At 38.9% G+C, this 144,179-nt stretch overlaps 1 long non-coding RNA gene across 1 annotated transcript; it reads right to left on the reverse strand.

The window, feature by feature from the left end:
• Positions 1-9,911: 9,911 nt before the first annotated feature.
• On the reverse strand, positions 9,912-88,390 carry LOC127381719 (uncharacterized). The gene is made up of 7 exons (XR_007888783.1): positions 88,183-88,390; positions 87,436-87,515; positions 82,339-82,402; positions 19,455-19,590; positions 13,925-14,021; positions 10,322-10,448; positions 9,912-10,061 (listed from the first exon to the last, which is right to left on the reverse strand). It is a non-coding gene; the product is annotated as an uncharacterized LOC127381719 (long non-coding RNA).
• Positions 88,391-144,179: the final 55,789 nt, after the last annotated feature.

Consider the following 144,179-nt stretch of genomic DNA (forward strand, 5'->3'; position numbering starts at 1 on the left):
TGAAGTCAGTTCATAAGACTCAAAGCTTTCCTGGGAAGTCCTGTATATTTTTCAGATTTTCCATGTCACACATTTGTTTTATTTTTTCAGCATGAAATTTTACAAATCATCTACAGTACACATGTGCATTAGTGGTTCTTAAAAACAAAAGAAAATTAAGTTTTAATAAACTTTATGCATGAGTTACTATTGACACTGACTGTCTAAAGGAAAACAAATATTGCAATAAGTTCCCCTTGGGAAAATATCTCTAAGTTAGTGTTGCATGAAATAAGACTTGGTCATATTGTAATAGATAGAGCTGTGAAAAATACTCCCTTTAATTCAAAACCAGGCCAATTTCAGCATCTCGGGTTTCAAAAAAATACTAGACTTTCAGCACTAAACTTTGTGCACCCAAAATTTTCAAATTTATAAACTAATTCTTTTTTTTTGTTTTCTATTAGGTAATGTGGGGAAGCTGGGATGCAGGGAGAGCAATGATTGCCCTTGGGCTAGTATTTTAGTTCTGTTTGAATAAAAAATCATAGTGTAGAAATGAGACAAATCTCTCAGGACATGAATTCAATTTCACCTCTTGTGTTGGATCATTGTAATTACTCAAATGACTCAAGTTATACATGGCTTTAAGTATTTCACTGGATCAGGGCTTTAATGTTTTAGCATACCAGGATTGAATCAGGCACCACGAGTATCATCATGATCAAGGGAGGAAGGCATTTTTCTGGACTCCTGTTTCCTTCCCACATAATTGGGTAACATCACAATCAGGTGGTTCTGCCTGGTGAATTTAGAAACATAGCACAGGAACATCAGTTAAATTCATCAGAATTTGTAGCGCCTTTGTGAAAAAAGAAATTAATACCAAATCAACCTAAATAAAAATATCTCAGATGTCTTTGGATCAATCTCTTGTCTAAAAGAAATTAAGACAGACAAAAACTGCCACAGAAAAAATAACCAGTCTTCTGAAATTATGAATAACTTCTTAATAAATCCAGCCTCAACTTTCATAATAGAATAGCCTACAAAAAAATCATGACATTATATTAAACTAATTTCTCATGCTTCTGATAGTTCAAGTAACACTTGCTCTAGGTATTGTTGAGAAAATCAAATGGGAAAATATATGGGTTTTCATATTTGAGAGTGTTACTGGTATTTTTCCCTTTCAACATGTTTTTCATAGATAGCCAAGGAAAAAAAATAAGCCAACTTATAAGCCTGATTCATGGAAAGGCATAGAGAGGCAGAGAAACTCCATCCATAAAAGTCCTCTTAGCAGGAAAAACACTCTAAATAAGCTAATAACTCAGTACTGGCAGACAGCATAACAAGGGACAACGTCCATAAATTGTAATTCGGAATGTTCAGTTGGACAACAGCAAAAACTACTCCACCAGGAGAGCAGGAAGTACTGGAACCGGTTGTCCTAGGAGACAAGTATTTTTCTGTTTGTCATGTAAGTGAATAGTGACCTGTGGAATATATTGTTCATTCCTGGGAGGGCAGGTGAGGTACAGGAAGATGAGATAAGAAGTACAGTTAATACCCATAAAAAGTAAAAATGAAAAAAAGGTGAGTCAAGCTTGATTCTCATTTCCATTAAAATACTTAGACAAACACATTATTTAAAAACACCTGGAAGAAAAAGAATAGGTTCATGGATAATATGCTGTGGATATATCATAAGCAAATTAGACCAAACAAATTTAGTTTCTTTCTCTGACAGAGAAACAGATTTTGTGAATAGATGAAGAAGTCGGTCATACTACTTAGGTTTAGTAAGGATTTACCTCAAACATCATTTTTCCTACTCAGGAATTATTGAAAGATCTCGATAAATACACCAAAGCTGCAGTTATTTAGAATATCATTCTCAAAGTAGTTATCAACAACTTAATATTAAAATTGAGGGCATCGTTATAGTACTTCTCCTTAGCTATAGTATCCATCTATACTTTCAATAATAGCTTGGTGACTGAATATAACATATGTTTATTAAACAATATTCATGACAGGGGATTGGGAGGGACACAGCTTACAGTGGGGTGGAGAATTCAAAAGGATCCTGACAAATTAGATGTGCTATTTTGAGGCTAAAGAGAGATTACAATTCAACAGGAGCAAGTGAAAATCAATTGTAACATAATTATAGAAATCACAAACTACCTACCCATCAACAGTGTCATGCTATTACAACATTAAGTAAAGACCTCACATACTGGGAGGCATTAATAGGCATGCAGCCTGCAAAATACAGAGTATAGCCCTCCAGTTTTATCCAGCCTTGGAATGGCCTCAAATTATTGTGTCTACAAATACATTTCAATAAAAGGTGTAACTAATTGGAGAGGTCAGGAGGTGAGTAAGATGACTCAGACGTGTAAGAATAAGTATTTAATGGCATTTTACAACTAGTGTTTGTTTTAGTCTGATGGGGGAAAAACCTGCTGGGTTGAAGGAGTGGTTAAATAGTGCTGTTAAAATATTTTAACAGCTGTTGTTGTCTTCATCTTCTTTACAATACATTTCTGATGTTCATGATCACTAGAAGCAGAAATAACAGACTTGAAGTGATCCATGGGAGTTTTGGACTAGGCTGCAGAGAAGACTTTGTAAAGGTGAGGATACCAAAGTACAAGAGGCTGCCTGCAGAAGCTATGGAGTCTCCATCTTTAGGAAACATTTGAAGGCATAACAGAGAAACATACCTCAGGACTGATGTAACTTATTCTGCCTTAGACAAAGAGGATAAACCCCTCCAGATACTTTCCAGTCATCTCATGACACAAGCAATCAAACACCGTTCAGAAAAGACCCAAAGAATAGACATCAAAACTGGAGTTCTCAAGAAATTACTTTAGAAAACATGCTGTGGCAGACACAAGGTTGCTTTCAATATCATAATAACCAGGTTATCTTCAGATGCTCATAGGGATGAGTGGTCAGGAAGGGGGAATTAAATTTATGAAGAAATCCAGTGAACAAAAAATGGAGAAAAGAACATACTGAGTTAGGAAATGCCCAATACAGGTTTAAAATAACTTGTATCTACTCTTTCATGTGAAGTATAAACTCAATAGGACACAGAACTGAAAAAAATTAAAAGCATCTAAAGATGTTTAAGATAAATGAGAACTCTGATAACTACTAAATTATTGAGTTCCATTCTGTGATTCCCATACAGGTTTTCTCAAAATAAACTGGCTTGATTAATTACTTCCTCTCTCAGTAATTAAGGTTCAGTCATTTTTCACTGTATAAAAACCTATATGCATATCAAAAGTAAACAGGGAAGGGCACAGGATATTTTGCTTTTGCTGCCAAGATGGGAAAGTCTAGGAGAAATGGCTGACAAGCTAGTGTCCATCACTTGATGAGGCTACAAAAACATACTATATAATTTTGGAAAAATAATCACCCCAAATCACCCCAAAACCCAAAAGGCACTCCTGGCTGGTTGAGAGACTTCATTTCCTTGTACTGCAGTTTATCACAATGGAACAGCTTTATCAGAAAACAATTAATGATGTAAGGGGATATTACCTGGATGAGATTCTAATTTGGGGGAGCAATAGGAAAACACAATCAAGTATTTCAGGACGCTCAAACAGACGAGCAAGAGAGGGGAAAGAAAGGAGAAAAAACCATAAGTAATAAAGAAAGCTGATGGGCAGAAGACAAACAAACACAGAACAAACAAATTAATTTCCTGTAACAGAAACAATATAACAGAGAGAAGATAACACCCCCCAAAAACAAACAAACAAACAAACAAAAACAAACAAAACAACAACAAGAAAAGCACAGTATTTAGAAGTGCTGGACATGTGTTATAAGGAAGCAAAGAAGAGATTCATTTGAGTGTAAATTCAGTTTTGTAACTTAGCATCTCATTTACCCATCTAAACCATTGCTAAGGGTATGATAACCCCCAGTTCAATGAACAAGACAATCCTGAGTTAAGATCTCATTCAGTATCTCAGATTCTAAGAGTTTCTGAGACAGCCCAGAGGTATAAAGGTAAATTTTCTATGGACACATCTGCAGAAAAAGTGTCAGAGTATAGGCTTTTAGCAGCATAGGCAGAACTGGAGACAGATTTTTATTTTTCTTTTAGTGACTGAAATGCCTAAGTGTTGATGTGTGCAAAAATAAAAAACCTCTTTGGCCTTAGCCTACGAGTGTAAAAGGTTTCACATCTTTATTTATGGAAGGCCAGTGTTAGATGAAATTGACCATAAACTACTTATTGCTGTTGCCAAAAAAGGTCTGACAAACAATCCCACTGAGAACAGAGAGTGCTTTTTTTCTGCTACAAATATAGGATTTGCAAATTGAACACAAACCTGGAAAGATTTGTGGCTGTAGGCTCACTCTCTAGAGCATTTCAGCAAAACAAAGCAGCTGAACAAAGTCCAGAACTAAATTAAATACATGCCAGTCTGAGGAAAAGGAAACATGTACGCATCAACCACCACCTGTCCAATCTCAGATAAAATACAAATGACAATTGTCAGAGCTATGGCTAAGAAAGCAAAGAATAATGAAGGCTATGATCACAATCCTATTATCAATTTGAAGGGCACCAGCTGGCAGTAAATGACGTTTTATTTAAGAGCACAAGATGGCAGTTCCTAGAGGGATAGTGTATGAAGACCTACAGGAACAGAAGTATTTTCCTCTCTGAGGTAGACAAAAAGCTCCATTAAACTATGTCTGAAAATGGTCACTAGTACATGTTTGGTACAGAGTAAGCACACACTGCCTCGATATTGTCAAATCTACAATAGTTTAGGCACCTGTGGAACCAGAGGCTGTAACTAGACCATCATGTGTGATTCTAGCCAAAGATTTTATTCACAATTAATTTTAGCCATTTCATTTTCATTTTATTTATACTTTTCAACTTATTTTACACATTCAGTCCTGTTCTCATCTCTTCTGCTCTTTTATTCTAATAGCTCTTTTTCAAGGTGGGAATAAGAAGAATGCCATATTGGATGTGAGAAATACCATTATTTATACAGTGCTATACCACTTTAAGTTCCACTCACTGTTCATTTACTAAGGGTCTTTCACAGTCTATGTGTTTTTTCATTACTAGCTTTGAGCACTGACCAGCTCTCATTCCTGTATGATGATAAATCATTCAAAGGCCATCACTGAGGACACAAAATTCCTTTGCATTTACCCATTTACTTAATATGGAAGTAATTTACAAATAAAAAACAAATCCAAATTAAACAAACAAGATAGAAGAAAGGACAGTCCTCCTTCCTTTGTTGGCCAAAAAAATACTACGGTGGAAATACTATGGTGGTCTCAAAGGTGAAAAATTGAAGAAATTGAGTGTCAGATCTCTTCCAAAAAAATAGCTAAACAAAACAAACACCACTGAAATTGTGTGGTTACCTCAGGATCAAAGACCATGAAACAAAGTAGATTTATTATTTGAGCTGAAAACAACTCCATATCAAAATGAAAGCTGATCTAAGATCATTATCTGAACTCTGCCAACATAACCTTACCAAAAAATGCTGTTTCTAAATGAGTATTTGGTTATATAAAATCTATTTTCTGTAGACAAAACTGTTTCTGACAGTGGGTGTGAATCTGGTGAGGATGGCAAGAATTCAGACCTATGAAGTTCTTGTTGTTTCACGTGAGTTCATCCCTGAACAACAAAATCTGCTGAAGTTTCTTAACAAAGCATGGACATACTTGTTTCATATCTTGTCCATGTAGTTATTTACTTAAACTATTTTGCTATTAAGGACCATGTATCTGAGTTGCATTTTAATGTTCTGTTTTCCTACCATATATCTAGAAGATTTAATTTTCCATCATGCTTGGGTTTAGTTACTTAGATTTAGGGTTTTGTTTTGTTTTGTTTTTCTTTTCCTTCCCATCCAATAACAATTCAAACTCTTTTATATAGGCAGAAAAATATAATGTGATCCCCTTAGAATTCCATTCTTCACACTTAGGTGTAAAAAGAAAAGATATGGGACTCGTTTTCAGACACCAAAGATAGTCTCAGGTAACCTAAATTCTTACAGATTAAAGAAAGTTAAAATAAAACATGAAATGAAAACCTGTTCATTGGAAAAGACAATGCAGTCAGATGCCAGCTGTAATGAATATTCTGATTTATAATTTCTGGTGTCTTTGCTTGGGCATGGGTAATTGAAACTCGCTGGTTTAATTCTGATGTTCATTAAGAACTTTATCCATTTAGCCCATCAGCTATACTCTTACAGCAGATCTCATGTCAGTGTAAACCAGATGCTGGATCCTGTGAGCAATGCAAAGTTCTCTCTGCTTTGAATTTGTGACTTCACACAATCAACAAGAGAAAAGAAAGTGGCATCTTCTAGTCTCCTCAAAGAATGTCACTTGCAAATTCAGCACATTAAGAAGGGACCCTTCTAAGGCACAACTTTGGTGCATCATCTGTTAGAAAATATAATTCCAGAGAAAGGTAGAAAATAGATGAAGAGTTTAGAGACACATAATAGCTCTTTCAATTTTCAAAATGAATAATAAATGTTTTTCTGTACCACCCACACAGTATTTTGTAAATGGGTTGTTGAATGTCTTTGAATTCTACATTTTGCATGCGTTAAATAGAATCCTCCTGTGGTGAAGACAGACAAAATGTAGGAACTACAGAAAAAAAGTAGTAACACTAAAAATGTGCACTAACAATCATATTGATAACTCTAAGAAAAACAGAAGAATCAGGTTAGATAATGCCTAGATTAGACATTAAATTGTCTTCCTGTTTTAAGTATTAAAATAAACAGCTAAATTGTTTCATATCTAAAGTAAAACAAACTTTTATTTAAATCCACATAGGTCTTAAACTCATATTTTAGGAGCAAGTATTTTGCCCTATATACTGGTTCAAGTTATTTCCCTCTCTATAAGTCTAATAGCCTCAAAGCTATCAGATGCAGGAAAATTAGTTAGTATAGTTACTGTCTTTGTCTGCCATAAACATCTCTAGGGGCAATTATCAAGAATTTTATAAAAAATAATTAAATTGCAAACCAGTACACATATAGTCAAGTAATACACTGAGCTTAAGCAGTAACTACAGCGCTCAGTATACATGAGCCTTACGATCTGTTGCGGATTCTTTAGGAAGCCTTCAATAATTCTTTCCCAGCTACCCCAATATGGAAAAAGATGGGAAAAGGAGACATTTGTCAGAATTCACCACTGTTAGAGGAAATATTCAGACAGTGGTAAAACAGACTCTAAACATTTGTAAAAGTTAAACATTTACACCAAGCTAACTGCAGATCACAGCTTCATACACTTTTGTGTGGTAACAGTTGGCAGCTGAATGATATCCTAATCTGATTTAATTTGTTTCACTGAGCATTCATCCCCTCAGGTTACCAAATTACCTCAGGCACTACTTATCAATATACAATTCCTAATCAAAGCAATCGCTCAACATTTGACATATGTATGGCTAACAGCAATGTTTTGAACACCTAGGGATAAATAACCTTTTGAGAAGGTAATAACAGTGACCTTTAAGTACAACCTTCTATTAAAGATACCTGCTAAAATTACTTAAGCGATTTTCACAACATAACATTTATAATAGTCTTTATCTAGCTTACCCATAAAATTTCCAGTACTTAAAAAAATGTGTGCTTTTGACTGCATTTTAATCTTAATAATTAACCTTGAACATCAATGACATTTTGATGTCATTTGAAGGTGAAGCTTGTAGTGGATTTTAAACTGTCTTTGAGTAGTTTTACATCCTTATTATCACAGTTATAAATATGGAAGTATAGCAAAGTACAACAACATGCTATTTTCCTCTAAATGTTTACCTTAAAATTTTATAGGAAAACAAATTGCTAGGTAACCTCTATAAAGCTCTCTGGGAAGATAAAGAGAGTACTGGTTGCATATACTACTAGTTGCATAAATATTACTCAAAATATAAGGGACTGAATGTCTTGGAGAGAAAAGTGATACACGTGTTTTTGAAGCTAGATTCCAAATCCTTTCTTTTTCAACCTTATTGACTGCTTGAGTGCCACCAAGACCTGCTCAAACAAAGACCCATTGTGCTATTAAACATCAGACAAAATGAAGGCCTCTGCTCCAGAAGCACAGGCCATACACTGAAATTTTTTGTGATAACAAGAGCATTTTAATTCTTCTAACCCTTACAGGAGAACAAGTCTGAGGTAGATCAATTACAGAAGAAACCACCACCACTTCCTGTTTTCATTCAAACAAAATCTGCTCTAAAAAAAAAACACTTATGACATGCTTTCCATTAAAAGAAATTACAAATATATTCATTTTAAAGGAAAAAAAGCATAAGTGATGATTTTGGTATTGAAGGAAAAACTTTCAAAAGGTGGTTAAAAGCCACCACTGAAAAACTGTCTAAAGATTTTAATTTGTATTAAAGTGTAAGAATTCAGCTATGTTAGTTTCTTGTCATGGAGGTGTTCAGTGAAGACAAGCACTCTGGTACATTGTATTTTACTTTTAAGCTCCACATTAATAGAAAAAAATACTATTATCTCAAGTTTGACATTTTGACAACATTTACTTGGCTACAATAGGGCTGTCAGTTCACGATGCATGTGAATAAGTCATTCTGCTCTTCAGAGTAAAGTATTTGCTTTGCTTTTTTTGCAAGCATATATTAAAAATGTCAATAAGAAGAAATTAAAACCCTTCGCACAGAATATTTGAAATTTCAACTGACAGTAAAACGATATAGATGGAAGAATGAGACTGTAAATTGTATTCTACTTTTGGCCAAAATTATGATAGACAAAAAAGAGAGAAAAAAAGATTTTTTACCAATGGGTAATTTAAGAGTAGCCTGTGTACAATTTTCTTCATTATCTTGGCAGGCAAAGCTGTAATAAACATGCAATTAGTAATAATAGTGAGATTTTTTTTTTTTTTTTCAAAAGGCAGTCATATTATATTTGCTCAGAAATAAGTACAGTAATTTTCCAGTATGCTGCTGCACTTATGCAATGCAGAGTGTTAAGGATTCAATGGAAATAAGCAATTATTATTTAGAGATTTTTTTTTTTTAAGGTAGTAGACTGTCATCCCTTTTTGAGGGCTATAATAATACTGAAGAGGAAATTACAACTTGAAAAACTGCCACACAGTCACATTAATTGTGTGATTTCAAAATCACAACCGGCTTATATGAGCTGCCTATTTTGCTTTTTCGTGTGTGATGCTTTTGGAACCTAAGTCAGTACTGAAGCACTTCCCTTTATGTCCTGTTAATTTGCCCCTTAGACCACCATACTGTGAATTCAGAGTATTACATTTTCTTTAGGGATTCTGCACTGGCAGAAATAACTACAAAAATTGCACAGTAGGACTTATATTCATAAGGTACCGCACATGTGTAATTTCTGGTCACTTCATTGGAGCTGGGGGAGATGCTCAGCAGTCCACTTAAAGCTTCCATGTACCTAAGAGATCCACCTTACTTTTTGGCTGGTCACATCTGGCTGCACTTTAAAACAACAGGAGTCTCGCAGCTTCTGGCCAAAGTCTAGGATAATGAGTTTTCACAGCCCCAGTCTCAAATTCTCTCTCAAAACCTCCCAGGAACCATATAACCGCACCAAGTTTTCTTCATATTTCGACACATAATGGGAACCAAAATATCACCCTGGGCACCTCCTTCACTTTGAGGACACTGATATGCTTCCCAGCTTCCAGAACAGTAAGAAACTAGTACCAAACCAAACATGTAAACACCACCAAATGGACTTTGGTGGCTGCAACAGCATACCCACAGCCTGTGGTTGAGAGTCTAATCCTGGATACATATGAAGTACAAGACATTTCAGAAAAAATTCATCAGTGAAAAATGAATGCCTTGGGAAATGAAAAGCAACCAATTTATTTTTCATTATGTGTTCATTTGTTAATTTGCAAGGGATGAGTTTTGTCTTCTTTGTAAAGCCTTGCTGAATGTAACAGGATTTTCAGAGGTGTAAATGAGGACAATATCTGCCCAATTATTTTAGGTTCTGAAATAAAAAAAAAAAAAAAAGAAAGAAAGAATTATTACTAGATTGCTGTGACCCATCATTTTGCATAACCAGTAGCTTATAATCTATTTTGTTTAAAAGAGGTTTTATACTTTCATTTTAAGTACTCACTATTGATTTGCAGTCAGACAATTAGAAAAGCATAATTTTCATTCTGGAGGGAGATTCTGCTCTCTTTTAACATATGCGCTGCTTTGTAAAGACAAGGAGAGTTAGAGAGATGTACTTTTAACACTTACTTGTTTTGTTTAGTTCAGGATGAGAACAAAGCATCAGAGGATACAGGTCAGCTGTGATCAGAACCCTCTGCTCCTTCCACACTCCTGGCCTTAGGGACAATGTCATCTTTCATGGCATTGCCACTGTCTAATGGGGAAAAAAATTCAAAGAAGAAAAAAAGTTAGGTTGAATGACTGGTAAAGGGGTCAACAGTGTGCAAAGATTACTTTAAAGACCTGGTATATTATAAGCAAATATTTCCACTTTGAAACTTTTCTAATCAAGTTCTGAAGCTTTCTAAACCTACTTAGCTCTGATTAAAACAGAAATATTTTGGCAAGAATATTGAAACCCTGATGATTTATGGCAAGAGCCTTGTATAGTGTCTCAGATGTAAATGCCATAAACTGGCCTAAAGTATTCAAAAAGGGACACAGTCCCATCCAAGAAGATCTAATGAGGAAATGTAATACTAGTATGAATTTCGTTTTGAGATCCTCCCTCAAAGACCATGACAAAAAAGCTTGACCACAAAACATTATGCTGTTTTTTATTTAACTTGTGAACTCTGGAAATAAGAGCATCTTACCCTTTCTCCTTGTTTTTCCTGTCACTGAGGGGTTTTAGACTTTAATCGAAGCCGTCACCAGATCGATGTTCAGTTTCAGCTAATGTTCCTTGTCCCTTATTTTCTATGCCTCAAGACTCTCATGTCACTCTCTTAACCCTCCAGAGACTTGAAGTGGAAGACCCTTTTTTATCCAGCACCCCATATTCTCCTGTCAGAGCACTAAATTCCTCAGCAGACTGTTCTGGAAGGGTTGTTCTACTCATAGGTATGTATTGTAAGCAAAGTGGAGAAGCCATAGAGAGAATGTGGGAAACTGAGAAGAGAGAGGGAGAAGAGGCAGGAACTCAGATGGGTCACTGTACACCATCCCACTCTCCCCTCGTGATGCTGTGGCATCTGGATGTTTAAGGACTGCATACAAAGTGGGTGAATGAGAAAGATGTTCCAGACCACTCTTTAGTTAGGTGGCTCATTTGCTCACTTGCAAAATACGTAATAAAGGTTCAAATCCCTTCAAGCAAAACAAAAATCCTACAGCATGGGTGGGATTCCTCCCACCCAGTGTCTGACTGTTTTTTAGGACCAGTATTATGGTCAGCAGGGCTCTCAACCAAACTAGCAATGTTGTCACTGATTGGACCAAGTGTGCTTTGCCTTCTGCTGTCATAACTATCCACTGATTAGAAAAGGGAATTACTCTGTTACATTTGCCCACACTGTAGATATCCACAGTAACTTTGAAAAACTCATCTCACTCTCCCACATTTTTATCGAGTTCCTCACCCGTGTAGATGGTGGGGACAATACGACACTCCTCATCCCTGCATTTAGTGCAAACAATTATTAATTTTCTCTAACATCTTTACAAAGATACTGAATATCATCTCTCTTGGTTCTTATGAAACATATTAGCTTGGTAAGAAAATTATTTCAAATCTGTGAAAGGAAATAGTTATATCTAGACTGAAACAAATGATCTTGATATCAGGAATCAGAGCCTGACTCACAAACCAGTACTGTTGAAGAAACAAACCACTGTACAGCAGCATGCCTCTTGGTTAGACTCCTTTCACACCTTTCTTTTACCACATACCATTATTTAGAAATAAATGAGAAATAATTGTAAATTATTACACAGTAAATCATACTTGCACCAAAATCATTAGGAAAAAGCACTGACAGTTATTTGGTTTGACTTGCATATTCAGGCTACTCTCTGCCTTACCAATCTGACTCCATTTAATTCCTTCTAGAGTTTCTCTTCTAATTCTCATTTTGATATCATCTTTGGTTTCCATTCTCCTTTTCTGCTGAAACCACAGTTAATTATCAGTAGTCACATGTCACGTATTGTCCTCTTCTCTGTCTCTGGTTTTATGTTTATTTACCTTTCACCATGCCAGTTATTGCTGTACAATCTTCTCCAATTCTGTAGATTTCCCAGAAATGGGTGAATATTCTCCTCATTGAACACCTAGCTGTGCCCATTCCAAAGGAAAAGCAAACTGAGACAACCCCTGAACTCCCAGTCTTCTCTATCTGCTGCCTTCTGAATAACAGGTGTTAATAAGGAAAAAAACAAAGGTTAGTTAGGTACTCTAGAAGCTGACATATCCAGATTTGTCTCAGCTATTATTCCAGGTGTCCCAAAACAAAAACAGCTGCAAAAACACAGAAAAAAAAGCATGTACCTTATTCTTTCATCTCACCTTCTTCCTTTCCTTAACACGCCTTGATTTCTTCCATCATATCTTAACCCTTCCCAATACAAACATTATTTGCATATCACCTGCCTTCATTCACCTTCTTAACACAGTGCAGCCAATTAAAAGACAATCCCCAAGGAAAACAAAAAATGAGGAATCTGAAGCTAACATCACTGTCTACACTATTTGAATCTTCATCGTGTATCAGCTGTAACTGAGGTACTTTCATATTTTTAAAGTGCCTATTTCCTAAAGGTTATAGATTCCTTCAGTAATGCCTGCATCTTCACCTGTGCCTTGAACTGGGTTGTACCTGGATTGTCCATAACAAAAAGCACTCAAACAACAGTAGCACCCGTTTCAATTATTATTTGAAAGCTACAAGTAGTTCTGAATCAAGTTCAGCAGACAATACAAAAAGCAGATACTTGCAACTTTTGTCAAAGGCAGGCAAATAAAATCTATCAATGCCTTGAACCATTTTTAGAGGTAGGCAAGTCTAAGACATTCTAATCCTTGGGATTGTTTTCTGAAGAAAGCAAGCTCATTCAGAAGCATCACTGAAGAAATTATGTGGCCAGACGGGGTGACAATTCCTTCTCTTGTAATTTGTTTGTACTATTTCATTCAGTACTTTCCTGTAAGTATATCTAGAGGAAGGATTAAAAAATGCATTAGGCATTTATGCTGTGAGGGCAAGGTCATCGGGACCTGCAAAAAAAAACTCCAATGGCAATAAAATAAATTTTTAAGGAAGACAAGAAATGCTACATTAAGGCTGTGAGCTCCCACTTGTCAAGCTTCCCTCCCCATTGGCCCCACAGTGCCACAGCTCTGCAGGACTTACTTTTCCTGAGTTTGGACACTTTCAGGTTTTACCTTTGTCTGTCTCTCTCTACATATATCTCTCTGAAACTCTTGTTCTTCCTCCTACATGTTAGAAACCACAGGGAGTAATTTGGCCATTGCCCAGAGATTCTGAGAGGGCCATACTTTACTGGACTCCTGTGGAATGTTACCTTCTGTCAATGCTGGTAGGTCTCCAGGCTGCTGATTCTCCTTGGCTTTTCCTACCCACCCTATATGTCTACACCCCTGCCCCAATGACCTACGCCTCTTTGAACAGTGCAGAGGGAAAGAACAATATCATTATGGTGGATAATCAATACCTTCTCCGTTCACTTTCCTCATTAGGTGAAAGTATTCAGTGTAGGTTTAGCTGAGGAAAATCTTGCTGTTTAAAAACACTTGTAGCCAAGCTTTCCTTTTTTTATTTTCTGATCCCATAGATTCTGCACTATAAATTAATTTAGAGGAGTTGTATGGAAAAATAAAGAATTTGTTACCTGCATCTGAATGGAAATATTCAGAAACATTTGGTCAGAAGGCAGGCACTTGTGATGAAGATGATAATTTTGCTTTCAAATGACTTGTTTCTTCTCCCTGAAAGTAGAAGGAAGAAAAGGAAAGCTGGAGAAGTGTAGAGGAAAAAAAGTAGCAGTTGTGCCTCCCTTAACCATTTAACCCAAAGGATTACATTCTGTGCAGTCAGAAACAGAAAATCATGCAACTGGCACAGGTAAAAGTGACAAAATTAATACAAACAAATTTCTGATCTCTGCTACTGAAGCTCCTGCAGATGAACACCAGCATTTATACTGAATTACCTTTAATTCAGTCCTTTCTTAGTGCACACTCCAGAAATTTGTAGGGACATTACTGGAGATATCAAAATGAAATTCAGAGATAACATGACAGGAGAAAAGGATTTTATTTGTTACATAAATCTTTAATTGTTGAACCCCGTGCTGTTGCACATGCCTCTTTTTGATCTGAAAGCCTCTCCTGTGCCTTTTACAGCAAAGAGCTGAGATTTTCAGCAGGAGGCTTGTATGCACACAGACCAAATACGCTGATTGGCATAACTACTGCTAAAGAGTGATCTTCTTTAATTGAAGTCTTGAAACCAAAAAAACCCACATTTGAACTTTCTGGACAGCACTGCATCACCTTTTGAAATGCACACCCTGGGCTTGTTCTCTTCACAATGACATGAAAAACAAGGTTCACTCTGAGCAGGACTTTGAAGAAATAAATTACTGGAAAAAAACAAAATCCTTCCACAGGCAAGTCTTTCACCCTTAAATGCAGCAATTAGAGTTTTTGTCAAACCAAACTGAGAATAGAAGCAAACATCCCAGACTTGGTAACTTCAATCATATGAGCTTCTCTTTTCAGGGGGCTCTGCCTGGTCCCTGGTATCCAGACCAATTACTGATTTTTGCTTCTGTACCTCTGCTTCCACATTAGCTTTCTTAAGGGCCTGCAAAACTGTTCTATTTCATCTGAACATGCTGCCTCCCCTTCAGTACACCTTTATTTGGATAGAAAGTTGCAGCTTAGCGCTATTTTTTCTCTTAAACTGTTCACATAGTACTGCTAGAAATAGTGATAATGGCTGTCATTCTTCCAGACAAAAAAAAAGAAAAAAGAAAAAAGTTTAATTAATATTTGAAGTTGAAAAAGCGGAAAGTTGGTTTTCCTGCATCTGATGAGGGCTGTGCATGTCTCATAATCTTACAGTAAGAAAGCTTTTATACTTCCTGTGTTTTTCTGCTTCTAAGGATGACAACAGTTTGAACACAACAGGAAGCTTTACAGGGAAAAGTAAAGTAGCTACTAATTCTGCATAGTAATTTATAGTTCCCACCATCAGCCTTGACTACTGCAAGGAGCTCGTAATTTAGACAATTTCATATTGTACTTATGAAGTCTTACTTTTTGGAGAGTGAGGAGAATCATAAGGGCAATACTTGTTATGAAATGCACAATAGGCTGTGCATAATTTTTACCATGCAACTAATACAACTGAGTGTATTAAATTATGAAACATAGCTGACTGATAAACAGTAGCATTAACTGAAGTTGCCAGAAGCTTATACCCAAAAGCTCAAAGTTATCAGTGGTCACTAAGAGTAAATATGCAGAACTTTGTGTCAGAGCTGATGCTGTACAAATGCTGATAAGCTGTTGTGAGTGAAACTTGCTTGGCTGCCAGATGCCCACCCAGCAGCTCTCTCACTCCCCACCCTCAACAGGAGAAGGGGAGAAAATGAGATGGAAAAGCTCATGGATCAAAACAAAGACAAGGGAGATACTTTAACAAAACAGACAAGGGAGATCCTTTAACAAAACAGAGGTCTTTTCCGACTATGAAAATTCTGTGATTCTGTGAATTGGGCAGTGGGCTTGGACAGAGTACTGCAGAGCTCAGGAACACTGACAGATAACCCTACCCTTCTCCAGAGCTGATTGTATTATCATGTGAACAAAGGAAGTGGTTTCATCAACTCAGCAGACTACTAATGCATACATAGGGCAAGTATCTGAAGCTGTTATTACCGTATGTACTATTTGTGCAAATCTCCCACTTCTTGCAGGAATGGGAGTTGAATGATAATTTTGATAAATGGAAGCACAATTGCAGTGGGTAGCTCGTAATAGAGCATCCTCATCAAATCTGTTTGCATTTTAAAGAGCTTCTAAACAAGTCATTATGAAAGACAAGCACAGTCCTGTTTCAATAGTAGAGCAGGCTCTATGCGAAAAAAGACAGCTTTTGCCAATCGTGCAGTATGTTAGTCACGAATATTTACCCAGCTTCAAATATTTCAGACTTTTAAAATTTAAACTGATTATTATTGCAAGAAATTAGGCCTGTTTCTCAAACTATTTTGCTATTAATTTGTTATTTTCTCCCAAAACAGCTGCAAATGTCATGTTTTATATTGATAAACTGTTTTAAATTGCTCTAATTCAGATAAAATCCCTAGATTTTAATTTTGGCTGCTCCTAATGGAGTATACCAAGAAAAAACTTGGGAGCATATTTTCAGTCTACTAACAAATTCTAGTCATGACTAATCAGAGTACAGATGTCGTGCTGAAAAAAGATTGCCTCATGGCCTGATCCCATAGGCATTGTGAATTTTGATTTTCAGGTTCTCCAGGTAGATGTTTAAATCTGTGCTTCTCTCTGTGGTGGGTGGCATTCTGGCCTTGAATGCATAGCAAAAATTGTTATCCATCTTGTGCTTTTTATCTTTTATCAGACTCAAGAAACTGTATGCTCCTGTTCCTAGGTGTTCTGAAGGTGTTAATCCAGGATTCATTCTCCAAAGATGCCTTATGAATCAAGCTGTCATAGATACCACAGTGATTGCCACTTCTTTAGAACAAAAGAAAGAAAGAATACTAGGGAAAAGAAAAGATAATTTACTTAAAATATTCTAACAAACAGAAGAGAATGTGTAAAATCTTATGCTAGAGAGAGTACAAGAAAGAGCTTGACACTGTACTCATTAGGATGGTCATCTGGACGGGGAAGTTTTTGATTGAAATTCCTGCTTAAAACACCAGCACTTTATTTAATGAGTATTTCATGTAATAGTGAAGATATGGAGAGGAGTAGAATGGGGTTTCCCTTCCTTTTAATTCCAGATCTTGCTAGAACCAGAACTCTGCAGTTTTTACAGTGAATCAAGTCAAGCTAGATTTGTATCCAATGGACCAAGTCTCTACTTGACGAGAAAGCTTAAATATTCTCAAGTTCAAAGAACCAGTGAGGTCCCATTATGGGATCCAAGATTGCCTTCCTATCTGCCTATGCCTAGAGATGGCTGCCAAGAATATTAGAGTACTAAAAAGTGGCATTTATGTGGCAAATATACATAAGATATACTTTTATGAGCGAAATGTAGATAAAATATATCAAGTGTTTTAAAAGACTGAAGACTTGCTCAGATTTGTACAGTTACTAGATCTTTGAAACTTCCTACTCTCCAAGGAAACAAAAAGATTTATTCTAATCTTGCTTATTTCTGGTATAGTTGGGAGAATTTCCGAAGAAGGCCTAGCTTTAGCTGAACATATGGTCCTGTTATACAGATATACCATAATGAACACAAATAGAAATGCTTGTGTGACACTTTTAAGAACAAACTGGCTTGAAAATTTTGAGTGCAGCATTTTTATTGATTGAATGACACAATGAATTCTAGCATCCCTCTGCATTGCCAATGGATAATTATGATTATTACGAGGAGCATGCTTTGACTGAAAAGTTAAGCAGGTCTCAATTACAGCTCTGACAGATTACTGCCCTCAAGAGGCCATATGCAGAAGCACAAAGAAATTTCATATTAAGAGTTCTCATTTTACCTTAAAAAAAAAATTAAAATAATTAAAATAATAGGAATTACAACTTTCACCTTCCAATGTATTTAAAAGACCCTTAGAATTAACAAATACTTCAACTGGAATATAAAATTCAGACAGCCAGGTACATCCATTGTAAAATCACTGGACCATAATCTTAAACAAGAAAATTCGTATAGGGATAAAGGCTGGATTGATGGTCTGAGGCCAGCGGTATGAGGTTCAAGAAAACCAAGTGCTGGGTCCTACACTTTGGCCACAATAACCCCATACGGTGCTAAAAGCTAGGGAAGAGTGGCTTAAGAGTGGTCCGGGAAGTGAGTGACTTGGGAGTACTTGTTGACAACTGGTCGAACATGAGCCAGTAGTGCACCCCGGTGGCCCGGTGTTTCCAGCAGGACTAGGGATGTAATTCTCCCCCTGTACTCAAGACTGGTGAGGTTTCACCTTGAGTACTGAGTACTTTTCTGAGCTCCTCTCTTTAAGAAAGATATCGAGGTGCTGGAGTGGGTCCAGAGGCAAGCAACAAGGCTGGTGATGGGACTAGAGGGAAAGTCTTATGAGGAGAGGCTGAGGGAGCTGGGGTTGTTTAGCCTGGAGAAGAGGACACTCAGGGGGATCCTTATCACTCTCTACAACTACCTGAAGCGAGGTTATAGTCAGGTGGGGGTCGGGCTCTTCTCCCAGGCAACTAGTGACAGGATGAGAGTGCCTGGCCTGAAGCTGCACCAGGGGAGGTTTAGGTTAGATATTAGGAAGCACTTCTTCACAGAGAGGGTAACTGGACATTGGAATGGATTGCCCAGGGAAGTGGTGGAATCACCACCCCTGGAGGTCTTTAAGGAAAGACTGGATGTGGCACTTAGTGCCATGGTCTAGCCAGTGTGGTAGTGTTTGGTTATAGGTTGGACTTGATCTCAGAGGTCTTTTCCAGCCTCATTAATTCAGTGGTTCTTTTAAGGAGAGGAAACACACATGGCCACACACACAGTTTCTTAATACATGGTTGGTTTCTCCTGAAATATGAAGCTAGACATTATACACGATTAGGTAAACTCACTCATTGCTTAAAATTAGCTCCTTTTCTGTCAGGATGGAGATGGGAGACCTAGATTTATTTAAAAGGAAGGATTGCCCTTAATTCATCTAGTATGTAGAAATCTTCCTGTGGTTTCCTCAGCAAAACAAAAGGCATCCTCAAGGCAGATCCAGGTCATTTGGATTGACTGAAGACCTCTCTTGTATAATATTTATTTTCTTTATTATTGTCTTTCAGCTCAGTGTTTTGTTCTAAAGAGTCCTGTGACAAAATTTCTCCTCCAGCTTAACACCTTGTATGTCTACCCACACTTTCTTATCACCATTCCGGTCTAGAATCCAAGGTGTTTTCTTCTGGTGACTATCCATATTTCTTTCTTCTCCCTTTCATCTGAAAGGTGGAACAAACCACATTCCTACTTAAAGTGATCTCCTTACTAGATGGTTGATTAAAGTGTTTTCATTAAAACCAAGCATGATAACATCATGATAGCCTGAAATTATGCATTGAAAGGCAAGGAATATATCCTGGAAAAAGCATTTGTAACAGTCATTTCAGTAGCACCACTGTGGAAAGCTTGCAGTAAAAGCAAACTGCATAGACATAAATTATGTGAAAAACCTTGCCAAATAATCATGCTGTTTTCCTCTCGTTGTTCCACTTGCATGGAGAATTCTGTTCTGCTTTGAAATCTTTGTCAGAGGCCTCATGGGATGAGAAGAGTATATTCCCAGCAAGCAGTAGGAGAGGGAGCATGCTTAGTGGAAGAAAAACACAAAGAAATTAGTTTTCTGAGTCTACTAAACAAATTTTTTTTCAGCAAACTACAACTCAGCAGCACTTAAGCAAACTATGACAGAAACAAACGAACACCTTAATAAGAATACAAAATTTGCTTCTAAAAAGTACCTATGTTTTAACGCTTGTCAGTGAGGTAGCTGTGACAACTTATCATGGTGATGATGAGTTGCTATGCTAATCTTACTGTCAAAAACAAACAAAAAAACAAAAAAACCTGTTCAGACAGCACAAAAAAATCACAACCCAAGCCAACCAAACCCACAACCAAATAGTTTGTTAAAATCATACTGTTAAATTTTGCTTTTTTCCATGGGCAACTGCAGACTTTACCACCTGTATCATCTGCAATAACCTTGCTTTAGACCATCACATCTGTGAATGTCTATTCATGACCCAGACCAAATATAGTTTGCTAGAGCCTGATATATAAACTTGCTGACTGAAATGTGTCCACTTCAACTGGCAACACTTGCAGCATTTAGTTAATAAAAAATATTAATCATACTGATAATTTATGCAATTGCCTTCAGCCCCCAGGAAAGTCAAGTGGGGCAATATGAGTTTCATCGTACTGAGTCCTCCAGTGAAGGGTTTGAGCTTTTTTACATCAGCTACCATGCATAGCAGTGGTAATAAAAACATATTCCGAAGAAAAAGAAGCACCATTTGCTAAACCCACAAATAGTTCATGTCTTGAAGAAACCCCTAGTACTATTTTTTATCCCTCCCTTCTGCATTTGCTACAATGTGTATAATGTTCACTTCTTAGGTTTCCTAGATAAGTAGCTAATTAAGAAGCTGCTCTTCAGCCCGCGGAGAAGAGGCTGAAACAGCTTTTATAGCTTGCTACATACACTTAGGTGTATCGCAGAGAAAGGCATACAGTTGTTTTTAACTGCTTCCTTTCCATTTTCAGGGCTATGTTAATTCAATTCACACAGAAAGAAAATTAGATGTACAGAGCATCACTCGCTATTTTGTTCCTCTTATGGGTCATCTTTGGTATCAAGGATATTTAGAAGGACAAGGCAGTCTTTGCATGACACTATTGTTTCATGGGCCATGGCACTATAAAAGCAATAGTGTCTTCTAACTGATCACTGGTAGTACATCTTTCCAACTGCAGCATTGAAAACAGGATTGATGACAGCGCAGATGATTTAACTTAGCTGTTAGGACAACTTTCGGAGTAAAGGTCTCCAAGAAATTACTTGGGGTGTAGAAGGCTGAACTCAATCAGACAGTGTCGTTTTCCTGCTATTTGCTTTGACAGCTGTAGCTCAGTTTTCTGGTTTGAATAGCTCATTATGTGTTTCTTTGTCCTTCTAAGTTCTTCGGCATTAAGACCTTTATGATCCCAAAATACTGACTTGATGTTTTTTTTCAGTGTAAAAGAAGCATATTCTTTTTCAAAACAAAATCCCAGTAGACTCTCACCCCACCTGTGTACAGTATGCATGAAAACTGCTGTTTCTCTTGTGAGACAGATTTAACCTTTGCATCTATCACTATACATCTGAAATGCAAACAAAAGTTTTTGTCCTACTGTACTCTTGCAGAAGATCCAGTAGCCTGATTATTAAAAAAACAGTGAGGGTTGTTGTTTAGTTGTTTTGTTTGTTTTGGCTGGTGTTTTGCTTTGTTTTGTTTGTTTGTTTAAATTAACTGCCCTTACACAGCAAGGCAATTGCACTTAATTGACTCAGACCCTTAATAAGTTCTGACACATCAACATGAAATTCAGGTGTATGATCTGTCACAGGGAGCTGTGTCACATAGGAACTGAAGTCCCAGTCTGGATGTCTGGTGATTAGAAACACAGGGTACAAAGAGAAGTGAACCTGCACTATGAGTGAATGCAACCACTAAGGCTTCCTCTGCCAGCTTGCGATGAACTGAAGTCAAAGGCACAGCTCTGTCACACATGCAGCACTGAGGAGGCAAAAGCCCAGTTGCTGGGTGGTTTTGGTCATCAGGGTGCTTGTTTGGGGTGCTCTGCTCAATAACTCTTTCTGGTGCTCTAATTTTGTGCTCTCAGCTGTCACTTTTGCGCTATTGGTTTGTTTTTCCTTAGAACCAATTTTCTGTCCCTGAGTTTCTTTTTCCTTCCAGAAGTCTTTCAAATATAGCCCACATAGTAAAATGACAAAAAGATCCTAGTCTGAAGGACTTAAACCATCCAACAGTAGTTTTTAACTTACTTCTTGCAAGGCACATGAATTTCAGTATGCTACCTGTTGTTTTCCTTGGTCTCAGTTCTCATGGTTTGTCAACGGCACATTTCATGGAGTGTTTCAGATGCAATATAAAGGTAAAATACTTTCCTGTACAGGGTAACCTATTTTTTTTTGCATGAAAGCCAAATATGACCTTTCAGATTTGAACATGGGGTTTTGTTCTTCCTCTCCCTCTTGCATGCTAGCTTTCACTTCAGCCTAGGAAAAAAATGGACATTCACAACACAAAAAAGAATGACAAAAACAAACTTTGTTGCATATTGTGATTTTAATTTTATACAACTAAATAAAATAATGGGTTTTTTTTGCTTTTTTTTAAACCTGTCTTTTATTCATGGAATATCAATTATCTTCAAATATTCAATTATTTTGACAACTTGAAGTGTTCAATCAAACTTTCCACATTTAATAAAATAAGTTATTTTCTTCTCAGAAATTACCCTGGGACGACCTAATGCTATAATTACATGCAAAGAGAGTAAAACACAACGTAAGGCTAGAGTTCTGGTAATTCAGTTATGAAAGAAAGGACTGATGCATTAAGGCTACTTTAAAAAAGTTTTTATAATTATTTCACTATGTTATAATTTAAGTATCCTGACTAAGTGAAAAAAGCTTATCTTCGCTATGTGAGACTAAGATTCAACTTCGGCTCATTTGGACACTTTTGTTGAAGGTTGGAGTCAGTGTCCCTAAGAGAAGCAACAGATGTTTAAAAAAATTCAGTCATGATAAGGAAAGATAATACCTTGTTTTAAACCTACACAGGATTTATGAGTTTATAGTCCCAACAGGAACTCTACTGCTTAATTAGGAAAGGCATGGAGAAGTGTGAAGAAGAAAGCCACCTGTAATAGCCAAGACCAATGGTGCATGTGTACAATGTCATGGAGACAGAGAGTCAAACACAGGAAAAAACCCATACTAACATGGCTCTGCTCTGACACCTGAGAGAAAGGAGCAATACAGTTAGTTGGTGGATGCCGTAGACCTACTTTCTCTGTAAGTGAAATCACCAGAGGGGAAACAAGTAATTTCAAACAGGACTTTAGACATAAATTATGTAGTTTTACCATCTCATTAAAAAGTGTACAAGAGATAAAGACAGATCCTATTCTTGCTCTTAAAAAGGGGTGTCAAGGATCTTTGTGGAGGCCTTCATCTCTGACATAAAAGACAATAGCATTTGCCAGTGAGAAAGGGGAGCTGATAAGTATTAATTTCCTTGGCCTCCCAGGAGTGGAATATTAGCTTGAGCAACAGATAATAGAGTATATCCCTTCAAATCAAATTATGGATGTAAACACCTCTGTAGCATCTTCTCACAGTCCATAAATATAGCATCAATCAGCTCAAATTTCAGCAGGTAGCCTTCATCCAAGCCCTCAGCTCCATTATGCACTAGGTAAATCACTACGCTGTATAACACAGCAATCTCTCTTACTTATCCCTTCTAACAACACCATATAGGCCTTGGCCAGGACATGTGATAGGAGAAGATCCATCAGGATCCTATCTAGGAGTCTTCTGGGGACAAAAGACCAGTCACTGAGGATGACCCTCACAGGATTAGTGTAATATTCATTATCCTACCTAGTCTAATTGAACACCAAAATATGGTTATGGGTATTAAGAGAAAGATGACAGAATTTCCTCAAACAGGGTAATGAAATGACATAAATAAACTTAGCTTTTAGCATTTACAGCTTTGAATTTAAAATATCTTCTCTAGTGTGCTGATGTGGGAGCAAGAACTTTCTCATTGCTCCAGAAACACCAGCCTCAGCATATGTAGGTCTCTCCTCTCAAAGGCATGGCTGAATTAAGTGAAAGCAACTGCACTCTTCACTTGACTTCTTTCTCTTTTGGGGTTCTTCCATCAAGTATGAAATACTGGGTAATTACAACAGTAACATTAAAGCCAATTTGCACATGTATAAACGGCTACTCCATGTACAAAACAGTGATCCATTTTGTACATCCAAGGTGATACTGCTTGGGCTAGAAGAGAAACAATTATTTTTCCATCCAATTCAAGGTCAAAGAGAAAAAAGCAACTCCTAAAGTATCTGTTATTCTCAGATGTGTAATCTGCTTGCATTTTTAAATTAAAAAATCTGCATTTTGAAAATTTAAAAAAGCCCTTTAGGCTATGAAAAGCTGGATGTACAATTCCGTGGCTCCAGATGCCAATAATATGAGCAAACAAGTTTAAGAGGTTCATATTTGACAGAGTTATAAAGGATGCACACTGTATGCTTCTCCATAATTCAGCTTATACTTGGCACTACATATTGGCTCTTCAGTAACTAGTCAGGGGTGCAAAGAAGGTGAAGAAAGCTTCATTATCTGTTTTGCATCAATGAAAGCTCATTAATTACTCTGAAAGAGTTTGTGTGTGGGAAAACAGAACAGGGCAAACAAAGAACTCAGTGTGGAGATTTCCACCACACTATTATGCTTTGTTCATGTTGCATTGTTTTTCAAACTGGGATGGCTGCAATATTATTTTTTATAAAGTTAAGGACTTATCAGGATGGAATAACTGAACATAAACATAACATGAATCTGATCAATCTCACAAGAGCAAACACATAAAAATCATCAACACTTCTCTTCAGTCCATGAGATGTAGTATGTTTTTAGCTATTTTTCTTAGCAGAGAAAATTCATAGCACAGAATCAGATCCAAGAAGTCTGATCTGAATTTAAACAAAAACATCTATGCAATGAAACAAGCTCTCCAAGAAGTCACAGTAAATTGTAACCAAATTGAATATCACAGGTCAGCTCCTTACACTGAAGTGCCATTGTGTAAGAAGGACTGCACTGAGTTTATGGCTGACTCATGCTCCAAGTGTTATGTACCACACGCTTCTGGAGAGTGTAACTTGTAAGAAGTACAAGCTACAGGTAAAGCTTGTCATGCATCGTGTCTCAACAGCAAAATTAGTTTAGTCATTTACACTTGCAGGCTGCCAATAGCCTTGTTATAATTACTTGTACAACATTATACTTAATCTTCCTGTCACTTGTAAAAGCTGACATTCACATAGCAGGAGGAATCCTCCTTCAAAAAATATAACGAAGCAATCAGAAACATAAATTTAAGTGCAAATGCAATATGAGGAGGAGGGAAAAAAAGCTTACTTGCTTCATGAATATCTATGATTTTTATACCACTAGTGCTTACTGGAGCATTTCACTGGATTGAATGGCCTAAGCTAGAAACAGTTTTCCTTGTTATTTATTATTAATGATGTGTTATACTGACTACATATCACTGATAGAGAGCCTTATGTTTCCCTTTGCAATAAAACCACCAGTTCCTGAAAATAGAATGTTCTTATTGCATGTGGCGAGAGAAAGCATAACATAAAATCTGATTTTTTCATTCCAAATCATTAAAGTATCAAGATTTTCTGTCTTCTCCAAAGTCTGTTAACACCAACTCCACTGCTCTCACTGCTAGTCCAGGAGATGCATGTTTATTTTGCACTAAAGTGTGTGCTCTCCAAGTGCAGGTATGAAGGCAAATATCTCAAGTTCATCAGAGGTACAGATGCATAGTGAGTCTACCTAATAATACAGTGTGAGCAGTAACTATAAAGTACCATCTTTGCCTTCCCTAGAACCAGATATGAATTATTCCTAGTGTTTTAAAATGTGCTGAAATGTCTCAGAAGCTGCTTACAGTGAACAGACCCATCCAAAAGTCATCTTCTAAGAAAGCACCTCTCTGCTCAGGGCAGGTATTCTTACCCAGTGTTGCAGCTGGTGTTAGCTCTCTTACTTAATACAAAACTTTCAAAATCTTCCATATTCCCTAAAAGTAGAAAAAGTCACAGGAGTGAGAAAAGATAACTTGTCTATCTGTTCATTAGCCTCCACTCCCTACGCAGCATCCACATGCCTCCAAAGCACCCATTTTATCTCAGAGCACCACAGGCATGAAGGAAAGTGATTTGTTTAAAATCACAAAATCCTGCAAGAGAACTAGGAACTGACCCTGAGTCCCCTGGCTCCCAATTTAATGCTTTACCTTCAGACACTGTTCTTCCTCTGTAAAAGTAGAGAGAATATTGCCCCTTTCAGATGAGCTTGGTGCTAAATTTAAATAGTGTTGTGGATTAAAAGGAATGTGTCCCTCCCTCTCCATGCATAACAGTCAGATATTAGCAACTCTACAACCAAGGCAGTAAATAACCTATTTTTCCATTGTTTTGTAGGCAAGTAACACAATAAGAACAGGATGTACATTAACTTCCTCTGCTCACAGAATCTAGAAGGGAGCTGCTTAACTGGTTCTCTTGTCCAAGACAAGATTGTTCAAGACAATCTTTCATAATAAATGAAAGGGAAATCAAAGATGTTCACAGTGACTGGAAAAGAATTGTGTAGCAGCACATAAATCAGCAAGAAGAGTCTCTCAGAACAACTTGTTAGCAACTGATGTGGCATTTGTAGGAAGATGCCTGTGACAGTGTTCTTCCTGCAAGCGAAATAACTGCTAACTGGTTACTGGAGTTTTCTCCTCTCCTGCTAGGAAAGCACCAATTAGATCAGCGCCATTTATAGTTACACAGTTCGACACTTCTAATCCCTTGAAGGCTGCTCTTGTGCCTTACATGCTTGCTTGCATAAGAGTTACAGGTTGCTTGTCAGTTTGAACAATTATTTTCCTATTTAAAGAAAAAAACTCACAACAAACCAAAACCAAATAACAAAATAAAGAAAAATAAAAGTTTCACCAGGTGATACATAGAAAGTGTTCTGGAGGTAATGAAGAAAGACAAGTTTATCCTTCCAAATCACCTGGAATCTGAATTTTACCTGATCAGAGTCAACACCTTATCTACTCTTGTAACGTCTTTATGAAATCTTTCCAGTAGCTGATCCTGTTAGTTTCTTTGGTAAGTGACTAAAAAGTGAATGTCTGTGTTCTTAACAGGAAAAGTCTTGCTCTGCAAAACAAATTCCCCCAAGATTCCCAGAAGAACCTCCCAGGGCTCTGAACTCCCTTACGTCTCTCCAACATCAGGTGATATCACTGGCAGAGCTTATTAAGATTAGACTTAAAGGCACTGAAGAGATTACTATAGGAATAGTAGGTATTTTTTTTCATTTTTATGATCTAAGGGTACAACACATTCATATCTTCTTTATATGCTCATAGCTGTTCCCAGCTGCATACTTGGCCTCTACAGGCTATAGCGTGGGTTGCATGGCCTGTTACTTCCCCTCCAAGCCATTTCTACATCAGATAGCATTGCTGTTACAGATGGGGACAGTCAAAGAGGAAAGTTAATACGGAATCTCAATTATGCCACCAATGTTACTGGGGCTACAAAACAGCATCAATTGAAAACTGATACCTTTCAGGGTTTGGGGACACACTAAATGCCTTGCACATTTGGGATGCACATTTGCCCAATGTGAAAGGACGGAAATTTTTCTCAGGGACAAACGACTCACTTCTCTGCTAGCTTTCAAAAGGCTTATAAATCAATTGGAACAAGATCTTCTAAAGCCACCTACTGCATCCAAGGGGGCAGAAAATCCCTATGGAAAGAACAAGCATATAAACCATGCAACTTGTCCATAATATCAGAGTTCTGTGGAAGAACAGAAATGCAGTTTTGTACACCTGTTTCAAACACCTGCTTAAATGCAAAGCTGTAGTGAACCAGGTCACAGCAATGTGCATGCTAATAAGCACCTTGTCGTGCTGTGAGGGGTCCAGGAGGAGTAATGAAAAGCATTTAATGCTCTCTTTGCTATCCCTTTGCAGTGTGTGATTATAGCTAAACCTCCCTTGCCTTTTTTTTTTTTTCATATACACTTAGAAGAAAGCTAATTTTTTTTTAGTTGCTCATGAGATGTCATAAAATTTTCCTTTTACATTTACAGTTCATTGTTTTAATCAACTGTTTGGTCCCTTCCAGACAAATGTAAGAAGCTGCACAATTTCCTTTTTTTGTTTGCTTTTATAGAAAATGGAACTTCAAAGTAAAATTATTAGACATTTTAAGTTTTTTAAAAGTGTACACTTGGGGCATTAATTAGCATTTAAAATAGAATTTTGTTATCAATGCTTAACTATCTGGCCTCAGCTTTGTATATTCATTGTGAATTCCAGTTCTTCTGAACAACATCGATTTATGGTAATTTTTTTTTTTTCCCCACCCTCCTTTTTCTGTCTGCAAGCCACCACTGTGCATCAACATTTAAAAAAACCCAGGAGAATTAATGGCTCTATTCCCAAAAGCAGTGGATACATTTCAATAGATACGGCAATACAAACATCACTCTTTTTCTTGCTTTTCAGGGTAGGAGAGCTCTTCTCAAACTCTTTAGAATGGGGGAAAAAGGTTGTCGAAGTCAGCTTTAAAAAAGTAACTGTACAAATGTTCTGTTTGAGTACAAATGGTTGCAAGAATTAGCAGAAAGACTATTGGAAAATACTACACAATTTGTCTTCAGAATATTAGATGCCAGCTTTATAAAGACTCCTCCCAAACATTTATCAGATTTGAGAATGACAAGAAAGGCAGCACTTCTCTGAAGCCAGGCAAAGGCTAAAAGGATCTGCCAGTTTAAATAGCAAGGATATGAGTACTGCAAAAGAAAAAAAATTAAACTCCAGTGGAACACATGTTCATGTACATGTCTGCCTCTTTTCAGTGATTGGATTAGACTCACAAGAGGCTCTGTCTTAGATGCAGTTTCAGTCTCACAAACACGAGCCTGGTAGCCTTATCCTGGTTCCTACTTGTAGGCACCATAAGGCAAAGAGCAACCAAAAACCAGGCCCAGAAATCGACTGACTTGTGGTTTGGTGTTTCCAACATGCACAAGCCTTTGCAAAATGACTAGCTGTGCAGGACTTGTTGAAAACTGATCTGTTTAGTCTAAAAGATAAAAGAAAAGCAGATGATCATAGCTGGACACCACTGTCATAATGATCTTACATATTTATTACTTTAAGCTGTCTTCTCTGCTTCTTTGTGTTGTCGCTGTAGGGCTTTTCTAGTTGGTTGGTTGGGCAGGTGTTTTTTGCTACTTTTGGACAAAACTTGTTCCAAAAACACTTTTGAAAAAATCTTGCATACCAGAGATTCTGAAGTCATCCTGCCTTTTAGAGATCTAGGAGTGATGGCAAGCTTGGCAGAATTGTTTCTTCCCTTTCAAAGGTAACTACTACTGAAATTTAAAAAATATATTCTCATGCAACAGGACTGGAGGACTGGTAGGGAAACTGAGTGGATTGAAGCAGCAAGCAGATACAGTAGAGAATATAATCTCTGCTAGTGAATCTCCACTAGTAGGTTAAGCCTTGAGCAGGCATCTTGTGATTGTTTCCATAGAGGCAGGGCAGCTGAGAGACGGCATTAAAAGGTAAACTCCCAAAACACTAAAGTGACTGAGGTCCTTTGGCATGAACAGACACCTACAGACAGGCCTCACAGGGTCCCTAAGGATATCAGCAGGTGTGCAGGAATACATTTCTGTTGGTAGAAATCAAGTACATCACTATAGCCTGAAACAGAAGTAGGATTTAATCACATAAGGATTACCTTAATGATAGCATTTCTGCTGGGAGAAAAATAAAAACAGAGTGCAAATCACAAACTATTGCTTCTACACGTTTCCTTGGCTGACATCTACAGTAATCATTCTGAATGGAAATAAATCAGAGACATCCTACATTTCCTTCCCCTTTATATTAATTTATGATTATTTTTTAATATACAGGTTATTTCTTATTTTGACACATTTTTCTTATGCAATAGAGGGAATGCTAGTTTCCAAGAATAGTACACCTATTCTCAAAATTCTTATTTATAGATTAAACCTGCATTCCCAATCCAGAAAGATTCACTTAGATTAGTTACATTGGCTGAAACAAGAGAAAATATACCAGTGTGCCTGTTTTTAGAGTGTTCTGGGTATAAACATGTGAATGGAGTCACTATAATACAGGAAGTATGAGATAAGTTACTGCAGGGTTCATAAATACATGAAAATATGCCTTATAAAATGTATAAATAACCTGTAAGGGTCTGTCCATTTCTCTGAAGACTATTGAAAACCTATCAATATAAAACCTCTACAATGCATGTAGAGTATCTGAGGTGTTCCACAGAAACTGCTCACAACTGTTCTACCTGTGAGTTCAGGTCTCTTGAATTCTACTCTATTGGGGCACCAGAAATTTACAAACTGCTCAGGGTGCCTATAAAGAAGCCTCTGCATTGTTTAATAACTAAACTAATCTCTAACCTTACTGCAAAGAACAAGACACAACTGATGTTTCAGTAATTTATTTTTTTTAAGTTTAAAAAAACCCAACAGTTTCCCAGCTACCACTGCAGCAGACAACTTTCCAATATGTATCCAAGCCCCCTCCCAAGCAAGTCCATCCATATTTCCGACATCGAGACCATTCTCTCACTCTAAAGCCACAGTCTCCAAGTAATCTTAGTCCGTCTAGAGCTACAGGAACCTACAGACAGCTCTGACTCAGCTGTGGGGCACAGGAACCATTTCTAATCTCTGCTGACCACAGAATTGCCCTGTTCATGCTCCACTCCACAATGGGATGACACTTGGAAACAGACCCTTTGTCCCCAAACTATGCTTTCCATGGCATGGGAAGACAGGTATGCAAGCCAGACCTTATCATATTAAGGAGTATTACACAATCAAGCAGGGCAGAAAACCTTCAAGTGCTGAAGTTTTCATAGTATAACAAGGAAATTTTATCTTTCAAGACATGCTAACAAACCTTTTGCAATTTCATGTGATATTTTTAGTATGTCTATTACAACTTGCAAAATAAGTGCTGCAGGCAACAAAACTATGGCTGAGCCCTCTAGACACTTATTTATAAATTATTTCTGAACCCCTGCCTTGGTAATAGCAGGATGCATTTTCCTCATCAGTCTACTGAATTAGATAATAGGAATGACAAGCTCTGGTGGGAGAGAGACACTTGCAGTTGTGTTATCACTTGTGTTTTATTTAAGTGACTGACAAAGTGTATAACTCTTTGCTTGTTGAGTACATCATTTGAAATCAGCCTCAAACATCTTAATGCTCACACTTTGTTAACCTTAGAGGTAATTGCATTTTAGTATCACAAAATCCAAAGCTTGCACCATATGTTGAGAATATAATATCTTCCCAATAGAGAAATCTCTTGTTTCAATATCTCCAGGCTCATGTAGTCATGAGACCATTAGTCATTAATTGCATATTTTATAATCAAATGAGACATATTGGCAGATAGCAAAGCTGAATTAAGACAGCCTATAATTACCACAAAAACAAAACCGCAAAACTCAGCAGAAAACCAAGAAAAGAAGCAGTTTGTTCTAACCTGTTTTCAGACTACTCAGTAATAACCTTTAAGTATTTATGTACAGAGATTTGGTAATTCAAATAAGAAAAAATGATGAAAGCTTTGGCAATTATTACCTGGAAAGGAAAGATAATTTTATGATGCACCATGTTACCATTAAAAGAGAAAGCACAGACTCTTTTTTTTTTTTTTTTAAATGTAATGTTAATTTTATAGTCTTTTTAAATAAAATTATTATTGAGAAACCTGTCCCTTGAATTGTACCATTATCTGCTAATAATCTTAAGGGATAAACAGCATTTTCCAACTCAATAAAACTTCCCATATAACAGCATAATTTAAAAAACTTCCTGTCTCTTTCTGTTCTTCGTTTTTATTTTCCCCAGTTAGACTTGAAGGTTTTTGCTGTCTCTCACTGAGTGTTTGTATAATGCCTTCCAGGATGAGGTTGCAGGCTTGACTGGGACTTCCAGGTATTACCACAACAGTAGCAAAGATTATTTGAGCATGTATCTCTACTTTTTCCTTCCCACTCTCACCTCCTGCCATGGAAGAAAAGTATTTCCACTCCTTTTACAGACAAGATGATGCTACAAAGGCAGCTTATTACAAGGATGTCATGAAAGAAACCTTTGAGAGAGTGAGATAGAAAATAAGAGATCATCTTACTTCCAGATGTGTAAGACTGCCACACTACTAACATCACACCCCTTCACACTCACCTACCATCTGCATGTCTTATCCTCATTGATACAAACAAACAAACATTAAGTACCTGACCTAAGGTCTTTTTGAGATTCCGCTTCCTTGGGAATGAGAAAAGATGGATGCCACTGGGGCTGGGGGAAAAATAATGCAAGCCAAGTAAACCTCAAGACAAAGGCACAAAGCGTTTATCAGATGACAGATAAAAAAGAACTTTCTGGAACAGTCTGGTGCCAAACACACATATTAGGACTGCAGCTGTTTCCCAGATTTAATGGGCCACTTTCCATGTAGAAGTGTGCTAGAAAAGCTGAGCCTAAATGAGTTAGCCTGGCAGACAGTGAAGAAATGCATATAGAATTATTAATAAAAAGGTTAATTTAAACAATATGAGTATTAGTAATTGACACCTCAAATAGGTGGGATAATGGCCATTTCTGGTATGGTACCCATTTGGGTAATGTCCTATTAGAGTTGATGAAAAAAAGTCTTATACCTATGTATATATTTAAAACAGGGAAAAAAAAAATAATCTGTCTCTCCTTTAAAACCGAGAACAATCTACTCAGCCTGCACTTCCCCAAAGACTGTAAATACCCAAAGAAATCACACTGCTTTCAGGCATTATCTCCTGACTGATTTTCTAACAGCAATGTCCGTTCTTTATAAGTACTATATTGCATGTGTGATTTTGTAGATTATTTTTAAGCATTAAGTTTATGATACAGAGTATGCCTGGAGTTTCTAATGAGCAAAATGTGCAAAAGTGAGATGGGGATACCACTGAAAATCAATTTTGACGTTCAGTTATTCGTCATCCCAAAGCCAGATTTTGAGATATAGGCATGAATTGTCAATAAGTGAGAGAAACAGTAAAATATTCATTCAGGCTGTTTGGAGAAAAAAAACCAAATAACAACACTACATTTCATTAGTCTTTGAGAAGTTTTCTGCCTGAACTGGTATCTTGAATGGAATTTGGTATTACATTATGCAGGGATGTGGAAAGACAGAAAGCCCCCTTCTGTACAGGCTTAATTTGTGAGACAGTAGGCTAGTTTCAACTAAAGTGTATCAAGTAGGAAGTAATTGCCTGGATTTTTCAGGGTTTCATGGAGAAGGTTGCATAAGGACTCCTCTAGCCAACTAATTCAAAGTCAAGTCGGATGGGGCTTTGAGCAACCTGGTCAGGTGGAATATGTCCCTGCCCATGGCAATGGGGTTGGAACTAGATGAACTAGGTAGTCTTTAAAGTCCCTTCCAATTCAAACCATTCTATGATTCTATAATCTTAAACCATTTTGGGGTTGCTTTTTGGCTCCTGAGGATGTATTTATGAAACTTATAGGAAGGCAGGCAGTGCTTGGCCTGATACAAAGCTAAACTACACACTCAACTGAGAAGAACCCCAACCAAATAATTTTAATCAATAATTCAAATTAACACCAATTCAATGCTTTGGGGCATGTGCTTGTAATGTTTCAGACATTTTAAACTGATAACTAAAACCTCAGCTAGATTTATTGTGTCATCAAGCCACAAATTCTATTTTTTGTGAATATGTGATTTCACAACTGATTAATCTCCCAGTCCTGGGAAGGATCTATATAGAACACAAATAGTTTAAAAGGTATTTTTCATTACATAATCCCTCTCATTTTGAATAAATGCTATACAACTACCTAATAATGTTGCAATGAACAGGACTATAACAAAATTGAACCTACAATAAATACAGTTTGTTTACATTACTATTCTTTTCAGCACTCACACATCAGAAAAGCAAATAATGAGTGCTGCCGGAAGAGTGTTTTGCCTGTGTAAATGGATAGCACTCCATCCACTTCAGAGGAGTTTTGCCATTTCCATCAAAAGATCATTTGAGATGACTGTGAGGAACTGTCACCTACACACATAAGGACCTGAGAATTATATGTGAGCTACGGAAAGGTTTTTACTAAAAAAACCCCTAACATCATAAAGTATATATTTAAAGTGCCTACAACAGATTAAATAGGAAGGAAGATGAAATCATGGCTTTCTTCATGCTCTATCTGTAAAGTAACTTCTCAACAACATTAGTTGAATTTCAGCAAACCATGTACACCTTTTGAACAGGATGTTGTTTTCTTTGCAGATTCCCTGGGTTTGATGCCTGTTAGTGGGATCTGAGTATCTGGAAGGGCTATTCTGTACTCTTTCTTTGGCAAGAATTGTTGAGGAAACCAGAGCTCATGATAATCTGGATTAATGGCATTTATTAATATTTTTTTTAACTCTTCCACCACTTTCCCCTGAAGCCCCATGTAACAGACTTACCATAGCGCCCTGAAACAGATCAGTTTTCCAGCAGCAAATTCTAGCTCATCACCTTGGACTCCCCAGGTACCAGCACATGAGCTGTATGTGTCCCTGGGTCACTCAGCAGCCTGCCTGGGTAGGCAACCAGACAGCTGAGCAATTTGGGCAGCAGTGAAACTCAGCAAATGAGACAGCTAGCTGGGGTGGTGACAGAAGGCCTCTCAAAAAATGCTCAGCAGCAGGTTTTCAGCCACAAGCACTCAAATAATTTTCCTACCCAAATAAATAAATTAGTAAATTGCATCCATTTTTCTGACAATACTAGAATGGTTTTTGCTTTCCCACAAATCCTGATTTACTTATTTTTTAAAAACACTGCAAATTTTGTTTCTGATCAGCTATGTTTACTTCTGTCTTCTCTCTGATGTGCATTGTTCTATGCCCTGGGTTTTTTGTACTTATGCAATGCCTAGCAGATTGAAGCATCCATCTTACCTGGAAGATGCAGTAAGTACTGTAATGTGAACAAGTAATTACTATTATGAATATTTAACCAGGAATAGGATGAGATTTGTCTAATACATACAGTCCTTTCTTAATCCCTGTGTAAGAAGACACTAGGTCAGAATCCACATTCACTTTGCCTGTTCTTGGAAGCAATTTGGAAAAAGAACAAACCAGAACTGTAGTAAGCCACATAACTTCCTTTTTGGCTAGTTGTGCAGCCATCAACAAATGGAGCATCAGCACAACCATATTTTATTTCCTTCAGGGAGCCACAAGAGCAGGCTGCACTTTACAGAGAAATGAGCCAGAGGCTGAGGATGACTGCAAGGCAGGCATGGACACTGCTCTCATTGACAAGGGGAACAGTACTGTGGGATGCTGAACACAGAAAAAAGTGTGGATCTGCTCAGCATTGGTATGCAGGGTCAACAGAGTCCAGATCATCAGGGAAGCTCACTAGGATGAGAGAGGACTGAGGTCAAACCAGGAAGTTGACAAGGCAGATCAGGTCAGGATCATCAAAGTCCATGGCAAGCCAGAGGCACAGCTGCAAAGTAGCCAAGGCAAAGATCAAGGTCAAGGGGCTGAGCATAACCACAGCTCCTGAGTGAGCGAGGGGCTAGAGGAAAAACATCTTGCAGCCTGTTCTCACACAGCTCTTTTCCAAGGTAACACAGCTGCATTACATCAGAGGTAGCGTGGGGCACAAGCAGCTAAACTCTGATGAGAACCCCGAGAAGCAGCACAACTGTTTTCTGTGTCTCTACAAAGCTGAATCACAGAATCATCATGGTAAAGGACATTAAAGTGCTGGAACATGTCCAGAGGAGAGCAATCAAGCTGATAAAGGGTTTAGAGAACAAGTCATACAAGGAGGAGCTGAGGGGACTGCGGATGTTAAGTCTGAAGAAAATGAGGCTGAGGGGAGACTTCATCACCCTCTACAACTACCTGAAAGGAAGTTGTAGGGAGGTGGGAGACGGCCTCTTTTCCTAAGTAAATAACAATATAACCAGAGGAAATGGTCTGAAATTGCATCAGGGGAAGTTTTGTTTGGATATTAGGAAGAATTTCTCTACAGAAAGAGTGGTCAGGCACTGGAACAGGCTGCCCAGGAAGGTGGTTGAGTCACCATCTCAATTATTATCAATGAACTATTATTATCATCAATATTTTCCTTTCAATACATAATTGAGACTGAGAGGTTGAGATTTTAAAACACTTAGTCTTCAGATACATAATTTGATTAATGTTTAAATTTTGAATTGGTTTTCCAGCTGCCCAAAGCTTTGTAGCAAATACACATCACATGGTGTGATGTGTATTTGCTACACATACAAGTAATCTGTATCTGTGAATGTGATGTAGTACTCCTGCTCATTAAATAATTGAAAGTGAAAGCCATAATATTTAAAGAGGATAAGGAGTAAAAACTTTTCTCTGTCCGTAGCAACTAACCTCAACCTGCCCCTTAGTGTTGCACCCATCCACCATATGAGAGCATATACATTCATATGTCAAACCCCCAGTTCTACACTTAAAAAAGAGGGGTGTCTTTATCAACTTTATTAACTAATCTTTAGGAGCAAGCATAATAATGCCAGGCATAAGCAGTGTTCTGAATTTTTCTTATCTAAAGTCTGTAAAAAGATTTTTTTTTTTTTTTTTTTTTTGTGCTGCTGCTCTTCAGTCCCTCCGTGACATCCTAAGAGTGCTGCCAGGGAAGAAAGTAGAGGCTGACTGATTATTATGATGTTCTGGAGCAACACTACACACCTTCAGGCACACAATCACTTTGGTAAGCCAGTGGTTCTGCAGTACTGTCATAAACACAGTAGTTTGCAAGTGACATAAGAGCTTGCACATTAGATGCAGATGGAAATTTCAGCATGTGGTGCCTTCATCATAGCTCCATTTGGAGCTATAGTGGAGAAAAATAGATTAATTGTCATTCTTTTCCTTAAAGTCCTTGGGATCTGATTTTCTTTCCGCTCACACTGGTGTAAACTAAGGGAAAATCTATTAATGTTATTGGATTTTCATTAACATAAAGCTGGTACAATGAATGGAAAACATCACCCTGTGTCTCAGCATTTTAAATTTTGAAAGTTCCACTGGCAACTTGATCCAAACACACCTACAGGTTGGGCGTGACCCACTGATGCTGCCTTTCAAAGTAATTTGGTTCTTTAATTGCAGAATCCAGAACATTGTATTTCTTACATGTGAGAACATACTGTGACAACTTAGGTCACAGAAAAGTAGCAGTGCAGTTAAAAACTGTTCTTTTTATAGAAAAAAAGGGAAATAAGGTTTCATTACAATTGAACAGAATGGTAATGTTTCATTTTCTCCTTAATAAAGTAAAAAGGTGTATCACATCCACAAAAGTCCAGATAGAGCTCACTGGAATATTTAGTGTCACAGGAGTATGAGTCATAGCAATGTATGATGCAAAAGACTGTGTAAAAAAAATCAGGTCGGCTTTGTTGAAATTTTGTTTTAAAATGTCCTTTGTAAAGAACTCTAATAAACCCAGGATGATTTTTCTGCCACTTGCAGGATGAGATAGCTTAGTTTGAATTTACTTTGTTTTCTTTTATTTTACAGCTTTAAAATAAACAGAAAACAGCTGATTGTTTCACTTGACCCAGACAGTAAGTTTATAAATCCTCGAATAAACTTCTGCAGAATTACTGTTTTTACTTGAGGTTTGTTTTGTTGTTTGGTTTTTTTTTTTTTTTTTAATTGCTTGACAAATATTTTTTCAAGAAAAATCCTTAGGAGTGTTAAGATTTGGGGCTTGCATTGATTTAAAGAACAAAAGACAGCACTATGGATATTTTGATTGACATCCTCTTTAACACAAAACTCTGTACAGTAATTTCTACATTAGACCCATGTCAGAACTTACAGAATGGTTTGAGTTGGAAGGGACCTTAAAGATCATCTAGATCCGACTCCCCTGCACGGGCACCTCCCACTAGATCAGATTGCTTAGAGCCCCAACCAACCTGGCCTTGAACACTTCCACAGACGTGGACTCTACAGCTTCCCTGGGCAATCACTTCCAGCATCTCACCACCCTCATGGTGAATAATTCCTTCTAATTCCTAAGGAAAAGGAAGGGAGGGAAGGGGGAGATGGGAGAGGGGGAAAGGAGAGGGGGGGTATGAGGAGGAAGGAATGGAAGGAGGGGGTGAAGGGGGGGGCAAAGGGGGGACAAAGTGTGAGGGGTACCTCATGTCAAGTAATGTCAAGGAATGTCAAGTATGGTGAAGGTAGCTCCAGGAAGGTCACGGAAGGTCAATGAAATGAGAGGAGGGAAAAGATGAGCAAGGAAAAACAAGAAAGGGGCCAGGTGGGGGCCAGGAAGGGGCAAAGAGGAAAGCAATGAGGTGGGCAAGGAAGGGTTACATCACGTAGAGTCACATAACATCAAAGAAGGTCAATGAGGCAAGAGGAGGGAAAACGGGGGCAAGGGTCAGGGACAGGGCAAGAGAGGTTGAGTAATGTCAAAGAAGGTTTAGTGATGTTATGTGACACCAGTGAGGTAAGAGGAGGGAAAAGAGGCACGAGGAACAGGCCAGGAGGGGGCCAGGAAGGGCAGTCAGGGGGTGAGGGAAGCAGTGAGGGATGGGAAAGAATGTAAAATAACATCAAAGAAGGTCAAGTCAGGATGGGCAAAGAAGGGCTGGGAAAGAGATGAGAGAAGGGAAAGAGAAGAACACGGAGGGAGAGGGAGGGGGCCAGGAGGAGAGTAAAAGGGGGACAAGGGGCAGGGAAGGTTAAGGAAGGTCAAAGAAGGTCAATGAGGTGAGAGGAGGGAAAAGAGGGGCAAAGAAAAAAAAAGGAAGGATGGGAAAAGGGGAAGGGAGGGAGAAAGGGAAGGTCAAGGGACATCAGAGAAGGATGAGTGATGTCACTGAGGTTACAGGACAGAAAAGAGTCACAAGGAAGGAGCCAGGAAGGGCAGGGAGATGGCAAGGGAGGGATGAGGAAGGGCAAAGCCTTTCCCCTAGTGTTTTGTCCAAACCCAGCGCCACAAGTTTCTGAAGGAGAATACTGTGGGAGGCAGTGTCAAAGTCTTTACCAAAGTCCAGAGAGACAATGTCCACAGCTCTTCCCTCATCCACCAGGTGAGTCATCCTGTTGTAGAAGGAGATCAAGTTAGTCAGGCAGGACCTGCCTTTCGTAAACCCATGCTGACTGGGCCTGATCACCTGGTTGTCTTGTATGTGCTGAGTGATGGCACTCAAGATGACCTGCTCCATAACCCTCCCTGGCACCAAGGTCACACTGACAGGTCTTTAGTTCCCAGGATCATCTTTCGACCCTTCTTGTAGATGGGTGTCACATTTGCTACCTTCCAGTCACCTGGGACCTCCCCGGTTAAGCCAGGACTGTTGATAAATAATGGAGAGTGGCTTGGTGAGCACTTCTGCCAGCTCCTTAAGTACCCTTGGATGGATGGGGCCAGGAGGGGGGCAGGAAGGGCAGGGGGGAGGTGAAGAACAAGACGAGGGAGGACAAAGAAGAGCAATGAGGTTAGAGGAAGGAAAAGTGGGGCAGGAAAGGGCAAGGAAAGGTAAAGCGGGGAGGGGAGGCAAAGGGGTGTGCCAAGAACGTAAAATAACATGAAAGAAGGTCAAGTTCAGCCAAGTCAGGGCAGGCAAAGATGGTAGGCAAAGAGATGAGAGGAGTACAAGAGAAGAACATGAAGGGGAAAGGAGGGATGAGGAGGGCCAGGAGGGGTCAAAGAAAGCTGAGGAGAGGGGATAAGGGGCAAGGGATTGGGCAAAAAGAAGGGGGCAAGTAACATCAAGTAAGGTCAAAGGAGGTCAGTGAGGTGAGGGGAGGAAAAAGAAGGGCAAGGAAAGACAAGGAGAGGGCCAGGGAGGGGGCCAGGGAAGGCAAGTAACAGCAAAGAAGGTCAAAGAAGGTCAATGAGGTCAGAAGTGGCAAAAGAATGGCAAGGAAAGGCCAGGGAGGGGCCAAGAGGAGGGGCAGAGAGGAGGTGAGACAGGGACAGGAAAGGGAAAAGAGCAGCAAGGAAGAGGCCAGAAGGGGGCAAGTAAAGATGTCTCCAGCAGCCCCTAGGGTATGCCTATTTCTCTGTGCTTGCTGGAGAGGGTTTTTAAGGGAGTTAGAGACTCATTCTCTGTTTAAATACCGTTACAGCTGTCTGAGCAAAGCACCTGTAATGTGCCCCATCCAGTACACCTGCAGCAAAGCAGCACAGAGAGTTTGGTGTTAACTCAGCTCTCAGTGATCTTGGAGAAACCAGCTTGCAGAAAAGGAGGCTGAGGGAGGGATCTCATCAATGCTTATAAATATCTAAAAGGGCAGGTATCAGACTCTTCTCAGTGGTGTCCAGTGACAGAACACGGGGTAACGGTCACAAACTGGCACACAGGACATTTAACCTGAATATGAGAAAATACTTCTTTATTCTGAGGGTAACAGAGCACTGGAACAAGCTGCCCAGGGAGGTTATGAATTCTCCAACCCTGGAGACATTCAAAACCTGTCTGGATGTGTTCCTGTGTAATCTGCTCTAGAAGATTCTGCTCCAGCAGGGGGATTGTACTAGATGATCTTCAAAGGTCCCTTCCAACCCCTACCAATCTGTGATTCTGTGTGCTTTGGAATAGTATCTCATTGACCTCTCACATTGCAGAGTTTTTCCCATTTATCTTGTCATGTTCCCAAAATCTCTTCATTTTAATGAAGATCAGAATAAGATTAGCAAACCTCACATTTGAGCTATGTCCTTTCCCTCAAATGCAGGCAGACATTTGGCAAAGTCGAAATTCATGTTGTTCAACGGAGAACTTTTGTCCTCTTGGTCTTGGATGGATTTGCATGGGTACTTGTAATTTACTACTTCGCATGACGTGACATTGGCTAATTTTATCAGCAGTATTTTTACATCCAATTTCCAAGCACTAAGCATCTATTCAGTTGTTAACTGAAAACATATTCTCCTTTAAAACCACTATCGGAGTCCCCCCAATAAAATCACTCTGATAATGCCTCAGTTGTCAGTCTACTTAATATTCACATTTTAATATGGACTACACTGATCATAAAGTTTAGTAACTTAAAAAAAAAAAAAAAAAAAAAAAGACTGACACATCAGAAACATCTTGCAAAATTCTATAACCAAATTTATATCCAATATCCGTTTTTCTGCTTTGGCTAAATGCAGTCACTTACAAGGAAGAGGTAATGCTTTTTGCCCCACAGAAGTCTGTGAGAGTTCAGACATTCATCTTAGTATGATAAGTTCAAGCCCTTAATAAGATCACATGAAGACACAGTGACTACAGTGTATTCCAAAAGTTTCAGTACATTTTGAAATTTGTTTAGAAAACCATCCATCTATTGCAGATTATTTCTGCAGTCCATATATCTTGCTTGCAAATCCCAGCTACAGATGTAAACCTAACCTAGCATCATTCTTGCACTGCTCCATGATGATAAAGCATCTTTGCACTATGGCTAATAGTGCTGAGATACCATGGACCAGATGGCCTACTAGACAATAGCCAAGAGGAACTCAATACTTCATATAGGCTTGAAATGTCTGTAGATTTATTGATTGGTGTCTGTTAAAAGATATATATGGTTTGGACTTTAGTTTTAGAGGTCCAAGGATTAGGATGGCTGTAAGTGAGATGCATACAGTTTATACTCATTAATTTTATTTCAAGCATTTCAGTTGTTTAAAAATAAAATTCTTAGCATTTCTGTGTTTTAAATATACATGTATTTTGTCAATCTTGAGTGACTTCTTTCTAGATAGTTAGAGAATAAGTTTAAATTATGTGAAAAATCAAACCTACAGGACCAATTTACACAGCTTGGTTAGCAAACATTAACAATTTATGGTAAATGTCTATTCCAAGATTAGTCTCTTATGACTTCCTCAACTGGTGAAAATTGCTCTGTAATTTGATATCAGAACAGGTGACCTAACACAGACAAAAAGCCTCACTGGTTCCCATGCCAGGTGCTTGTTCAACTTGCTGGGCCTAAGGTGTTCTGTACAAGCTATACTTGCCATTAACCCTTTACAAACAGCAGGCTCAAGTTCCTAGGCACCCAGAGCCTGCAGGGCCAGAATGCATCTGGACCAGAGAGCTACAACTGTCTGCTGCAACCAACTCTCTGCTGCCAACTTTTCCACGCCACCAACTCTCTGCTGGGACAACTTTACACAGGTGATGCTGTGCCAGTCTTCCCTGCACCACTCCTCCCTGACACCCAGAACTGTACCACTTCTCCCCACTGCCCTGCACCATGCTGTCAGCTCTCACAGCCCCCCATGATGAGCTCCACAAAGCCCTTGAACATTGGCTGAGGCTCTACACAGTGCTGCAGGGAGCCCAGAGCAGCTGGCAGTGAGTGGTCTCTCATGGGAGGAGGAGGGACTGTCAGTGAGCGTATTCCTGCCTTGCCTGAAGTACATGGTGCATTAGGGGAAGGAGAAGGCAGTGTGCAGTGAGGGAGAGTGGTGGGGGAGGCAAGAGGGGAAGCTGGACACCTGAGCTCTGCCTGGTGGGACAGCCTGCTGCTTTGTCACGCAAGTCTTGCCATTTTGTAATAAAAGAATTAAATTTCTGGCCAGCATAAGCATGGCCACCTAACACACAGGTGGGACAGAAGGCAGATCTGAATATCTACAGGAGGGTTTTGCTTGGGAAGCTGGGCAACAGGTGGCTGCCCTGCTGCAGGGAAGACTGGTGGCATGGCCAGGAGGACCAGTACAAGGAGGAGTGGGACAGCAGTGAGGACTGGTGCAGCACTGTGCACTGTCTGCCAGCCTGTCCCCGTGGAGATTCAGCAGCAGACAATTGGTCTAGATCCATCCTATATGTACTGCTGATTTGGTGGTGGCCATTTCCAAACTTTCACAGCCCTCAGCTTCTGCACTAGCCCTACCAGGTTGCAGCTCCTAGACCTCACTATTCAATTGTCTTGGCTCTTGGTGGCAGCATACTGCTCTTGAAACCAGGAAATTACCTCCAAAGGACTCCAAAGTCTCCAGTGTAAGCTGAGGACTTCAAATCATTCCCTGTACATCTCATGGAAAGTTCCCCAGGATGACCAGCCACCAAGATGAGCAGTGCAGGAGCCAGCACAGGCACAGCCATCCTCCAGCCTCTGCCGGCCAGGGTTCCTCATATGTCTAATGAATTTTAAAGTCTGGCAAACTGAGCAATCTGTGTTCGTACTCTTTCTCAGTTTCACCCATTAGTTTTGGCCTGCAGTTAGGGGAGGTGTCCTTCATGTGGTGAAAGCAAATGGGAATGCAAGAGAAATGCTTGAGAGTGTCATAGTGCACACTGGGAGCTGATTCACTCTGAACCCAAGCAAAGCCATTACTGCAGGATGAATGGTCTCTAGCTTGTGGAATTTTACTTAACTTATTGCCAACTAACACCAGTTTTACTTACAGTTTTGGGCATTGGGAAAAAAGAAAACAAAGCATTAAAAAAGGCTTGGGGAAACATCTTTCCTCCTCCTTCCTGAGGCTCAGTTCAAGTCCAGATCCCCTCCTTCCCGCCTTCCTACTGTCACATTACCTCAGTTTTGCCCTACACTGCACTCAGCCCTTCAATGTGGCAACAGGTGGCATGAAAGGTGTAAGACTCCCTGCTTCTCCCTGCTCCTCTGCCCCAGTGTGTCACCAGTAGGCAGCAGTCCCTCAGGGGCACCTCCTTCCATGACAGCCACATCGCCACAATGTTTCTTTTCCACACATCCTCACTGCCACCAGCTGCCATTCTCTCAAGCATAGCTACCCAAAGGTGTCAAATGGCGCCTGCCCACACCCAGCCCCCCCACCGGCTGCAGATTTGGCACAAAACGGGCCCTTCATCACCAGCCAAAGCTGGCCAAAACCAGCTGTGACCGACTGGGGACAGCCCCTGGCCCCCTGGAGCAGCCCCTTGTCCCTCAGTGCAGCATGGCCAGCCATGCTCAGCTTCCTCACATGAAGTTTTCCCTGGGGCAGAAGGCAGCTGCTCGGCTGACTCCTCCTGCTCAAGGTGGGGCAGGTAGAAGGGGACTCTCTCTTAGTTAAGCTGCCCTGCATGTGCCCAGTCTTGCACAGACGTGCGCCTGAAAGCACTTAGTACAGCAAAGCTGATGGCCAGACAGGGAGAAGCAATGCTGGGTTCAAGCACATCCTGGAAAATGAAAAAGAAACAAAATATAGTTTGTGCATTGCTGCAGCAACACGCAGCAATACCTGGGATTTTTCTCCCCTCCCTTTCCCCCTACCCTACTCCTCTGTTTGTTTTTGTTATTAAATTTGAAATGAGAAATCCAACCATAACAATTGTATTTAATTTTGATACACGGTATTCTTTCTATTGTTCAATAAAACAATTTATTCCAATCAATTACAATTGAGCTTTCCTTGTGTTTTAAAAGAAATTGATAAATCATCATAACCAGGTCACTTGTGGAATTCAGTAGGAGCAGAAAACACATTTCCAGCAGCACTGAACCTTTTCAGGGCATTCACACAGCTCAATGTCTTCATGGAGAGCTGCTCTAGACCACTTTGCAACTCCAGAATGGCTGGTGCCATGTAATGAGGAGGAGAAGTGAGGAATAAAGTGTTAAGATAGTAAGGAGTCTTCCCTTCCCACTGTTGTTTTAAGCATTCAGAAAAAGTGCATTGAACTTCTCTAAAAGGATAAAAAATAATCAGGGGTTTGCACTCAATAAATATGTCCCATTCTTTCTAAAAAGGCAAGTGGAGATACAGGTTTTTAAGCTATATATGCCCAGGCCCTGCACAGCACATGGGAGGGGGAAAAGAGCAAACAATCCCCCTCCCTTCAATTGAACCAACCTTTTCCCTTTTGGAAAAACAAGTACATAGTTTGCCTTTATTTAATTTCAACCAGTACTTAAAAGACAACACAGTAATTGCCATACCCGTATTAAATCTCTACCTTAGTTCAGTATCCTCTGTATAACACTGGTTATTAACATAGGATTAGAAGAGAGATTATGTGAAATAATTCAAGTCCTGAGTGGTTCTTTGGTGTACCATCGCATCTCTCAGTACCAAGATGGGGCCACACATCAGCTCCACAGATCTGAAAGCTAACCCAACACTGACAGAAAGCTGAAATGGTTCTGATAGCCAGCTGGAACACTATCCAGTGTGATGGAGCTTCAGAAGACCTGCAAAGAGAAACTTGAAGCTTGAGCTGTTCTACAAGTGACTGAGCAAATACATCCCAGAATGTGTGAAACAAAGTCATGAGTATAAAACGAAAAATGAAGAAAACTGTTGTTTGTTTTTGTTTTGTTTTGTTTTGTTTTATTTTATTTGTTTGCTTTGTTTTTTTTGGTGGTGGATTTTTTTGTTTGTTTTAGTTGTTCTTTTTGTTTTTTCCTCTCATCTCTTTCCCAAAAGAATATTTTAGTGCAAATCGCCTCTGATTTTGTCTTAAAGAATTGGTAAGATTGAGAAGTGTGGATAAACAGGACAACTAAGATAAACTCAGAGTCACCATTCTGAGACTCCTTAACCCAACCCAAGAGACTTCAAGTCCTCAAATTAACTAGTAATGGGGCTGTCCCAATTTTAGGTATTCCATAAATATCTGCTCTTTTAAATCTCTATATTTAATGCCTTTTTTGAGTTCATTTTATACAGAGAAGAGATGTTTACTTATAGTAACTTTTTATGTGAAAGATTTTTGCCTGTGCTCACATGGGAACAGGATATAAAAGGCAAGCCAGCAGATCAAATAGACTGAATAGCATTTTCACACTGAAAATTGTTCAGTCAGGCTATTTGGTAAAGCCTTGTACAGACTGGAAGAATCCAAAATGCTAATCAGCTTGTAACCAGAAAAGAATTTCCATAAACTTACTAGTAACAAAAAAAAAATTACCATATTTCATTTCTAGGTTTCAGAATTATTCTTACTTAATAAGTACCATGGCAACTCTAAGGAGACACAGTCTCTCCAGAATTCTTATCCTGACTGGACCACCATCCCTTTTTATCTTTCTTCTTTGTCATCGGACATCTGAGCTCAGCACAGCAGGATAGAGAGCTTCTATTAATGAAGCAAGTTCTTTTTCTTCTACTGCTTCCTGGGATATTAGCAAGCCTTATCATGCGCTTTGGCATGCTCTTAGAGCATGCTCTTTTACTAGGTCTACTTTCTGCATACTGTCACAGTTTGACCCAGGATTGGCAATTAAACCAATGACAACAACGCTCTCAATCCCCTTTCCCTCCCAGCCGGGTAGGGAAAGGAGAGAATTAGGAGAGAAACTTTCTGGATTGAAAACTAAATTAGGCAGCTTTAATCAAATACTATATGGCAAAAGAAAATATGTACCATTATATACAAGTATATAAGTATATTTGCAGGAATGTGTAAAGCTCTGTTGCCTCCCCCCACCCCCAGCAACTCCCACGGCATCTCCTGAGCTGTGAGCAGTTCTGAAGTGTCCTGGCGCTGCTGGAGAGAGCGGCAGAGCAGGAAGGAGCTGAGAGGAGAGGTATGAGGGTAAGGAATGCATGAGCCTAGGGATCAGTGGTGATGGATAGAAAGAATCCTCACTGAATGCTGGCCATGGATGGAAGAGAAGGGAAGAAGAAGCAGGAAGGGGCTTGACTTCCATGATCCCTGACTTTATACTGAGTTCTACATAAATATACGGATGGAATCTTTTGGTAGTGGATTCTACCGTCTGTCTAGTCCTCTCCTCCCTCTGGGAGGGTTGTAGGTAGGAGTCTTCTGCTCCTTTAGTATCTAAAGCAGTAGATTCAATGAGCAGACCAAAGTGTCCTTGGTCTCTCAGCACTAACTATAAACATCCAGGCATTATCAGTCCACTAGCTGGAAAACTTGTGTGTTGCTTAAAAGAGTTCACTGAAGGGAAAAAAATAAAATTACATAAATCAGTAAAAGGAAAATTGGTTTCATCCTGGCTCAAACCAGGACACACACATACAGGTTTTGCACAAGTTAGTGCACAGATCTAAAGAACAACTTCACCTTGAGTCTTTTTAGTGATTTCTGCTTCAGTTGACTGATCAGACCAAAACCAACAGTTCTGCAGTAGTTAAACAGTGGGAGAATCCTTCATCTCCTACCTTCTATGGAAGCAAAGATTTGGAAGCAAAGATCTTGCTCAGTGTGGAAAGGTAGACTAACCTGAATCTTCCAGATTCCTGATTTTTTTTTTTTTTTTTAGCTGTGTCTTTCTTGAAGTTATTCTCTATGCTGGAAATTTAGTTTGTCTTTAATTAAGCCAGTGATGGAAACTGTTTACTATATACTAATAAATCTTATCCGTGTATAACTTGACATGTGGAATATATTGTAGCAAATAACATTTGCATGATATTAACTGAATCTTTCAGTCAATTTAGTTAAATTGGAATACTGTCTTTTTCTAGAAATTAACTTTGGTAAAAACCTGGGCAAAATTGTCAAGGTTACCTACCTAAAGTTAAGCACATGGGACCATGCTTTTGATCCCTGGTAGAAGCATCCTCTCTTCATTCTGGCATGGGCCCCTAACATCAAAAAACATGCTCACAGATTTAAGGAGAATTATAGCTGTTCAATACATCAGGGCATAGGCCATCATACAGGGATACAACCCACAGGACATATGGAAACACAGCTTTCAGGCTTAGATCCTTGGAATCAGTGGAGCAAGACATTAATCTCATTTACTTATTTATTTTATCTGGGCCTTACTTCAGTTGGGGAACTTTGATTTAGGTGAGCACCTATAATAAATAGTCTATTTTTGCAAATCTGGTTAACTAACATGATCCAGACTGGGGGAAACCAACTGAAAAGTAATCTACCACTGGTATTTTACTTATCTCATTTGATGTGAAACTGTCTTTCAGTTTATATCTTACCTACCACTTAAAAATATATCCTTCTAGTGGTTAAGACATTCTTCTCCTCATGAGCATTATCTCTTGCTATACCTTTTTACAAGCCATATATTGCATGAAAAACACCTTGGCACCTGAGGATTAAAATGTGTATTCCCATATTTGGCAGTAACTACTGCAGTATGAATGGAATTGACATTTTACTGTAATTGGAATCCACAATTATAAATATTTATCAATTATTATATCTACCTCCCCCCCAGCTACTAAATACTATGGGTCAGACTAATCTGGAGATTATTATATCATTATGGCATTGATTTGCATTTTGATTCCAAGGTTCAATTTTGAATAGAAAGGGGAAAATTCCACGAGTATTAAGAAAGGAAACTGCTACTTTCAAGCATGACACTTGCTGCTGTTGGCCTTATTAATTTCAAAAAAGAGGCAAAAAAGTCTTCCTGAACAAATACATGGAAATATAGAACTGGTTTTACTCTGTCCCCTCCAGTCCTGGAAAGTGTTTGGAGCATATGTTGATATCTGCAATGGTCAAGCAAAAACATTCTCCTTGTGGCTTGCTACACACAATAATTACTCCTTGCTATCACCTTTAGGTTAACACATAAGTCAGGAGGAGGAAAAAGAACAGAGAAGTTGAAGAACAGTTCTAGTAAGGACTTCAGTGAAGATGAAGATAACAGTGTTATTTATTTCCACACTGCTTTTTTGCAGATGGGAACTTTGACTGGACATGTTGGAGCAGACTTTAACCTTAGCTTTCCAGATCTCAAGTGAGGGCTCTGAAAATTCTGACTATGGGCAATTCTGGTCCTTCTTCCCATGAATTTCAAGTCTTGTGTAAGATTCTGGTATTTATGACCTGGCATTTCCTATGTTTATGTTGGTTCACAAGCAATATCCTGCCCAACCCAAAATACATCAATAGAAATGGGATGCTAAGCGTGTCAGAGGATTATACCTTCCTTAAGACAACTCAGTGTAGTTTGTACTCTCATGTACTCATTTGATCATATACAATCTCTGCTCCTCATACTAACCATATCAGGAGTCCATTCAGCTCTGGTTTGATTGTCATGCTACCAGTAAGGAAGGGATTTAAGAGTAGGTAGGTCCTTGGCATAGTGAATGAGAACTCCAGCATTTGACAACAGAACTCAGACACTTTAGTCCACAGGACAAAAGTTTGAGTGTAAAGAAGGAAAGACATCTAACGAACCATCTGTGCCTTAAAAAGATATAAAGAAAATACTCTAAGCTATTGCTCAAGAGGAAACAAAGTAAATCAGATGTAGGCAGAAGGGGAAAAGATATGATACAGGAGAAAGCTGGCAGGGAGGCTTCACCCAGTAGAAGCCAGGAGACTCCTCATGTAAGCAGTGAGCATGCAGAGTCAGACCTCAGGGGAATGGAAAGCAAAGGTTTTCCTGGGGAGCCAGACTAGATTATGTAGCAATTGCCAGGGTTTAGGAAACCATCACCTTACTGGATTGAATGCAAAGCTAGAGAAAAGGATCCATCCTGAAAGAACACAGAACTGGAGGAAGATACAGTTTTGTAAGCCTATTTTACATTGAGCCTATCTTACTTTTTATTTTCTGTAACCTCAAATAATTTTGCTTTTCTAGTTTATATTTTATCTCAAGGACCAGAAAAATCGCTTCTAAAAAGCTGCAGGAAATCTAGCTCAAAACTCTGGATTCCTGAAGGGTCAGACAGTGACACAGTTTGTTGTTGCTGTTGGGTTTTTACTTCAAAGAAAATATCTAGAAGCCAGTGCTATATATTCCAAACAATTCTGAACTACTATTGAGAGGTGCCTCTATTCTTTCTGCTTATTACTGTGCAAGCTTCTTTCAATTACAATATATTTGCTTTATTGCAGAATATTCTAGACCAGGAGTTGAACCTAATTTAAAAAAAAAAAAAAAAATTAAAATTTGTTTTACTTGCCCCGAATTTTGACATTAAGATTTGACTCTCAGAAACTGATCCTGTTCAATGGATCAATATATATTTATCTTTATGTATACTTTAATTAGTGGGTAAGAGTGACACTGAAACTTTAAGAAATAAACAATCTAGCTTTTACTACTGTAGATAGTATGTGTCTTTAAATCAAAGCTAGAAACAGAATAATGTTAAAGACTTTTTATTTTCCTCAAATAACTTATATAGACTGATTCTCACTGAGACAAATACCAATATTCAAATTTGCAGACTTACCTGAGATGAACAAGAATCTACGAGCACGGCCACAGTGCATAAACCAGGAAATTTAATTCATTGCAAAATAGATAAGTAATACAGGACAGATACATAAGATTCTGTAGGATGACAGGAAATGAATACTAAATACATAAGGAAGTTACAGCTATTAAGAGCCAAATACATATGAGCTACTTGATCATTGAAAACTGGTATCTTCTGGATAAAGCTTCCTGCTCTGATTGGCAGGAGATACTCTCAACTTCTGTTCTGTCTTTCCAACCTGGAATACTGCATCAGGGGGTGTCACAGACTATTGATATAAAACACTGAGAAGAAAGTTTCCTTCATTATTTTTTTAGTTGTTTTCAAATTGCCAGGCCAAAGTCCTTCTCAGGGACAAATGCGGATGTGACAGATCCTTCCTTGGATCTGTGAAGAGAAACACTGAGAGGATCATACCTTTTCTACTCTATGTCATGAACAGAGAAGCAGCATTTTATTGTCCCACCTTCTCCCTGAAGCTGGCCTATGGAAAAACTACATAGCATACTAAGAAATTTGAATTTAACATAGGAAATGACAGTGCTCAAGGAAAAATAAAAATCATGCTGCAAGTTTAAGAACATTGCAACAGCACCTCTCAGATTTTGTCTTCACACACAAATTAGCACCGAATCAATGGCAAGTGGAGAGTTTTAAGCACTGATTTAAACTGGAGTAAATGGCTACACATGCTTTATTTGGAACTGGAATATACTGCTTCAGTTTAATTCAGTGAGCTATTGATGTTAGCTTAGTCAATATTTTATTTATTTTGATTTAAATTCCTGAAGACACCTCTCCAGAATGTTCAGCACCTACTATACTATTAACAGTGCATTTTAAAATTTAACAGCATAAAACAATCAATTCAAGGGGAACGCTCCCAGCTGTCTATTGAAAACTCCTTTTTCTTTTTGTGGTTTCAGAAGTCAACCTTAGCCTGCCTAAGAATGAGATTTTGCAGCAGTACAGAAGCTCACTGAAACCAACTCTAAAACAGATGTGTCAGCAGCAATTTAAATCAAGTTAATTAGGAAATCGAAAAACAAAATGGTCTCAGTTGATCTAGTTAAACTTGCCTATTATATTTTTTGAGACCAAATGTATCTAGGATAGGATAATATTCCAATTCCATTACTGAAATACAAGTGGTTTTTAGATAATGTGCAGCCAACTAATGAATAGTTGTGCTTATCAGAGAATTTAATTTGGCTCTAGTGATATCATTCCAACTAAAAAGATAATTTGCTTTACATATGAGCTTAATATTGTAGAACACCATAGCTACTACTGCATGAACATGTTACTAGCAAACACAGAGTTTGTAATTACCCATCTTAATTATGTCTCTAGAATCAAAGTGAATACATAAGTTGGAAGAATGAATTGAAACCTGCAGTTTATCTCCTGACTCATTAATAATACAATATAAGCACTTGTTTTAACATCGTTATATCTTGAAACCTTTTCTTTATATAATATTGTCTTAACATTAACTGAAATCTTAACAGCATCTTGAAGCATCTGGATAGAGGAGAAATAACTCCTTCCTTCTCAGGAGTCATGGCAGAGGACAGTTTTGCTATTGTCTTGCGTGCCTTGTTTAAAAAAGCTCCATAAAAAAGGAGCTCCAAAGCTGCTAATTCAGTCAGCTATTGCTCCAAGAGGCAATTTCAGTCCCTGCACAACTGCCCTACATTATCTCAGCATCTTCTGCAGATTCCAGTGGAGGAAAGCTTGCTGTCCTGATGTCAAATACAAAGTGCTGTAAGTCCATTCTTCCTTACTAGGAAAGCTGATACAAATGGGCCAAGGCTGAAATTTTCCGTATCACCTGAAGGATTTGGAGAGCCAGGTGCCATTTATTTTAACCAACTCTCCAAGCCCCTAAGGCAGCTATGAAAGAATCTCACCCTATGCAACAGAAATAGTGATAACTAGTTGTGATCTGCAGAAAATAAATGGGTCCTGAGAACACCAAAATCAGTCTCCTTTCCATTGGCACATATTGTAATTTTAATCTTTCTAAGCTAAGCAAGTGGCAGTGCTTGCTTGTACAGCCCAAGGAGAACAGCAATAAACTAGTTGTTACTTGGACAATTCAGTCAGGCTTCTCCAAAGCTCTGCAGGGTAAATAATCAGTAGCACTCCTCTGTGTGTGCACTGCTAGGAGGAAGGCCCTTTTCATACATATTAAATAAGATAATTTACATAAAGGAGAAGTATCCCAGTACAGTGTAAGTTTTCTTCCTGAATGCTATTAAACCTCATCTTCAGCATCTGATCTCTAGCTTTTTCAGTCCAAGCATTGCTCACAGGAAGATGAAAAATATATTCACTCCAGACACAAGCTTAACAACCATTAAACTGTTCTAAGCAGATCATTCCTGCAGAAAATATTGATTTCCTAATGCTCTTGTTGTACCTCTCCCAGTGTGACCATCCCTGTCACCAGACGCAATACATGCCCATTGCTTTCATGGCTCAAAAATATGTAATAGAATGTTATTACTAATGAAAAAAAGTAAAACAATGCTCCCCAGATTCTTGAGTCAGGATTAGGTAGGAAGGGGAAGATAATCTGTGGTCATTTCACCTCCAAGTTATCTTCCATAATTTGTGTACTCTGTCTATATTTTAACTGGCAGTGTGTACCTCTGGTATGGCAGCCTTTCAAGCTACTAAGTTATTCTTTTATACTTGCTGAATTCTGCTCTGGATTGTGGTATACAGAATTTCTTGACATTTCTATTTTAAATTTTGTGTTTCCACTGATTGTCTACTATGACTCCTAATTCTTCTGTATCAGTGATCACAGGGTATAAATCTCCATGGTAAAGCTGTATCTCAAACTTGCCTAGATTAGACTGGTCACATACACGCATACATTTCCAGCTTCCAATGCACTTGCTTTCAGAGATCCATGATGTTGAACCAGACCTACACAAATTGAAGAAGTTCATTATTGATCTAATGTTGAGCTGGTAGAGTGAAAGATACACTGATGAAAAAGGCACACACTCTACAAAGGACACTTGTTTCAAGGGCTGAACATCACTGCAGCAGGATACACTGAAGTGCAAGGACATCAGTGGAAAAGCTATGCACACCTCCTCCATACTCTTTGAAAACACCAGTTCAAGTTCATTTGTGGGAAACATTAAACTCTTCCATGTTATCCTGAGAAATGGGAGTTATGACTCAGACTCCTGTCATATGATACAAATTCTTCCATTTAAAGCTAGCTTCACAATTCAAGTGTTTTACTAAAGAGGACTGAACCATGGAGAATATTACATTGCTGTTGAACAATGGAACTTCACTAGGAGTTTTGGGCTGGTGCCTTTTCTGACACAAAAAAAAAAAAAAAGACAAAAAAAAAAAATATATATACCACACCTCAGAAATCTGTAAAAACAGGCAGTAGAAATTATTTGTTGCAGAACTCTATCATGTCATTAGAGAAGGCCTTCAGCAGGACTAGAGCAATGATTTTACCATAAGGCTGCTTAACAAAATTAAAATGAGTGGTAGAGACAAATAAATCCCTTTCTTTTACAGTACTGGTAAATGTAAGTTATTAGCTTTGAATTATATTTACCTGACTCACATCTAGTTGCAAAATTCTTTTAAGTAGGAGTACTCTGTGAGGTTGTTAAGAGGGACTTATTAATTAGGTGATCTTCTAATGCCACAAAAAATTTACAGACAAAATCTTTTCATGCCACAGTTGAAAGCATCAACAGATTGTCTTTTGAGATGGTAAAGAGAATCTCTTCTTTTCTTCAAAAAGCATAGGCAGGTTCAGTATGTTTTTGGAGTATTCATGATATATTCTTTGGCAAAGCAGTTCTGGAGAAATAGGCCAACTTTTAGGTATTCTTTGGAATTGTGCCACTGCAGCTCATCCTCAGAGGACAGACATATCACCAGTAGTGTTAATCACCACATTTTTTTTCCCCCATGATTTAGCAGTATCCCTTGGATGAATGGAACAGTTCAGGATACCATGTTTGTTTGCTACAGCCTTTTTCTACAATGCCTATGTGCAATATGATAGTCAACTAATAGGAAGCTCAGATACAAGCAGGTAGAATGTCCTATTTAAAGTCTGCTCCTGTCATGCAACCAGATTTTCCAGTGCAAGCTCTGTCATCAGATTCACCGAGACCCAGCAGTTAGCACAGAAACCAATAACCAGTAACAAGCAGCTTTCACCTTCAGGAAGCCTTCTGGTGCTTCCCTTGAGCCACTGCCCTCTCCCTCACCCTCCAGATGGCTTCTTTATAGGAGGGGTTTCTTCAGATTTTCACATTATCTATTTAAACCTTTGAGAAATATAGGTAATTTCACTGATCACAATAGGAACCTAAAAAGTCAAATTGAACTATGTGTTGAGAAGTGTGGATGAAGAAAGTTAAATTAGATCAGCCCGGTATCTGGATAGCAATTTACTGGCCTCTTCATGAGATTTTGTAAACCAGGTTCTGAAATGCAGGCAAGAACAGTCATACGGGGTCTAAATATTTTGTCACATAAATATTTAAGTTCTACACCAGAAATCTGGACTACACTGACACAAACAGCGTAAGTCAATTGTTTCTTTCAGCAGTCTCTGCACAACAGCATAATGGCAGAGAACAAAGGTCACCAGTGCTCTCAAACTGAATTGAAAGTAACATTGAAGAGAGTGTAAAAAATTTAAATTAAAAAATCACCATTCAATACATGTCTTCAAACCTGACCTTTAATTCATAGAAAGAAGATGTTAGAAGTGACAGAGATGGGGAGGCCAAAAAACCTTCCTGCCCCCCCCAAGATAAATAAATAACCTGAAATAAACAAAGGAGCAGTGTCTGAAAGAGACAGGTACTTGATTGTGCTATTATCGAAGGGGGGATTGCACAATCTTCATTACTAAGAAGTTCCTTTTTGAGTTAATGAGAAGATTGAAACACTTAGATACCTAGAAATTCCATCTTTGATTTGTACACTCACAGAAGTTCAGAGAAGGTGATGCTGTTAAACAGTCGCTATAACCTTCTGACCTGAAAACTGCCAAGTCTTTGGGAAGCCCTATCTGCCCCCAGTTGTTTAAGTTACCAAAGAGTGATTTCCAGCAGAAATTTCAAATTATTCATGAAAATCATGGTTAGGACTCTTTCCCTGAAACATTTTCTGTGCCAAAAGCAGAATAAAAGGTTGGGCTTGAGCCACTACAGCAGTTCTGTATCACATAAGGACTTTATCCACATAACAGAAAGAAACAATAAAAATGTTCAGCTTTCCGGGTATGCGAATTATAAAGAAGATTTGCACTTTACTTTTGGGAGCAGAGCTTCATGCAGCTGATACTCTTAGTCTACATACACAACAAGCTAAAGTAAGTTGAGTAAGGTATACACAAAGGGCACTAACGTTTAATTTTGTTTAAGTAAGATCATTCATGTGCAAAAGCAAGGTGGCAAGTAGAAATCAAGAATACATTACATAGCTAAGCTTCAAAAATCTATGTATGGTTAGCCACATGCACACATATGGACATCAGAAAATCCAGCCACAGTGAGGCATAAATCTGTAAGGTGCAGGATAATTAGACATGTGGAAATGATAAATAGCAGATCAGACATGATTACTGGATGAATGAAAAAGAGGACTGAAGTGTTCCACTGGAAAAAGACCAAATGGAAGCAAAAAATTTAAATACTAATACAATGAAGAGCAAGTACACAGCCATAATCTATAGATAAGGAAGGGGAAAAAAAAACCCTAGAGAACCCCAGCTACAATCATGGGAAGAAACTAGAAAGTTTCTGTATGCCAGAATTCTCCAAAACAAAACACATCAGATGAACTGTCTAAAAAGCGGCATGCACTGTTGAAGAATGCTATGCAAGTGAATGTTGATATGAGGGAGTATAATATGTTTTGATTTTGATACAGAGTAAGAAAAAGAAAAGGGATACAAATGGGGAAAAGGTATCTAGGAAGAAAATAAAATGACACAAACCAGACTGTGAAGTGAAAGAAGATAAAAATTACTATATAAGCAATGAAAAATTAAGGAGATAAAGAATTATCAATGTGATGAGCCATACTGCTAAGTCTTACTATATCTTCAAAGATAAGCTAGGTGATTAATAAAAGAGGCAACTTAGGAGAGCTATAGTACTTGGACAGGTATAGTTACCTGAGCTAAGCAAAGAAAGGTGCAAAAAATTTCTCCACTGGTTACGTAGACTCTGCACAATAAAGGGAAAGAATAAATTATTGGCTATGAACGTATCTAGGACAGCTGTTCACCCAGATCAACATGTGAACAAACTATATGGGTAAAGTTTCCCTACAGAGTGGAAGAGGAATGGAAAAATCTGTTCCAGTCTTGTTCAACATGTCTCATGTACAGTCAAGTAATGAGATTTGAATTGCACCTCCCTGAAATATCAACCAGGAAGAAAAAAAACAAACAAGTTTTATTGAAGAAAAACATTATCACTTCAGACAAAAAAATAATTTCCTAGGTGTTTTTTCTTTGTGTTTTTTTTTTTTTTGGTTGGGTGGGGTTTTTTGTTTGTTTGGGGTTTTTTAGTTTTTTTTTATTATTATTTAAATCAGCATGAGATCATGGTTAGTCACAGAATATGCTTCTATAGGAAACCTTACAGAAAAGTCTTTCCAGCAATACAAGTTATTGTTCATTAATACACCTTTCCCAGATCAAGTCCACTCAGACCAGATTAGCATTCTGGATTTTTTTGTGGGTTTTGTTTTGTTTTCTTCCTCCGTGCATTTTCCTTCCAGAAGCTTCATCAATCTTGGCTGATTGGATGAACAGAACATCATCAGCAATTTACCACAGTTCAAATTATCATTTCCTAATGTGCCCCAAGTAGCTGATAATATCTCTGGTGTATATTTCTACTCTTAACATCGCACAAGTTCTGTGCAAGTTTTGCACATGCTCACTTTTCTCCCATTTACACAGTCACAACACTCCGTTCTCACTCTTGGTGGTTTGTCTCTTCCACAACATAACTCCAGGCAGATTTGCTTCAGCTTTTCTCCTGCACATTAGTTCAATTATCAAAATGTCAGACTGTCCATAGGCTTTGAGCTATGCCTAAAGCAAATGATGGTGCTGGCATTTGACCTTGCAAACCTGATTAAGTGACATATAATACTCGTTTCCCCATAACATACCAAACTTGGAACAGAAACGGTTGTGATATAGAAGGCATAATTCTAGCTTTTTTTTTAGGCAAAAATTTGCACCACACTCCTCGTGTTTTTTATTCACCTTAGTCTCAAGTTCATGTCTCCAGAGCTCCTCACCTGATCACATTCCAGTATGAACAGTTACACCTATGCTCACTGAAGCAGCAGGCTTATGAAATTGTAATCCTGTTTTTGGTTCTTTCGTGAAGTTTACGTGAGTTCAGCTTTTACTCCATACTGGGTATTCAAATGTTTGATAATTTTTAGCCTGACACTGAACTGACAACTGATCTATATGTCTCACAGAGAATTTAAGTTTTAAAGGTGTTTTTACTCTTCATTGTGGGACCCCAAAACATTTAAAGAAGGTATGAAACCAACTTTGTAATCTTAATTATCAAAGAATAATTTGTCAACTCTTTGAGAATTGCAGAGCAAGACACAAACAGTGAATCCAGCAAGAAGGAAGCACCATCAATGTCTGCTGTGGTACACAGTGTGGACATTTTCTCCACGCTTCTGAAGACAAGAAGAATGGGAACAGATGGTCTAAAACTAGAAGGTATGTGCTCATAATGGACAGAATGGAATTTTAAAAGGCTGGTGCGGAGAGAGGAGAAACCACCCAAATCCAGAAAACAAAGGAAAACTTAAGAGAGTCCTAACTGACAGTGACAGTTATACTGTATCCTGATGTCCAACTGTTCAACGCAGCAAAGCCATGGACTGCTCTAAAATGATTAAAGTTTTGTTGGGTTTTTTTTTTTAATAATAATAAAAAATGTAATATAAATATATATATATATAACAGGACTTTCAGTCTCATCAGGATAAAAGGGAGATGAGGTTCTCAAACAGGTGACTCAATAGAACTTCAGGACAAACCAACTCCAGAGCTCAAAAATAAGTTAAAATTATCAGTACCCCATTAAAACTACTATTTTTAACAAGAATGAGTTTAATAAGAAATGGGAACAATTGGTCATTTTGGTCACTTTGGGCTTATTAGGAACTTTACTTAAGGGGTTGATTATAAAATGTCATTTCAGGAGGTAAAGAGAAGTGGTTGAAAAAGCTTTCGCTACTGCACAATCTGGGATGCAGCTCTGGAGGCACTGATGGAACATTTGACTCAGCTTCATCAGAGATTCCTTATGTTAAATGTATCAAGGAAACTGCACCTTTGAGTCATTCCAAGAAGACCTTTTCTGTGTCTCTCTACTAAGCACACATACAATTCTCTCTGCAGAACAATCTAATTTATTTCAAGCTTTCTTATGTTTGTTTTGTAGTAGCTGCAGAAAAACCTCCACCAAACAGTACTATAGGAAAACAAAATACTTTTAAATAAGATTGACTGTCAGTCATGCTTGAAAGAGATTGTGCACATGTAAACCATTTCATTACTTGCAGTAACTTATCATTTATTATGGAGCTGTGTGTCACTTGATCCATGTGAAATGTAGAAGTCAGAATAGTAATAATTACTATTTAACAGGAATTTTATTATTTCAGTATACTTACTATGGCATTATCACAGTGAAAATATTTCTGTGCAAGTCTAGGTGTACACAGAACAGCAAATCCTCTGTTGCCTCTAACTATCTGCACCCAGTGTAACATATTTTCTTAAAATTTTGAACTACCATTATGTTAAGCAAAATGTATTATGATGCAGAGATTAAAATGCATTTTCAATTGATTCACATTTCCAGTTAAATTTATAGGCAGCAGAGACATAATGATATTATCCACAAAATTGTACCAGATATGATAATAGCACCCAACTGCATCTGTGCTTTAAAAGTATAACAGTAGTGCACTATGACTGGTTCTAATTACCTCCTATCCTTCAGAGAGTGGCAGGTGGCCAATGAAATATGGATATAAAACCAGAATATAATCAGATGAAGGGAGATTAAGCTGTTATTGGCTTTTAGTTATGTAAATTAAGAATTTTACTCAACAAGTTATTTAGCCATCCTGATGAGTGGAAACATTCATTTGGAAGACTAATTATACAGTACTTGTTATGATTAGAACACCCAATTGTACTTCATACGCTTTGTGACAGAAACATCTTGAATTATATCCAGTTAGTGGTGAGAATGAATTTTGTTTATTTCTTTTACGGGAAATCTCCAAGGAAAACCTAGTACAGATGAAAGCAATTGGCACAGTGGTGAACCTGTAGGAAATTCTCTCTCCTTTAAATTGATTCTCCTTTGCTCAGCCTTTCAGACCTGCTTTGAGTCAATATCTTACACACAGATGTGCTCAACTACTAGAAACAGCCTTTTAGATGAAGCACAAACAGAGGTCCTGATCACCTGCAGTCTTTTGAGATGGCACAGTACATTTGAAAGGATAGCAGTGTTAGATTATATCCTACCAGGATAACTTATCTGCTAGACTAAGCAAATAGCAGACCTATTTCCTCCACAAATATTTGACTGAAGTATAAAATAAACTGTGACTTGTGCTGTGCCTGTGACCATATTGCATTTACTTCATGTGAATGTGGTTATTTCCTATCATAAACACCCATTACAAGGACAATTTTCACTTGGGACAATTTGCAAATGCAAAGGGGAAGAAACCTCCATTATACTAATTTGTAAAAGACTGTGTTAGTTAACTATATAAGTCACTCAAGCAAGAATAATAACATTTCATGAATTATTTAATGGCTTGGTACATTACTAGCTCTAATTTACACAAACGTGTAATCTACAAATAATCCACACAAGAAGAACTATTCACTAAGGTATTTGTAGAGGTTTTGTATGACAAAACCCAAGAAGTGTTGTGTTAGATCATGGTCATTTCAAAGTGGAAGGAATTAGATTTCTGATATAACTTCCTCTAACACTCAACATCGTGGGAGATGAGACAGAGAGGGGACTGTAGGTAAGGAAAACAAGGAAACAAGCGAAGAGGACATCACAGAGTATTAAAGTTCACTGTACAAACTTCCATTGATCTTGCAAAATCCTAAAATACTTGAGGTTTTATCATGAAAAAAAAAATCCTATCATAATAAGACAATTTGTTACTATTCATTACCTTGGCTACTGCAAGTACAATTATCCTCCTTCACAGTTCCACTGACAAACATAAACCTTGAGAAGGAAACATTACTTTTAATCTTTAGGATTCTATACCACCATATCATGTTTCTGTGCAATAATAAACATGACTAGCTTTTTTTTTTTGCCTTATTAGCCTTTGTCTTCTTATCAGAATTGCTTAGCTGAATCAACACTTCATGCAATTTTCAGATTTTTTTTTCCTTCTCTTATTTTCACTCTGCTTCTTTGCACAAATAAACAGATTTCTAGATAAATAATGTCTGTTAAATATCCAGCTTTCAAATTGAAAGGAATCATCCCAGCAAAGATGAGGTAGAAATAGTCCTGATTTACAGATATGCTTTCTTCTTCATCTTTTTTATATGACTAGAGATGACAAGTCCTCCAGTCTACCTTTTACTTTTAGAATAAAGTTTAGAATAAAAAAAAACCCCTACTTCAGAGCAACACTACACAGAATCACACAGAATTCACAAAGAATTACCTTGGTTGGAAAAGACCTTCAAGATCATCAAGTCCAACCATTCACCTAACACTGACAAATCCTTAACTAAACCATATCCCTAACTATTATGTCTATATGACTCTTACACTGCTCCAGGGATGGAGCAGCCTGTTCCAATGCCTGATAACCCTTTCAGTGAACAAATACTCCCTAACACCCAGTCTAAACCTCCCCCGGCACAACTTAAGGCCATTACATCTTGTTCTATTGATTGTAACTTCATTGAACAAAACGACACCCACCTCTTACTAACCTCCTTTCAGGTAGTTGTAGAGAGCAATAAGGTCTTCCCTCAGACTCCTTTTCTCTAGGTTGAACAAGCCCAATTCCCTCAGCCACTCCTTATAAGACATGTGCTCCAAACCCTTCATCAGCTGCGTTGTCCTTCTTTTAAGATGCTCTAGCAGCTCAATGTCCCTTCTGTAGAGTGGGGCCCAGAACTGCACACAGTACTCGAGGTGCGGCCCCTCCAGCGCTGAGTAGAGGGGTAAGATCTCCTCCCTGTCCACTGCTGGCCACACTATTAAATATACAGGCCAGGATGCCTTTGGCCCTCTTGGCCACCTGATCACACTGCTGGCTCATGTTCAGCCAGCTGTCAATCTAGATCCCTATCTGCTGGGCAGCTCACCAGCCACTCCTCCCCAAGCCTGTAGCACTGCTGAGGTTGTTATGGTTGAAGTACAGGACCCAATGTCTGGCCTTACGGAAACTCATGCAATTGCCCTTGGCTCATCGATCAAGCCTGCCTAGATCCCTCTGTAAAAAAGAAAGAAAACCACTAGCAGTCAACACTAGTGCTGACTTTCTCTTCACCTGCTCACTCTGAGCTGGGACTATGTTGGGTACAAGTGCTATAGAGGCAGCAGAGTGGCCATAATCCCTTGGCTGGAGCAATTATTACAGGATACCTGACATCCAATATCTCATTTTTTTTTCTGAGGGAAGACACAAAGATCATCGCGCTCTGGGTGTTCCTGTCACTGAGGTGGTGTTTATCAGACATAGGTTTTCAGCCCAGAAGATGAGCCTGGAGTGGAGTACTTGGAGTGTGAGATATCCTAAAATTCCACACATGCAGTTGGTTGTAGCAGGACCCTAACATTGCCATATTATTATTATGAAACTTCAGGAGCCCTTACCTGCATTTAGGAGAATGGCTGTTGTCCTGTGAAGCCCCATATCTCTCAACTCCTATCACTTAGGCTGCCCTCTCAGCCACAGTCTGCAGTCTGCCTCACATCCCACTACTTTGTCACTCTTATTGCTTAAGGCTCAGAGATGGGATCTGCAGTGCTGTTTTGTGAAGCATAGTGAACACACCGTCAGCTCAGTAGACACTGCATTCAGGGAAGGAGAGATAGGCACAGCAGAACTGTGGCAGAAGAGATTAGGAGCGCTCTGCTACCATAAGGCTGCACCTGCAGCTGGCATAGTAGCAGGGACTAAGAGTACAGGGCAGAAATTGGGTGGGTATTGTCTTTTATTTGGTTAGTTGCCATGCAGATCACTCCCAGATTTCCATGGAAATAGCTCTAGAAAAAGTATAACAGCTCTTCCAGTCAGCAGATCAGCAGTATGTATCATATCTCATCCATGTCCAATGCTCTCATGCTACAAGAAACCTCACACACATCCTTCCTTTCCCACGTGAAAGCCCTTAAAGAAAAACATTGCACCTACCAGGATGGCAGTGTAGAACATTTCAGCAGGAAGCTCCCAGTGTTGTGTGGGGAAGGGAACACACCAGAGGGTTGTCTCTGAATATATCTACATAGGGATCTTTTGCCAGGTCCCAGCATGGAGTCCTTAGAAAGGCACCAGCAGATGAAGGCTCTTCTATACTGTCCAATGCAGTGATCATGGGATGCAGGGTGTCCAAGCATCTGGTGGGCTTGATGGGACATTCCCATCCAAAGGTGTGTTGTAGGTCTATATAATGGAGCACCACAACTGGGTCCACAAAAAGAGCAGTTGTCACATTCCTTTAGAAGCATAATCTTCATCTCCTTGAGTTCCTAGCATTGCTCATCAGTCTTCCTGCACTCAGCAGTAGTCATAAGGTTAACAGCTTTCTGAGTCACCCACCAAGGGCTCTGCCTCTAGAGAAACTCTTGTTCAAAATAATTTTGCTTGTATCAACAGGATATAGGGATAAAGACTGGACTGGCAAAAGAGCTGCAACACAAGTGTAAGGTCCATTCAGGAAACAGGGACAGATACACCTATACTGTAGCCTAGGACAGGGCTGCTGGACACCGATTGAGCTGAAATAGGGCTCAGGTGCAGAGGTAGGTGAAGCCCTGGGTGAGGAAGATCAGGGCCGTGAAAGTCGATTAGTACCCTTAGGACTCTGACAAACAGAGACTTAGCTTTACATCCATGCTAATGCTAATGCTTTAGAGCAAAACACTAAGATAAATACAGCCACTGTGTATACTGGGGAGGAGAGCTATGTATAAAGGAAGGGCAAAACAATATAGGCCTGCCTTGCAGCTTTGGCATAAAAATATTTTAGCCTTAAACTTTTATGTGGAACTGAAAAAAGATGTCAATAACTCACAAAATCCTCTAGAGAATAATGTCATTTAATAATAATCCCATCAGACACAACAAGCATGATATTTATTGATTGAACTCACATTCTGCCTCTAAACAGTAACTTTAGGGGGAACAGGCTAAAAGTGAAACTCGGAGATTTTCTAGCTCAATTGCACAATACATACATTGAAATTGCATCCCTGAATTTACATGTTGCAACTCACAGTAATGACCTGCTTGCTAAGACTCCTTGTATCTCCTCAAACAACAACAGAAAAGTTTTCAAAAATAGCCTTTTCAAATCAACTACACAAAGGACATAAACTAACTGGCATATCATTTTTGATATGCATTTCTTCCTTAGCAATTTAAGGGTTTTTTTTAATGTAACAAGAAAATCCAAAGCAAGTTTGATTTTTCAAATCAGAAGAAGGTATTTGAATTATTAGAACTGAGTCAAGCTTTTATTTTGTTTCTGAGCTCTCCAAATCTGTGGGAAAGGCCAGACTCAGGCCCCATATTTGGAGGACATCTCTCCAGTAGGACAGTGAAAACAACCTAATATTATCATAGCTACACATTGCTATGTTTGGATTTAGATCAAGACCAGAATGTTGTGTTCCAGGTTATAGTCTCTGAAGTACCATCTATTTGAAACATTATTCCTGCTCTCGCAATTTCAGGTTAGCAAAAAGGGTGTTTTGCTGACACCAAAAGGTAGAAATAAGCAAAGTACCACGTGCTCCCATGCAACCAGAGAAGAGCAAAGTGATTTAAAACCTGTTTCTTCCTTACATATTTGTTTGAAATTGTGTGCAGAGTTTTTATTTTGTTGGTAGACAAAAGAGAAATAAAAAAAAAATAATAAGCATTCAGTAGGTCAGCTATAGCATCTGAGCAAACAACTGCAAAATTCACCATGGTAATTTATCTACATGGGTCAATGGGCTATTGACTGCATGGAAATAAAGGTCAATCACAGTGATAGATTTCAATGCCATAGCTATGAACATATATTAATAAACACAGCACAGATGTGATTCTTTTACTCCAGTGGAAAAGGCAGCTAATCAATATCCTTATGTCCTTGCCTAGGGTGAACTTTGTACTTTGATTATGCTAATTAAAGACTAAATAAAATGCTGATGTTTTAATATAATTAAGAGATGGTGGGAAATAATAAAGTGGCAAGTGACTTGTCAGTTATTTCATGCTGAAATGGGCAAACAAAACAAGCCATTTAAGAAAAGCAATACTTGTTTTTATTTCAAGCACCCCCTTCTGTCCCAGATATTATTTCTACTAGATACAGGAACAGATTTTATGCTGCAGACAAATCTGGGCAAGTGGTTTGGACAATTTTTTTATACAAGAGTTCAGAAGATCTGGACTGTTATGTTTGTTGGTTTTTCAGACATGTGGCCAGGCCATAAAGGTCCACTCATCCCTGGATGTTTCATCCAGACTGAGCATTGTTTTCTCAGATGTTTGAAGCTCCCCTTTGGACAGAAGCAAAAGTGCAGATTCCTGGCAGCCTGACCCTACCTGCATGCTGCCATTTCCCTTCCGCTTGTTTTCTTCCCTCCCCTCTCTCCCTGTCTCGCACTTGAACTTGTACAGCTGAGCTGGGTGAGGGAACTGATCCAGCTTCAAACTAATCACTAGATTTGGTAGGAGTAGGATGCAGATGGGACAGTTTCCCTCTCCCCTTGCGCTCCTGAAAATGTCAGAAGGCTGGGAATCAGATAGTGAAACTGAAGCAGGGCTCAGCAGTCTGGCCTGAAGCAACCACAAACTCTGGTGGATGCATCTCGAGATGCAAACTGCAGAGAAGTGAGGCTAAATATGCATCTTACTATGTGTAGCCTGTTGCTCTGTGAGATGATTGAGTTTTAGTCACTCAATGCCACTTAGTGCCACTGACTGGCACAAAAATGCTCTATTATACCATTTGGCTTCTCTGTCTAGTCATTGCATGTAATGCCTATATTATTCAGGTATTTAATGAAATAGCTGGCATTAATATTAAAGCCATACCATGAAACCAGTCAATGAGTGAAATGACTAAAACTTCGACTTATTTGGAGAATAGATGCATTATGAAAATGTGTTAATTTTCTGAAATCATATGTAGAACTGTATGGGTCCAGGGGTGAATATGAAAGATTACACAGTGCTATAAATATGTATAGTAGAAAAAGATTTACTTCTCTTTTCGAATTAGCAATTTAAAATAATCCAGAACTAGGTATTTTACATATTACCTGCTTACTATTTTTCCATATTTTCCTCTTATGAGCAAAAACTTTTGCTGATTCTAGAACTGCTTAGGTGCTTAGGTTTATATCAGAATAGCAACGTGGTTCTTTTCTTTTTTAAATACTTAAAATGACCTTGCATTTTGACTACATATAAATATCTACACTGCAGATTCCTAGATGATCCCAGATGAACAAGGCTTTCAAAACTATAATCTGAAAGCAAGCAGAAAACAGCAGTTGCTATTAACTTTTTGTGTACCTCCAAACCCAGTTTGAAATGTGGATGCACTTGGATGCCACCACTGCATCTAAGTGGTTGCCACATACCACTTAACAAAAATCAGGCAGCTAATGTGCTCAAACTGCTATTCATTACACAGAACAAGGCCATTGTACACTTCCATTATATTCCCTCTTGGTTTTATCTCCTTATTCTTTCACTGTACAAAAGTTGGCATCTTTTTCTGAGGCACAGAAAAATGCCTTAATTATAAAGAAAACAGCTGCATAAAAAGTACTGTCAGAGACATGTAAATACTAGTGACTGTGAAAAAAAAAATGAAAAAAATCTGTTAAATATTTCTCTTTAATCATTTTCTTCTTCCCACATGTCTCTATTTTGAAGTTTTTAACTTCTTTTTTTTTTTTTTTTTCCTCCTCTGAAATGAGCAACAGTTCCCTTTTAATTTACTGGTGACCTCAGTAAAAAAGCCTTAATTCAGTTTCTGAAACAAAAAGCAGTTCTTAATACCTTATTCAGGATGCTTTTTTCCTTCTAAAAAGGACTGAATTTTTACTAATTTCTTACTTCTTACTTTACTCACTAATTTTACTAATTTCACTTTAAATAAAGGTCTTCAGGTGTCTTTACAAACTTTTTCCCTCCTTACCCTCCTCTCTCTCTCTTCATGTACATTATGCAATTTTTCTTTTGAAGGTGTCAAAATAAAAAGGTGAGACCTTTCAAGTATATTGCTCTTTAAATAGCCTAAACTAGCTTTGAGCTCTAACACCAATGTATGGGCTGCACTGGCTTCCTGGCTATCACTGTGAGTTGGTACATATCTTTTATTTAAATAAATATATCTGCAGCCTTGAACGTTGTACAGTCACTACACATATAAAAGAAGACTAAAGAAATACTGTACTGACTTATCCCAGTGGTAGAATTTCCACCAGACAATACTGAGGTGTCACAGTAGTATTAAGAAGATCAGTTGCAGTATAAAGACTGGCTATTGATCTGTCAGTCATTCAGATCGTGCATCTGACTGCAGAGCACTCTGGAGCCCACCTGGGACATGTACATGGACCTCTTTTCCACGAGGGAGGCATTCTGAAGAGCAGCCAGCCCTCATTCAGGTATAGGGTCAGGTCTTACCTGGGGTGCATAGCCAGGGTCTTGGGTACCTCAGTTTTGAAGAATTACCTTTGTTTACTCTTCATATATCAAGTATTAAAAGTTTCAGAAATTTGTGCATAGTTTTAAATTAAAAGCACTTTCTTCTTTAGAATGCGTTGACATTTTTTTTTCATTTTTTAAGGCTAAGCAAAATGATATCACAGATTATTTTACTTATCTTAATATCTGGAGCCCAGTTTTCTCTTCAAATTTACATGCTGTTTTAACTCATTATATGAGATGAAGTTTGAATAGATAAGTAGGGTGATTCTACCTACATCTCTATTATAATAAATCCAAACCAAACAATGTTATTTTAACTCTCATAGCTAAATTCTCTGCAATGGTGATTCAAGACATTTCAAGTGCTATATGCAGAAACTGGATAGTGTAATTATATGCTTGCTATTCCCTTTTTCATTAAAACCTTCCAACTGTTTAATATTGAGTACTTTTTTTTCACAAGGCACAATGGATCTCCATTGCCACTGGTTTGTTAGGTAGCCTGAGTATTAATTCACCTAGAAGTAATTCAAGTTAGCACCACTGCAGTTTTCACAATCTCTTAATTAATTTCCACAATAACAGTTGGATTAAATATTACCAAGGGTTTTTATAACCTATCCCTCGAGATTTTCCATCCAAATGAAGTGTCATACATTGAGACCTGTAAGTTCTGTGTACAGATGCTGTCTCAGACATCAGTGGAAAAACAGTGATGTTTGCAGCATGCTCCTAGTAGCACTTCTCTGCAAGGTTGTGTCAGGATTGAGATGGGGTTTGAATGGATTGTTCTGATGGCTGAAACCTTCTCCACTCTTACCAGACAAATTTCTTCACTCTGCTTTAATTGATTCTTTTTAAACATTATTTTCTTTGAGTGTCTTTTCAGACATTCTGAGCAGTTGTGCCAGGGCAATACCCCCAGCCTGGGATGACTGCTCAGCCTCCCTTGGGGGTCAGCCAGACAGCCAACCTGGGAGAAGAGTCCAGTCCCTTTGGTGGGGACTAGAGGCACATCGCTTCCCACGTGTCTTAGGCTAGAGGAGACAGCTTGCATCAGGTTTTAAGATAGCCTTTTTTTTTTTTTTTTTTTTTTGTTGTTGTTGTTGTTGTTAATGCCCTCTGCTTAGCTGTAATATGTCTATGGATTTCATTTTGTGCTCACGATGTTTAATACAATTACTGAAATTAATGGTTTAATGACATCCAGGTATTAATTCATCCAACAAGTGTGTTACTTTAATGCCTCCCAAATACAAGCATTAACACAGATATTGGTGTTTAGCTTCTACCACAGTTGAAGAAGGAACAGGGCAGTTACCTCCTGTGTGACTGTATATAAGTTAAAGGCAAAAAATGTATTTCAAGTTTAAGTCAAGTTTTGCTTTAGTAAAGACTGTGTTGTTCTTCCTCAGAACAGCAGGCATGGCCAGTGCAAAAAACAAAAATGCTGTTTCCTCATTCCTCTTTTTGGAGGCAAACCTGCCCCCATGAGAGTTCAAGGAGTATGATTTTTATTGAGCCTTAGATTGGATAAAGGGGGGAGGTGCTTTAATCTGCCCCTCTAATTCTGGATACCTCTATTCAGCACAGTGAGATGACATCTCCAAAGACATTATCTGAGAAGACAAAATATTAATCTAAAAAGAGGCTATAACAATCAGCTGGATATTCTTAAATCAATGCAAGAACTTCACAGTGACTTTCAATATAAAATATTTGCTTGATCCCTTCCAGTAGTGGCTCACCTGCCCAATGTTCATTAAATCACAAGAGCTGTTAAAATGCACTTACCCTCTTGTTCATTGCTCTCTATATCTGAGCCCTGGGACTTCCACATTTATCAAGTACTAGTATGTCTCTATAAAGCTGACACATGCTGTAGGTGAAAAGGTATCACTCAGCAGCCTGCAAGCCAAAGAAATCCTGGTATACAAACTGAGGTGACTTGTGATTCCCTCTTGGTACAAAAGTTTTCAGCAGAGTAGGGTGCTCTGCAGGTGCTGCATGCCCCACTCACAATGAGGTGCCAAAACTACTCATGCTTTTTGAGGCTCTATGTGCATCAAAAACACAGGGGGATCTTAAGCTGACTTGTGGTGTTAATGAAGTAGAGCTGGTCAGATATTTCCTGCCAAAACATTTTTTAATAGAGTTGACAGAACTGCTGATGGGGTAAAGATGCCTTTTAATGAGTCTCTAGGTTATACAGGGATTTAAGAAAAAAACAAATCACAAAAACCAAACAACAAACAAAAAAACCCTGTTCGTATGTCCGAGTGTCTCAGTTGCAAAAGGAAATACTTTATTTTCTTATGACTTCCTGCCTAGACATTTCAGCACATTAATACTGTAAAAAAAAACAACAAACAAAAACAAAAACCGGAAAAACAGTTCAAAATTAGAAGAGCTTAACTGATTCAAATATATATTTATTATTTATTTTTAAATTAGTAGTAGTTCAGAAACATTTTCAAGTTCTTAACTCTTAAAAGACTCTCCTGGAAGGAAAAAAATAACTTCTCAGCCACCAATAAGTCATGTTATTTGGTCCACGCATGTTTCATGTGAAATTAAACCATGTGAAGGATGCCAAAAATCTAGCAAGAATAAAGATTCTCCTTAACTTCTCTATTGTGTTGCAGTATTGTTTGATGATGGGGGTTTTTTTGAACTTTGTCTTTTTGTATTCATTTTTAGTGAAGTGTTTGATCTTCCTCCTTTCTCATCTTTCACCGTCTCTGTTCTCCTCAGCCTTTGCCTCCATCATCACCACCGCATGGAACAAGGATGACCTCCCAAGGTCCCATGCAGCAGTGGGCTCAGTAGGAAGGATAGAAATGTGCCCTCACTTTTCTGCTGGAGGGCCAAGTGGCAGAAGCAAGAAAGCAGGAGTATTAACAGATCTTTTGCTGGTTGGGTTGGACTTGATGATCCTAAAGGTCTTCTCCAACTAAAATGATTCTATGATGTGTATTTCCTTAAGGTAAGGACTGCAGAGAAATGAAGCAATGCAGGAAAAGGAATTTCTCACCCCAAAGAGATGAGGAGAAAATGTCAGTGTTTTTTTTTACTGGCACTTGTTGCAGCACAAAACAATGTCATTAACTTCACAAACTATTCTCAAAATGTCCTCTGTTACATTGGTGGAAGCCAAGCCTATGGGCTAAAATCATGAAGTCCAAAAGGAAATCTCTTAGGATCTCCAGTTTTACTTCTTAGTGACTTTTGTTTTTTATTTCTGTATATCAATCCTTCTCCTGGTGCTGGGAAAGATACAGAAAATGAATGTATATAATCTCAAGCCTTCATATCTCCACCATTGAGGGATGCCTGCAGATAGACCCACAAAATACACTCAGCATGCCGGATTGCCAATGCCACAGAGCCAGTACACAGTAACGTTGCAAATGTGTGACTAAATGCCAGCTCCTATTGCTGTGATGTTTTTCTGAGACTATATCCACTGTATTCATATCTCCCCTGCATCCCAGCTTTTAGAGGATCAGATGTAAATATTCTCTTCCTCTGTGAAAAACTTACAGAAGTTTCTTTTCTCACTTTTTCTGTTCCACATTACTTGCAGCTATTATTCACAGAGCAGCAGAACAAACTGTTAGGAAAACAGCTAAGGTTTAATAAACTTTAACATGGTGAAAGGAAAATTTGTTGCTGTTTAGAAATCAATCCTAACGTTTCATTTTTTAAACCAAATTTGCCCCAAGAAAGCTACCATCCGTATTATATACCTGCAAGGAGAAGCTGGAGCGTCCAGAAGGCACAGAAAGGAAGGTATGAACAGCTTTAAAATTGCCAGGTTTTCTCACACCTGCAGCAGGATGAAGCTTGTTAAGAGCGAGCTGCCTGTGCCACCATGTGGGAGCTCGGAGGAAGTGCAGAATTGCCCTGGAACCAGCAGCCAGCTCTCCTGCACCACGCCTTCCTTTTAAATAAAATGACTGGCCAGTATTGAAGTTCTCTGCCAGCCCTGCGGCCTGCAGGGAGTCACCCCAAATAACAATCGGTCAAAGAAGCTTAATCTCTTCAGTTGTATTTGCCAATGGATTAGAGGAAAACAAAACAAAACAAAACAACAATGCACCACTGAACCCCAAAAACTCCTGACTTTGATTATGCACAAACTTTGTGGCAGTTGTTATCTGCAGTGATGTGTTTGTCATAGACGCTCGCATCCTTCATAAATCACTGTTGACTAATGAACAGCAAGGAGAGTGTTTTTCCAATAAAATACACGTAACTTCAAATGGTGAAGGAAGAACTGTCAGCCCATGCTGCTCAAGTGCATTAATTAAAAGCTGTTTAACTGCTGGGAAACAGTCTGTGTTTTGATGCTGACAGTTACAAGCAATCCCAGGACCATCAGCATACATTTTTAAACCATTCAAAGACTAGATGTAGTCAGTTACAGGAAAAAACAAAAACAAAAACCAACAACAGGCACTAAAAAAATAAATATATTATATTGCATGGACAGGAATATTCCAGCAAAAAGGAGTATCTTGGCACAGCGTATGCTGTGAATCCTTTCAGCTACCTATTTCCTACACACTCTTGAGACATGTAACTTAGTTGAGTGAAGCTAACAAATAATTTACAAAGAAAGATTTTGTCATGCATAGCATTCAAAAAATGCTTAATTGCCACGTGTTTGCTTAAGCCATTAGTATCACATACTCAGTAGTGGAGCTAGCTGGAAAAAAGCGGGTGTAGGAGGAAGATGTGTACATGTATTACCATTGTTTACTTCTGCTCCCTTCTCTTTTTTCTACTCTAGCTCATTCAAAATACACATCTTTTTTATGCCTTAGAACAAGGCAAAGGACATCTCAATCCCTTCATAAAGACTAATGCAATTAGATAAAACATAGGAAAAAATAACTGGTTGTGTTAACTATTGTTCCTAGTTCTTTATATTAATATATGTATATACAATTGCATATGAAAAAAAATGTAGATACACTACACCTTACACTTATGAGAAAGGGTAATTGTATTCTAAGATCTTTGCTTGCTATGGGAAGAGCTGTCATTTTAGTGTCTACTAACAGGACACCAGAGAGTTCCTAGGAAGGGCAAGGGTTAGGGACCATTGTATTGCCTGGTGAAGACGAAGTCTTCCATTCCGGACCTGGTTCAGCAGAAGAGAAGGGGCGGTGGAACTGTTTACAGTTTACAGACCTTACTGTCCTAAAGTTTTCTGGCATCATCTCAGGGCAAACGCTTTGATTCAGCTGTATCTAGACCAAGGGTGAATTTTAATTTTCCTGTGTGATTTAATCTGATTATGATTGAAATAATAATCTCATTCTCCTTGTATGAGTTATGCATATTTTTAAAAAGGTGTGAGACACACAAATATCACTACATTGTAGCTGTCATTGTCCTAGTAAACATGGATGACATTTAATAATACTGTTAACTGTCTTCTATGTCTGACTTCTTATGCAATAGACCATCTTTATCTGGCTAACCTTTATGTTCTGATTCAGCATTTTCTGTGTAGCATTTGAGGGTATCAGATTACATCCATAAAGACGTAGAGACCATAATTAAAAATGTATCTAGAAAACTGATATTAAACTTTCCTCTTCTTCCCCTGCTGCAGGGGAAAAAAAAAAAAAAAGGTCAGCTCTGCAGGTTAATGGCTGTAAGCACCTTGGAGAGAAAACAGAACCTCTTGAAGGACTGAAATCCTTTTCATTCTCCAGTATGAAGTTAGGTTGTCCAAGTCAGAGAGTGCCACAGGAAGTTGAGCCACAGGTCCTGCAACAACTACAGTGTTACGAGACCCTGAAGGCATAAGGAGCTCTGGTGCCTGGTGCATTGAGCTAGAGGCCAGGAGGATCCAGGTTTTACTCCTTGATCAGCCAAAGACACATGCTGATTTGGCATCCAACCTTTTTTACTACTTATTTCATCTGTAAGCCACACAGGGCACAGACAACCCGCTAGTATGGGCTTGCACCGAGCTGAGCAAACCAAGTCAGGCTTGTGCCATGCCTCAGCACCCCATGTGAAGCACTCAGAAGTGAGGTGCCAGTAGCACGACAGCAGTTTATCACCTTTTTTAGCCTTGCTGTCTACAGGAGTGTCCAAAAGGGTCCTTAGGCTCTCTACATATGAATGTTTGCTGCAGTAGCCCAAGCTCCAGCTCCAGGCACAGTTTCACAGCTGCTTTGTCCCTGCTGAGACTGCATCTGCCCATGCTCTTCAGCACACAAGCCCTGCTTGGTGGCTGCACATCTCCCAGCCCCTGCTTTCTCATGCTGGCACTGGTGGGAGCTGAGAGCGCTAAGTCCGAGCCCAGAGCAGAGCATGAGTACCCTGCTGGGAACAATCCCCAACCTCTTGCTTACTCCAAGCAGACCTTCACAGAATCACAGAATGACAGAGTATTAGGGGTTGGAAAGGACCTTCAAAGATCATCGAGTCCAACCTCCCTGCCAGAGCAGGACAAAAAACACTAGGGCATATCAAAACAGTATCCCGTGAAGTGGACAGAAGCATGATACAAGGCATCACAAAGATCTCTGAAATACCAAGTGTCTGGAAGAAACAAGGGTTGTCACAAACACCATTTTAATGGTTCAGTCATGCTCTGAATGAGATGGGCATCTGAGAGAAGTCACAGTTGCTAAATAAGGGCAGTAGAATGACATCTGCAAATACAGCGCAGAGTTTAGAGTGGGAGTTTAGAGCACTGCATCTTTTCTTTTTCAGATAATTCTAGCAAGAGTGAAATAAAGTAGAAGAGGTTTAATGTTAGGGAATCTAATCACACTTTTTCTATTATTATTTAAGGGACATATCTACTAAAGTAGACTAAATGTAAGTAAGATCACTAAAAACTTTATTTTAATTTGGCAACCTAAGGTCTTTCTGGAGATGTATTAGAAACACAATAAAAATACCTCTCTGACTCTATTGATGTTATGAGTTGTAATTTTATTCCAGAACTGCCTTTTTTCAGCCTCTGAGAGGAGTATTGTAACATCTTAGTGCCTGCTAGGTAGGCAATTCAATTTCTATCACATGGTTAGATCAACAGTGTGAAAGCACAGAATTCTTATTGATGAACAAGCCAGCAAAATTAAACCAGTCACTGGAAATTGTTCCTTAAATATTTATGCAATACCAGTGAGAATTGTACTTCTAGATTAAGATTTTAAGTAATGCTCACTTACCTATTTCTTTAAAGCATTTTGTTGTCTGATTGTTTTTTTGACCAGTGACAATACGTGGGATTTTCAGAATTCCTTCAGCAACTAGGATTCTTATACCCTAATACCCAAAAGGCTTCTAAAGTTCCTAATACCTTTAGAACTGGAAGTACCTAAAGCTATCACTTCTCAAATCGGAGCTGATATCTAGTTTTATGACCACTTTTGGTGTTTGAGCACAGAAGTGTTTTTATTCATTTCAGTCATAGTGTGTACTCTGCAAACAGCATAATTCAGTTTTATTTTTTAAATTTAATTGTGCATTTTAAGACAGATGTTCAGAATGTTATTGTTGGAATAACTTAACAGAGAAGAAAATCATCCTGTAAATGTATATTATTACTAAAAATACAGACTTTTTTTTGGGGAAAAAAAAAAAAAAAAGATATTTGGTGCACTAAATTACCGAGGAGCAAAAAAGTTTCCTCAAAAGTAGCACTGTAACATTTCACATAAATGGTCAAAAATAATTATGTGAAGAATCCCAGTGGGTAGACAAAACCTTTCACACATTTTTAACAGCATGTATCACTCCTTTGAACAAGCCATTCCTTAGTCCTACCCTGCTGAAATTAATGAGCCTAGTTACAGGCATAGAGAAGAAGGAATCCACTTTTTGTTTTACAATTGACATGCAGGAGCAAATGAAATCCGCTTGGATGCTAATTCAAGTACTAACATAATGATCTGGCAGCTTTTCTCACATCTTAATGATGTAGAGTAATAAAACCCACTATGATGATGACAGGATACATTGGGTAGTTTTTTGAATGGCTAATTTTGTCTTGTTTATTCCAGGGTACCAAACATTGGTGACTAAAATTGTCCAGAACGGTCTCAGAGTATGAGGAGCATTTCAAGGACAGAATACAAATGAGTCCTGAATTCAGAATGAAAAAGTATCAGTTAAAAAAACAAAGCAAAAGAAAAAGGTGGTTAGAAGTAGAAGAGAACCTTTGATTATTTCAATCCATAGCAAATCAAGAAAGACTGAAAGCTAGCGGTCAGCCTGTTGTGCAGGCACTAACCAAAGGCCAAAAACATGGACTGATAAAACAGGTTTTACATAAGAAATGCATTGTTTGTTTTTTTTTAAACCAGAAATCAAGGATCTAGAAGAAATTTTGCGTATTTTTTCCCCACATGTTTTTTTTTGTTGTTGTTAGGGGAGTTTTTTGTGTGTTTTGGGGGTTTTTGTTTTGTTTTGTTTTGTTTGATTGATTGATTTTTGTTTTGGTGGGGGTTTTTTTGTTTGGGGTTTTTTTGGGTGTTTTTTTGTTTGCTTTGTTGTGTTTGTTTGGTTGGTTGGTTTGGGTTTGGGTTTTTTTGTAAATAGAGAAACTCATATACACATCATAGTGCTTCATACCAACATTCCCCGGCAAATCTTTACTGTTAACTAGAAATTCCAGTGATCTTTGTAAATTGCATGGAAGCAAATGCAGGGCACACACATGTAAGGTAGATGGCCCCACTTCTCACATATTTCTGAGGAATCACAAATGGGTGTGGTGAAATATAACTGTAATAAAGCCTGACACCAGTCTCCAGTGGCACCTCTTTTTCTCTGCCTTCTGTCAACAGCCATAATCAGATAGTTATCAATCAGATAGTTATCAATCAGATATTAAAGTGCCAAAGTAACAGGGTCACATTGACAAGGTTTTAAAGAATCTGGCTGTGGCCAGAAGAATTACTCTTCTGCCTGGTCTCTGGACTAGCCAGTTGTGTAACTACCAAAATAATTTCTCTGCTTACAGTCTGTTTTCTTCTGATCAATGGCCTGACTTACCTCTACTACTTTCCTTGTTGTATACCCATTTCTCCTCTCATTTTTTACTGTAGGTTTTCAACTGCTAGTTGCTCTGGCCAACACAAACTCAATTCCTGCTGGATTTACTGGATGCTGATATAAACAAGAGGATAAATAGTCAGGAACAATGTCTCCCTGAGCAGACTGACTCTTGCAGGAGACTTTCCTCTGAGGACATTCAATTGCTGTCTGTCTTGGTGCTAGCTAAATGTAAATGTTTTGCAGACCTGACCTGAGTTGGCCAGGACTTACTCTAATGAGCTAGATTTCCTCTCAGAAGTGTTAACAACCAGAAAGATTTATTGGGTCTGGAGGAAAACCTGTGCTATGCAAAGCTACCGCAGGAACGTTAGTAGCCTAACACATATGGTACATGAGCAAGAGAGTGCATACACTGGAGAACTAGATGAGGTTCAAGCCCCTAAAGCTGCTGCTCCTAGAGTGGTTTCCCCTGTCCTGCTCATACAGCTCTGTCATTGGCTGCTGGGTTTTGAGGTGGCTCCCACTATATCTCTTTTGTATTGCTGCACTTTGCACAGTAAAACAAACACCCTTCAATATGGCAACCCTGAGGGTGCCTTGACAGGAGATGACCTTGTCAAAGCTGTAACTGAAATAATCATAGAATCACAGAATCATTAAAGTTGGAAGCGACCTTAAAGATCATCATGTTCCAACCCCCTGCCATGAGCAGGGAACCCTACCAATAGATCAGGTTGCACAAAAACTCGTCCAACCTGGCCTTGAACACCTCCAGGGACAGGGCATCAACAACCTCCCTGGGCAACCCATTCCAGCTCCTCACCACCCTTATAGTGAAGAATTTCTTCCTAATATCTAACCCAAATCTCCCCTCTCTCAGTTTAAAACCATTACCCCTTGTCCTGTCACTGTCTTCTCTGATGCAAACTACCTTCGCTGATGAAATAACAGGATCTTTAAGGGGCAGCCTGGATTTGCCTTACCTGTGGGCAAAGAGAGGGGTGCTGAGTGTGAACTGAAGCATGGACACATGCATTAGATGGAAAAGGTGGGAAAGAAAGGACGGAGCTGGAGACAGCGAGGTTTAGAAACAGTGGTGCTGAGGGGTAGATGCAAACTGCTGAAAGAGAAGGGAAGCTGGTAGCACCCTGACAGAGATGGAGTTGGGTCAAGATACAAGTGACATTTAAGGCCCACACAATTATTTGTGCAAGCTGTATTTAAAATTGTCATAGGGCTATAAAGCCTCTCTTTCTCCCTTTTTGCTGTTCACTACTGCATTTAAACAACTTCACTGTGAGACAGAGACATAGCCTGGCAGGACCAGAACCACCTACATCAACACCCTTAAAAAGGCAGGTACACATTAAGATTGAAAGCCAGATACTAAACAGGGATTCACTAGTGCCTAAGAATGACAGATGAAAGTCTGTTAGGAAGACTTTGTTTAATATTACCCCTTGATATAATTTTCAGGCCAGGACATTTTCACATTTTTACAAAAGAGTCGGCAGGGTTAAAAGAACCTGGCTGGTATTTTATCACTCTTGCTAACCCACATCATACAAACAGTATTTTCTTTTTTTTTATTCTAAATGCACGTATTAACCAGCAAGTAGTCCTGCAGAAATTTAAATAACCCTTTAAAGATCCTTTACCTCTCTAAGAAGAAACAGCATTTCGCTGGGAAATCTATCCAAGTTAAGAAAATCCTGGATTTAACAGCAGAGAAAAAACCCAACCCTTTACTTGGAAAGAAGTTTAAAAATTATTTACTGTTCGTAGGCCTGCAAGAGATTTGATAAGTTTTTTTTTCCAGGCCGTGGATGATTTGTCCCCTTGATCTTTCAGGCACTTCCTATTAAGAATCTAAACAAAATTAGCTGCTAAAACACAAGGTTTGTTTTACATGTCTATTTCAGTAAATTGAATTTGCTGTCTTGCTGTTAAAGTACAACTAGGTTAGTAAAAAGAAGGTAGGGGCAGTACTAAGAGTTGTACCAATCACAGGAAGATCAGGAAAAAAGAACCTCAGGGGTGAAAAACATATCGTGCTGGTATCATGTCCCAAAGGATGTAGCTGAAACTGTATTGATGGAATAAATTAAAATGAGCCTGGAAAGCTTATTTGAAGAGTATAGTTACAACAGTGCTCAAGGGATTGAGTAGGTCATTCCAGGTCACAATTCTGTTAGCATTAGTTTCCATCATTCATTCCTGTTGTTTTTTGCTTACAACACAGATTTTGTACTTTAAACTGTGTCTGCATGTTACATATCATTCATGTATCACTTCTTAAGAAGATGGTAACACTCTCCAAAAAGAAACAGGGATTAGGCAGTCCTAATAACTGTAATATTTACAAGGAGGTCATTAATAAATATATTAGCCATATCACTCTACAATAGAGAGCAGGTCTCTGATCTCTTTCTGCCAAATGTCATGAGAAATGAGAATGCTTTTCAACTCTTTAGTGGGGCAATATTAGAAGTACATGGCCTGCCCTACGGAAATGCTGCTACTCCTCCTGAGATGAGCCTGCAGCAGTGAAATGTGAACTTCAAGAGAAATATTTTTATATATATTGCAAGAGTAAGAGAGGAAAGAAATTCTTCCTGACAAAAACACCTCAGTTGTGTAAAAGACAGCTAACATTTGTAAGTGTTGCAGAAAATATTTTTAAGAGAAACTAGGAATGAACAGGTAGTGCACCTGAAGGAGGCTATATTCCCAATGGCAGCAAAGCACTGGTATCATAGCAGTTCTGGAAAATAATTGGAAAACCAAGAAAGAAATTAAAGCTATGGAGAAGCTGAATATGGTTCTACTCTGGACTACTAAATTTAGCAACACTTCCCCTGTGTCTGTCTGCAACTGTCACTAGAATTAATTTTTCCCAATTAAAAATAGAGAGGAAAACACCTCTTCCTCCTTCCCAGGAACTCCAACATTTTGCTTTCAGTCCTGAATCAACAAGGTTTGATTTTGCCCATACTGCTGAGAAGCCTTGAAGCAATTCTGACAATATAAGTCTGACTAGGAGAGGGAACATGAGTATTCCTGTAAATCCATTTTCTTGAAATATGATCTTAGCCCTCATCCTCATGCAGGAGGGAGATTGAAAATATAAAAAGTAAATTGGCACATACCATCTTGTCACGCCTGCTTTAAATTTTGCCATAACTTTAGGGTAATAATATATTTGCCCTCCCAACTCTCTCCTGCCAGGTCCCCAGAGTTTCAGATCTCTTTAGGACTCATGGAAGAGGAGGAGACTAGTTCTCTCTGGACTAGAATTATTTTGCTGCAGGCTCTGAAGGAAGCATAATTTCATTTTTCACTTTTGCTGTGAGAAAATCAGTCATGAGCTGGTCACCACAAAACCTAAGGACGTACATTTCAGAACAAAAATATGTAAAAAAACCCCATAAAAACAAAACATTAAGAAATCCTTTATTGCTGTTTTTCTAGTCACAGCTCAAAGCCAGCTAAGGCTTCAGTAAGCACAGGCACAAATTCTGATACACTTATTACTCAGTGGATAAGGAATTGGCTGGATGGTCACACTCAAAGAGTCGTGATCAACAACTTGGTGTCCAATCAGACACCAGTGACAAGTGATGTTCGTCTGGGGTTGCTCCTGGGCCTGATGCTGTTTAATATAATTTTTGGTGACAGGGACAATGGGGTTTGCTGAAGACACCTACATGTGTGGTATGGTTGACATGCAGGAGGAAAGGGAGGCCATCCAGAGGGACCTTGACAAATTTGAGAGGTGGGCCCATGCTAACCACATGAAGTTCAATAAGACCAAGTGCAAGGTCCTGCACTTGGGTCAAGGTAATCCCAAGCACAATTACAGGTTGGGTGGAGAATGGATTGAGAACAGCCCTGAGAAGAAAAATTGGAGGTGTTTGTTGATGAGCTCAGCATGAGCCTACAATGTGTACTTGCAGCCCAGAAAGCCAACCGTGTACTGGGCTGCATCAAAAGAAGCATGACCACCAGGTCAAGGGAGGTGATTCTTCCCCTCCACTCTCATGAGACTCCACTTGGAGTACTGTGTCTAGTTTTGGAGACCCCAGCACATAAAAGGCACATGAAGCTGTTGGAGAGAGTCCAGAGGAGGGACATGAAGATGATCTGAGGGCTGGAGCACCTCCCGTATGAAGACGGGCTGAGAGTTGGGGTTGCTCACCCTAGAGAAGAGAACGCTCCCAGGAGGCTTTCTAGCAGCTTTCCAGTAGCTGAAGGGAGCATACAGGAAGGGACTTTTTATAAGAGCATATAGAAATAGGAAAAGGGCTAATGGTTTGAAACCGGAAGAGGGCAGATTCAGATTAAACATTAGGAAGCAATTCTTTCCTGTGAGGGTAGTGAGACACTGGAGCAGGTTACCCAGGGAGGCTGTGGAAGTGTTCCAGGCCAGGTTGGATGGGAATTTGGGCAACCTGGTCTAGTGGGTGCTGTCTCTGCCCATGGCAGGGGAGTTGGAACTAGATGATCTTTGAAGTCCTTTCCAGCCCAAACCAGTCCATGATTCTGATTTTTATGTTCCTTGCATGTTTGTTTGACACTTGATGGAAGTAATATTTTTAAAACAACATCATATCTTTGCTTCTTCAGCTCTTTGATCCTGAAAAAGAGCAGCACACACAGTTTTCTGAAGTGGGAAAAGCAGGTACTTGTTTCTCTGTCAATGGCCATCTGGCAACTAATGAAGTATATCACATCTACACCACTAATGCATATGGCTCTTTTGAAAATTTTTGTCCACAATGTTTAGCAAAATAAAACATAACAATTCTTCAGGTATCAGTTACAATGACATATTTGGGTATCTCGTAACAGGGACAGAGTTGGAACTGAAAGCTTCCTTCTGTTAAGTGAAAGGAATCCTTCAGCAATCCCATTCCTGGTGATACTAACTGAGCTGCAAGACTGCAAGAAGTGTCACAGCAGCTCTCCCAGCTGCTACAATTTCTGAATTCCTCAGAACAGGCTTAATCTCTTCTTTTTCAGTGGTGCAGGGAAAACAAGGAACTAATCATTACTACATGCTGCAGTAGTCTTTCTTGGCATTCATACAGACAGTTTTGCCTACTTGATTTTCCATTTTGCCACATGAAAATTTCAGCAGATGGCACCTACCACAAAGAAAATTTGTCACTGCAGTCCATTGCTTTATAGACTTTTTGTTCAATAGACTAAAGTGTGAAACTCTGAGATACAGAAAGATTTCAGATACAGATGTGATATTTCTGATGTGTTTTATAATTTATTAGGTTTTCTTTTGTATGTGTTGAAATGTTCAAGCCTTACAGAAAAGAGAGTAATTTAGTATAATGCAAAATTTGATAGGTGTTCTACAAACCCTACAGACATTAAACAATGGGAAAATACTTACATAAGAAGAAAAAAAACAACCACTTGGAAATTATATAAATCAATCTTATTGCCTTTCACAATGAATTGGACTAAATTTGCTTCCAGTGTCACAATTTGATGCTGGAATACAGACATACATGACAAGTCACAAGACTCAGCCAGTGTTGTAAACATAAATTGCAGATGAGAGCAAAACACAGACTAAGTACATCACAAAATATAGCAGAACTCAAGTATTCAGACTAGAAGATGCAACAACATTTCCTACAAGGACATGATGCATTGCAGCAGAAAGCAACAAAGAGTACTCTAAAACAACCAGACATCCAGACGCAGCTTCAGAATTTCAGCTTGTTCAGGTTTGAGCGAGGATGAAGCGAATTTTCCCTTTATTGATTTTTTTTTTTTCTTTCAGTGAAATTTTTTTAGCAAGTGCCATCAGCAAGTGAAGGCCTCTCAAGCTATGACATCCCATTCTACTCACTTTTGTTGACCAAAAAGGGAGTGCTATTTTTACAACACTCAGTTCCTGTTACTGCGCCCAAATCAAACAAATTATCAGTCCCAGAGAGAAAGTAGGATTCACACCAATTCACAAAAATTAAAGTTTGTCCAGACATCTCCCCAAAATAGCCAAAAAACCCAACCCCTCAGCTGAGGAGGCATCATACAATGAATGTCAGGCTTTGTGAAGTAGTAAAAAAAAAATCATTTACAAGCTGAGTGCTGTGAAAACCTCTGTGTTTCTAATGATGACAGCATATTTGCAGTCTTTGAATTATTAATACCATGCTCAATTAATACAAAGTAGGAGAATTCTGCTGTATTTAGCTACCTCATATAGTTCAGAGATAAAGTATCACAAATCTTTTCTAAGTCTCTTAATTTCTTCAAGGAGGAAGACAACATCTGATTTCCTGAAAGCTGTGTTGAAGAAAACATTCTGAAAAAAAATTGATTTTTTACCTTGTGGCTGGTTGTCAGCTGTTGCCACTCCTTCTGTCATCTGTGCTTTAATCTTGGGTGCAATCTGCATACAGGATGGAAATGAGTCTGGTTAATAGCCTTCTTAAAAAAGGGGAAAAAAAAGGAAAAAAATAAAAAAAAAAAAAAGAGAAAAAGAGCAAAGCTTCTTTCTCCTTCTACTCTATACCTGGCCTTGCAATACAAGCTATCATGCTGTTCAACCCACATCAAAACATTTCACAGGGTTGTGTCTAAATGAAGAACAAAATTGTCAGGAGAAGAAATGTGCATTATTTTGGCTGTATTCTTTCTGGTGTCATATGGTCTTTACTGAAGCCAGAAGGAATTCTTTCTGAAAAAATAGGAGGGGAAAATATTCAAAACAAGGAAAGACAGTAAGCCTAATGATTTGAAATAATTTGGTAATGGATTAATGCAAATGTTTCATTCTGGAGATTATATGATGAGTATCTGATGTGACTAATGTTTTCAGTAGTCATACTTTAATATTACAGCTCTATGACTACCTAGATTAGTTTGTTTTCTTATCAGACAGTTTCAAATCCCAAGGATTTCTCATAATGGCTAAACAAATAAGGGAGTCATGACAGTCATACAGATTTTATCGTACTCCATGGCAGCAAGGGACCACCTACTCCACCTACTTCCTCACACTTCTCTGCCTGGTCTTGTAGCTCCTTGCTGGTCCTGTGTTTGCAGAAGCCAAGTACTTCCACCCACTCCCCTCCTGACTCCAGCAAAATAGCACAGAAGTGATCATAAATTGTCCTTAGTCCCTCACTTGCAGCCTGCTGCAGGGGGGAAAACTTGTTCAAACCTTATTATGACTGTCCTGGGAATAAGGATAGTGGCAGAGACTCATCAGGGCTGGGTCATTCAGACTGCAACATAGGGCAAAAGCCAGAGAGGACTGTAGTTGTACTAACACACCACTGATGTTCGTATAACAAACATTCAGAATTGTGTAGCTCCTGTAGTAATTCAAACCTCTCCACCATCACAAACACTTCCCAAAATACATTGTTTTTCTTTATTTGTCTAGATTTGTCTGGTTCTAATTCTGACAGCTGTTCTTGGCACATCAGTTGAACACTGATATTTGAATCCTGGTTACACTCAAAAGAGCAGAAAATACCAGACTATTGAGAATTACTGCTAAATGCCTTCTTAACCTCCAGATTGATTGAATAGTGGTAGAAAGATCACCTGGTAAAGTAAATTATCACATTATGTTCCACTTTCCTTTCAGACTTGGTGGAGCATATCAGAAGCACAAGTTGGTGAATTCAGGCTTCAAAAATAAAGTTTATTTCACCACTTTGGAAACCCCAAAACACAACAGAAACGCCTCCTGCTCTTTGGTCTAAAGTCAGAAGACTTGACATGTATTAAGCAGTCTGAATCTCCATTACAGATGCAAAGTTAATGCTACCATTTAAAAAACAAATTATTCAGAACAGCAATGAAAACAAAGGCTTATTTCTAAGTTTCACTTAGAATAAAAATAGTAGAAAAAATTACCAGGGTTAAATGGAAGTGTTTTTTCAGTAATTCCAGTTTTTACATTTTAAGCATATATTGCTGTATAAGTAGTGAAGCAAAAATAAAGCCAAAATGTTAAAGGAATTTCTTTTACCTTTTCAAGCTACCATGACATTATGAAAATAGTAAATCTAACCAATACAGTAGTCCTTATATCTTCCTGCTCTCCCACTGAAACCATTAAAAAAGAGCACAACGCTACCATTTTATTTTTATTTTTTTTTTATTACTGCTCTGACAGAATACTATGGTAAGTTTTAGTCAGTATCTTGCAGGATCAAGACTTTAGCTGTAGCCAGCCAATTATTTTCTTATTCATGCCGCTTAACAACAGCAGCAAAATCCCCACAACAAAACTATCTACTTCCCCAACTCTATCCAAATAATTCTACCAGAGCGCAGAATTTTGTTTAGGAAGCATAGTCAACCTTACTTTGTTACAGGCCAAGAATCCTGAAATTAGGACAGTAAGCTGAATGACAACTTTGAAGACAGACAGTAACCCAGGACCTCAAATGTTACATGCTGCCCGAGTTCAGTTTTTGGAGTTGGCTTTACTGATGCAAGAACAATCGTCTCATAAGTGGCACGTGCTGTATTACTGCCTGAGTGCAGCAACTTTTTTTGTAAACAGGCACAACCTGTCATGTTTCAGAGTACAGGTTCAGAGACTGAGTCAACATTCACTCATTGAGGCATCAAAGAGTGCAGATACCATATATTTGTAACTTTTCAAAAATAATAACAATGATAGGCAGCAATATAAAAATAAAGCACAGGGAATGCTGCATTTTTTTCCAGACCTTTTAGTGATACCTATCCCCCTTTACCTCATGATTTCACAGACACCACTCTCAGCTGAATTTTCCATCTGCCCTCAATCTCGACATTATGTCACATCATATGACCATAGATGATACAACTGTGGCCATCCTCCATGTTGCAGAGCACCAAAACAGGGAGAAACACACCATCTGGAAATGCTTTAATTTGCTCTATTTTCTCAAAAATGACTGAGGGCAAGGAGCCCAGAAGTACCTACAGCAATGCCTTGAACTTCTGGGAAAACGAGAGGGGTGAGAATATGTATGTGTGTTGAGTGGTGGGAGTGACCATCTTGAACACCTAGAACATCTCAACCTTAATAATCCAACCGTGCAGAAGAGGATAAACATTGAAGCAAAGTGCACCACAGAAAGGAATGCTGCTTTTTAAAGACAGGTACTATAAACTGAGTTACATGTAGCCTTCATGAGATGCTGCATGAAACAGACAAGAAAATATTGTCGTGGTTCCTTGTCTGTCTCCTACCTGGCTCACCAGTAATGTCGTGATTTGGGCCCAACATGACAACAAAGAATCAGCCCCATGGCCGCTCACTCAGCTCCCCCCCCCCCACATACACACACACTGGGATGAGGAGGACAAAACTCATAGGTCGAGACAAAGGACAAGGAGGGTTCTTCACCAATTAAGGTCCCAGGCAAAACAGATGCAACTTGGGAGGTCAGGGGGAAGGGAATAATAATTTAATTTCACACTAATCAAACACACACAGGACACAGACAACACACAGAGCAGGTCTTGCATATGTTACCCCACCCCTCCCTTCTTCCTGGGCCCAAATCACTTTGTTCCTGGTTTCTCTCCCTCCTTCCCCCCAGAGGCACAGTGGGACAGGGGATGGGGTTTAGAGTCAGTTCACAGGCTGGTGGTTCCTGCTGCTCCATCCTCCTCAAGAAGAATTCCTTACAGTCCTTCCCTGCTTCCCCATGGGGTCCCTCCCATGGGAGAGAGTCCTCCACAAACCTCTCCTTCATGAGTCCTTCCCACGAGGTCCAGAGTTGCTCCAGCTTGGGCTTCCCACAGAGTCATGGGCTGCTTCAGGAACAGCCACCTCCCCTGGCGCCAAAATCCTGGTGCCTTCAGGGGATGTTCCACTACATTCCTCCATGAGTGCAGGGGGACAGCTGCCATCTCACCATGGGTTGCAGGGAAACTTCTGCTTGGGCACCTTCTTCCCCTTCTTCCTCAACAACCACCAGCAACACTCTCCTCCTCCAGCACAGCTCTTCTCCCCCCAGGTGCCTCTCTGCTCAGGTGTTACATCAGTTCTTTCATATGCTAATCGCAGAGGAACATTTATTGTCCCCCTAATGGCTCCTTGGCTGGTTTTGGAGCAGCAGGAGCTTCTCAGCTTCTTACCAGAGCCACTCCTGTGGCCCTTCCCCCACTACCTAAAAAACCCACCAAAGTTATCATAGTTTAAACACAAACACTTGGTTGTCATCCATTATGTAAGATCCAAGAAACAAACAGATAACCTCTTAATTTTGTTTCATGATGCTTTTCACCAGAATTTGAGAGCACACTGGCCATCACACAGTTTTTAAAAAGAGCAAGGTGAAAGTCTCTCAGTTTGGATTTTGAGAATTCCAAGAAATAATAAAGAATGCAGTAATAAGTGGTGTGGGTGTTTTTGTTACGGTTTAAAGGGTTTTGTTAGCTTTTAGTTTGGGTGTTGTTTGCGGTTTTTTTGTGAAATGCAGGTTAAATATTCTTTTAATAAGAAAAAGCCTGAAGCTGAACTAAATAGATGTGCCCTAAAGCCCTGCACATATTCCAAGAGCAATGAACAAAAAAGAAGTATGTCTGTAAACCTCTCCCTGAAACCACTGCTAGCCTTATGTAGAGGACAGAAGGTCACATTCTGGTGAGAAAAAAAGCAAAAAACAACTTTGCAAACAAATCAGCAGAGGTCTAAAGGGAAAGTAATTCAGACAGACTGAAAATGGTAGTGGCTGCTTGGGTAGAAGCTTAAAAAAAGATAGACTTCAATCAATGCTGACCTAGCTTAAAAGGCCAGTTTCCCATCATCTCTTCCAGAAAGCAAAAGGTTTGCTTTGGAAGTAAAAAATCAGGTCTTGCACTCCCACCTGCATGCCAAGGAGGCACTATGATAGGAGCAAGGGTCTCACACTCCACCCCAAGCTCCCTGGCTGCTACTTTCTCTACAAGAGTAATGTGTTACAGGTAGGAGCACCTGGAAAATTATCACATCCCTGGAAAGGCTGACTTAAGAGAAAAGGAATCTATCTTTTCCCACGTTGTGTCTCTTCCTCACATTTCCTGAAATGACAGGAATGCATTGCTCTTTGCCCAGAATGAGTTGGCAGTGAACACCCAATCCCATTTTCTGCCATCTTGACATACACCATAAAGAACCATCTTCTAGAGGCCAATAAACAATGAGATTGTGGAATACATCTAGGAGAGTCCAGTGCTTTTTACTGCATTTTTTCCTTGGGTACAACAGCCAATTTTTTTTATTTTTTTTTTTGACTGAGCATGGTAAGACTTGAATAAAGACAAAAAGCAACTTGCAAAACTGTACTCGGTTTGTATGAATGATGAATTTTGTTCAAGACAGTCAGACTTTCATTTCTTTGCCATGAGGAATTAGAACCAAGGGCACACTTCATCAGAACAAGTTAAGTGCAATGAAACATTCTTAATAGACGTGGCATGTCTTACCTTTTATCACAGTTCACTGGAATTACATTATCTGTCCTAATTCCAAGAAGCCCTGTTGCTTTCTTAAGTGAGTAATGGCTCTGAAATATAAAGAACAAAAAGTCTGAGGGAGATTTAAGTGTGTTTACATGAAATATAAATGGCGTATATACATATATCTGCATATGCTGTATGTTCCTCTTCATTCTTTCAGTCCCAAAAAAATACATTGTGCATGATACAGTTTTGTTAAAATGCTAGCATTAAAGGGGAACCCCTTCAGTTCACCAGCATTCTCTTGGTTTGTGTCTTCTTCAGCAGGAGCAGCAACATATGCTTCGGAAGATGTCTGTCCTCTGTAATGCATACAGTTGTGCTACAGTGTACTTATTCACCATTCAAGTTATCAGGTTTCATAACTTATAACCCATAACTCTTTAATTATTCAGGCACCTATGAGGGGGGGAAATAATAAATTTGTTTCCTTGTTGCTTAACTGATGGTGAGAGCGCTCATCCTTTCTGCTCCATTCACCAGGAAGCATGAAAGCTTCAGCAGTCCAGCTGCTGTTGGATCCACTTCAAAATCTTTTTGGGTAAGCTGATGTTTTATACCTTCCAGCTTGGAGGTTTAGTCTTTAAAATTTGTACATTGGAGGATTCTGAGGAACTGCCAGACAAAGATGATGGCTGCAGAAGACAATAATTTGCAGGTGATAATGGCTACATGGTGGCCCTTCAGCTCTTTCTGGCCACCTGTCCTGCCTACCTGTTGTTCTTTGACGTAATGTGCAGTTCTCCCAGCATACATCAAGACTTAGCATGTTCAACATTAGTAACAATCTAAGCAGAAGTTTAGTGAAGAGTCACAATTGCACAGTCACAGCAGTGATTGGCACATCCATCTTCTGATATTCGTATTTCATGTCAAGTTCTTTCAGCTGAGAATGATTTTATTTTTGAAATGTCTTTAGGCCTTTCTGCTGAAAAAAAAAGACAATTCAATATTAGCATTCCTTTATCTACTAAAAATAAACGTTTACGTCAAACAAAAGAATGTTTGATATTCTTAATTGTAAAGAAAATAGGTTTTGGCTGATGAATAACCATTTTTTTCCTACCATTTGAAATCGTAAAAATTACAATGACTAGGTAAAAAAAAAAATAGATATAAAAAAATCACCGTGTCCCCTTGAGGTTAATTTGCTAATACAGTTCATCAAGATATTATTGCTTCTTCCCTGCAGCAGCAAGCAGGAAAAGAGGCTCAATTCAGTGGGCTGCCTTCAAGTAACAGTTATTTCTAAGCTACATGCTTATGCACACCATAGAATCATAGAATGCCAGGTTGGAAGGGATCTCAAGGATCATCTGGTCTAGCCTTTAACCATGCTCCCCATGGAGGCCATAGTATGATTTAAGGATCACCTAAAGTTCAAATATTGTCAGGATGTGAATGCTTACATTAAACATGACCATCCAAGTGTCTCAGAAGTACATAGGCCCCCAGGCTCAAATATAGGACCAAAGGTTCCTAAATCGGTGAGGATATTTTTACACATACACTACAGAATAGTTGGCATTTTCAGAAATCTCAGGCTGTGCATGGGCATTGCAGCACTCCTCACTGATGATGTGCCATGGGCAGGCAGTTAATGGAGCCCTACTGCAGTGAGATACTGTTGCAGAATGGCTTGAGCAGCAAGGCCGTGGGCCCTTGCTATCTCCTCGAGAGGCCTTGAGAGTTTAACACAAATAGCAGCTGTACAAGCAATCTCTTTTTTTAGCCTAACACAACTATAAACAATCTCTCTGTTAGCTTAAACTAACGCAAGGACAAGGTAGAGAAGTAGAATAATATAAAACAAGGAAGAACCCTGGAACTCGGTGTGTATGTTACTATCCAGTAAAATCACTGCAAGTAGTTACCATCCAATGAAATCACTACAAGTAGTTACTATCCAATGAATTCACTACAAGTAGGTTTGGAAAAGGGTATAAAAGTAACACTGTGTATTCAATAAATCAAAGCTTGCTTTATCAATCACATTGATTCTGGACTGCTTGCTTCCCTTGCCACCGGCAAGATACTTGCGTGTTCAGAAACAAACAGCACAACACATGGAAGCACATCCATGCCTTTAGTTTTAATCTCAGGGAAAGAGTTGGAGCAAGCCAGCAAAACAGTGTAGAGGTTTGATATAGTCCCACCTAATGGCATGGAAATCTTGGAATCATGCAATCATAGAATGCCAGATTGGAAGGGACCTCAAGGATTATCTAGTCCAACCTTTCTAGGTACTACTATAATTTATATGAGATGGCTCAGAGTTCCCCTAAGGGGATTCTTTTCTCAAGGCTGAACAAACCCAGTTTTCTCAGCCTCTCCTCATATGGCAGGTCCTACAGTCCTCTGATCATCCTTGTGGCCCTTCTCTGGACCCTCTCCTGTCCTTTTTGTAGAGCACGGACCAGAACTGAACACAATACTCCAGGTGTGGTTTGAGAAGCCCCAAGTAGAGTGGGATGATGACTTCTTTCTCTCTGCTGGTGATGCCCTTGTGGATGCAGCCCAGCATCCTGCTAGGTTTCTTTGCTGCTGCAGCACACTGTTCACTCATGTGTAATATATATATATATATGTATACATATATATATATATATATACACTTTTAATCTTTTTATAAGTAACAGCTTCTTTTAATAGTCTTTCATGATGCAGGATAAATGTAATCAAATGGAAGTTTCGATGTAGCAGAACCAGACAGCAGTAATATTTGCTTTCCTGAGAGGAGAAAGATGCTGCATTTCTGACAGACAGACGTGTTATGGGCTTACCCTATAGTCTGTGATTGTACTTAGTACTTCTAAAAGCTGTAGCTCACATTTAGGTTTTTGCTACAAAAATTACTTAATTTATGTGTGAGCTGTGAACTATAGCTCCTGGGACTGAAACATTCCAGCATTTCAGAGGCATATCACAAGTGATTTTTTTCTGAAAATTGACATTGGGCTGTGTAACACAGCCTTTGTGCCACATCATCAAATCTGAGACATTCTGTGTGGGGTCTGTAGTGATACTGGGTGACCACAATAACCCCAAAACATGGAGTACTGCTTTAGGGTAAAATTACAGTCCTGTCAATTTATGCTCTGTGGAGCAAGGAGGTTTGACAGCCACCTGATATGTGTTGTAGAGGGAGTTAAAAATTCTTTAACCAAAATTGACTTTTAAGGCAATCAAAAAACCAATACTGCCCAGTAAGGTCCATTTAGTACACAGACATTATGATGCACTACAAGCCCACTTAACCATACAACTCCATACAAGTCTGAAGATATATCCAGCTCTCATCCAGTAACATAAGTGTTTACATGGACTTGGTGAGAGGCTTGCAGGCTGTTTTCTGTTACCTTCTGTACTGCAGAAGACAATGCACTGTGTTTGGCAAAAGTGAACTAAATAACATGCAAAAGTACTGCAATTATTGATGATTTGCACATATAATTGAAATCAGTTTTACTTAGTTTACATAGCTCTATTATACTGCCAAGTCATACAGGTTTTTACCTAAAAAACAGATTTATGAGAGGTGCTTATTAGGTATAGCTATGCTCTGATGCCCAGTACTAGAGCCAAGGGAATATTTTTGATTTGCATTAGCTGAACTTTTGTATCAACTTTCTGTCTTTCAATTATTATAAAATATGTGGCTACAACCAACCTGATATAATCAATTTATTCAATAGAGACTTACTAGACATGACACTGGAGCACTGGTATTTTCTAGTTAAACCGAAGTCTGTGTCACAACAGTCTTACAAATTTAGCTTAGCACATCAAAGAAAATAATTACAATCTAACCAGCCCAGATTAATACATCACACCATCACCCGAACTGAAACTAGACCAGGATAACCTCAACTACTAGGTAAAAAGTAGCAACAGGTATTTGGAGGACAAAACTTGAAGATGAGTTTCAAAGCAAGCAAGAAAAAACTGAAACTTCAGGCAGAATTCTGGGTGGCTTTTTGGCCGTCTGCATGCAGTTTTTTTCCATATGGCCAAGCTTGCCTGTAGTGCAGAAATTTAGGCTGATAAGCAATAAGTTGTTTGCATGCCAGATTGTCAGAATGATGCTCAAATTAATTATAAACAGTGGCTTTTCTATCACCAATTAAGCCAACTACATGCTTAATTTAATTGCAAACATCAGTAATGAAAAATGGTGGCTCATGTGCTTTATGACACCAGTCTCTTTTTTTTTTTTTTTCCCTGCAAGTAACACTATGGCCTGTCAGAGGGGACTGAGACTTTTTTCAGTTCTTTGCAAAAAATGTTCCCCATCCAAATACAAGTAATTCCACTCAGTAGGAGTAGTTACATGTTCAAAACATATGATGGCATAAAATTAGTAGACTGGATCTACAGTCCCTATCTGATATTAATCAAGAAATGTAGTATAGATGAGAAGCCTCGTAAGCCCTTTTCAAAAGCTGTCAGACAATGTGACATTGCTAGTTAAAAATAACCACATCCATCGTCTTAAAGAAGATGAAAATGTTATCACATACACATACTCTGAATGCTTCTTTCTCCACATACCTCTTCCAAAGGGAATAATGAATACTATAATTATCCAGGTTTCTCAGCTCTGATTTGTTCTATTTTTTGCCCCCACACCAAAGTGCTAAAAGGATATTCTGGTTGGTAAAAAGAGGTAGGAACCTTGTTTATTAAAACTTGAAATCCACTGGCTACTACCATGAATATAAAGCCTTGTTCCAGCATCACCCAAAATAATTAAAACAAACAAACAAACAAAAACAAAAACCACCAAAAACCAAAAGCACCCCTTTCCTCACAGGCAATTGAGTATACATTGTCTTCCCCTCTGATATATTACGAACCACCCTTCAGTTACATGTTCAAGAAGCTAAGATATAATTATAGGAGGGAAAGAATACCCTGATGGTACCTCAGCTAAGCCTGGAACCACAAATTCTTTCCTCTGTTTCCCTTAGAAATGGTGGAAGTGCTTGTCATTACCCCTGTGATTGCTGTTCTTATATAAACACACTTTGGTCTTTTACTCCTTTGCATTTGTCTATCTCTGAGCACTACTCATTTTCTGCAAGTAGCACATACCTACTGGTGCTGTCAAGGTCACTCCTGCTCTGTTCTTGCCCATTACCCACTGCTGAAAAGCTGTGCTTTCAGCCCTGGAACCTATCAAAATATCTTTGAGAAAAGCCTATTTCATGTAGGTTAAAAAAAAAAAAAAAAAAGGAAAAGGAAAACTAGTGTAGGGTAAATATCTAACAAGCCTTACATGTAAAATATTCTGATAAACTAGAAACTAACATTACAAGGAAATACATTTGGGGGGGGGGGATGGGAAATTGTATGCATACCTATATACACACATATATATACACACACGTATAGCTGTATGTATGTGGGTCTTTTACAGGAAATTAATTCAACAAATATTTTTAGTGTGCACACAAAAATAGCAGAACCAGTCACATACAGACTGTAGCTTACATTTCTTAGGAGATTTTCCAGGTAAACTATGACAGGAGGTCAATTCACCCTTTGCTGAACCTGACGTGTTCCCTCCTATATGGGTCCATAATGACCCCCAGTCAATAAAATCTTGCATGCAGGTATCCAGTCCTGGTCAAATATCCTAAAATATTAATTCCTCATGTATTAGTCTGCATCTACAGTTTCACAGTGCACAGCATATAGACATGAAAAGTTTTGATCTACATTAACAGCAGATTTTAATTCTATGTATTTGCAAAGGAATACAGTAATTTTTGTGGTTAGCACACCCTAGTCAAACATGTAAGATTAATTGTTATTAAGAAAAATGTAAGAGATTAGTATTTTAATGTACTTGTGTACAGCTGTTCTGCCAGCAGTGACTGATGTCCTGAGCAGACATACAGGGGGAAATAAGTGGGGAGCACTTCCAGGAACACTGCGTTCGGCTGAAGCTGGCCACCCTGCCTTGGCAGAGCTGAGGTCTGTCCTGTACTGCTCTGTCATGCCCTTTGCTGAGCAGGGAACAAGCAGGAATATAGTCAGGAAATGAGTGCTTTAAACAGATGCTTTCCACCACTGTTGAGAAAAAAATGTATGACCATAACTTGGGTTTATCTGCACTAATAGGTCATGATATAGAAGTAATTTCTATAATTTCACTTGCTACAAAAGACTGGTATCATTGCAGTCTATGGCTTCCTCACAAGGGGAAGAGATGGGGCAGGTCAGATATCAGGAAAAGGTTTTTCACCCAGAGGGTGGTTGAGCACCGGAACAAGCTCCCGAGGGAAGTGGTCACAGCATCAAGCCTTCTTGAGTTCAAGAAGCATTTGGATGATGCTCTCAGGCACATGGTGTGATTCTTCGGGTGTTCTACATAGGGACAGGAGCTGAACTCAATGATCCAGATGGGTCTCTTCCAACTCAGTATATTCTATGATTTACATTATGTACATGTTAGTGTTTACTGTAGCTGTGAGCCATTCCCCAGCTAGACCAATAATGTCAAGGCTACTAGGAAGTTGAAGCAAGGCTGTCCTGAAATGGTAGGCAAATAAACCAGATTCAATGTAATAAACAGTTTTCCCAGTGCAGTCTCTATTATCTTTTGTGATGTGATTTATTAAAAGGACAGGAAAATCAATACGGGACAAAAGAAATAACATGTTTTCTGGTTAAGCTGGGAAACAAACCTCCCTGAAAAAAGGTTATAATAGAGCCTGTAAAGCATTAGGCACCATTAAAAGCAATAAAGAAATAATTAACTAAATTTACTATCTACACCAGGATGACAAATAAGGTTTTTGCTGAAGTTATTAATTTTGGCAGATGTTTAGGAGCATCCTATTATCTTTAGAACTAGAACTCCATATGTTCTTGAATATCTGAACAAAACCAGACATTTTTTACATCTTTCTGCTACTTTCTGGACTGTACTGAGTTAAGGACTGTGCTGCACTTAACACCTCTGTAAATATAGCAAACAAAAGTTAGCTGGAGATTTAGAGAAAAAAAACAGGGACATGGAAAGTCAGCCAAGCATGTAATAAAAAATGCCTTAATGAAGAGGAGAAAATGAAACAAAGCAAAACCAATTCAGTCCTGCAAATGCATTAGCATTTCAAGTAACATTATAATTAATGAGAGAGTAAGAGGGGCATTTTTCTCCTGCATTTATAGCTACATATCAACCTTTAGTCCTTAAGTAAGGAAGTAATACTCAGAGTACCCAATATAGGAGCCTATTTTTTTTCACTGACCATACAGGGACCCCTAAGTGAGACAATCTAAATAACTCTTCACGTCTATTAAGTGGTTCCAGAGTACTACATCTCTTGTCACCAAGTGTATTCTATAATAGCAAAGCCTTTTCAGAGCATTGTGAAAATAGCTGGAAAGATTCACACAAAATATATAACACACATTTGATAAAAAACAGATTTTCATATAAATACAGTCTGATCCGTGAATCAAATAATACTTCATGCACCTGTGAAGAGATGAGACAATGTGAAGCATATATGCTTTTTGCTACTCTACCTATTTCAACTCCATATATTAATGTGTCCCTACAATCAGCAAATATTTGTTCCTAGGGCTCCAGCTGATCAGACAGCTTCAGGCTGAACTTTTCCAAGTTTTCCAGAAGCCCATGGGGGTGGTGAAAGTTCAGGAATTCATTTCTCCATCATAGGTTCTCTTAATGTAACTCAGGAGAATCTCCACTACCTCAAGCAAGAACTGTTCTGTGAAGCCTCTGCCATTCTTAGCAGGTAACAAGCCTAGGCAGAAATAAGAACATATGCATCAGTGATAAGCTTTATCAGCTCAGTCAGGCTGGTCAGAGACTGCTTTAATGACTATGAATACTCTGCTAAGTTTCTCCCAGTATATCTGTTTTTCAGGAAATCAAATAGGAATGGGGATATAATGAAACAATAAAGAAAGGGTAAAACATGGTTAACAACATGAATGTTTTTGCAACATTCATAATAATACTGTACTTCTTGCTTTTGGCATAAAAGTACCACAGAGTGCAAGCTTGGCTTGTGTGATAAACTGCTTGGTGGCCATCTGCAAATGGGTAAAATGAGGAAGAGTGAGAAGGGAAGCATTCATGCTGCACTTTTGCTTTTCTAACTGCATTTTTGCACCCTCTGGAAATGTCCTTTTAGTTCTCTATGGATATTCATTCACTTTTCCATCTCTGATATGCTTCCCTTTTGGTTTTGAGCAGACTCAGAAGCTTGCAGTTAAGCAAGGGTTTCTTGCTTTACCTACTTCCCTTCCCTTTAAATGGGATGATTTGTCTTTATGCTTCCAGGAGAGCATTCTGGAAAAAAACTCCCAGCACTTGCCAGCACCTTTATCTTCGATGGAAGCTTCCTATGGAATCCCTCCCAAATGAGGTCTGAGTGAGCTGAAGTTTGCCCTTCTGAAAGCTAGAACATTTGTCTTAGAGCTAACGTTCAGCGTGCTCAGCAGGATTCCAAATTTCACAATACTGTGATAGCTGCAGCCAACACTATCACTAATCGAGATAATACAAAGCAGGTTTTCCTGGTGTGTGAGTAGCAAGACCAGCACCACCTCATTCCTGATTGGCACATCTAACATTTGGGTGAGGAAACACTCCTCTAAGCATTCCAGGAACTTGATGGATGGAATGTACATTTTCTCCCTGCAGACCTTGCTCATTGGTGTGTACAGCGGTTAAAGCTTCATATCTGTTTTTTATTTTAATGCTGGAGGGGGAGTACCAAAGCACAGTCCTGCTTTTGTGTGCCACCTGGTCCAAGGTGCCTCATTCTCTGTGGTGTCCAGTACAAAAGCATGGTTTTAAAACCACTTGTCTATCTCAATCTCTGCCCCTTTAATACTGTGAAACCTTTTAATTGTTGCCTGCAACTCAGATCATCAGCGAGTGAACAACTTTTGCGGGTGTTTACCTTTTCACCAGGAAGATGGGGCTGTGAACTCATTGCGATCTACCATCTCTGCCAGTGTCTCCCTCTTTGCCATTTCTGTCTGGGTGGGAACATCAGACATCTCAGTGGGCTTTCTCTGTAGAGACACTGGTTTTAGCACTGAGGTGGGTGCCCACAATTGTGGCAGACGCCTCTTGATCTGGTAGCATGATTGTGCCCTCGCTGTGTGCCCTTCCGCACACACTGCCATGCCACACTTTGGCCGCAGTGCTCCTGGTTGCTCATGCTTCTCAGATTGCTTTTTATAGGTGTGAGGGTTGACATTGTAGTCCTAGCAACACCCAGGCCTCGTCAACATCTCCTGGAAGATCTGCCAGCTCTTGGTGGGTCTCTTCTCTCCCCTGGCATTTCCCTGCCTCAGGAAAATGTGCTGTGCACACAGATCTGCTGCACTGCTGTGGGTTAAGTCAGCACTGGAGCAAGCTCCTCTCAGCAACTGATTGACTGGTGTACCTGCATGGTGTCCTGAATTTGTTTCCTAGCAGTGAGGGAGGGGAGGGAAGGGAAAGGTTAAACACACTGATACAACCTGTGGTTTAAGAAGTCACCAAGCTGCTGGAGGATTATTTTGAGAGGGAAGTACCACTGGGTTTTCTTGCATTATGGTCTTTATTAAGGGTGAACCACAGACAAGGGGCAGCCACAGGATATTGAGACAGACAGATAGTGACCTGTGGGCTATTCTTCTGTTCTTATTTCCACTAAAACTGCTTTTTAAATAAGAACAGAGGTTAAGTCCTGGGCTTTGCTTATCAAGGCTGAGCTAATGCTTAAATTTTACAAAGGAGTAACAGACCAGCCATTCTTAAAGTCAATAAAACAATAGTTTTTGAAAAAAAAGCTTTGCTATCTTGGTGTTTACACAGACAGGATTAATTTACATGAGTTTTTATAAAATAATTACATTTGATGTAATTTTAGGTTCTGTTTTCATTATTTAGGCAAGGAGCATGGTTAGTGTTGCTTGGCTTTTAAGGTAAGTAACTGAATCAAGTGTTTTCCCCTCTGTCACAATGGTACCATAGCTTTACTGGATAATTATATCTCCTTTGTACTTAGTGTTTTCTTACTGCTTACTGCAAAACATTACGTTAAGCAACCACCAAGTACTTCTTTCACCAAAACAACAAAACAGAAGCAAAAGTAAAAGCAACTGGAGAAGTCTGTTAAGTGGTGTTAGTGCTGACCTACAAAGACACTGGCAAATCTGATAGTCCTTGGAAAACCAGGCACACAGTGCCCAAAGCAGCTCCTATAGCAGCTGCCAGCATTTCCTCAACTCCCCAGATGTAATGTAACACTTGGAAACTGTCCTGTCTTCTGAAAATTTAAAGTAGATTTTTAATTCAGTATCTTTGAATTTGTAAAAGAAGATTTCAAACTTCTTTAAAACCTTTATAGTAGCAGAATATTTACTTTTACTGCCTCTAAACATTTTACACATCCTAATTTGTAACTGTGACTTCCAATTTTGTAGTTCAGTGTTCAGACACAAATTTCAAAAGCCACAAGTCTAGTAAGAAAATTTCATCCAGAAATCAGTCATTTAATTACATTAATGGAGGTAAAAGAAAGAAGGATAAACTTACTCATACTTATTTCATATAAATGGGAAGCAGATAATCTTTATATGGCTGAAGTTACAACTGCACAAACACTCTTTGTCTCAAATATATACGATTTGTCATATGTCCTCCAGTTTTTCTGAATAAATATTTTCTGATTTGTCTCTAGTTCTAACTTTGACCATACAAAAGAAGATTACCAGATTTCTGTGGATACAGTAAAAAAGAACCTTGGTACTGATTTCAATTTCAGACTTTCATTCCTTGCAAGTTGTGAAAATAGTATTTTATATTTAAAAAAAATATAATTAAATATTAATCTAGTTCTTCTGACTGCTTAAATTTAAAAGAGGGCTTCACTTTTGTTTCCATAAAGTGATCCATATGTATGTTTGTTTCGTTACTCTCCTCCTCACTCTAACTCCCAGCACAATGCACTGTTTCATGCTTTTAGCCTCTGCTTTCAAATTGATCTCACATTTGCTAACTATGAAAACTTAGCAGAATTACTTGAGAAACTAAACCTTTGGAAAGGGAGGGTGAATTCCACAAAAGAGTTTTCAGCAGAACAGTATCAGAAGGGCCACTTCTAAGAGGATTACAGATTCCATCCCTCTGTGTTTGATATACATCTGCTCTCACTGTAAGGTTCAAAAGTCTGAAGAGTCCCAGACTAGTCAGAGAGCTGTTCAGATTAACCAGAAAAAATGGTCCCACTTATATCTCTCCTCATCCCAGCTGCTTGGATTTAGTAGCTTTTTTACCTAGAAAAAAACCCCAACAACTTAGCCCCAAACTTCTTTCTAGAGGAAAGTGCATATATATATATATCGATATAGATATTAATATTCATATGTGTACATATATATATATATATATAAAATTTTTTCCCCTCAAAAAAGTTTATGTATGTCAAGCCCAGAGAGTAGACAATGTAAAGGCATCTTTAATTTTTTTGGTGTTTCACTGAACAAATGGTGGAAGACCTTTTATTTAAAGCTTATCTCTGTTTTATCCACAAACAAAGGATAAATCATTTGGAAAGGGAAACAGGGAAAGAAGGAAGATCACACTTTCCAAACCATGCCATCAAGGACTGGTTTTTGAAAAGAAGCGAGCCAGGCCACTGCTCTTGCACCAATAACTATTTGTGTGTTTATCACTAAAACTTACCTTAGCTGTCTCCTTTACCAAGTGAATTTTCCATATCTGAAAATATCTGGGTTTTTTAAAGAATATCCATAATTCTATAAAGTCAATGAAAATGTCTGTCATATTATAGAATCATAGAATGATTAAGGGTGGAAGGGACCTCAAAGATCTGTTTTCTTACTGACATGGTTGGCAGCAAGTGTATTTCAGCATAACAACCTTAAGAGCTGAGCTCTTAAGCTTGCTAATGTAATTTAAGAAATAAATATGCTAATTCTCCTTGTCATCCTGATGACAGATTTATCAGGTTGGGCTAAAAGAGCTGTAGGCTTCCCATTGCTGACAGACATGTATCTGGGATCACATGCCAGGAAAACAGCTGCATCACTGCAGTCTATACACTGTCCTACCATCACAGCTTCCCAGCATGGCCACTTGAACTGAGACTCTTCAAATAGTGCTACCTCACTTTTTCTTGTCTGACTTCTCCAAAAGCAATCCTTGGTCCTAAATTAGGTGTCGGTTCCTTCTCTAAGGAGCCAGAGAAGCTACATGCTTCTGGTAGCATACTGAAAAAACAAAATAAGATGTGAATAAATGAAAAAGAGTAGTTGGAAATAGAATAAGACATATGAAATAGCTCCCATCATGCAGAGATCAAGAGATAGGCCTTTTGTGATGTTATGATGACAAAAATACTAAAGACTAGATTAAGAGGTTATATAAGCATGAAAGATAAAACCTTCCGAGGCCTTAAGATTCTTTCAGTCTTGAGGGGTTTGATGAATCATCTAACTTTTCTACAGTTCCTATTGGCTACCTTTATGTATAAAAAGATGCACCTTTTTCAGCTTGCTAGATTTTCAACCTAACTGTGATATCAGTAGATCAATTATCAGGTGGGTATTAAGAGAAGCATATTTATCACTAAGCCAAAGAAACAAAATATCTGTTACAAGGCCCAGTAATTTAGTAAAAGCACCTTTTGCATCAAGTACTTTTTTTTGCTTTTAAAAAAGGACTTGCATCTTAGTTATAATTGAGGCAAAGAATCAAACAGTGTTCTATCAAAGGAAACATATGCCACTTTCTCTTGAGGAGTATGATTAGTATCTTAGAAATTCAAAATTAGGACTATATTAATTCATTTAGTTCTGTTTCGCTGCTTACTCACTGAAAGGAGAATAGAGGAGGCTTGAAAAAAGCTTTCACTTGCTTTCAATTTCCCCCCCACCCCATAATTTTCACTGAAAAATGGAAAATGTCTGTTTTTATTTACATCTCACAGGTTTATAGATATTTTATAGATGTTCCCTTTACTTTCCCGTTGGTGTGTCAGATGTTGTTAGCTTCTTAATGTAATATTTTTCTTTAAATCACTTCAGGGAGGAGAGAAAAGTTTGCAGACTTTTACTCTATGCAATTTATAACACATGCACAGACAGAATCGTAGCTTTTAGATCCTAATTGTTTCTTCTGTAATGGTTTTCTACCTTGTAGAGATATCTGTATGCCAGTATCATAATGCCTATGAGGTATGCTTGTGTTTTTGAATGGAAAATAGCAACAAACTGACTCTCACATGTAATTTTGATTTTGATAATCCCTGAATTAAGCCACAAGGTTTTTTTCACCAGAGTCCTAGCTTACCTCCCTATATGCAATTACATAGCTCCATGAAGTTTCCCTTCTTTTGTCAAATCATAGGTTGAAGAGGGTAGTGTTGGGATCTAGATGTAGCTTGAGTGACAGGGGCACCAGGAGAGGCTGCTTTAGAGCAACATTTGCTGATATGCCTCATTAAAGTTTTGAGCTTATTTTCCAAACATAAACTGATAAAATGGAACTAAAACCTTATCTATTGCATTAACCTGTTGGCAAAATGGCAGCACTATTTTTTTCTGAAGGTTTTACTGCAATAAGAAAGAGGTCTTCCATGGTTATGCAAAAATAATGAAGTGAACATCTTCAGATATGCGTTCAATTATTTATTTCATCTTTATGTTTTCTGTTGGCATCATTGACACCTACATACAAAAGTGCCTACAAACACATATTTTTGTTTGTGTGCGATTTAGCAATTTTCTTTCCAGAGTTGAATTCTAAGGGAGCTGGTTTAAGAAGGTTTGAAAATATGATTGTAGAAAAAAAGGAAACCTACATGCTCCATGTTGCATGTGCAGTGAAAAAGTATGCTGTCTGGCAGAAGTTGCTCATGCATTTTCAAGCCCATATATTCTAGACATACAGGTTTTGCAGACTTTTATTTTTTAAGATTCATCCTTCAGCTATATTTACCTAATTTACACTAATTTTAGCAGGAAAAAGGTATATAAATCTAAAGAAAAATGTTTGCCTTTAATGACTGTCTAAAATTAAACCCATTAAAATTTATTAAACATTATCCACTGGCCTTTTATTTCACTAACTTTGCTCAGTTCTTTCTTCTAAAATAAATTTTGTAATACAATAAAGCCAAGTCTTTCTGAACTTCACTATTTTTTTTTTAATTTTTGTTTCCTTGAAAAAGGCATTTGAAAAGCCAGCTACTCTTCAGTGAGAAATACTGTGTTAAGAGTATAAACACAAATTTTAGATGTGGTTACCATGAATTTAAAGCAACTGTGAAAAGGACATACAAGCACTAAGTGACAGAATTTTGATGCCTAGATTAAAAAAATGTTCAACTTCCAGTTTAGCAATTAAAAGTTTACAGGCTAAAGGTTTGTATAGATTATCAGCAGTTGAAATCAGTTGAACATCTCCCTTATGAGGAAAGGCTGAGGGAGCTGGGTCTCTTTAGTTTGGAGAAAAGGAGACTGAGGAGTGGCCTCATCAATGTTTACAAATATGTAAAGGGTGAGTGTCAAGAAGATGGAGTTAAGCTTTTTTCAGTGATGACCAGTGATAGGACAAGGAGTAATGGATACAAATTGGAGCATAGGAGGTTTAAGGTGAATATCAGAAAATTTTTTTTTACTGTGAGAGTGACAGAGCACTGGAACAGGCTGCCCAGAGAGATTGTGGAGTCTCCTTCTCTGGAGACATTCGAAACCCGCCTGGACACCTTCCTGTGTGATGCACTCTAGGTGACCCTGCTCTGGCAGGGGGGTTGGACTAGATGATCTTTCGAGGTCCCTTCCAACCCCTAGGATTCTGTGATTCTGTGATTCTGTGATTCTGTGATTCTGTGAAATTGCATGTCATGTGATCAGGAGTGCAACTAATTCACTAAACTTATAATATAGTTTTAGATCTTACCATTGCCTTTGGAATTTGAGAAAACTTCAAGAAATCAGACAAGAGCATCCTCCATTTTCCTCTGCAAAGTTAGTTTTCACTGCCTTTGCATCCATTCTCTCAGCCAGTATATTTGTCAGCCTGAAGATGTGACAGTACAGTCAGGAGTCCACCTGGTTCTACGCTGATGTGTTGGGTGCCACAAAGCCCTTTCTTTACACATCTGAGCAAAACGCCAAGCAAACAGATGCCTTGAATTCCCCTGAGCACAGGAGTACTGCCAAGTTAGTCTGACTGGTCTCTCTAACGCAGATAAAGAACAAAGAAAGAAGTGTAAAAGGAAACATATGCTGTTCTCATGACACCGTGAGATGAAGTGGGAGGAAGCTTCTCTTTCATTCACCTCCAACATAATGCTTTTCCTTCATGGCTTAGGTGTCTCTGCTATTTTTAAAACTGGAAGAAAACATCAGTAGCATACCTGCATGTGTGAAAGATAAATGCAAAATTACATCAAGTAGCTTTTTTCCTCTGAATTCATTTGTGCAGAAGAAGCTTGGAGTGTTAAGAGGAAAGCACTTAGCTCAAAATACTCCTCAGATTTGACAATCTTGAGACACAAACTAGCATTTCATTTAACATGTTGGAAGGAGGCTAGGAGGAGGACAGAATAAAAGGTTTTCAAGTGGTTTCTCATCTTCAGTTTCCTCAGAAGAAGAGAAATCAAGTACCACAATAAAACCTGACACAATTTTGGAAGCTGTAAAAACTACATTTGCCTTTTAAACAACTCATTTGAACACTCTGTGCTTCAAACAAGACTAAATGAAAGAACAAAAAAATTATGGTCTCTGGAATGATTGTCTCTTATCCTTCTGTATGCAGCTTAAGAACAGAAAGAGGGTAGTTAGTGACTGCCTGGAAATATATAGACTGCCAAAAGCTTGAAAATTAGGCAATATGCCCTTTTTTCTGCTCTTAACCCCCTCCTTAATTTGCTAAAACAATTGGACTGAAGATACATGCTCTCCACCTTTGCCAAACATGTATTTTATGCAAGTTAATTATTTCCCTTGATCCTCTTTTTTAGTTTAGCTACCTGCAATGCCCTATAAGGACCTAAAATGGGCCTACATGACCACAGGAGGAACATCCTTACTCAGATACACCTTCTCTAGTTCTGCAAAAGTTGTTGTAATTCCATCCATGTTGTCTTTTCATTAGGCACCAAGGACTGGACCCCTTCATGCCTAAAGTGGTTCTGGCTTTTGCCTTGCCAGATCTTCAATTCTTCCCCAGACAAGGTCAAACAGTGCCCATACTGCAAACTAGCTACTTTGGCTCCTAACCCAATGCCCATCCACAAGCTTCTCCAGCTGGAAAATGTGGCCTCATCTACACTGGAACACCCACAACATATTTCACTCATTACACCATTGCCCCAGCACTTCCTGCAGAAGGCCATGTCAGATGCTTAATGTAAATTTACTGCCCAAATCCTGGCCACTGCTCCTTCTCTTCCTATTGCTGATAGGGAGGTTATAACACCATGAACAGGTTCCTCTCTGGGACAGTGTGAGGATATGGGCAAGGGTGCTTCCTCTGCTTCAGCAGCAATTTGTGTTTCTTTAAAATGATGATGCGACTATGGCCTAAGGTTATTAAAGATTTGTGTATAAAATGAATGTCCCATACAAGCACATACACACAAATGTCTTGAAAACACGTGATAATAAACAACACGCTCTGTAGCAGGTTTCCCTCTGTGGTGATGTGGTGATGCCCCACAATTTGGGATAGCCTGATGCACAAATGTTTAGGGAAAATGGGAAACTCAGCCCTGCTCTGTATGAAGCCTGAAACCCCCTTGAGAACATTCTGTCTTCAATGTGGGCTGATGCTCACATGCATATAGCTTCTCCATCACCAGTGCTCCGTGGAGGTGGTTTAACAGTCAACCTTGGCAAACTCTTCCACTTTCTTTCCATGTTGTACTATTCAGTTCTTATCCTCACACCTGGAATTAGCTGCAGGACAAGGCTCCCTTTTCCAACTGGTTAGTTGACTTCATCCTTTAAACTGTCTCATTTAGAAAGTGCCATGCGTCATCAATTGTTGCATTTGCCATTTTGTGTAAGGAATGCTAACACAAATAAAAAGATGCAGTCAGACATAATATACCATGCTGCTTTCTTTGGCTTACCTGACAGCCTCTCAGAAACTTTATTGTTTTGGGTTTTTTTACATCTAATGCCAGGCTAGGACTGCTGCTAGGTAAGAATAATTAAATAACCAAGCCTTTTTACAGAAAACAGCCTCTGACTTAAATTTGCAATCTGCAATGCAGAAAAGGTTAATATCTTTAGAAAATCATGAATGACCTATACTTACAGGTTTAGTTATGATTCATGACTACAGATAAAACCTATATGATACCCTGCTATGTTGCCTTTTATGCTGGTATCCAGAAAAATGCCATTAAGAGCAGGTTGCAACAAAACACATGGTACAAACGTTCCTTTTTTTTTACTTGAATATGTCCCTCAAGCTTTGATGAGCACAAATAAGTCCTTGATAAAAACATGAGTCATTATTGAACTGATATTGGAAATTATTTTTCAATAGATCACAAAAGGGAAGCTCTCATTTCTGCATTACAACAAGCTACTTCAAAACCAACCCAAACCAAACAGTGTGCATCCAATAAAAGGCTGAATTATGGAAAACAAAAGGAAGCAAGCTATAATTATTTGTGCTCATAGCATACAACTCATAGACACTGCACCAAAGTGACCCAAAAAAAGTCTGCAAAGAATGCTGAACAGTTTTTGATGTCTTTCTGCTGAGGTCAAGCATTTCTCTCATCTGTGTAATAGATCAGTCCTGCATAGGGTAGTTGACTATTTGCCTCACCCAGAAATCAAATAACTTTTGTTATAATGACTGGGAAATATTTCCAAAGCAAAATAAAGGTTTTCAAATGGAGGGGTGGGAGGATGGCAGGGGGAGTATGAGGAGGGGAGGTGGAAGGGAGGAAGAGAAAAAGCTGCGAGAAATCCAAAGCTCCACAGTCAAATAATCAAAGACTAAAAGAGTAATTTGGCAAAGTGAACACTAAAAGGCAAAACAAGGTGCAGATTTGAACAACAGAATTGTGTTCACAAGAAATAAAGAAAACCTCAACCTTTGTAAATGCAGGAGAATCACATAAAGGGCTAAATGCATGTCAGACATTTCAAAGCACCAGTGGGTTACTGGTAATTACTTGCCTACAAAAGAATTATTAAAACACATAATTATGGTTTGTAGATTAGGAACCAAAAACAGTCCTGACTTCAATGCACAAGCTTTATAATGCAGGGACTTTTCTGTCCCCTATTAATTCTGTGTCTCTTTCTCCAAAAGAAAAGCATCTATCCTGGCTCCTTACTGGTGGCCTGCAGAGAACAGGGCACTGGGTATTCGCCTCCCCCAGTGATACACCTTTATTCCCAGGATGTTCCTGGGGTACAGTCTGACTCCCCACAAAATCAGTTTCCTAGCTAATGCACGATGCAGAGAAGTGAAATACTACAGAGCTGCTCTCTCATTGATGCACTCAACTACTAATTCACACATTTCAGGAGTTTTAAATGATGTGAATCAATAAATGGACAAGTTAGGTGTGACAGAGGCAGTGCATCTTCAGAAAGTCCATTAGAGGGTGATGCTGCTACACAGTAATATGGAAAACTAGGACTACTTAAAAATGGTATGCACACTGGGTGTCAGTGTACAGCATTTTTCTCCTTAGTGTTTGATTTTAGCTATTTAGATAAACGTATTTTAAATTTAAAATTTAGTAAAAGTATAACTGTTTTAAAACTGATTTTTAATAAAGTGATTTATTGGTTTGTTTGTTTTTAATTTTTTGTAGAAAACTGGGAAAATGCAATGAAGTAATTTTTCTCAGCTCTTTTTGTTTGTTTGTTTATAAAACTGAAATAATTTCTAATTTAAAAGATCATTAGTGATATTTAAAAGATTGTGTTTTGAGTTAAAGTATTTTTTCCTATACCAGGAATGATATTATAAGAAATACAGAAGAAAAAGTATAACAGAAATCAGAATGAAAAAGGGATTTTTTTTCCCATAAACCCTTATTTAGAACAAACTAAAGTTGTTTACGTATTTTTACCAATTTGTTATTTTATGTTTAAAATATATTTTGTTACAATCATGCTCCATTTCTAAAGACAAAATCACTTTTTAAGAATAATAATTTTTAGTTTTTCTTTTTTTAAAGCTTAACCTCCCCCCATAAAAAACTGTAATAATTAATGTGGGTTTTTAAAAAAAAAAATGTCAACAGCTCTAGTGTTCTCATTGATTCTTCTTATTGAAATGAGCTCAAAGCCAAAGTACATGAAGGTCTCTCTGCAAGGCTGTTTAAAGAAAACATATCCAAATGATATTACAAGGTGTTCATGCACTGTTTAAAAAGTGGTTTATGTAATGTTTTAGGCTGGCACTATTCCTCTAAGTAATATTGACTCAAAATTTAAAAAAATTAAAAAATCTCTCTAGATTTCATTTTGCATTTATAGCCCATAGTTTGCTCAGAGAGTATTAATTTTTAAAAGGATATTGCTTTTGTACTTTTATGGAGCCCAGAACATTTCCTTCAGGGGTTTTTATCTTTATTGAGTGACAAAATTGTATTAACTGCTATTTATTGTAGCTGAAAACAAAGATGACTTATTTACTTTTCTAAATTCCTCTGTTTAATAATTCAAGACAAACTGAAGTATTTGGCTAATGGTTCAAATAGGGATTGGCACAGAACTACAACGCCTCCAGAAGAGACTGCAAGCTGATTTACCATGGTCTTTACTTTATTCCCCTCCCTGTTTTCCTTGTTGAGTTGTACCTCTAGGATAGACTGAAGGAACAAGTCTCTCACATAAAGATTTCAGAGGGATTGTTTGAAAAATAATGTAGCAGGTAAAAAAAAAAAAAAAAAAAACGGGGAAAGAAAACTGGAAATCAGGACCATGATGTGTTGCCATTTTGTGACTCCTCCTTGATCTCTGTCACAGCCTTTGACATGAATTTAAAACCATGATTAGAATCAATTTGAACTTAAAAAAATAATCTTTTCAAGCCTAAATATTTTTTTCCTCTCCTGAACAAAAACTTTCTGGGAAGGTTTCTCTGAGCTAGGCTTGCGCTTCTCCTAATAAAAAGAGACATAAGCACAGCAGACAATGGGTGATGGCATTCGGCTAGGGAACCTGTTGGAAATAAAGGTGTTCTGCAAGTATGCTTGTGCCCAGTGGTGCTGGGTAGGTTGTTTCCCCTCAGAAAATGCATGCCTGCTGGAGGACACATGCTGTAAGCAGCACAAAAAGCTAGGTGCTAATTGCTCATGATTGGGCATGAAGTGGGATAAACCTCTGTCCCACACTTTTACCTCAACCTCCGTGAACCAGTCTAGGAATGTTAAAGATGCCACCCAAGCTGAGCTTCTACAGAGTTGTAAAGATCATCCTTCAGAAAGTAACTTAGCCTTGATCTTGGGAGAAACAAACAAACAAACAAACAAAAGTCTGTATCCATGGGAGCATTTATGTGATTAACCTCAAGCACATCCACAACTTATTCTAACCAGTCTGTCCCACATAAGGGTCCAGTCTGGTCTGATATTGCATTGATATAAACACAGAAATGCATACATTGATGGAGGAGGCTTATTGTTCTTATAAAAAATACAGACAAAACCAGTTCTTCTTCCATTAGGTATTCCTGGGGGAATGATGGGGTGGGGCAGGATGCTGGGGAACAACCACATATTATACACAGACTATGTTCCAATAGAAGGTTCAATTTAAACAAAAGCATTTTGCATATGCTGTTGGAAGGCAAAACTATCAATGTGCAAGTTCTGTGCTCACCTCTCAAAGAGAGGAGTGTCACACATCACCTCCTGGCTGGAAGGACATTTGTCAGTCATTGCTGCTTTAGTTAGCACAGAGCACTCAACACCTTTGTCTGCTTCTTTATATTTGTGTATATAGGAAGGAATGGTCCAGAGACTTTTCTGGGCTAACTTTCTTCATTTTTTGAAAAGTTCACAAATCATAGTTTCACTTTCATGCTTTTTGGCTACTGTAAAGATAACCTCATAAAATGAAAGTGTAAAATATCACATAAGATGTAACGTAACTGTATTTTTATTAATGCCATATCAATTATTAATGTATAGTGTCCTCTGTATCTGAAAGCATGTATTGCCTCTTCCTCTTTTTAATGGGCAAGATGTATGTTTCACTTGCATAATACTAGAACTACCTTATTTCAAAGTGCTTGTTAGCACAAAAAAAATCAGATGAGATGGAGGGCATTGTAACAGTGGTGAGAAAACTGTAGAAGAAAATAAAGTGGGCTAAAATTAACCCACTAAGTAAAAGAGCTAAAAAATAAGTAAGAGAAGAGATAAGGGAAAGAATTCTTAAAATATTAGTATGTTCCAGAAAATTAAATCTTTTGCTCTTGCTTTCCCTGTGACCCAAGTGTGGTCTTTGCTTCCTCACTTCAATGTATTGGGCTTACCCCAGTGATTTCTAGGACTGCAACCTAAAATTTGTCCACATTTTTTCCCTATAAAATTTCAACCCTAAAGCCATCCAGATGTGCAGAACGTTTTTGTTTGACTAGATTGTAACTTCCTGTTGTGCAGGTATTCAATATAATGCTTCCCTTCTTCAAAGTAACACTCATAAATAAAGTACTAAGTGCATATTTGGGAACATGCCTAGAGAGGAGAAATCAATATAGTTTTCTGGCTGTATCTGAAACAGCCTGATTTGGTTTTTCTTATGCACCACTTCAGAGGTTAGCGAAGAGTTGAGCCCTTTCCTCATAGATCTGTACCAACAAAAAATTTCCAGAGGCTTCTGCTCCAAGAAAAAGGAAAAAAAATAATCAAAACAAACCCTGATAATAGCATCAGAAAAACACAGGAAGACAGAAAACATCCCTGGAAGCAGGATCTGGTCCACTGAAATTTAAGGTGTCATGGAATAGGTATCCCAACTGTGACATGGAAAACGACCACCACTTTATGAGTTTCCCCAGAGAATACTCTTGAAGCGATTGTAAAGATAAAGTTGTAAGCACACTGATCAGACTAGTAAAATGGGCAAAAGCCCTGAAGCTTGGATTCAAAACACACCGGGTGTATAAAATCATCTTAAAAAAAACAAACAAACAAACAAAAAAACACAACAAAAAACAACCCCCAAACCAGATGTCCTTCCAAAAATGAATGCAGGAACTAATAAAGAGCAGAAAAATCCCCTCTGTATATTGAATAGACAAACACTGTGTTACCAAAGCTCTCCACCAGAGGGTCTACCAACAGTTCTTCTAAATCATAGTCATACTTTAAAAACTGCTGCGTTTCTGTTCACACTGGAAATGGAGAAACCCTGCAGCAATGGAGACACTGAGAGCATTGGCATACAGCTCTGAAAGAAATGAAATTAAAAATCTGATAGCTTCTGCTACTTCAGCCCAAGAACAAATACATCTCTTTTGGAGACTGGCAAAGAAATTAAATGTAAAGCCACTGTAAAGCCACCATCACTGAAATACAGTTTAAACAGATAAATGTTGTACATTGAAATAATTAAAATGGGAGGAACCCTGATGTGACTGCAATACACAAGCGCAAAAGTTCCTTATAATAATGTAGCTTACACCCTTCCCTTTTAATAAATTTAGGCCAACACAAGCCCATATACCAATGAAATATCAAGGACAGAGTGGTACAATTTCAAGCCCAGTACCTTATTTAGTTATGTCTTCAAAAAGAAAAATACAGGCAACTAACTTTTGTAGATCTGGATCACTTCATAAAACCACTGGTCACCGAACATTACTTTACAGAAAAGAAAGTCTTGCTATTCCCCCTTCAGTAAAAAGCTCCACTTGTAGTAAAGGTATCACTGGAGAAGGAAACATTGGCAACAGCTGCTCTTCTACTACCTGTAAGCAAATCAGTGGATCAAAAAATTAGTTGAAAACATCCATGCCTTCTTTGCCCTTTTTATGGCCACGAGGTTTTTCTCTTTACTCCTCCCAACAAAAACACAGACTAAGACAAACACTAGCTTTACTAAGAGGAAGCAACAATGAAGTTGTTTTCCCCACATTCACTTAATAGTAAATTTTGAAGATTCTTTTTGAGAGCAGTTCAGAGTAAAATCAAAAGTGCCCTCTGAATTTAATAAATAAATAAATTCTCAAAGAACTTGTGTTAAGTAGGATAATTTATTTAAATAGAATGTAAAATCTTAAATCTTCATAATCAATAACAGACAGCATGCATGCCTTTGCTCCCCCTAAAAATTTGTTTGCAATTTTTCCTCTTTTCCCTCAATATGTCTTCTTTAATTGTTCCAGTTTGCTTTTGCACTGTTACTTAAAAAAAAACAAAACAAAAAAAAAAACCAAAAAACAAAAAACATGTCTACACTATGTACCAGTGAAGGTTTTAACAGTGTTTTGTACAGGGGCAAGCCACTTCAATACTCTTTATTTCTGCAGAAATAATGTGTTTCATAGAGCCTAGAGCTACATTTGCTTTCCATTGCCCTCCATGTGCCTCCTGTGTCTCTATCTTGAAAAGAACTATTCACAGTGAAATTCTCAAGTAACTGTCCTCCAGCACCCTGTTTTCATTTCAGTAAAACCCATTGTTGTGTCTCCTTTGACCCTTTGTCCAAGTGCCCACACTACTTTCCATCTTCCATACATTAGGAGCTTTTCATAAAACATCATACCAAATTCTTTACTGAAGTCACTAAGAATTATACTGCCTGAGTTCCTTTGCCTGGATTATTGTTTTTCCAAAACAAAGGTAACAGGTCCCTGGCGTTGAACTCATGCTCCTTTTTACTCTGTTCTCTATGCCTTTAATTACTCTTATGTTTACAATTTGCTTTTAATCTTTCTATGCCTTTGAGGTCAGACTAAAAGGCCAGTCTGTGCTCAGAAAGTGTATCCATAATGTTGTCACCTGGCACTGCTCACCTCAGAGCAAGGGATGTGTTTAGACGGGCTGGAAATCTTAGAATGTAGAGGGTGCTGTTGCAATGAGCATCTAACAGTAGTCTTACAGCTCTGGAATCAAGCATTGTCCATTTATTACTGGGTGTTATAGCTGGAACTCAGGATAGTTACCATCATTTGCTAAAAAACAAATACTATTGAAAAAAATCATAGCTGACTTTCAGTCTTGTACAAACAATGATGAGCCATCAGCACCTTCAGGGTCTTAATAGCAATCCATTTTCTAAGTCTGCAAGTAAAACATTTTGCTGCCAGATACCAGCTGTAAGTTTTAAACATCATGGAAATTATAAGATCAACTCTCGTTGTAACAAGTGAGTAAAAAATCTCCCTTCTCCCCCTCATTATTATTCTTGGGTTGTCTTCATAACAGCCAGGTAGCAACAGCTGCTATCTGAACATTAGGCTGACAAGACTGCAAAAAGACTGAAAATCCAACCTGCCCACTATTAATGGATTTGGTTTTGTGTTTGTTTGAGAACAGGACAGTCTGTCTCATATATAAGGATTTTCTTCTTTATTTTTAAACAACTCTGTTTACATCCCCTGAGTAATGAAAGCTTATGCTGCCTTTACATGATGTTTTACGGATTTTATCATATCTTATTTTGATATTGAGGATTTGCAGCACATACGTGAGTTCAAAAGAGAAGAGTAGTTCTCACGGCTGTTTCTTTAGCAGCCCACAGTGCAGAAATGAGAGAACTGAGAACATTCTGGCTAGATAAATTATCACACAAGTGCGCTGAGTTGCTTCCTTAGTAGAGGTTTTTTGGTGGCTTTTTTTAAGAAACAGGAGGTAAATTCTTCTCTGGATTGACATAGATATAAAGGTACAACAAAGAGTCCTGACTGACAGGCAGTTAAGAAAGATTAGGTATGTGAACTGGCTACAGTAATCACTGAAGGACTTCAACAACCCTTGTCTTCACACTTTTCTGAAAGGAAAGAGGAAGAGTGTTTTCCTACCAGTTGCCTGACTGGATCTGAGAAGATTAGAGGTTATTCTCTTTGTGTGCTTTTCAATAGGCACATACTTCAAGCACAGAGTATTTTACACTCCTTTAATTTGTATCCCCTGTTGAACATGGCAACTTAGATCAAAAGCTCTGTGGGACATGAATTTCACCTGTTTGATTGTCCAGCTTCTTGCATCACACATGGCTAGATGACGACAGAAATCCTTTGTAAAGCATGCTGTTAAAAATGGGTCGATACAAGAAATTCAGTTCAGACAAGCACAGTTGCAACACAAATACAGTGCTTAAATTAGTACAAATGCAATGTCTAAACCTAAATGCTAATATTATAGTGTTAGAAAATGGATTGTTTTATTGGCTCCAACAGCATGCTCAGCTTGGTGAAAGAAAAAGCAAATGGAAATGTCTGGCAACTCAGAGATCATCACTGAGGGCTGGGAGACAGCAATTTCCATTATGACATTTTGAAGTATATATTTTGATGTCTGGTTGCTGGGAATAAGGCAAGATGAAACATGACTCAAATCTAGAAAACTAGTTGATTTTTAGTATAAACTGGAGATGGATTATGAGCTGTAAAATCAGAAAACTGAGGTTTGTCGATCAAGGCAAAGGATCACATTTCAGCATAATGGAAGAATGTAAATGGCTGTACAAATGACAACTCAGAGGTACTTTGTTACTGAAGAACAGCAGTTCAACCCACTGAGGCTAACATTTATAAGCTTATGGATACTTTAATTGCAATAAGCTGACTCACTAACAGAATCTTCACAGAATCTTAGGTGTTGGAAGGGACCTTGAAAGATTATCTAGTCCAACCCCCCTGCCAGACCAGGAACGCCCAGAGCACATCACACAGGAACATATCCAGGCAGGTTTTGAATGTCTCCAGTGAAGGAGACTCCACAGTCTCTCTGGGCAGCCTGTTCCAGTGCTCTGGAACACCTATGCATTCTCATTCAGAACAAATCAGAAAACAAAGACCAGGCTAATACAAAGTGTTCTGAAGTTCAGCCAGAGGCTACACTTTCCTGAAATTTTTCCCCCAAGTGGAGCTCCCAAGTGGGAGGTTATATTTCATTACTGTAGAATCATAGAATCATAGAATCATAGAATCCTAGGGGTTGGAAGGGACCTCGAAAGATCGTCTAGTCCAACCCCCCTGCCAGAGCAAGGTCACCTAGAGTACATCACACAGGAACGTGTCCAGGCGGGTTTTGAATGTCTCCAGTGAAGAAGACTCCACAACCTCTCTGGGCAGCCTGTTCCAGTGCTCTGTCACTCTCACAGTAAAAAAATTTTTTCTGATATTCACCTTAAACCTCCTATGCTTCAATTTGCATCCATCACTCCTTGTCCTATCATTATAGAATCAAGAATGAGGTACAAAATTAATTATTGACCTAAGTACGGAAGAGGGTACACCCTGCACTTCAGAGCATGCTCATATAGCACACAAAACATTCACCACAATGCTGAAGCTAGAACATTTGCTGCTTTAAAGACAAGGTTTTCCAACAATGAGGGCTGAGGGCTGATAAATATGAAAACAGGTTATGGCAAGAGCTTTACCATTACTTGAAACCTTTTTATTCAAGCACAATGTTACTGTAAGATATAGGCTATAGCACAGTGACAAGGTAGACAGCCCAAAACTGAGATGAATTTTATGCTGGCTCTATTGAGGTAGGAGACTCTTAAGGTTTATTGTTAGCTGTATGGTTTTCTGAAATATATCATATATTGCAAACTATAACAGAAAAGTACTCACTATGCCTGCTTAGAAATGGTAGACTGTTTCCCCAGCTCTTACCCATCTCAGGTATAGAAGGAAGAGTTTGAGGTCAGTGTTCTACCTAAAAGGAAGGGAGTACATTTTCTTCTTAAAAAAAAAATAAAAATAAAAAAATTAAAAATTAAATAAATAAAAAGGAACTACCTCTGACTACCTCTGTGCTAGGAGAAGAGAAAAAGCACAGAGAGAGGCTATTTTTCTCTGACACAGCATCACTGGGAGCTGGTGCTCCTCATGCTCCGCCCAATTAGATTGTTTCCCAACACAGATGGCTGCTCCTGCTGCGGCTGCTTCTCAGAACGTGCAGTTCCCTTGCCAGAACACACAGATTTTATACACCAGTAACCTCAAAAGTATTCCTAGCCTAAGGATGGCATGTAAATTTTTACATCTGTAAAATGAGATATTATGCTTTATCTGAACAGGCAAGGAAAGTAAACATAATTCCCCAAATTAAAGCCTCCAGTAATTTTTATTCTGGGTGCAGAAGCTGGTTTGGGTAAAAGAAAGACATAAGAGATATTGAAGGGAAAAGCAGAACAGGAAGGAAAGGATAAGAGAATAGCAGAAAACTCACTCATAGAAGAAAAAACTAAAACCAACAACAAACAGCCCAGACTTCCAAAGTGATATTAAAAGCTTGATATCACCAGCTACAGACATGAATTCATGCAAGGACAGCTTTATCACTCAAAACTCGTCATCTTTCTTCCCAGCAATTCTGATGGGGGAGAGGCGGTTTGCTAGAGATGGGTGAGTAAGGGAGGGGCAGTGTGCCGGTGGTGTCCTGATACAACCTTCTTGCACAGTATGTGCTGCTCCTTGTAAGCCTGGCTTACCATCCAACTGATGGCAGGACCCAGCCAGGTCCCTTCCTAGGGGGAAGAAGTAAGTCAGTGGGAGCTGCTGCAGCCATGCTCATGAAGTCACCTTGGGACCACCTGCTTGTCTCAGCACCTGCTCTTCTGGTAGCAGGAATCAAGGGGTCCCTGGATAGCTGTAGCTACCCTCTCCCTGAATGCTTCCCTCAAGGCCTCTCCCCCCAGGTTTCTCTGGGGCTTGTGACTTACAATCCTATTGATCAGGATGGCAGCTTGGGTAGAACTGAATCAAGTGTGAACAGAAGTAGTAGGTAATTTGATGTGTGTAAGAAGAAAGCAGGACAGGCATAGAAGATGCCAGCTTCCACGTCCAGCATATTTATCTGTACTTGCTTACCTTATACAAGATCTTTTTGCTGCTTAGAGCAGCCACCACAACCTTTGCATCTTTTCTGAGTGGCAGCAACAATAGCAAGTGGCTGTGAAGATCTGGAATAGGGGTCCATGCTACATATGGAGTTCCTCAAGGCAACCAGAAAATAGTTTTCTAAGAAAAACAACAAAGGTTTCTGCTATTTCCTAAAATTCTGTATCAGTTTACTTACCTGATTTACTTACTGCTGATTCTCCTCAAAGTTATGGGACATCATCTCCTCCTTCCTTCTACGTAGAATCAAAGCTGTGTTGACACATTGAAGCTCTCACTTTGTAACATCCAGCCTTAGCAGCACTGGATAACCTGTTTTTGACAACCCATCAAATGCAGCCTTCTTCAGTTTGCAAGACAAGATCTATTGAGAAGGAAGAAGAAGGCCCAGAAGCATAACAAGCCTCATGATGCAATGAAATAGTCTCTCTCCCCACATTTGTAACAGGGCAGCATCTACTGCTGTTTTTCAATCTAGTACTGAAATAGGGATGCAGAGAATGGTCTCAGCTACCAGTCAGCAAGACATAACTCTTCTTGCCACTGCCTGACAATTTATAAACAGGCTATATCTGTTAAATGCATAAATAGGCTGCCACTGCCACACACATGCAGAGCAAGCTGCAATCCCTGAAGCTGCCGGAGTTCTGCAGGCTGCTTGCCTGCATCCCATTCCCAGATTACAGAGTAAGATTCAGAGTAAACAGACAACTAAACCCCACAGAGCTTGTTGGTAAGAGAAGAGACATATTTGCTAAATCACATTAAAAAAAAATCAAATTTTGAGAAAATTCAGCCCTCTGCCACTCCTCTCCCCAAGAGAAATCCAGAGGTATCAAATGGTAGCCCGCAGTTTTTTTCTTGTAAACAGAGTTTACTTTCCAATTTATATTACAGTTGTGTGTGCTAGAATGAGCAACTAGAATTCTTCTCAGAAAAAGGCCCTTCACAACACCCTATCTCTAGGTCTCTCCCTTTCTTATAAATAATCCTGATAAATCCCATCTAATTCAACCCAGCAACGTTTTTAAGTGTGGTCATGCACCCAGAAGCACTTCCATTTTTTCTGCTTTATCAGCTGGAACACTAGAGAAATTACCTTCTCACCCTATGAATTTTACTTTTTGGCTGCAAGAAAACCTCTATTAACATGCACAAAGAAGCAGAAAATGAGGTTGCCATAGATGAGGTTGTTTAGTTCACCAGTAGTGATCACTGAAGACAGTGAAGGCACCTTGGCTAGCCACTCTCATTATAGTCATCAGACAGGCAGGTACTATGTGTGCTCAGTAGGAACCACACAGCAAAATGCAGATAGTTACGAAAAGAAACACTGTGCCAAAGGCTTCAAGTTGCCATCAGGTCTGGCAAGACAAAGCATAAGCATAATTAGATATTCAGTGTCACAGGTTGTTAGGTCTCAAACTACCATACTCCTGAAACGAAAAGGGCATCTGATTATAACTATGTTAGCACCCAGCAGGGTATGAAGTGGAGCATCACATTTTAAGGATCAAGTAGAGCAGGCAATGCACATGCCTTTCACAAATGGTGTCAAATGCCCACAATATCTTCCCCATGTGATGGAGAATCATTTACAACAGAATTAACTCCCATGGTTTATGAAGCAAAATCTACCACTTTGCATTGACAAGTATTCTCTGCAACTTCAAAGACTCCAGTAAAGTCAGAGAGGCAAGGGTCATGCATTTTCCTTAGCCACAGATCATCCAGATTGCTTCATCCTTCCCTGCAGATCTTATTTCACCACTCAGTTGCCCCTCCAGGCCACTGCCAGTGTGCAGGCTGCTTTTCCTAGGTGCATTGCAGCTCAGAATGCAGCTCACTCATTCTTCAGTTCATCAGGAGACACAGACCAGTGGGAAGCCAGCCACACTGCCAGCTTCTCTCTAGAAGGATGTTCATTGGGAAAGGGGCTTTACACCCACCCCAACTCTCCCTTCCTGCAAGATTGGCTTCTTTCTACTCTAACTGAGTGGAGAAAGACAGTGTACAATGCTGTCAGCTTCCCTTTCTGGCAGTCAGTGTCCAACTCTATAAAGCTGTGCTATCCAGTATGTTTCATTAGAGTGTTCTTCTGACAAATGATACATTTTGGCTTTGTACCTGACATGAAGTAGACATTACCATCTTCATATGAATAGAACAGGATGCCAATTTCTTTTCTTTAGAAATGTTACAAAAAGCTCTATTACTTTCATATAATGGATAGATTAGCAGGGACCTTTAAACCGTTTTCATCGGATTCTGCCTCATTAAAACCAAGGCACTGACAAACCATTTTTCCAAGGTAGTTGAACAGCCAGTTTTGATTGAAATGAGGAAATGGGACACAATAATGCATTCTAGTAATTTCCATCTAAACACACATAATGAGAAGCAAGACTAATTGTGTTTCCTAAAATGTGGAAAGGCATTGATAAAAAAAAAAAATCATGAAACCTGAGATTTACTCACCTTGTGTTAGACCAAACACGTCACAACATCCTGTAAAACAAGCATGTTTTTAGTATTTTAACTACATTTGTCTTCAAAAGCCTTTTAAAACTTGTTGCAAATGCAATTTCCTTATTGTGTTTCCTTATTGCCATTTTTAACTTTCTAAGTAACCAAGAAAGATGCAGAAATTACAGATAAAGTGAGCTGAGGGGTTGTAAGGAGTTCGTACAGAGAAAGCTTAATAGATGGTATTCTTTAAGATTAGCAAAGAGAAATCAAAGTGTAATTTTAAGTATTCAGTATCTAATTCTACAGTAAGAAAATGAAAAAAAAAAAAATTGAATACTACAAATTTTAAAGAGTTCTTCAGTTTAGTGAAATTTCAGTGAAGATGACTGACTACTTTACTTTAATGACTAATCAAACACTTAAATAAGGATAGAAGCAAATCTGACATCTCTTGGTATTTTCACATCAGATGAGATGCCTATTTTGGAAGCCATTTAGTTAAGAAAGTTGTCATGCTGACATCAAGAGTAATATAAAATTAGAACTCAAGATGCTCAGGAGGTCAGTACCTGTTGTTTCTTTTTGTTTAAAAAAGTCCCACACACAGCTCAGACTTCCCTGATTTTATTTCTGCTTGGATGGCCTCGGTATGGTCGTACATACTTGTTGCAAGCCGGTACTGTGGGGAAGAAAAGAACAGTTTCCCACAATACTAAGCTAAGAGTTGGTTCCTGTGCTCCAGCCCTAAGAACCAGCTCAGAGGGAAACACACTTCCTCTCTTACGCAGACAGTATTTGCATCTGTCAGAAACATGCTGAGATTTTTGCATTTACAACTAGCTCCAGTCTGCTCTTCGATGGTAACTGTCTAGCTATAGAATCAAAGGGACTGACCAGGTAATCAAATAAACAATAAAATATAAACATACCATCCATTCATATGAAGAAAATGAGTCAGATAGTAATTAGTGTCCCCAGAGTCCAAACTCCTAGGTTCCACACTCAAGTTAACTTTGAGCTAGTAAATTCTTGCAACTTTAAGCATGGAAAACAAATGTTTTGCCATGAAGTGGCAACAGTACCTATCCTCTTATTTGGAAGAAACAAAATGTGCCCTCCAGCTGGTGACAACTATAAAGAAGGGTTTATTCCCTGTCTTACTCTGAACTTTTCCCACTGGGGATGTAACAAACGTTGGCTTGGGACAGAAGTATCCTTTTAAATTTATAATAAAATTACTGTAGATTACAAATTCCTACGACACAGTATTAGAGGGTCCTTTCTGTGTGAAGAAAAGCATAATAAAAATATTTTGAAATAACTTACCTCAAAATCAGACCAGTCTCCTTATTAGCTAAGGTTACATGAAACTCTATGGTTATGTAAAGCTCACCGTTCACATGATAACATCTGCCATTCTTTACATTCATGGCTACATTGATTTCAGCAAGAAGATGAAAAGTCAAGAAACAAATTCTCTTTACATTAATATATACATAGCTTTTAAATTTGTTCTTAGCCATTAATTCACACAGATATCTGCATCCTTCTGGAGAATGAAAATGAGAACATCTTACCTGTTAGAAACCACCTTCTTTAGGCAGACATCTGAGTTTTTCTTCTGAGGAATACATCACACAAAGACTTTTGCAGGTGCTCAATTACATTTTCCAGTAAGGAGATGGGACAGCCACATGTCCCTCCCCCTGTATCTACAGGTCAGCCAGAGAGAAAGATCCCCATCATCCCATCTCAGACTTGGGCCTTTCAACATTGTTTTCCCCCCAGATCTGCACTGTGAATAATCTTCCTTAATGATGTGTGCCAGCTCAGATATATTTGCTGTTTTCTTCTAGTCAAGAGGCCAAGAGAGGAAGGCTCGTTGCCCAGCAGGATATGCTTGTTATTGCTGGTCCAGCCTGCCATGAAGCAAAGGTAGAGATATTTATGGCTTGACATTCCTCTCTGGCAATACCTGTATGTTTTAGATATTACTGTGTTATTAAAGCTCACCAAGAATTTTTAGTCAGTGCAAGTGATGTAGTCTGCCTGGTAGACACAATTCAGAAATGTCATTTGAATTATGGCTTTTACCAGTGTGGACATGCAGGACAGATTTTAGACAGCTAGGGCACATTCTGCCAAACCCAGGCACAAATAAGAGTCGACTTTTACTTCAATAATTCTGGATGAGACATTTCAGGACCAGCTTTTCACCCTCTGAACCATACATTTTCCAGAAGTTTCCACTCCAGCCATGCACTCCATATTTTAATTTCTTCTGAAATATTTTCCACTGAAAACACTTTTGGAGTAGAATTTTAGATATTCAAATAGCTCTCACAACTGGAATTATTTTACCCTGGTCTGTGTGGTCCAACTGCATGTTTAAAAGAATATTTATTCTGAGTGCTACTTGTACCTAAATACAAGCAAAAGCAGAAAATATAATTAAATGTAATTAAATGTTCATAAAACTGGGAACATTCAGTCTTCAGAAAAAACAGACGTAATATTAGTGCCACAGATTATGACCATTGAAATTAGTCATTGAAGGCAGAACAAAGCCATGAAGTTCCTGCAGAGAATACTGAAGTTAAACATTAGGGACGGAACTTTACTCACTGTAAAGAAGTGGAGCTGCCAAGTCAAATATCGAACTCATGATAATTGAAGATATTTTAGGCTGGGCCACACATCCAGCAGTGGATGAAGAGTAATGAATTAACATCCCTCCCCACCACCCACATGCAAAATAAGGATAAGTCATCTACTTGCAACTTCAGAATGGCAGAATCAAGGTGAATAACAAAAACATCTTCCCCAAAAAGGAAAAAAAAATCCCCCCAAAGCAAAACAAATCCACCCAAAACTACTTATATCAGTAAATTACTGTTACAATTTAACATTGGGCTGGCAATTAAACAAATTACAGATGTTCCCTATTAACCTCGCTCCCCTCTGCTATAGGGAAAGGAGTCAGAATAAGGGAGTGAGACTTTTAGGCTGGAAACTTAAAACACAGCTTTAATGAAACAGTAGTGATGAAAAGGAAAATAATTAAATATGTACAAATATATCCAAACCACCCCCTCCAACTCCCCCACCCCCGAATAACACTCATATCACCACTGAGGCTGCAGGACAGGCCCTGGAAAAGTCCCAGACTAATCCTGGAGTCAGCAGCAGATGGGACCTGGATGCAGGAATATAGTGAGAGCAGCAAGGCTGGTGAAAGGACTGGAGGGAAAGTCTTATAGGGGCAGGCTGAGGGAGCTGGGGTTGTTTAGACTGGAGAAGAGAAGACTCAGGGGGAACCTTATCACTCTCTTCAACTATCTGAAGGGAAGTTGTAGTCAGATGGGGGCTGAGCTCTTCTCCCAAGCAACTAGTGACATGACAAGAGGACATGGTCTCAAGCTGCTCCAGGGGAGGTTTAGATTGGATATTAGGAAGTACTTCCTCACAGAGAGGGTGATTTTAGACACTGGAAAGGACTTCCCAAGGAAGTGATGGAGGCACCATCCCTGGATTTGTTCAAGGAAAGGCTGGATGTGACATTTAGTACCATGGTCTAACCAATGTGGTGGTGTTAGGTCATAGGCTGGACTTGATAATCTTAAAGGTCTTTTCCAGCCTTGGTAATTCTGTGATTCTGTGAATCAGGATCAAAGGCTGACAAATGGATGGAATCCTCCCAGGTCATTGGCCATGGATGAAGAAGGCTTGACCCTCATGTTCCCTCAAATTTATATGAGTACACCCCATATGGAATGGAATACTGTGTTTGGTCAATTCTGGTCACCTGTCTGGTCTGCTCCTCCTGTTTTGTTGCCAGAGCGTAAGTTGTTTTTTGGAACTCAGCAGTGTTCTTGGTTTTGCACCCCATTCTCTAGCCATAGCTATAAACATTGAGCTTTATCAGTCCTAGAAGCAGATACTGACTGAGAAACATGCCATTAATTTCAGCAAGTGCACCTACTTAGAAGAGACTTAATCTAAAAGTAAAACCACTAGCAAGATAATTGATTCTATCCTGGCTCAAACCAGGGTAATTACTGTCACAGAGCAACAACTATAAGAGAGAAAAAACAGAGGAGGTCTGACTTACACATTTACTGAACACATTGGTAGTGAAAGATACTCAGATAATTCCCTAAGCAAATATTAACCTGGCTTCAGGCTTGTGAAGAAAGTTTTTGCAGTTATGGTTTGTTCTAAGCTAAAGCATCACAAAAGAAGTGATTTATTACATTTCAAAGAGGAGAGATATATCTGCAGTTTTCATGTTGCAGAAGGTGATATGCACATTCAGGTAAATATTTAAGTCATATTTTAAGAAAGAAAACCCCAAGACACATTTTTTTTCCAAAACAGCATTTCTAGCTTTCAAAATATTCTGGTAGTTTCTTGCAGACGTTAACAAATCAGTAGCTCTTACGGAATAGTATGTTTTATTCAAATTAGCATTTTGTGACTGAAATCTTCCACTGAAAATTTTAGCTTCATTCTAACTGTAACAGTGTCCACAGAAATAAATTTGCAAGCACAGCACAACTCTCCCAGCTGGGTAAGGTGGCTGGAGGGGAGCAGGGTGGGTGATGAATGCAAGGGCTGCACACTGTGCTGAGAGCACAGGGACACTCGGTGCAGCAGCCTCGACCTCCGAGTATGTGGTAGGGTCCCATCTGCTAGGACTTGCTATCCACCACAGAGATCCTATTAGCTGTAAGAGCTTCCTAGAACTGCAATACAAATCACAGCCCGGACCTCCGCCATCAGCTTTTAACCACCCTGTTTTGTTGAGGCTGCTGAGAACAACCTATCATATTCTCATAATCTGATATCTGTCAGGAATGTAAGGTCTAGTGCCCATTATCATTAGGTGAGTTGGGTTTCCATGGTAAAGTTTTGGTAGCAGAGCTGCTGCAGGGGTGGCTTCTGTGAGAAGCTGCCAGAAGTTTCTCTTCTGACCATCAGAGCCAATGCCAAATGGCTCCAAGAAGGATTTGCCACTGGCAAAAGCTGAGCTTATCAGCAACAGTGGTAGCACCTCCAGGGTAACAGAGGGGGGGAAAAAATTCTGTACAACAGCAGCCAGAAGAGAGGAGTGAGATTATGTAAGAGAAACAACTCTGTAGACAGTGAGGTCAGTAAAGGATGGGGAGGAGGTGCTCCAGGGACCAGAACAGAGATTCCCTTTCAGCCAGTGGAGGTCCACAGTGGAGCAGATATCTACCTGCAGCCCATGGAGGACCTCACACAGGAGCACGTGGATGTACTTGAAGGAGGCTGTGACCTTGTGAAAACCCGGTGCTGAATCAGGCTCCTCATAGAACTGTGGACCTGTGGAGGGAGAAGTCCACACTTTATCAAGTCTTCTGGCAGGACTTGTGACCCCATGGGTAACCCATGCTGGAGTAGTTAATGAAGAACTGCAGCCTGTGGGAAGGTCTCATGTTGGAGAAGTTAAGGACTGTCTTCTGTGGGAAGGACCCCGCTCTGGAACAGGGGAAGAGTGTGGGGAGTCCTCCCTCTGAGGAGGAAGGAGCAGCAGAGACAATGTGCGATGAACTGACTGCAGCCCTCAATCCCATCCCCCTGCATTGCTGTGGGGCAGGAGGTAGAAAAAAAATTAGTAAAGTTTAACCCAGGAAGAAGGGAGGGCTTGGAGGGAGGGTTGTTTTTTTTTTTTTTTAAGATTTGGGTTTATTTCTTATTATCCTACTCTGATTTTATTGTTAATAAATTAAATTAATTTTCCCCAAAGGGAGTCTGTTTTGCCTGTGATGGTAACTGGTGAGTGATCTCTCCCTGCCCTTATCATCACCCACGACTCTTTCATTATATTTTCTCTCCCCTGTCTAGTTGAGAAAGGGAATGATAGAGTGGCTTTGCCGGGCACCTTTCATCTAGACAGGTCAACCCCCTGCTAAACTCCCTGGCTTGTCCATCCCTAGTACCTAAGATATTTGGAGGTAGGACATTGTCTAGATTACAGATCAGGACACATTCAATTGAATTCCTCAGTCACTCTGGCAGAGGATGAAAATATTATTCAAGTAGGTGGATAATGACTCAAGATTATCCTTTCTGAATTTCATCACAGATTTCCAAGTGTCAGCTCACTACATTGTAATCATGCTTGATTTGATTCTGGGTATGTTCAATTGTGTTGTTCAATAACCTTTGGGTTTATTTATAAAATGGTATTTCTATTGCAGTTTATTACAGAACTGTAACAAACTCTTGGTCAGAAAACAATTATAGTCTGCAAGGAAGTTCCTCAAATCTGACAGGGATAAAATCCTTCTTTTTATTCTGTAGAGATGGTTTAATCAGACCAGGGAATCATGATGACCAGGTCTTTCTGAGGAGAGAGTCCTGCAGAATGAGATGAAGTTTTGTACAGAGTTAATAGGGGAAACGACTGCAGCATCCATCAAAGGATGCTCATAATCTTATGGAACTCTTATCCAAGTAAATTAATACAAGACAGAGTCTGTGAGAGCTCTAGATGCAATGTCACATGGCAAAGCAACAGTCCTGGTGTGGAGATCAAGTCTGTTGCTAAGCTGACTGTAAACAGAAAGGGACAATTATACACTCCCAACTCCATGCTGCAACCAGCCCTCCATCGGCCAACTCTCTGAGAGACACTCCGACAACCCTGTCTCTCCCCCAGGGCAACTGCATGCCAACTGGCAGGTGGGGCTCATTCTACACCCTGAACAGAGCCTCGGGGAGCAGGTAGCTCTGCTCATGGTGCTGATTTCTGCAAGGAAACTCTGTATATACAGGGGAGTTCAAGTGTGTGAGTCACACAATTTGTAACATTGTGTTACAAGTGCTAGCTGATTCATCTCACACTTCCATTGTGCTCATCCATCAGAGGTGTCCACCTTGCTCTGCAGCTAGTTTCAGTTATCTCGTCAGATAAAGGTGATTCAAACAAATGTCAGATACTTTCTAAAAATTATATTAAACAACTGCAGTTTTAAAAAAACATCAAAACACTCCTTTAAAAAGTGATGTTCTGAACTGCAACCTGACACAAGTTGTTTGTAATATGCTTTGATTGAATTGCCTTTTTCTCATAATTGCTTATTCTTTTATCATGTTTGATTGAGTTGTTTTTATCTTGTTGTTAATTTTTCATGTTACAAATTGTGTGACTCACTCACTTGAAATCCCCTGTATATACAAAGTTTCCTTGCAGAAATCAGAGCACTGTGAGTAGAATAACCTGCTCCCCAAGGTTTTATTCAGGACGCTGAACGAACTCCACCTTTCAATTGGCATGTGGTTGTCTCAGTAGAGCATCAGTGGTGTAGAAGTGTCCATCAGAGAGTTGGCCAGCAAAGAGCTGGTTGCAGCAGACAGTTGGTGGTGGACAGTTGTCCTAGACATGACTATAAAGCTTCTGCAAAGCTTAAATTGAAGTAACAATGTTGAAAACTCTGGGAAAGTACTGCTACATCAGCCAGTGTTTCACAAAAGATCCAAGTAGCAGTGAACAAGGAAGACTAATTTTGTTGGAAATAGGTTCTGCAACTAAGTTAATATCTGAGATCAGGAAAATAAATTCAGAACAAATGGAAACAAGAATGTACTCTTTGAAGAAGGAATACATGATCATAGTGGTTCCAAAGGCAGAAGCAATTCTAGGGTGAATAAGGCTGGATTTGTACAACCTTTCACAGTAAATGATGGCAAAGGAAGATGTCCTTTATTTTGATGTAGCTGGCACTTAAAGATTCAGTACAGAAACATACAATATCTGAAACTTCAATGCCTGTTCAAGCTGAAAACAGCTACACTATTCGTAGCTACTAGACTTTCTTTTTAAAAAACACTGGAGTTAGACTCTTCTGAAAAAAAAAAAACAAACACAACAAAACATACCCTTTAATTTCTGATATGCTGTAGCAATTCCCAGAATATAGACATGTCTGCTAAGACCTGGCTATCTCACACTAAAATCTCACCAGAGAGATGCAGAGTGAGGTGTTTCTGATAGCAGACAAATTGTACATATCCTAGCTAAACACCATAAAAGTTATCTCATTTGAAATAGCTATACATAGTTGATTTTTATGGCATTTGTGTAGAATGTACAATCTTGGTTGGTTTTATTTGTTTGTTTGTTGTGGTTTTTTTCAATGCTTAGTTCTTACCAGAGTCAGCTAAAAGATAAGGAAAAACAAAACCTGCTAGGAATTGATGTTGGAATAAGCATCTAGGATGAAGGTGGAAATGGTGTTAAAAGAGTGCAAACTCTACATGGAATTTCAATCAATATGAATCAAAGCAGAATTGGTTCAGTCAGAAGTAAAAACTAATCAAGCTACAATGGTTATAAGATGTTCAGTGTCACAAGTTCTCAAGGTGAATCACAAATTCTTGTTAGATGTTAAGCCTGCAGAGCAAGATACGTGCCTGGCTGAAGGAAATGAAGGTACTGAAAATGATGGGACTGCTCTTGACTTTACACAAACCTAATGTCTGAAAGAAACGTGCTCAAGTACTGGGAGTGACACAAAGTTGTTATACCAAGATTTATCAAGAGAGGGACTCTCCTGGCAGTTACAGCAGCACAGACGAGGGCTGAAAGAATATCAGATCTTGAATTCACTCTTTCATTACAGAGCTTCAATGTGACAAAAAGAGTGTTAGAAACAGGGATTTAGTTTAGTTAAACAATTTGTTCATCTAAAATAGTGCATGGCAACAGAAAATTTTTGGAAACATTCAAATAAAGTAAGAAACATAAAATATAAAGAAATCTGAAAACCAGAAGCAATCAAAGCAGAATATGATCTGAGTATTTTCTAACCAGTAACACTATCATATCCATGTGAGGTGAGAAGTCAGGTGATTCTGAACCAAGCAGTCTAAGTATGTAAATAATCAAAATAAAAACCACCCAAACTCAAATGGGCCAGAATACTTATCAAATTATTTATTGTGTATCACAGGAAGTATTTTTTAAACCAAACAGACACATGTTACAGAAAAAGAAGACATCATCTTCTCAAAGTTCAAGAAAAGGTGAAGGAAACAAGAAGTGACTCAACCATTTTGATCATCAAGGCTTGAGAATAACAATGCAATCAGAATGTACTGGGAAAGGAAAACCTCAGGGCATGAGTTGACCAGCTGATTATTATTCTGTTTTTATATATCTTAAGAAACTCTATTTTGTACTGACTATTAGCTGTTCCAGAAAGAAATTTGGAGGTCAATTCACTTTCAAAACCCATTGCTGCACAGTACAGAGGCTGACATTTCTTCATCACAGTGACATAGACCCAGGGCAGGGAGCAGCCTGGACTGAGTGACTGCAGAGCAGCTCATTAGTTCAGCACAACTGCCACTAGAGCCGAGCTCTGCCCCAGCTATAATGGCAGGCAGGAGGAACATTTTCATAGGTGCTATCCTAAATTATCCTTTCTCTTTTTCTCCTTCAAGTCCATGATCCCACAATTGCCTCTCCCACTTAAGCTAATGACAGCTTCACTTTGCAATGATAAATTTCTCAAAAAAATTTCAAAGCCTCCACAAGCTTGTCCGACATACAAATTAATTCATTCTTTCTATAAGTCACAGTGGCTTAACCAAAAAGAAGAAAACACTTGCACTTTCTTCCTCCTAGTCTCCCCATTATTTCTCCCAGTTTGTTCCATTTGTTACAGATGCCATTACTAACTGCAGCTCTCCCTGCTCTTAGTAAAATGCCTCATATAGGAGAAGTCTGCACAGCAGCAAGCTGAGTGGATATCTTGCTATCTATCTCCTAACATGGTTTCTTCTCTCTGTGTCTGTGTTTGAAATCTCACTTCACAAAGTTCCCTGGGAGGAAATTTAAAAAAGGCTACCCACAGTATAAAACATTTGTTTGCCTTTTGCATGTGCTGTACAGGGGGGAAAACTGTTCCGTTACTTTGGATATTAAGCAGCTGGGTTCATTCTGTTTACTGAAGACAGGATGAGATGTAATAGGCTTATAAAATGGGCATGATGGAGAATAAAACATGCTGTTAAAAGGTTTTTATATATGCATATATTTCATATTTAGGTAAGCTTTCTAATGCAGAGGGAGAAAACAACTATTTAAGTCTGTTTACTTCAAAGTAAAGTATAGGAGACTAAGATAAAATAGCAACAAAGACACACTGTGAGTAATTTTTTCTCAATGTCAAATTCAATCAATGAGAAATCAGGTTTGTATCAGGAAAACAAAAGCCTGTGTAAGCAACATAAGTGCAAAGAAGGACCACAGATGAGCTCTTATACATTGAAGTAAGCAGAGATACACAAACAGTGCTCTTAGATTCACCGAAAAAAACATTTCCTAGAAATTGCTATTAGATCCTGACCTTCTGCTAGGGTGAGCCAGCGTGTGATTTTGTGCTTAAGAGACCATCAAATGAAGCAACACAGAAAGTTTAAGCTTCTCAAAAAAAAGGTATGTTAGTACCCAATAATCTACCAACATTCAAAAGCCTGGCTGGGCTGCATGCAGAAAGTACCCGGTGGTACCTGTGGGCAGCAGGCCTGACCTGCTGGCTCTGCAAGGCTGCAAGCCAAGTGAGCAACAGGAGAGGTGTTACTTGCCTGCACTCATTCGCAAGAAGCAGGTGATTTCGGACACTATATTGGTTTTTAAGCTGTTTCAACATTTACTTTCATTTCTTTTTAAATTAAAACAGAAAACCTCTGAAAATAAATACTTCACATATACCCCTCATTTTGAGTTTTCATTACAATGAAAAAAGGGAAGTCCTTTTCTGTGCAAAACATAAAGGAAAAGATTTCTATACTGATTTTCAGTTTGGCAGGCACCATTGAACTTAAAAAATGTGTTGGTGACATGAACCGTGGAATTGAGTGCACCCTCAGAAAGTTTGCTGGTGACACCAAGCTGTGTGATGTTGTCAACACACTGAAGGAAAGGAAGGCCATTCAGAGGGACCAAGTGCAAGGTCCTGTACCTGGGTCGAGGCAACCCCAAGCACAATTACAAGCTGGGTGGACAATTAATCAAACAGCCCTGAGGAGAAGGACTTGGGGGTGTTGGTTGATGAGAAGCTCAACATGAGCTGGCAATGTGTACTTGCAGCCCAGAAAGCCAACCATGTTGGGGGCAGCATCAAAAGAAGTATGGCCAACAGGTCAAGGGAGGTGATTCTCCCCCTCTACTCTGCTCTCATGAGACCTCACGCAGATTACTGTGTCCAGTTCTGGAGCCCCCAACACGGGAAGGGCATAGAGCTCTTTTAGCAAGTCCAGAAGAGGGCCATGAAGATGATGAGAGGGCTGGAGCACCTCTCCTATGAAGACAAGCTAGGAGAGCTGAGGTTGTTCAGCCTAGAGAAGAGAAAGTTCTGGGGAGACCTTATAGCAGCCTTCCAGTATGTGAAAGAAGTCTACATGAAAGCTGGGCAGGGACTTTTTACAAGAGCATGTAGCAATAGGACAAGAGGTAATGGATTAAAACTGGAAAGAGGGTAGAATGGATATCAGGAAGAAATTCTTTCCTGTGAGAGTGGTGAGACACTGCAACAGAAGCTGTGAGAGCCCCATCCCTGGAAGTGTTCAAGGACAGGTTGGATGGGGCTTTGAGCAACCTGGTCTAGTGGGAGACGCCTCTGCCCATGCAGGAGGATTGGAACTAGGTGATCTTTAAGGTCCATTCCAATTCAAACCATTCTATGATTCTATGATACAGAGCTTACTCAGAGAGAATGCAATAGCAGATTAAACAAAATAAAGAGACATACATTCAAAGCATTGAATCCTATGCTAAACTCACAAGTCATCCTATGCTTTTACAAATAATGCATGCTGTAGTTCAAGAATGCATTTAACCTTAATTTCTCATAATTAGATAAATCTCATTTTCACATTGTAACTTTTTTTTAATGTCATGTTAAAATTAATCCTATTTTTAATTATTTATTTCTCAAAAACTAGGATTCTTTTTGCCTAGAATATTTACAGAATTTATTGTATGTCAGAGTGTTTAATTGTCTGTGAATGGAGCCCATACATCTGATCAAGTTTAATGATTCTTCCTACATGCACTTCCCACTGCAGACTTCATAAACCTAAAGCACACATTTTTAAATGTGTTAATGTCAAATTACTATGTTTTCAAATGACAAGCAAAAAAAATATGCCAGGAAATTTCTTGGGTTTAATTCACCTTTCTTTTTCACAGTCTTGTGAAATGTAGTAACATAATAGAATTTGGCCACATTAATTTAATTGAGGTACCAACAAGATAAGTTAGCATGAAATTATGCCTGTAGGGTTGCAGAAAACCTAGCATTCACAAAAGCATCTAATTTTCTGATGGCTTTTGCACTGTCTCAGATTGCACTGACTTTAATAAGGAAGTAGGTCTGATTGATACCTCCAGTGGTGTCTAAGACACCAGTTACTTACTTATATTTAAAGAGCAATGTAATGTCTCCATATCCATATCCATAATTTTCATTCTTTAGATTGCCCATCATGTTCTGGTCAGGTATTCTTTCCCTCCCATTCAAAAGAATAAATAGAAGAGATATCTAAAAAGACATTAATAATAGGTCAAGGCTAGCCTTGGGATATCTGCAAAAGTCTGACTGTGGCTTTAGCCACTAGGCAAAGATGAAGACAAAAGAAAGGTTGGAGTTTACCTGAATGTAAGCCATGTGCATCAACACATGAGCCACTTCAAATACCACTGTTGCGCTGAGATTATTAAATGCTGGAAAGGAGGACAGGCTATGTGTGATCAGAAAGCTCAGCCAGCTGGGATGCGTATATAGACAAGTTATAGAGAACCAAGAGTTGTAAGGTGACAGCCTACAACTCCCAAGAGTCAATTTAACACATTCAAGGACAGCCATAGGTCACAGTCACTGGAACACACTGCTGTATTGCTGGTTCCCACTTTGTCTTTTATGGACATTTATATGTGGTATCACATTTCACACTGGTCAGAGGGCATTGTGCTGGTTTTGGCTGGGATAGTGTTTATTTCTTCCTAGTAGGTGGTATGGGGCTATGCTTTGGATTTGTGATAATACAGGGATGTTTTAGCTATTGCTCAGCAGTGCTGACACAGAGTCAAGGCCTTTTCTGCTCCTGGCACCACCCCACCAGTGAGTAGGCTGGGGCTGCACAAGAAGTTAGGAGGGTGACACATATGGGACAGCTGACCACAACTGACCAAGCAGATAATCCATACCATATGATGTCATGCTCAGCATATAAAGCTGGGGGAAGAAGAAGGATATGAGGGGATGTCTGGAATTATGCTGTTTGTCTTCCTAAGTAGCCATTACATGTAACGGACCCCTGCTTTCCTGGAGATGGTTGAACACCTGCCTGCCGATGGGAAGTAATTAATTAATTCCCTGGTTTGCTTTGCTTGTGTGCCTGGCTTTTTTCTTTACCTGTTAAACTGTTTTTGTCTCAGCCCATGAGCTGTCTCAATTCTACTCTTCCAATTCTCTCCTCCATCCCAAAGGGAGAGGGAAATGAGCAAGTGTATATGTGGGGCTTAGTTAAACCATGACAGACTTGAAGAAAGGAAAAAAACCAGTACCTGCCAGGGTGAGGAGAGCTCTGTAGGTACGCAAGGCTGAGACAGGCTGGGCTCTCGAGTTACAGAGTCCAGAGCAGTGATTTGTAGTCAGTGGGCACACAGCTGGACTTGGGGTCAGGACAGAGGATCAGAGCAGCAGTGCCCTGGGACAGCACATAGTGACAAGCACAGGAGAGAGATCACCTGGAAAGGGAGATTTTGAAAGCAGCAACTCTGCAATTTCCTCTACAAGAAAATATTAGTCACAAGGACAGAATGTACTCAGAACTATAATACAGGGGAAGTGGAAGCTCTAGAGGGATGGAAGTTTTTTTCTTCTTTTTTATTGCATCCAGGGCCAGGCAAACAACAAGCCTCATTTGGAGAAAGGCAAGAGAAAACAGCTTAATCGTAAGGTCTCTGCATTTCCATTGTGAACTATTTCAGGGTGTCATTTACTTTGAAATACATCAACCTCACATTAAATCAAGCAATCCAGACTGACTGCCATACTGTGTTACATGTACTTTTGCCCAGAACTGATGGTTCTTCCAAAACCTTTGAATTATAGCAGGATATTTCTTTGACACCTTGTATTTTAATAATACCTGCTATCACCTCAGAACCGTTAGAAGGTTACGGAAAGACAGTGATAGGAAGTATTAATGCTATTGTAAGTATTCAGTTGTAGAGGTTTAATCCATTGTTCATGATATGCAGTTTTACCTTGGCTGAGAAGTATAATCACCTCACTTTTAGAATCATAGAACCACAAAATCATTTAGGTTGGAAAACATCACCAAGTCCAACTATGAAACTAACTCTACCAAGTCCACTAGGCACCATACCTACATGACTTTTAAACACATCCAGGATAGTGACTCCACCACTTCCCTAGGCAGCCTGTTCCAGTGCTTGACAACCCTTTCTGTGAATTTATTTTTTTTTAAATATCCAGCCTAAACCTCCTCTGGTACAAGTTGATGTAATTTTCTCTCATCCTATCACTTGTTATCTGGGAGAAGAGACTGGCACTTGCCTCTCTACAACCTCCTTTCAGATAGCTGTAGAGAGCAGTAATGTCTCCCTCAGCCTTCTTTTCTCCTGACTAAATAGCCTCAGTTCCCCCAGCTGCTCCTCATAAGACTTATCCTCAAGATCCTTCAGCAGCTTTTTTGCCCTTCTTTGTACTCACTCCAGCTCCTCAGTGTCTTTCCTGTACTGAGTTGCCCAAAACTGAACACAATACTCAAGGTGCAGCCTCACCAGTGCAAAGTACTAGTGGACAATCACCTCTCTAGACCTGTTGGCTACATTATTCCTGATGCAGGCCAGGATGCTGATGGCCTTCTTGGCCACCTGGGCACACTGCTGGCTCATATTCAGCTGGCTATCAATCAACACCCCCAGGTCTCTTTCTGCTGAGCAGCTTTCCAGTCACACTTTCCCAAGCCTGTAGAATTGCATGGGATTGTGGCTCAAGTGCAGGACTTGGCACTTGGCCTTGTTGAAGTCCATATTATTGGCCTCAGCCCGTCAGTTCAGCTTGTCCAGGTCTGTCTGAAGAGCCTTCCTATCCTCAAGCAGATCAACACTCCCACCTAACTTGGTGTAATCTGCATATTTACAGATAGTGCTCTCAATGTCCTTGTCCAGGTTGTTGATAAGGATATTAAACAAGAGCGGCCCCAGCATTGAACCCTGGGGAATACCACTTGTGACCATCTGGCAACTGGATTTAGCTCCATTCACCACCACTCACTGAGCCTGATCATCCAGCCAGTGTTTGATCCAGCAGAGACTACACCTGTCCAGGCCTAAGGCAGCCAGTTTCTCCATGAGAATGCTGCAGAGAACAGTATGAAAGGCTTTACTGAAGTCCAGGTGGACTACATCCACAGCCTTTCCCTCATCCACCAAGCTGGTCTCTTTGTCATGGAAGGAGATGAGTTTCACTAAGCAGGATCTGCCCTTTCTGAACCCATGCTGGCTGGGCCTGATTACCTGGTTGTCCTGTAAATGGTCTGTTATGGCCCTCAGGATTATTTTGTTCATGATCTTCCCTGGCACTGAGGTCAGATTGACAGGTCTGTAGTTCTGAATTTAGTTGTTACAGTTTCTGTTCTAGACTTATTCCTGGTGCTGGAATGGGCTGAAAAAGGGAGGGAGAACAACAGAATTCCTGAATAGAAAATATACTTTTGAAATTCAGCAGGAGGGGAGCTAGTTCCATGGGGTTTTTTTTGTTTGCTCAGTCATCCTGGTGGCTCTAACATGCAGAAACTCTACACAGGGATAAATCTCAATGTTTCAAAAAACATTGAGCACCCTGATCTCCTCTCTGCTCCTGTACAATGCTGGTAAATGTGTGGGAAATATGACTATGAAGTCCCTTTATCCAGCCCTCACGGACACTACTGACTTTTGGAAATATTCAGGAAAGCAATCTGTGTCAATTATGAATCTCCCTTTTATCAGCAAAATGAAAAACCAGCATGGGACAGAATCACAACCCTCCTCTATTGATACACTGGAGACCAAAATGATTCCTGAAGTGATTTCTGAATCTACAGCTATAAAATTGTTTTACTGTAAGGCACAGTATATTAGGCATTAATCATAATGACTTTACCTATCAGACTCAATGCCATCCTTGCTACCCTTCAAGATGAGAGATGAGCTCTAGGCCTCTGCTGCGATCTTTCACTCTCCCGTGGCAGTTTTGCATCTCAGGCTGCAGATGAGAACTGGCATATTCAGTAACAGTGCATACAAAACACTCCTGGGAACCACCATGTTATACCTCTTTTTGGCTTTTTTTTATCTTTGAAAATTTACACAGTCTTACTCAAAATGCATGCAAATAAGCAAGTTTTATTGGAAAAAAAGTATTGATAGAAACAATAAATACTGCATTAGCACAAAATCCATTTACACAGCAGCAGCTTCTCCAGAAATGCAGACCCACTTAATGGTAGAAAGAAACAGATTGCTCTAATACAGAGCTCATCCATCCCAATGGATGAGCAAAACCTGGAGCACTATTGCCAGAAAAATCCCTAGCAAGGGGTGGAGGAATGGCCCTGGAAGACCCGGGATAAGAAAAGATTTCTCACCCCATTTACCAGAACATCACTCTTCCCACACACACACAGTGTGTGTGAGAGACGATGTAGAAGAGACAGTGATCACCCTAGCAAGAACATGTAAGGTGAAGCCATCAAAGGCTTTAAAATAATAGTCACTTCTCACCTGAGTTGAAGAGAGGAATGTACTGTGGTGCCAGAAGTACCATCAACGAGCTTAAAATAAAAAGCTGCAGCACTCCAGAAAAGCAGGAAGCACAGGCATACACAAAGTACCAAAATGGAAACTGAAGGCAAAGATCCAATTAAACTCTTTTCTGTCCCCATCCTCAAATAAATCTGCTGTTTTGGAAGCCGAGGGACTACCTAAAGTAGCACTCTCAAGCTCTTTTACACTGAAGTATAAGAGGTAAAAAAACACCATCAAAAATCCAACCAAAAATTGTATTTATTAAAAGTGCTCAGGATAGCCGTTTATTTCCATAAAGTGCCTTCAGGCCTTGTCTTTAGAGCCTCCCCAAAGTCATTTGCCTATCCTCTTGCTTCTCTCCTGTGAGGTGTAGGACAACTGGCCATTGTCAGCTGGTAACTTCTATCTAGTCAATGGATACTTCCATAGGGCTGACTCTCTGTCTGAACAACTGTACCCTAATCAGCAGGTTTGATTGAGTTGCCTTTATCCCATAATTAATCTTTCATGTTACAAATTACTTGACTCATACACTTGAAATCCTTGTATATAGAGGGAGGATCCTTGCAAAAATCAAAGCATGGTGAGCAGAGCTGCCTGATCTCCAAGTTTATGTTCACAGTGCTGAAAAAGCACCATCTGCAAATCCACTTCCAGCTGTCCTGGTGGAGAGGTCACAGTATAGAAGTGTCTGACAGCAAGCTGGCAGAGTTCAGTTGGTGTCATTCAGTTTATGACTGTCAATTGTCCCTTTTCCCTCCTCTGGTCCCCCTGGCTACCATTTCAGACCTCCTCACGTTCATTAAAAAACCTGTACTTGCAGTAGTTGCTGGTTGTTCTACTTGCTTTCTAGTCAGCAGCAAATGTAGCTGAATTAATTTATAGTTCTCTTTTCATGAATGTAGAAGCAATCAGGAAAATTAAATTATTGCCATTTTACATTTAGGTCTGTAAATACTTAGTTCAATGATTACTCCAAATCTTCCACTGGAAGATGCTCTGCAGTCTAGATAAACTTCTTCTGAAATTGCTGTCTCCTACACTGAGTGTATTCTTACCTTAGATTATTGCAGTAAGGCTTGATGCCTCAAAAAGTCCTGGTCATATCTGGAGCACAGACTGCTGAGGTAGTTTGTATCAGTTGCAGAGGGTCTCACAGCAAATGCTTTGTGATATCCCTGCGCCCAGACAGGTGCCACTGCAAAACATTCCTGTGGGATCTGATTATAGCTATAGCCTTTTTGTGCCAATGGAGCTTTGTCAAGGTGTGCTGTTTCAGTCTCATGTGAACTAGCCTGAAACACATCTCTGTGTCTGTGCATTGTGACCATTAGTTTGAAACTTTCAAACCAAATTGTCCCATTCCCAGGATACAGAGATAGTCTACTATTTGACTATCATGCTTTGCTGCTGCTCTCTTTATTATGTTATTCCCTCTGGTCAAAAGAATGAGTGTGAATTACCTAACACCTATCTAGAAAATAGTCTGTTTACTTTTCTACCAGTGAATAAATAATCCCACCTCTATCTTTGATGTTTAGCCAAACTCTGTATGAAGCTAAAGTCAATGGTGAGAAATTATACAAATACTCTGGTTTGCCTTTTTGCCCATATTCTCTTGGGGACATTAGCACATTCAATGGAACAGAGACTACAGTTTTCAGTGACGTAGATTTTGTTTATCAAGTGGCAATGGTGTTCAGAAAGACATCAGAAAGACTCAGCTTCTGGTTCATCTGGCAGAGTGTGTGTCTAAACCCAAAAGCCAATCACAACAACCAACAAGAACAACAACAACAATCCAGGATAATTTCACTCCCACTCATCACATCTGGGAAGATTTGTTGTGTACAGAGTTTCTAGTCTGATTATTCTGCTCTTTCACTACATGCGTGTCCTGGTTTGAGCCAGGATGAAGCCAATTTTCCTTTTACTGATTTTTTTTTTCTTCAGTAAATTCTCTTGTAAGCAGCAAGTTTTCCAGCTAGTGGACTGATTACTCCTGGATGTTTATAGGTAGTACTGAGAGACCAAGGACACCTTGCTCTACCTGTTGAATCTAATGCTTTGGATACTAAAGGAGCAGAAGAGTCATATCTGCAACCCTCCCATAGGGAGGGGCAGACTAGACAGATGGCAAACCAGGCCAAGGAGAGTATTCCATCCTATAATTTTTACTTAGCTCTTGGTATAAAGTCAGGGATCACAGAAGTCAAGTCTCTTCCTTCTTCTTCCCTTCTCTTTCATCCATGGCCAGAGCCCGGGTAGGACTCCATCTATCTATCACAGTTGATCCCTACTATCATGCATTCCTGACCCTCAGACCTCTCCCCTCAGCTCCTGTCTGCTCTGCCGCTCTCTCCGGTAGCTCCAGGACATTTCAGGACTGCTCACAGCTCAGGAGATGCCGTGGGAGTTGCTGGGGGTGGGGAGAGGCAATAGTGTTTTGCACATTCCTGCACATACTTGTATACATTTGTATATATTTCCTTATATCATTAATATTTAATTAAAGCTGTCTAGTTTAGTTTTCAATCCAGAAAGTCGCTCTCCTAATTCTCTTGGCTGGGATGGAAAGGGGATCAAGAGTGCTGTTGTCACTGGTTTAATTGTTGATCCTGAGTCAAATTGTCACAATATGGAACATTATATTACATAATTATGTATATATATATCATATTTTGCTCATATAAAAGCTACTGAAGCTCAGGCTGTGCTCAGCAGAAAACTAAATTCCTTGTCTTTCAGACTCCAGCAGGCCTTTAGGGGAATAACACAGTATCCCCCTACTTTAAGGTACCTGGCTTCTAATGCAAAATCCCCAACCTAAAAACCACATCCTTTAGCTCCATACACAGCTCACTAAGAGGCACAGGCCATATAATAAAACATTCCAAGCATCCTTTAGGTTGAGCAGGGCAGCAAGTAGACTTCCATCTAGACAAAGCAGTAATTATATCTGAATTCTTGCTCCTTCACTCAAGACTCTGACAGAGTTCATAAGTTTTGTTTCATAGTACTGTCAGAAGCCCCATCTCTGACTATCTTTTGGTTTAAAGCATGGCTGCATTTCAGATGATCCTTTATGAATTCAGATAAGCAGTGGGTATTGCAACACAGGCTTGTGCTTGCCAGTGATTCCTGTTGTTTACTGAAACTAGGAGAGTTTTGAATTTGTCAGCTTTCAGGCAGATTGACTATAGAGGGAGCCTGAGACTAGGTGATGAACTCAGATTGAGATTTCTAGATAACATCTGCAGAAGTCTATCTGAAAATGGGATCAATTACCCTTCAGAGACACCTTTCTCTCTTTCTTCCACCTGAAAAAGGGAACTGCAGATGAGTAATTTAGTCTACAAACTCAACTTTTTAAAGTCTAAAGTCAGGAAGGTTGAATCTCCACTGTTAGTTATTAGGTTCACACACTGTGCAACTACTCTCTGGTTTACTTTTTCTTGTTCAAATAACATATATAAATAGTAGAGCAGACACCCAAGCAGTCATCAGAATGCTATGCTTCTTTCAATGCAAAATATTATGTGAAACCTTTAAGACAGATAATTATTAAAATTTATTTAAAAATTTGCCATGATCTCAGTCCTTTCTGTAGGAATTTAATATTAATTAATTAATTACCTATAATATATCCATCTTTAAAAGGCTTCCAATATATTCAACAGATGATACAGAGCTGCTTCTCTTCTTCCCCTAGGACCTCCAGCCAGATGTCTGCTTAACATCCCCATCATCAAATTGCCATTCACTTTGCTGCTCACTCTTCTGTTTTCAGAAATAAATGAAATAAGTCTCCTTTGAGTACAAAGCAGCACATTTTCATGTGTAGGGAAGCTTCAGAGAGCATTCATGAAACTTAGAGCAGCCGTACTGTCAGACAGTCTGTCGATTTGAGAAACAGGAGGGATAATCACTTGAAAGAAAACATACAAGGACATTTGGAAGCCATAGACAGGAAAACTTTGATCAAAGTGGAGGATCAGGAAAATAATAGTTAGAAACAGCTCTGGGTAGAAGGATCTGACAAGGCTGCAAGGCAAAAAGAAAAAAGAGAAGAAACAAAAAGGCTTCAATGAAATTCTGAATTTGGATTAGGAAGACTAAAGCGAACATCTGCAACATGCTTCAGATCACGCAAAAGAACTTCAGACATGGTTACTCCATCTCAGATTCTCCTCCTTTGGACAAGTAATAGGAGCAATACCCAGTTACTATGCTTGCGAATTTTGGTCTAAATATAAAACAATTGCCAAACCTCTACAGTAAGTTAGTGAACATGTAGCAAGCTAGAAAATTAATTAACATCCAAATAAAATTGGTCTTAAATCTCTCAGTTACATGGAGACAGTCTTTTTTATTTGGTTCTAAGCTCTAGTAATGCAAACTTTCCTACTTCAGATTGACATAAAATAATTATTTCTCTCATCAGAACAAAATTATCTTTGGGGCTGTATTTCAGCAACCTAGAGCTACATCCATTTTCAGGGTATGATTTGAATGTTTTGAATTCTTATTCTCATTTTAATTTAAATAATTTAAATGTAAAGATTTTTCGATTTCTAGTAAGTAAAAATTTACATGAGAGACACCCAGAACAGAAGTTTCGTAGTACTGCAGCTAAATAGTCATTCCAATTTGCATTTATTTTAAGTTTAAAGTTAATATAGACCTCTCTTTAAACTACATTAAATCATGGAATGAAAGAATGACAGAGTGGATTGGGTTAGAAGAGCCCTTAAAGATAATCTGGTTGTAACATTCTTTCATGGGTCGGGACACCTCCCACTAGACCAGGTTGCTCAAAGCCCCATCCAACCTGGCCTTGAACACTTCCAGAGATGGGGCTCCCACAGCTTCTCTGGGCACGTTGTTGCAGCATCTCACCACCCTTACACTAAATAATTTCTTCCTAATGTCTACCTTCTTCCAGTTTAAAACCATTACCCCTTGTCCTATCCCTACATGCCCTTGTGAAAAGTTCCTCCCCAGCTTTCCTGTAGACTTCCTTCAGATACTGGAAAGCTGCTAAGAGGTCCACTGGTGCCTTCTCTTCTCTAGGTTGAACAACCCCAACTCTCCTAGCCTGTCTTCATAGGAGAGGTGCTCCAGCCCTCTCATCAACTTCATGGCCCTTGCTCCAACAGCTTCATATCCATCTTGTGCTGGGGGCTCCAGAACTGGGCTCCAGGTGAGCTGTCACGAGAGCAGAGTAGGGGGGGAGAATCACCTCCCTTGACCTGCTGGCCCTTTCCTCCAGTGTGTTGACTACTGTCCACATCACTGACAAAGATGTTGAACAACACTAGTCCCAGTAACGCTTGCAAATAGATCTTAGAAACTATTTTTCACACGTAATCTCTGCGATGCCTTCTGTGCACAGGCACTTGTTTCCAACTCCTTCATGGTCAAATCTAAGAAGTTTTGTAATCATCACTAATTAGCCAGCAAAGCCAAGAGAGTTCAGACAGTTGATAGGAAGATAAGAAAACAAGAAAAGCCTTTTTCTTGCAGTGCACTTCAGTGACACCTCATACATAGTATAAATTTTTGTACACACTCACAAATTACCTGTTCCCACCAAACTTGTTTTTTTGTACTTACCCATTATAAGCACCGTGAGCAATGCCTTAAACAACTGTTGTATCTTTGCTGCAAAGCTTTTGCCAAGTCTAGAAAACTCTTACATATTTCCTTGATTTATATATAGTCATAGTAATAAACAAAGCTAATATAGGGAACTTAATGAACTGTATTTCTTTTCCTTTAGTATCTGTTTTCTGTTATCTCAGAAGTATTGTAAGTAAAAAAGAAAAAAAAAGAAAAAGAAAAAAAGAAAAAAGAAAAAACTAATTTTTTTCAATACAGAGATACAGGCATAAACTAACCCTAGTAAAGTAGGCATTTTCAAATCAAGCAGCAATTTAGCATATTTATGAGAAATACAGACATTTTTAGAAGTGGTTCTAAATTATATAGTGAGGTCATGTAACACAGGGTTCCCTTTGAACACAGGTTCAAAGTATAATTCCCCTGTTTGAAATATTATTATTAAACTATTTGAAAGAACCTCCCAAGTGGCCAAAGATCTTCATATTCATTTACCGTTTCAAGATTCAGCTTTGAATTCTAAAACATTTACATTTTGGTTTCTAATGTCATAGAAAGCTCTGATTTGAAAAATGTGTCTTCTCTTTTTTTATGGCAAGCACTGGAAATCCTTTATCCAGAAAGTTCAGATAAATCTCAGATCATAACAGGCAGTGAAAGTAGAACAATATTAATGTACTTTCAGATTTTGTCAGAGGAAAACATTCATTTTTTAACTAAAAAAAACAAGAATTTATAAAAACACTAGGTATCTCTAACTGTAAAAATTTCTCCCCACACTTGGGCTTATGCAGTTGAAAGCAGACCATGGTGGGCAGCCTTATCTGAGCAACTAGCTGGAGCTTTGAAGTGATGCTGTGTCTTTCTTTATGGGAAGCCCACAGAAACACTAAAGAAGTTTTCAGTCTCTGAAGATAGTCTTCCCTTTATCACATGTTCACACAATGATTGTTTCATGTAGAGAATATAAAGCTCAAGATGCATTAAAGTATTTGCAAGGTAGTACCTTCTGTTTTTTCCCATACTTACTCTCATTTCCAGCAACTTTCTGTACCTTCCCGAGCTGCAACAGTTGGCACAATTCCCTCTGCACCTTTAAAAGGAACAAAATCCAACCCACCTTTCTTTCCATCACATTTATATCACTTGCATTTGATCCAGCTGCACCAAATCTCTGGTCTTCCTATGATGCTTTCATGTTTCTCTAGCTGCAATATTTCCCCCCTGCTTGCCCCCCCACACTTTCCAGCTAAGCAAGCACAGCTCCTCTGAGGGGAGGCACAGGAAGATGGGAGAAAATTTTAGAAGAAGAATTATTGAAGAAAGAACATTATATAGCCTAACTTAACTGGAGAAGGATAAATCATGTGACAAAAAAGTAAAGAAATATTAAGGCAGAGCTTTCTGATGAGTGTTCAGAATCTGATTTTTATGATCATGGTGAAACTTGTACAAATAGTACCTGGACCTTTGGGGTCTTTCAAGTGGTCACTGACATTAACAAGAAAAGAAAAAAATTATGAGATATCATCAGAGAATATTGCAATTTGGAAAAAAACCTTGGTACAAAGGTTATTTTCATTTCATAATGTGTTTTCTGTATTCACAGTAACTATATGTGAAAAACAGTGGCATTTAAATGTCAGAGGTGAAACCCAGACTTCACTGAAGTCAGCTCAGTCACCTCATTTTTTTTTCATAAAATCATAAAATAGTTTTGACTGGAAAAGGCCTATAAGATCATCAAGTACAACCATTAACACATCACTGCCAAGTCCACCATTAAACTATGTCCTTAAGCACCACATCTACTAAACACCTCCAGGAACTATGATTCAACCACTTCTCTGGGCAGCCTGTTCTGATGGTTGACAACCCTTTCAGTGAAGAAATGTTTCCTAGTAATCAATCTGAACCTGTTTAATTAGAAGATCAATTTTGATTAGAAGCAATTTTTAAACTACCTCTAGCTAAAAAAGTTGCTGGTTTTCTGTTTATTTCTAATGTTGTTTTGTTCTGCACCTATAAAAGTTATCACCTGGTAAATATCAGCATTTTTCTAACAGGAGACTTGAGGGAAATTTCTTTAAATTGCATCTCAGTTGTTAGCAGAAGAGATTAATGCTTCCCTGCTCATACTTCCTTAATAGTTCAACGTATTTATTTATCAGCTCTTTCAGAAATTGAAATTCTTAATAACTGCACGTCAATTAATCCTTGAATTCACTTTGGAATGAAATTTCCCTGCATTTCCTATCATAAAACAACAATAAATGGAAACTCAGAAGCGCATCTTAAGGTATTTGAACTGGTAATGTCAAAGCATTATGTGACCTCTGAAGTGTGCTAATAGCCTGAAAGAACTACTGAAAGGTCCCTCAGGAGCTGATAAATCCACCTAATTTCAGGGCCACATGCTCCATATATTATACTTCATGGAATAGGAAGCTGTGAAAGTCATTCATTGCCTAGATTACCAAACTGCAGTTCCTTTCAGTCACTGAAATGCCAGCTGAGACTGCCAAATGGAGCACACTTTCAGAAGGAACTGCAGAGTCTCTTCTGGAAGGATTGCTTTAAAACCAGCCTATTCCTTTGGCTCCTGGGCTGTGCAAAAAAAAAAAAAAAAAAAAAAAAAAAAGGATAATCACACATTTTCTTTCTCCAACTGCTTTTAAAAATTCATTTATTTGCTAAAATATGTTGCTAGTTCTTATTATTTCATTTGGATTCTGGAATTTTAATAGAAATACGAATTAACCCCTGACCTAAACTGCAAACTCAATAATTTACTACTGTGTCTGTGGCTTATAAAACAGTTATCTACAGCTGCTTCGAAGATCAGGGGTCTGATCCTTCTTGAGAACGTCTGTTGTTTCATTTTCAGACAGATGTAGACCTTGGAGAGCACAACACAAGTTGAATGGTGGAAGAGTCTGGAGATGTCAGCCAAGAAACTATGTTTGTGAACCAAAAGATGTTTTGTAATGAGACTTTTTAGAAGTACAGCTGTTTAGTATTACCAGAATAACATTCTTCACCTAGCAAAAAATGTAGGAATTCCTGCCTTCCTCTGACTTTACAGCATCTTAGTAACTAAAATGCAGAAACTACATCACAAAAAATTGCCATATAAATGTATGTGTGATAGACAGGATCAGGGGTTTTTGGGGTGTCTTTTAGTTCTTTGTAGTTCTTATGTGTTCGTTAGATGGAAGGATTTGTAAGTTATACAGCTTTATAGTTCTAAGGTTAAAGAGCTGCTTCTGCTCCTGCTTGTCAGGCACTGAATTTATGACCCAGAACACTCTTTAATTACCACAGGTCTTCACATTCAGCTACGTTGGGGGTTCATCCTAGGTTGCAGTTAATGTTTAAAATAAAAACATTTGATTTTCTAAATCACTTCTTTCCCCTGTGACTGCAGTTACTCACATTAATGTGCCAGAACACTCACTTTGAACAACAGAGACTAAAACATCTAGAGAAATTCATTATCAGGTAGGCTTTATCAGGTACAATAATTTCCTACTCAACACTTCAAAAGTTCTGAGGGCTACCTGGACTACAAAAATGCTTCCCTCTCAGATCTGTCTTTACCTTTCCAATTATAAGATTCCAGGATATGTAAAGCTTTCTAAAAATCTCAGATAATGAAAGGAAAAAGAGAGAAAAAACTAA

This window comes from Apus apus, chromosome 2 (assembly GCF_020740795.1).
Source record: "Apus apus isolate bApuApu2 chromosome 2, bApuApu2.pri.cur, whole genome shotgun sequence".
Classification (NCBI taxonomy): Eukaryota; Metazoa; Chordata; class Aves; order Apodiformes; family Apodidae; genus Apus; species Apus apus.